This window comes from Dromiciops gliroides, chromosome 2 (assembly GCF_019393635.1).
Source record: "Dromiciops gliroides isolate mDroGli1 chromosome 2, mDroGli1.pri, whole genome shotgun sequence".
NCBI lineage: Eukaryota > Metazoa > Chordata > Mammalia > Microbiotheria > Microbiotheriidae > Dromiciops > Dromiciops gliroides.
The window spans coordinates 45,324,304-45,450,209 of NC_057862.1; the positions used below are offsets into that span (position 1 = coordinate 45,324,304).

A 125,906-nucleotide genomic window follows, 5' to 3' on the forward strand; every position below is an offset into this window, starting at 1 on the left:
TTTTGAGAGCATTGAGGGATCAATTTGTAAAGTATCTGAAGAAAGGGAAGATACCAAAAGCAAAGAAAAAGGCTCTGATCTCATTATTAGCCAAGAAAGGTAGCCAAGAGAACATCAATTATTACTCAACCATATGCCGACTTCCATTTATATAAAAAATGTATGAGAATAATCTACATATGCCTCAAGGGCATCCTCAATGAGAGTATTCAGAGAACAGGAAGGCTTTCACAAACAATATTCCACAGTAGACCATATCTTTATCATCATACAACTGACAGAAAACAAAATTTTAAATATATAATATTCTACTGTGCTTATTGTTAATTAACTATTTTTTAAAAATCATTTGATTTGGTAGAGTAAAATGCCATGCTAAAAGCATTTTCCCAACAACATGTCTCCCAGAAGTATATCAGAATGATACAAGATTCCATGAAAGGTAATTTTGTTCAATACCTCTGATCATTAATATCAAATAAGACATAAGACTGAATGGTTTTTCCTCACTAAAGGTGATCACCACAGTCATAGAGGAGTACAAGTCACAGAACAATTTCCTGTGTGTGGTGCGGTCCTCCAGATACCACTGTTTGTGGGTGCTACTGAGCTAACTGCAGCAAATCCAAGAACACTGCAGCGATCCATAAACAAGTATTCTAAGAATTTAGCCTAACTATCCACCAAGGAAAATCCAAGTCCATGCCTACTGTACAATGACAGAACATCACCACCAACAACAACAATAACATTTATATAAGTACTTTAAGGTTTTCAAAGTACTTTATAAAAATGATCGGATTTTTAGCCTCACAACCTGAGAGGTAGATGTTATTATAATCAATCCCCATTCTACAGATGAGGAAACTGACTCAGAGGTTAAGTAACTTGCACACAGTCACGCAGTATCTGAGGCAAAATTTGAACTCAGGTCTTCCTGACTAAAGGTCCAACCCTCTAATTTACAATACCACCTAGCTACCTATTGAATTCACCCACCAGAACAAGCCTCTTGGACAGTCACCTACAAATCTGAAATGAGCCAGGACCAGAAATGAGCCAGAAAGATGACAGCAGACTGGAATGACTTTGGGAAATTTCACGGTTCTTTTACTTACCCCACATTTCTCCCTGAAACAAAGGCCCATCTTTCTGTGTCATCAAGACTCTCCCGGTGTTTCTGTACATCTGCAACTGAAAATTAAACACTCAACAATTTCTAAAGGATTTAAGTTGAGGATGACCAAAGGGCACAGGAGAGGTACATGGCAGGAATGTGGAAACATGCCTATAATGCAATAGACTAACTCCACGGTTCCACTGCAATGTAACCATCAGGATATGGCAGCCCTGGAACAAGAGAAGGAATACAGGTAGTTACAATATATTTGCGGTCACCGGGCAAAGGACAGCTAAGCATCAGAAGACCTCTCTGGAGAGGAAGCACAGTCCTTGAATGATGACCATGCTCCTGGAGCTGAGCCTTTGTTGTACCTGTGATCAATGCTGTTCCTCTATGTCAATAAAATGAATGAGGTCTTAATAGAGTAGCTGTGCTCTTAATAATCTTTTGCTTGCCGTGACATTCATATCCTCTCCAGACCTCTCTTTCTGGGACCCTGAGATCCAGTCAACTCCAGAATCAGCAAACCTGCTGGTAACAATAATCTGACACAAAGTGCCTGCCTTCCATCTGGCTGGTTCCTTGGTGAATCTGTTACAACACAATCTTTGCTTTCTAAGGGCTTGTACTACAAGGCACAAAACCAAAAGCATAGCAAAGACTGTCTATATGAAGACCTTCAGGGCTTTTGCCTTATCGTGGCTTGTGGCCACAGACAGAAGACTCTGTTAAATTTTTATTTTGCATCTTTCAATGTTTTATGAAGCACAAAGTGTGGTGTTTATTTAGGGACAAACTTATACTCTTGTTACTCAAACCTATACTACTGCAACAGCCTCCTACCTGGTCACTCTGCCTCCAGACATTTTCCCATCTTAGTCACCCTATACTCTGCCAGATTAAGCACCCTAATCTACTTTGTGCATCATGCTATTCCCCCACTCAAAGATCTTCAATGACTCTCTATCACCTCCATGATAAAGTCAAATTTTTATAGTATTTGATACCCTATTTGAATGATTTGGTGCCAACTAATCTTCTACCACCTTCACTCCAGGGGTTTACTTGTTCTCCTCTTCCAACATAATTTGTGACTTTCTAATAATAATTAACACCTAACATTTAAATATTTTAAATTCCTTCCTGACTCTTCTCCACCTTTCAAAATTCTATTTATCCTTCAGTGCCCATCTCAAATCATCTTCCCTAACTACCCAAGCTAACACAATCTTTTGAATTCCTGTAGAATTTATCATCTGAACCACTCATATACCACTTGTCATGTGCCACCTTCTATTATGGTCTTCCCAACTAGATCCAATTATATTAACATTCACCAGTTACCTCCATGTTCAAGAAATTTAGTTTGAGTTCCTGGAGGGGAGGACAGTGTCGATACTTCTTTGCATCCTATAACAATAAAGACAGTAATTTGTGCAGAGTAGTGACTCAATTAATGTTTGTCATATAAATAAAGTAATGATAGTTACCAAACATTCATGAAGTACTTATTATGCATCAGGCATTGTGCTAAGCAGTAGGAGATAGAAAGAAGAGCAAAAGTCATCCCCAACCCCAAGGAGCTCACATTCTAAAGGCAGAAATACTATCCAAACAACTGTGAATATACAAGATATAAAGAGGGTAAATTTGATGGATTTTCAGACAGAAGAACTAGCATTGAGGGGATGTGGAAAAGGTCTCTTTGCAGAAGGTGGGATTTAAGTTGAGACTTGAAGCCAAGAGGCAGAGATAAGGAGGAAGAGAACAAGGAAATTGGTCAAACCTCATAAGTAGCAGAAAAAAAGGAAGACTCGTAACCCTCCCACCGAAAAGATTAGGAGATTGTATGGCTAGAGTTCCATTCCTAACCAAAGCAGGTGAGAAGGAATTACAAATACTGGTTTGCTGAGCTGCAAAAAGTTTTCATTTGATGTTAAGTCTTATTACATATTACATAAACAGTGTTGTAACACAGGAGATCTTAATGTTTTTGGTGTCATGGATCCCTTTGGCTGTGTCTGATGAAGTCCATGGGCTCCTTCTCAGGATGATGTTTGAAAAATGCATAAAACAAAATATATATGATGGCAAAAAACCCCAATAATATTGATATACAGTTATCAAAATACTTTTAAAAGAAGGTCTTAGACTTCATATTGAGAATCCCTTGTGGGGACCAATTTTTAATTGGGGAGTGTGAGCTAAGCGGCTTGCTGCAATACTGGAGCAAGGAAGAAGACAGCCTCCCTCAACACAGAACAGGATTTATTTAACAAGAACGAACTAAAAAAAACACAAACAGGATCAGTAGGATCAAGGGAGAGGAAATAAAATGGGGAAAGGGAAATTATACAACCTGAACAACACCACCCAGGAATCAGCTGAGAACATACAGTAGTGCCCTATCACCTTCCAGCTTCAAGCTAGAATGGCAGAAAATCCTCCCTTCTTCCCAGCAGACCCCAGGCTGACCACATACAGCTTCCAGCCAATTGGCTGGCCGCTCTGACAGTCACATGACTGCCCTCACTAGGCTTCCAATCATTAGAATTTTGCCAGGCCCATGTAGGTGTCAGTGAGGGGTGATGATGTGAGGTGACAGCGCAATGACAATGGCTACAACCAGTGGGTGGAGCACTGTGCCATTTGAGGAGTCCCAGAGGCCAGTGCGCATGCCCATGCCAAGGTTTTGTTTTTGTTTTTTAAAATTCTAGCCAAAAGATGGGGTCATAAAAACCTCAAATAACAATTAATTCTTTACACCCTTTAGAATCTCAAGATTTTTTTAACCTAAACTTTACAATTTGTTGCATATGAAATGAATGGAATTTTTTTTTTATGTTTAACCAGACCTGTGATTCTAGTGAGTATATGGAACACCCAGCATGGCAAATGTACACAAGTGTGTTAGCACCTTATATGATTAGAGCATTGCTTAAAACACTGAAAATTACGTGACTTGCTCAGAGCAACACAGCCAATGGGAATTCTGTTTTCCTGATTCTGAGCCTGGCTCACTGTCCCCACTCAACATAAGCTTCATTCATAAGGAACACAAATCAGATGGCTGGTGAAGTCAACCCTCTTTCTGAATGTCCCATTTCTGATTTGGAGTTGTTGTTTTTAATTGCTGTTGCTATTTTTTACTGTCCTGTTTATTAGATCTTTCTAAGAAATAGGTACCCTGTATGGTTTCACCTGGCCCTGCCCAAGGGTGGGGTTTTAGGTATGAAGCAGTATAGAATCTTCTATGGAAGATCTGAAGCAGAGCGGTCTGGCAAAGCATGATGGAATGTCCTTTATAATAATAACTCACATCTTAATAGCACTTCAATGTTTGCAAAAAAGGGATTTACATACATCATCTCATTGGATTTTCACAACTTTGTGAAGGAGGTGCTATTATTTTCCCCAATTTACAGATGAGGGCATTTAAAATGTGAAAGGCTATGTTGACAGTACCCAGGGTCACACTGCTAGGAAATGTTTGAGCAGGATTTGAACCCTGGTCTTCCTTACTCCAAGTCTAATGCTCTATCCACCACATTATGCTGCCTCAAAATCCTAATTCCAAGGAACAAAATAATTCTACTGTATGAGGTATGCCTGTATACTTAACGTGCTTTGTGTAAGAGGGTATATAAAAAGTAGCAAATATCACATTTTTGACATGGTTAGGATGGCATTTTTTTTGTTTGATTATAAATATTTGTTTCTAGGTTTGGTTTTTTCCCACTTTTTTCAGGAAAGGGGAGTTAGGAGGGAGAAAAATGCTTCATAATTGAAAAATCAATAAAATTTAATTTAGAAAAGAAAGTGAATATGAATAGAGAAACATAGGAAGATTGAGATGAACTGATGCAGAATGAAGTAAGCAAAACCAGGAAAATAAAACACATACAATTTAAATGGAAAAATCAAGAACAGAACAACCAAACTTGAATATTGCAAAATTATAATTACCAAGGATGGCCCCAAAGAGGAGATATGAGGAAGCACTTCCTCCCCACCTCTGCAAAGGTATGGACCTACCAGTGTGGTATACTGTATATATTGTCAGATATTTTCAATGTATTAATTTGTTTTGCTGAGTTTTCTCTACTCCACTCCCACTTTTTTTCTTTATTAAAAGGAATTGTTCTCTGGAAGGAAGAAGGATAATTAGGACATGAAGGTGACGTCAAGACAAAAGATATCAATAAACTTTTAAAAAAAAAGTTTCTCATTTTAATAGCAAGACATTTAGTGAGTGTCCGAAGCTGAATTTGAACTTGTCTTCTTGACTTCAGTCCCAGTACTCTATGCACTGTGCTTCCTAGCTGCCTTTTTTCTTAAATGTGAATACACATATACATATATATATTCATATACACATATATATTTATATGTATGCAGCTATGTTCTGATTAATGCAAATAATGAGTCCCCTGAAGTGGTCATATGTATTCAGATTCACACTATCTTTTTTTCTCAGAAACAGATTTGTAATTTTTCTGAGTATCATAGGCTAGATGCTTCTGTTATATGCTGTTGCTTTTTAGTGTTGCTAGTTAAAATTCATCATTTGTGGTTTCCATGAGAGACCTTACAGCATTTCTTCTTCTAACCCTCTTACCAAATAGCAGGTGCTTGGATTTCCTACCATCATCCATTATTCATACTTGACCAGTCAGGAAGATTTATGTTGCAACACATATCACTTATGTCTGAAGCCTGGATATGTTCCAGCTCTAGTTCCAGCTCTAGTCTCTTCTTGTCATTTAATGTTGCCTTGCAAGCTAAGGTAACACTATGGTACTGAAGGTATTTGCCCTGAAAATGATCCTGGATGTCTAAATTGTAGGTGACAACTCTAGGAAGTATGGACAGGAACACACCAAAACTAATAATATTATGGTAACAACACTCAATATGCTTTGAGGAAATGGGATTAAGTAAATGGGCCCTCTGTGTGCTCTTCCTTCCATTCTTCCAACACAGCTTGGTCCAATACTTGCCCTGACCAATTCTTTAATCTGGTAGTTTAGCAACATCTCTTACCTGCCCCCCCCCACTTCCTATTGAGAGTATGCTAGATCCCTAAAGAATCATTGCTAATGATGTTCATGAAACTAATGTAACAGGAAATTGGCCAGTGAGAGCCAAGTCCTGGGAGCATGCACTAGGGAGTGAGCTTGCTCCTGGGACTGCATAATAAAGGAGGAATGGAGGACCCTGATTTGATTCAGAGAACGCTGAGGTATTGTGTCACTTTTCTGTCTGCTTACTACAAGGCCAAGAAAAGCCTCTTTAATTGGTTGCTAAAGTGAAACTGAGTGTAATGACAAAGCTGTTGTTGGGTCATTTTTCAGTCATGTTCAACTCTCTGCAACCCCATTTGAGATTTTCTTGGCAGAGATACTGGAGTGGTTTGGCATTTCCTTCTCCAGCTCATTTTATAGATGAATATGAATATGAGATAAACAGGGTTAAGTGACCTGCCCAAGGTCACACAGCTAGTAATCCTCTGAGACCATATTTGAACTCAGGGAGATGAGTATTCCTAACTCCAGGCGCATTGCTGTGTGCACTATGGTGCCACCTAGCTGTACTGCAATTACAAAAGGCATCATGAAAATAACTCTTCCTTTTCCCTAGTGGTGAATGGGAGAGGGGCCTTCTGAATTAGGATTTTTGTTGTTTGTCCTTCATTTTCAAAGAGAACCATGACATCATGTGATGTTATGACTTGCACTGAACCTCATTCTCTCCTCCAGGGCTATCTGGATCCAGTGGCAAAATATACATTAGGATGACTGGAGATGGCCCCAGAAAGTTTAAGGCATTTGGAGTTAAGTGACTTGCCCAGGGTCACACAGATTGGCAAAATATACATTAGGATGACTGGAGATGGCCCCAGAAAGTTTAAGGCATTTGGGGTTAAGTGACTTGCCCAGGGTCACACAGATTATAAGTATCTAAGGGGAGATTTGAACTCAGGTCCTCTTGACTCCAGGGCCATTACTCTATCCACTGCACCACCTACCTGCCCTAAATTTAGGTTCCTGTGTATAGAGATAAGCAAATATAATGTATATAGTAATAACTAATTTATGTGTCTATGGCAGGCAAAGCACTTTAAATGTATCATCTCTTTTGACCCCCCCAAACACCCTATTTTTCATTTCCAGAAATTGTAGCTCTAGGAGAAATAACTTGCCCAGGATCATACAGCTAAGTTAATATCTGTGGCAGGATGTGAAAGTAGATCTCCCCAGTTCCAAAACCAACAAGCCAAAGATGCTTCTCACTAAAGTTACAGAAACAAAGTGACTTTCAAGAGGAACAGAGAGGATTGATAGTAAGAAATTGTACAGTGAGTGAGAAGAAGAGGGGAATGATAAGGCAGAGAATTTAGGGAAAATTGTTCTAAGCTTGGACCAAAAGAATAGAAAGGAGAAAATACTTCTCCCCTTTGAAGAGATGAGGGTGTCAAATGATGTGAAACATTACAAGTAATATCAGATTTGTTCAATGTATTAATCAATTTTCCCAAATTTCCTCTTATTCTCCTTATCTTTTTTTTTCCTTTAAAAAATGTAGTTATAAGGGCTGGCTTTCTGGGAGGGGAGAACAAGAAGGACACCAGAGGAAACCTAGCTAGTTTTTTTAAAAATATCAATAAAATTCCTTTTTAAAAAAAAAAAGAAAAGAAAAAATAATTCTCAGCAGCTCCTTTCCTCCTATTGTGGCCCTAGCTCCTTCCTTTAGCACCAGTTGAAAAATTCACCAGTGCCAGCCAGGTGTGGGAGAAGAAGCCAAGATGCCAGAGAGGAAGATCAAGGTGAAGGAAAAAGAAGTAAGAAAGCAGCCTTAAAGGCTGTCGGCAAGAATGTCTACTAAACCAGCCCCAGCCAAAGTTGAACTTAGCCCAAAAAGATGTCAGAAAAGGATAAACCTGAGCACAAAAACACTGAAACAAAAGGGAAGCAAGAAATGACTAACCCAGAAGAGATTAAAGATGATTTCCCTGTAGAAAATGGGAAAATGAAAAATAAGGAGGCCCTAGACTTTCATTCAGCAGGAGAGGGGAAAAAACAAAAACAAATCTGAACAATTTATACTAAGTATTTTTAACAGTTGTACCTGTTTCCTCCTTTCTTGTAATTTTTTTTAATCAGCTGCAAGCGTCTTAGTAGCCCTATAAGCATATTTAAGAAAGAAGGAATTTCATAGAGTGCCTTCAAAAACAGACAAGTGGAAATGCCTTTTTTAGAAGGTGAAATCATGTCCTGGTTATTTTTTCTATACAACCAGAAATTAACGTAATTTTGGATAAGGAAGTGTTGGCTGTTTTGCGGATAGGTTTGACATCTCATAGACAGTTTTTATATTACATTAAATGAAACAACATACATTCTAATTTAGATTCATGGTTGTGAGTTTTAAAGATTTTATTATTTTAATTACCTGTTTTATATATACAGCTTATTTTCTGGAGAATTAAACTGCTCATAAACAAAATTGCTCCCTGACATTGGATCTCCCATTCAGAATAGTGTCCTATCTGTGCAATGTTGATAGTAGAGGTACAATTTTTTTCTAGTAACTTTGTGCATGTACTAGAAGAGATCGGAAAGCCTCTAGTGACTACGGCTTTTACTAAAGAATTAGTAGTACTTTTCTTTGTAAGACCCAAGGGCTATCCAAATTCCAGATACTGGTACTGGGTGCCCTGTTTTTAGGGACAGTTGCCTCCAGTTCCAAAGACAGAAAGACACTAAAATAATGTGGGTTCCAAAAAAAGATGACAATTACATGGTTTTTAGATTTTTTGATACTAGCATAAACAAATGTTAAGCATGTCTGCAGAATGATGATCCAACAAGAATGAATAAATCTTAGCTACAGAAGAAAAAAAGTAAGGGGGAATTAGAAAGGCTCTTGTGGGGGCAGCTAGATGGCGCAGTGGTTAAGCACCGGCCCTGGATTCAGGAGTGCCTGAGTTCAAATCCGGCCTCAGACACTTGACACTTACTAGCTGTGTGACCCTGGGCAAGTCACTTAACCCCCGTTGCCTGAAAAAAAAAAAAAAAAAAGAAAGGCTCTTGTGCAAGAGGTGACATCTGAAGAATACTGTGAAAGGAAGCTAGGGGGATATGAAACGGATGGATGATCCACACTTGGTCAAAAGCACAGATGTAGGGGATGGGATGATGTCATGTGTCAGGAATAGCTATAAGGCCAGCTTAGATAAAAGACAGTAATATAAAGTAATGTATATTTTAAATAATAAGAAGAGGAAGTAATATGCTAGAAGTCTGAAAAGGAAGATGGGAGCCATATTACAGTGTTAAATGCCAAGTGTAGGAATATTTGTGGTTTTTTTCTAGAGACTAAAGCAAGTCACTGAAGATATCTGAATAAGGAGACAAAATGCTCAGCTCTGTTTTAGGAATATTGCCTTGACAGCCGAGTGAAGGATGGATTAAAGAGAGGAGAGACTAGACACAGGGAGAGTGGCCAATTTTGGAATAGTCCAGGAAAGAGGTGATGACAGCTAGTCCAGTGTGAGGACAAACTTGAAAGGTGCAGCAGAGGTAAAAATCAACAAGATTTAACAAAGGATAGGAATGGGGATGGTGTGGGCTAGGTCAGCCATTTTTCAAAGGTCCTTTCCCTTTTTCCCTGTATCCCTTGCCCTGTTCACTTTCTGACATTACCACTTTTCTAACCCCCAGCTCTGAGTATCTTCCCCTTGGGCTCCCACTCAATCACAAAACCCTGCCAACTAGGTTAACTTACAGATGCACACTATCTAACCTCGGCTGTGGCCTACTGCTGCACAGCAATCCTTTTATTCATCTCTTGCTGACACGAACACATTCCTCACAGCTGTTGTTCCAAACGTTAAGCTCCAAATTCCAACCTCCTCCCCTCTGAACAGATAATATTATTTCCTATGTTATTAATCAATCAACAAACATTTATGAAGTACCTACTATGTGCTGGGGATAAAAATAGAAACAATAAAAGCCCTTGCTCTCAGAGTACTTTATGTTGGCAAGGAGGGCTGCCTTGTCCTCTGAGACTAAAGCACGAGCTCTTTTTAACCTTGTGTCACAGGCCTCTTTGTCAATCTGGTGAGAGCTAGACTCCATAATAATGTTCTGATTTCCATTTCAGTTAGAGGTTAGAGAAAGTAGATGTTATTTTCCATCCAAGTTCACAGATCCCCTGAAATCTACCACCGACTCCTCGGGAATCTATGGACCCCTCTGCCATAGAGGGAAGAACAGGGTGATGGAAGATATTCAAACATTACAAAGTGAGGAGGGGAAGGGTAGGAGTTCATAATAACTCTGATCTTAATAACTTTTCACTTTGTACCCTTGACCCCATGAGCTCTGGGACCTTGATCCAGTAATCATCCCTTCTCTCTAATGCATGTTCAAGCTCTCCCTTACCTCAGTCCAAACACATCCCCAGATATGAAGGCTAAAAACAATACAAATATGCTCTTTCCTTCACCATCTTCTCCTCTTGCTCTCTAATTAATTCTCTAATTTTCATCTTCTCCCTTGATCTTTAATTAATTTTTTTATTTTAAAATTTTCTCAATTACATGTAAAGATTTTTTTGAGTTTCAAATTTTTCTTGCACCCTCCCTTTCCTGACCCCTCCCGAGGCCAGCAAGCAATTTGATATAGGTTATACATTACTATCATGTGAATCATATTGCCACATTAATTAAAACAAAAGGAAAAATCCGCAAGAAAGAATAAACAGGAACAATAGCAAAAAAAAGCAACAACAAAAGTGAAAATAGTATGCTTCAGTCTGCATTCAGACTCCATAGTTCTTTTTCTAAGTGTGGAGAGCATTTTCCACCATAAGTCTTTTTTTTAATCATAAAAGTGTTTTATTATTTTCCAGTTACATATAAAGACTGTTTTCGACATTTGTTTTCATAAGATTTTTAGTTCCAAATTTTTTCTCCTTTCCTTCCCCCCTCCCCAAGACCGAAAGCAATCTGATATAGGTTATATATGTACAATCACAGTAAACCTGTTTCTGCATTAGTCGTGGTCACCATAAATCTTTTGGCATTGTCTTGGATCACTGCATTGCTGAGAAGATTTAAGTCTCTTACAGTTGATCATCACACAATGTACAATAGTATCTTGGTTCTGCTCATTTCACTCAGCACATTGTACTATTCTCTAATTTCCATCTTCTCCCATTGCTCTCCCTTCTACCCTTTCACCTTCTCTGTCTTGTGCATTGGTTTCTTATCTTCCTCCTGTCCCTTAAATGAGCATTTCCTAAAGTACTAGCCCCACACCTCTCTGTATATTGTTCCATAAAGACCTCCTCAGCCTACATGGTTTTAAATCTTACTTCTATGAAATGACTTCCTCATTTCTCCATATATACCCAAGCTTCCCCTGAGATCCCACTCTGCATTTCTAACTGCCCTTTGGATATTTTCATAAGTATTAACTAAAAACCTACATGCCCTAAACTGAACTTTCCTCCTTCCCACTAACATCTCTGTGTCTAATAACAACAATAACAAGAACAGCAGCCTGGCACTATGCTAACAGCTTTACAATTATTATCTCATTTGACCCTTAAAACAACCCTGTGAAAAAGGTACTATTAAAAGTCCATAATATACAGTTGAGGAAACTGAGGCAAACAAAGTTTAAGTAACTTACAAAGGTCACATAGCTTATAAGTGTCTGAGGTCATATTTGAACTCAGGTCTTCCTAACTCTCAACCCAGTTTGAGAATTTAACAAAAAAAATTGTCACAGGCTCACTAAGCACAAGGATCTTTACTGGTCAGTGAGGATATAAAGTCAAAAATGAAAAACTCTTGTCCTCAAGTTTACATTCTTGGGGGGGGTACCTGTATACAGGTAAGTAAATACAAGGAATTTGAGGGGAGAATATTTATTAAAGGGAAGAACCAAGAGCAGTTTCAATTGAAATATAACACCTGAGCAGATTCTTGGAGGAAAATAAGGATTCTGGTAGATAATAATGACAAAAGAGTGAATTCTACACGTGAGGAATGGCCTATATGAATTGATGGGAGAGGGCTATACATATATATATATGTGTGTGTGTGTATGTGTGTGTATTTTGGGGTGAGGCAACTGGGGTTAAGTGACTTGCCCAGGGTCACACAGCTAGTAAGTGTTAAGTGTCTGGTGCCAGATTTGAACTCAGGTCCTCCTGACTCCAGGGCCAGTGCTCTATCCACTGCACCACCTAGCTGCCCCTGAGTGAGGGAGATATAATGCAGAGTTTAGGATATAGCTAGAGTTCAGGAGAGTTCAGAAGAGAGGTAATGAAGTGTTAAATTAGTGGTGGCTGTGTATGTGAAGAGAAGAGATGCAAGAGATATTTGCAGAGAGAGAATTAACAAGACAGCAATTGATTGGATATGGAAGTGAGGGGGAAGGAAGAATTAAAGATGAGTTTGAGATACCTATGAGACATCCAGGTGGATGTAACAGCTCATTGGGGCAGCTAGGTGGCACAGTGGATAGAGAAAGTGCCAGGTCTAGAATGAGGAAGATTCATCTTCCTGAGTTCAAATCTAAAATGAGATATTTACTAGCTGTGTGACCCTGGGCAAGTGACTTCACCCTGATTGCCTCAGTTTCCTCATCTATAAAATGAGCTGGAGAAGGAAATGGCAAACCACTCCAGTATCTCTGCCAAGAAAACCCCAAATGGGGTCACAAAGAGTCAAAAACAACTGGACAACAATAGTCTAATTTGACAGGAATGTAGAAGTTGTGAAAGAGAATAACAGGAAATAAGGCCAGAGAAGTAGGTTGGTTAGATTATGGAGGCTTTAAATGCTAGGCTGATGAGGCTTGTTTTTGTTTTTGATCCTAGACACAATGAGGAACCCCTGAAAATTTTCAAGAAAGGCAATGATGTGGTCAGACTGCAGTAATCATAGAAAGAATATTTTGGCAGCTGTGTGGAAGGTGTGATTAGAGAAGGCAGAGATTGGAACCAATTAGGAGGTTATTGCAAGAGTTCAGGAGAGAGGTGATGATGCAGTGTTGATTTAGTGGTGGCTGTGTATGTGAAGAGAAGAGATGCAATGCAAAAGATGTTGTGGAGGGAGAATTAACAAGACAGCAACTGATTGGATATGGAAGTGAGGGGGAGGTTTGAGATACCTGAGACATCCAGGTGGAGATACACAGCTGGCAGCTTGAGCCTAGACTTGAGGAGAGATTAGGGTTGGATATATGGACTTGGAGACAAATGCATAGGGATTATAATTAAATCTATAGGAAAAGATGAAAACACAAAGAGTATACATAGAGAGAAATTAAGTAGGCTCAGACTAGAGTTGGCGACATCCCCACTAAGCAAAGAGATGGAAGATCCAGCAAAGGAGACTATAAGGGACTGGTTAGTTAGGAAGAAAACCAGTCAGTAAAGCAAATGTGTCTAGGAAGGGATGGTTACTAATGTTAAAAGCTGCAAAAAGGTTGAGGATGAGGATGAAGAAAAAGCCATCTCATTTAGAAATTATATTGGAAATTTTGAATGCAGCAATGTCAATAATGTAGTGACAGATTGTAAGGAGCTGTTGAATGAGGAAGCTGGGTATGGAACAACTTTTTGCTGGTTTGGTGGTTAAAAGGAAGATAATATAGGATGAGGGCTTTAAAAGAAAGATGGCAGGGGCAGCTAGGTGGCACAGTGGATAAAGCATCAGCCCTGGAGTCAGGAGGACCTGAGTTCAAATCCAGCCTCAGACACTTGACACTTACTAGCTGCGTGACCTTGGGCAAGTCACTTAACCCTCACTGCCCTGCAAAAAACAAAAACAAAAAAGAAAGAAAGATGGCAAACTCAACTGGAGTTTGAAGAACCAGGAAAAAATCTGGTAATGATTATAGGCAGCAGTAAAGGAGCCAGTACATAGGGGGAATCAATGATGAGGAAGAGAGAAAAGGTGATCAGAAAGACAAACTCCCATTTCAGAAAAGACAGGAGATGGAATCCAGGCTCTGAGTAGAGTAGTTTAGCAGGAACAAGAGCATGAGACTAGAAAAAATAAGAGGACAGGTGAAGACATAAGGAGTTTTGATGTATGAAGTGTCTCATAACAAATGGCATTGATTTTTTTTTCTTTAATGAAGCAGTAATCAAGTAGAGAGAGCCAGGAGTGTGGAAATATTTGACAGCTTAAAGAAAGAGGTTTGGCATAGCACTTTGGAGAAGCATGATAATCAGAGGACTATTGTATGGCAGAGGGGGAACAGGATGGCATTAGATGACAAGAATTTGTAAGGACACCATTGATTAAATTGCTTGACTTTCTCCAACACCATTCAGGAGCATGGGTATAGCAAAGGTTCTCTTCCTTCCTTCTTCACTTCAGTAAACTTTCTTGAGGTTCATGCTATTCATGTCTAACACCCAATCAAAATCCTGGTAGCTGTTGTCTACAGACTCCAAGGTCACTCCCCTTGGGCCTTGATGGGTTTGATATCTGGCTTACAATTTTTCTCCCCCACCCATTTCCAGCCTTCATATCAAAAGACTTCAATATACTTATTAATTCTCCTTTAAATACCTTAACCTGTCAGTTCCTTAACCTTCTCTCCTCCCGTGAGCTTATACCTCCATGCCACCTCAGCCACATGCAAAGATGGTCATACCCTTGAGCTTGCCACCCACGAATGTACCACTTCCATGTTCAAGAATTCGGAAATAACCCTACTCTTCATCCTCACTGTAACCTCCAATCTCGTGACCCCTCGATCCTCTCAAAGGCCATCTCCCCTGCACTAGTCACTCTCCTCTTCTTCCCATCTTAACTCCTTGGCGAGCAATTCAACTTGACCCTGTCTCACTCTCTTGAATCCCTAGCCCCATCATCATATCACAAATTACACCCGGCCAAGCCTCAATCTTGAATTATTCCCACCATGGGTCACCTTCTTGCCCACATGGATGGTTAAATGAAGGTGAAGAAAATCATAGAGCTGTTCTGACCTGGTACCTCCACTTTTTCTCCTCTCACTCTCTTCTTTACCCCTTACAAGCTGGCTTCTGACCATATCATTCCACCGAAACTGCTCTTTCCAAATCTAATTGCCAAATCGAATGGCTTTTTCTCAATTTACATTCTCCTTGATCTCTCTGAAGCCTTTGTCAATATTGATCACTCTCTCCTTGATACATTCTTCTCTTTAAGTTTCCAGGATACCATTCTCCCCTGGTTTTCCCTCTACCTCTCCGTCCATTCCTCTGTCTTCCTTGCTGGATACTCTTCCACATCACACCCTTTACCGTTAGGTGTCCCTCAGGATTCTGTCCTGGGCTCTTCTCCCTCTATAATACTGCTCTTGGCGATCTCATCCAGGCCATCTCCAGTCATCCTGATCTATATCTTTCCACTGGACGCAGATGGCTTTGGAGGAGAAAGTGAGGCTGGTGACTTTACACAACCTTTCCTTACTTAAATTCAATTCATTCCAAGTCATGACATCAAAGTCATGGTCCTGAGGGCAGCGAGGTGGTGCAGTGGATAGAGCAACGGCCCTGGATTCAGGAGGACCTGAGTTCAAATCTGGCCTCAGGCACAACACTTACTAGCTGTGTGACCCTGGGCAAGTCACTTAACCCTCATTGCCCTGCAAAAAAAAAACAAAACCCAAACCAAAAAAACCCAAAAACCAAAATAACAAATCAAAAACAAACAAAAAAAGCCATGGTCCTTTTCGAGAATGAAGGACAAACAGCAAATGATCTAATACCCTATGCTGAAGATTCTCAAATTTACCTTTCCTGCCCCAGTCTCTCATCTCATCTCCAAGTTCACATCTCCAACTACCTTTCAGACACCTCAAAACAGATGTCCAGTAGACATCTTAAATGTATTATGTCCAAAATAGAACTCATTATTTTTCCCTCAAACCTCCCTCCCCCCAACCTTCCTATTACTGTACAGGGGGACATCATCCTCACAGTCCCATTGGTTTGTAGCATAGGAATCATCCTGGATTCCTCTTTCTCACTTTCTCTCACGCACCCCAATATCCAAGCTGTTACCAAGGCCTATTAATTTCACCTCTCCAACATCTCTCAAATGTCCCCTTTGCTCCTCTGACATTACCACTATTCTAGTGTAAGTCCTTACCATGTCACACCTCAATTACTGTGATAGGTTGCTTGGCGGGTCTGCCTGCCTCAAGTCTCTCTACACTCCAATCTCCCCAACATTCAGCCACTAAAGTAATTTTCCTAAAGTTCAAATCAAATCATGTCACCTCCACACTCCATAAACTTCACTGGCTTCTAATTGCCTCCAGGAGCAAATGCCAAATACTGTGTTTGGCACTGAAAGCCCTCCTACCTTTTCAGTCTTCTTACACCTTAGTTCCAGTGACAGTGGCCTCTTGGCTGTTCCATGAACAAGATACTCCATTTCTTGACTCCAGGCCCTCTCCCCGGCTGTACCTCATGCCTGGAACGCTCTCCCCACCTCAACTTTCAACTACTGACTTGCCTGCCTTCCTTTAAGTCCAGACTAAAACCCCACCTTCTACAGGAATCCTTCCCTAACCCCTCTTCATTCCACTGTTTTCCCTCTTTTAATTATTTCCTATGTATCATCTATGTAGCTACTTTGTATATATTTGTTTCCATGTTGTCTCCCCTATCATACTGTAAGTTCCTTGAGGGCAGGGGCTGTCTTGCCTCTTTTTATCTCCCCAGGGCTTGACAGAGTACCTGGCACATAGTAGGTGCTTAATAAATGCTTACTGAAAGCTGAGGGTGTAGGGCAGCTAGGTGGCAGTAGATAAAGCACCAGCCCTGGATTCAGAAGGACCTGAGTTCAAATCCAGCCTCAGAAACTTGATACTTACTAGCTGTGTAACCCTGGGCAAGTCACTGAATCCTCACTGCCCCGCAAAAAAAAGAAAAAGAAAAAGAAAGGATGGAAGGAAGAACAAAAACGCTGAGTGACCCAGAGCTGAGGATTTGCAGAGCACAAGTGGAAGTAAAATAGAAGGCCTGAGGTGTCACTAGTGGAGGAAGGCCATGGTGTAACTGGTTAATTTTAAGTTCATTCCTATGAAAGTGCTAAACAGAACCAAAGCAAGGCCAACGGACTGAACAAAGGGATGGAGAGAACAGAGACCAAAGTAAGGAGAAATAAGGGAGGTGGAATAATAGACACATTATGATCAGAGAAGGGAATTTCAAAATCATGGCTGTCATGTGTTTGGGGTGATGGTAAGGACTAAATTGCAACCACGCCTGTCCATAGCAAAGATAAGAGTTAATGTAAACCATAATAATTAATAACAAAATTGGAGGATAGAGAGTTTGGGGGAATCAACATATATACTGAATTATCTAATTATGAGGGTAGGGAGGAAGTTGGGCATTCAATTCCTTTAGAAGAGAGGGAGGCTGATGTAGAGGTCAGAAGAGTCTAACAATGAGGTTCTAGTTTGTGTGGTTCGGATGGCTGGAGCATGGAGTTATGGCAGCCTAAATGACGGCCTGGATTTACAAGTAGGCAGGGATTCAGTGGTATGACTAGACCAACCCACATTTGAAAGCATGGCCAGGGATGAGGTAAGAGGGTTTGGATTTTGTTTTCTTTTGTTGTTGCTGTTGTTGTTGTTGTTTTTGAACTAAAGAAGATGGAAAAGGTACAAGTACCCTTCTGGGATGACACAGTAACTCCTGATTATTTCCTGTGAAGCACCATGACTGGGAAATAGTGTGTCAAAGATTGGCCACTGAGAGTCAAGAGGATGGAGTCTAGTTAGACTATAAAGCTACAGAAACAGTATGCCAGACTTTCTCTTGAGCACTTCTGTTTGGAAATTTTCCACCAGCACCTTCTCTCCCCTGGATTTCCAGCCAGGAAGGGAAGGGAAGAAAAGAGATTTGTCTTTTCTTCCTCCCCACAGAAGCAACAATGGCTATAAAAACATAGAAGTGGGAACATGTGCTTGTCTGGGCAAGCCTGAGTCCTTAGTCATCATCTGCCTTTCTGTTCCTTGCCCAGTCATGGGCTAGTGAACAGAACTTTAGAGAAATGGGCAATTCGAGAATCAGCAGCCACTTCATGGGTTGAGTTGGTGAGCTTGAGATTCAGGCTGAAGCCTGAATCTGGTAGGAGGTGAGCCTCTTAGGAAACATAGGGACTGCCAGGATGATCCTGTAGTGAAAGATCAAAGGAATGCCAAGCCATGTTCTGGCCAACTTTAGTTGTTTGGCCAACACGAGCCTGAAATGAAAGTTCAGTATCTATTCAACCATCTTCCCTAAGCCAGAACTTTGCCCTTTCTCCGAATAGGAATTTATTTTTGGTTTTGTTAGGTTAAAACTGCACTTAGAGTTTTGGAACACCCTGTAGAAGCAAAAAGCACCAAGCCTTTTCAGGGTGTGGTAAAAAACTCACCCTGATAATATCAAGGTATCAAACTCAAATTGGGGGGAGGGGGAGGTACCACTAAATTATACATAAAGATTGGAAGAAGGCATACTGTCTTAATTTTTAAATGTATTGAATTTGTATTTTGTTAAATATTTTCCAATTATGTTCATCTGGTTCAGGCCACTCTCAGGAGTGTGGGGATGAATTGCCCCATTTGACACTTCTAGTCTACAGCATAGGGAATTGTGTGTATTAGCATTGCTAGAGAACTTCAGGATGGGTTGAACGCAGATCACAGGGGCTACTGAATTTCAGATTAAGGACCTTGGATTTTATAGGGTGGGTAATGGGGAACCACATAAAGTTGTAGTCATTCAAGGCATTACTTTATCTCTGTTAAAATTCATCTATTAGATTCAGCCCACACTTCCAACCTGTTAAAATTTGTTATTGCAATTCTGTCACATGGTGTATTTACTTTATATACTCAAATAATCTATCCTTCCTTACTAATCCCCTTTGACAACTCACTAGTTTTAAGTTCTCATTCATTTTCACCTATACTATGCGGTGGCTTAAAATTAGTGACACCAGGCAGCCTTTAGATAGAGAGAACCACAATCGTGTCTTTTAGTAAGGCAAAGGCAACTTTGTCCCAGGAACACAAAAACTGAGGATGGCACAAAGCAAGGATATCTCTACAGCTTGTAGAAATAACAATGTTGCACACGAAGCAAACATGGAGTCCATTTTCAGGTCTTATTTCCAAAGCCTCATTTTTCCCCTTACGGCCCCTCTCCACTTTTCCAAAGAGCAGACTGAAATTGCTACACCTGTGGTTTAAATTCTGTAGCAAAAGTTAGGTCAGGTGCTAGGAAGGCCTCTCTAAATACGAAAGTTATCATAGCTAACCTTTAGATAGTGCCACCATGTGCCAGGTACTGTGCTAATCCCTTTACAAATCTTAGCTCATTTAATACTCCCTTTACTCAGGAGGTAAGGGCTGTTATTGTCCACATTTTACAGTTGGGGAAACTGAGACAAACAGAAGTCCAGTTATTTCCCCAGAGGTCACACAGTTAAGCATCTGAGGCTAGATTTGAATGCAGGTTCAAGACATAAATGATTATTATTGAGATCACAACATTTTCTTCTCTGGTGAGAAAACAGTCATAAACCTAAAATGGCTTAAAAATATCTTGCTTTGAAATAATAAGACTCATAAAATTTACTTTTTTTTTTCAGGGCAATAGGGTTAAGTGACTTGCCTGGGGTCACACAGCTAAATAAGTGTCATGTCTAAGGCCAAATTTGAACTCACATCCTCCTGACTTCAGGGATAGTGTTCTATCCACTGAGCCACCTAGCTGCCCCAATGGAATCTTACTTCTAAAAAAAATGTAATTAACCAGTGAGGTATAATGGAAAGTGAAGTGGACTTTGAGTGGCCTGGGTTGAAACAATGGATTCTCACTGCAGCTCTACCACTTGCTGTGACCTTGGTTGCTTACCAATTAACCTCTTCTGAACCTTGTGTGCTGGATAGAGAACTCCTATAACCTACTTTTAGAAGCCGATGCTTCTTACAACTCTTATACTAGGGACTTGTCTCCAGAGGACATGGCTTGTGGGTGCCCTTCTGATGCCTCATCCAGTGTTCATCACTTCACCTCTCTGCATCCATCTTCTCACCTGTAAACTCCATGTGACAAGGGTCAAACAATCTGACTGGGCCTCACACTGCAAGCTTTATACTCTTGTCTTTTTGAGTTATTTCTTATCCTACTTTTCCTTTAAATCACAACCCATGCTAAACTATCACACCCAAAAATGACCACAACTTATGTGCAAGACATTAACAAGGGCAGTGGTAGCATCACTCCATTGCCACTATTTGTGTAACATTGATAAGTATTTAGCCTCTGCATACCTGTTTCTCCATGCCTTATTTACCAATAGAAGAGGTGTGATGAGAGTTACCTCTCAGAAGTGCTGTAAGAGTTAACTAATGGGGGCAGCTAGATGGCGCAGTGGATAAAGCACCGGCCCTGGATTCAGGAGTACCTGGGTTCAAATCCGGCCTCAGACACTTGACACTTAACTAGCTGTGTGACCCTGGGCAAGTCACTTAACCCCCATTGCCCCACAAAAAAAAAAAAAAAAGAGTTAACTAATGTTCAGATCCTTATTTGAGGCACAGAAGCAAATGGTATTCCAGAAATTCAAGTGTCCTTATTAAGTAGTTTAACATAAGGGTTGCTATTTGCTCTTGCTATAAACAACATTAGAAACAATATTACTGGACACATGCTCACAGAGAAGTTTAACTTCAATTTCTTTTTAATTCTGCAAAAGCAAGGAAAAAAAATACTACATAAGCATCTCATTCCTAAAGTTGGATAGTTTTCTTTGCCAAGGAAAATATTCTTTGAAGTGGAAAGAACTGAACAAAAGCCGAGGCATTTAAACCTATGGATAAGTAAGGATTTAGCCATCAATCAATCATTGATTAAGAACTTCCTATGCTGGGCACTAGGGATATCGACAAGTCAGTCAACGAGCATTTAAGTGGCCTTCTATGTGTTAGGCATTGAGGATACAAAGAAAGGCAGTCCTTGTTCCCAAGAAGCACAGAGGCTAATAGGGAAACAATATGCAAACAACTAAGTGCCAACAAAATATATACAGGATAAATGGGTAATAACTAAGGTACTATACAAGGTGGGCCAAAAGTCAAGGGTTTCAATATTTAATAATTCCTTTATTTCATGTTTTTAATTTAAATACCATAGCATCATATATGGTATATACAGGAAATAAATGTGTGTGTAAGCAAATAAAAGAAAAATAATTTTCAAAAAGTCATTCAAACATCTGACCCCTTTGTGACTTTTGATCCACCTTATATTAAGGAGAATTAGACAAGGCTTCTTGTAGAAGTTGAGACTTTGGCTGGGACTTGAAGGAAGTCAGAGGGGGAAGAAAACAAAAGAGCTAGAGAATTCCAGGCAAGGGTGAGTCTATCAAAGTGCCTGTAGTGAGAGAGATGGAGTGTCTTCTACAAGGAATGGCAAGCATAGCCAAGCTGCATTGTAGAGGTCTTAGGTGGGGAGTGGGGTTTAAAGTGTAGGAAGACTAGAAAGGCAGGAGAAGGCAAGGTTTTAAACGGCTTTGGACCACAAACACAGAATTTTATATGTGATCCTAAAGGAAGCAACTCCAGTTTACTGGGTGGAGTAGGCAAGGGGCTTGACATGATCCAACCTGCACTTTAGGAAGAACAATTTGACAGCTGAATGGAGAATGAATTGGAGTAAGGAAAGGTTTAGACTGTCAAGATAATGGAATGTGATAGATGAGATCTGGCAGATATTCAGGAGCCCACCTGAGTGGATTACTGGTTGATTTGACTGGATTAGTAGTTGACTAGATTCTAAGAACATCTGGCTGGTACTTGAGAGTACTTAAGAAAGCATCGTTCTCAGAATCTAAAAAAACTTTGAACTTCTGGCCCAGTCATCTAACCAGCTTGAAGAACCTCCCATTTCTGGGAGGAGACAGGAAGGAAGTAGGAGAGCCTGCACAGAGAGCGCTCTCTCTCTTTTTTTTTTTTTTGTTCCTGACTTCACCTTGGTGGCGGTGTGGCAGTGGCAGAGGACAAGACAGAGGAGTTGAGGAAAATGCCAATTTGTAGGAATTCTGTTCTCAATCTTTCTCTTCTTTTACTATCTTTCAATAAACCCTTAAAAACATAAACTCACTTTATCAGTGATCTTAGTCAGTTTCCCCCCAAACTGGGGGAACAGATTAGGACCCACATTTAGAATTTTAAATTACACAAGACCAAGAGACCTATCAACAGGCTAGGCTATTGCAATAGTCCAGGCAATGGGTGATGGAGTCTGGACCAGGGTAGTGCCAGTGTCAGAGCACAGGAGACAGGTGAAAGATGTTATAAAGGCAGAATTGATAGGGCTTGGCAACATATTGGTTATGGGGGTAAGAATGATGAGTCAGGGAGGTTGTAAGCCTAGGTGATTGGAAGCATGGTATTACCTTCAACAATAATAGAAAATAGGAAGACAAGAGGGCTTGGGGTAGGGGGAGATGGTTCAGTTTTGGACATGTTGAGTTTAAGATGTCTACAGGACTTTCAGTTTGAGATAAAGCAGCTGGAGATGTGAGACTGGAGGTCAGGAAAGAAATTAGAGCTGTGGAAAAATCCTTTTCATTAAGTTTACAACCTAGCCAAGAAAAGATAATACATACACATATACATATATAAAATAGATATAATTGGGAAGGTACAGCTTGTAGGGATGGGGAGTGCCTTGGGGAAAACTTCATTTGGTGCTTGAGCCCACCCTTGTAAGAAGTAGATTCTTAGATGCAGTGGTGAGGAAAGACTAGATTCTAAGCATAAGGGCAGTCAGTGCAAAGATACCAAGATTGACACTGGAATAAGTACATGAGGAAGAATAAGATCACTAGTTTGGCTGGACCATAAATATGGATGTAGGTTAAATAATAATGATAAATAATATCACTTCTATATAGTAGCCTTTTAAAGTTTGCAAAGTGCTTTTCACAGGATCTCATTTGATCCTCATGACAACCTTGGTAGATAGGTGCTCTCATCATTCCCATTTTATAGATAAGGACATTGAAACAGAAGTGAAGTGACCTGCCCAGGGTCCCATAGCTAGTGCCTGAGGCTGCATTTGAACTCAGATCTTTCCAATTCCAGGTCTAGTCTCTGTCCATCACACACAACCTAGCTGCCTCATAAGTGAGCCTCTAGGCAACAAAGGATAGCCTAACTATCCTTAATGAATTCAAGTTGTCAGGCATAAATAGCCCATGGGTAGTGAAAGCTCTAAGAGCTATGATTGGTGGGACATTTAGTGAAAATGACTGAAAGATCATTCTGTAGAAGCAGAGAGGTGCTAAAAGTCTAGCTAACAAACTATATAGTCCAATGAACTTAAATTCCTGGAAAAATTCAAGAATGTATTATTAAAGTGATGGTAAGTGAACACCTAAAAAAGGGAAGCAACAAACACTGAGAACCAGCATAGGCTTTTTGAGAATTGGTCATTATGAATTCATTTACTTTTTTTTTTTTTGACAGGGTTAGCAGACCATAGATCAGGGAGATGTTATAGATATAATGTACCTAGACAGCAGTAAAACATTTGACAAAGAGACTCATGCAATTAATTTTGGACAAAATGGAGAGATATGAATGAAATGATTGTGTACAGGTAGACTCAAAACTAATTGTACAACCAAAACCAAAGAGCAATCAATCACTAATGGCTAGACTATAGAGAGACCTAGCATACCCCATCCCTGGTCCTACTATTCAGAGTTTTTATCTGAGTTGGCTGGATGAAGGCCTAGATGGCACGTTTATCAAATTTACAAATAACTCACAGCTGAGAGGGAAAGCTTCCACACCATGTTAGAGCAAACATAACACAAAGTTGGATCTAATATGGTGAAACTTAATAGGGATGTCATTGTATTACACTGAATTTTAAACATTTACAAGTATGAGTCAAGCCCCAAATAGACATTGTTACTCTAAACAAAACCAATAATCCTAATCTAAAGACCTCTCCTGAGTCCTCATCCTTCTTAACCTCTCTGCAGCCTTTAACATTGTTGACCACCATCTCCTCTATGATACTATTCTCTCTTGGTTCATCTGTGTTGACAGGGTCTTCTCAAGACTCCATTGCTGGATTCTCATCCATATCATTTCCATTCGATGCTAATGTCCTACAGGGTTCTGTCCTGGATCTTTTCTTCTCTGTCTATATCATCTCACTTGGTGGTCTCATCAGCTCTCAAGGGTTCTATTATCAGCACTATGAAAATGATTCTCACATCTTTCTCATGAGCTATGGTCACTTATCACCAATTGTCTTTTGAACAACTTGAACTGGGTGTTTTATAGGCATCTCAAACTCAAGATGTTGAAAACAGAATTCATTATCTCCCTTACCCCCACACCCTTTTTTCTTCCCAACTTTCTCATTATTGTCAAGGGCACCATCATCTTTCTAGTCATCCTTGACTCTTCACTTGAACATACTACAAATATCCAGTCTATTGTCTATTCTTGCTTCTCCCTTTACAATCTCTCACATACAACCCCTTTCACTCATATAAGGAGCATCCTCTTTCAGGTTTCATCTTTTATACTATTCAAAGTTTTCTAATACTCACTGTACTCTGCCCATCATAGCACAATGGAGTATTTTGTTCATTCATGGTGTCATATTTTAGAAAGGCAATGATAAAAGCACCCAGAGTTGGGTTATCAGGATTATGAAGGGTCTCAAGATCACTCCATTTAAGGACAGACTGGAGAAGACTTAAGAGGGTAGACCATAGCTGTCCTCAAGTATGTGAAAAGTCACTATATACAAAAGGGATTCAATTTTTCTGCTTCACCCCAGAGTGAGGAACTAGGACCAATGAATGGAAATTGCAGGGGCAGATCTGTTAGCTGTATGGAAAAACTTAACAATTAGGATTATCCAAAAGAAAGTCTTCAAGCAAAGGCTGGATGATCATTTATCCAGGATATTATAAACAAAAGACTAAACTAGATGATTTCTAAGGTCCTTTACAACTATGAGGTTCTGTAATCCTGGTTGATCATCAATATTACAATGAGAGTAGCATTTATAACTTCCACAGCCAAGCTTTAGGCTACTAGACCTTAAATTGGTTATTTCACAGTCTGGAAACTATGTAATTTTTATATTGGTAACATAATTTCCATCTCCCAACAAGAACCCTTCCCAACTAGATTCTAGAATGTTTTGCCTGGTGGTCAGGACAAAGGGATTTCATTGACACTGGATTGGGAAAAACCACAGGGTACAAAATGAGAACCACCAGCATGTGGGCAAATATACAGGTTATCCTAATCATACTGAGTAGTTTTGTGATTGGCCCAGATAACAAAGGTTCCTGGATCTGACTAGCTTCAGATTCTGCCACATTTACAAAAAGATTTTGATACCTTATGGCAGAGCCTGGTAATAATGTATTCACTTTATTATTACAAAATATTGGTTAAAATAATCTTTGCAGGTTTTGCCTATAAAACTGCATTCAATATAACCTATATCAGATTACCTGCTGTCTAGGGGAGGGGGGAGGGAGGGGAGGGAGGAAGAAAAATCTGAAATTGTAAAGCTTGTATAAACAAAAGTTGAGAACTATCTTTATATGTAACGGAAAAAATAAAATACCTTATACATTAAAAAAAAACAACTGCATTCGACACATATGATATTTAAATAAAAATGTACTAATCCATTTCTCTCAAATCTGTTCTGGAGACTGGGTTTTTTGTTGTTATTGTTGTTATTTTATTTTATTTTATTGCAGTTGTCTGGGTTTGCTGGAGGATATTATTTCTATTATCTACTAGCACTTGCATAGTAATTTCCAGGCAGGTATGGGCTGTTTATATTTGTGGCCTAGGAAAAACCAGAAATCCTTAGGTGTTGCTTTTTTTTTTTTAACTGGACCAGTGATTTCATTGGCATAGCAATGTCTTTTGGTAAGGACACTCCCTCTCCTTTTTTTTTTTGGTGGGGCAATGGGGGTTAAGTGATTTGCCCAGGGCCACACAGCTAGTAAGTGTCAAGTGTCTGAGGCTGGATTTGAACTCAGGTCCTCCTGAATCCAGGGCCTGTGCTTTTTCCACTGCACCATTTAGCTGCCCCCTGACAGTCCCTCTCCTAAAACAGATGAGCACTTGCTCTACAACTTAAGAGTCTTAGAGTTGCCCAGGGTCATACATCAACTCAACATGTGTCAGAAGGACTGGAACCCAAGTTTTCCTGACTCTGAGGCTCATCTGTCTATTCACTATGCCAAGGCTTGCTTCTTTGGAGTTCTTACTCTGGAAAATATCAGATTAAATATTTTTAAAAGCCAAGTCAGTTTTAAATCATGATTGGTTTAAGAAGGGGGATGGAAAATTCTTGTGAAGGGATCAAAAGATGCATTGACACAAAAAACTTTTCCAAGACTACACAGGCCAGTATCAGAGCTCAGGGTGCACAGTATAACTACTCCCCTAATCACTTTTCACATGACACTTAAGACAAAGAAGTATCAGTTGTTTATGCATTATGATTGATATTTTCAACAATTAATGCAGCTAGAGATAATAGGCACCACCTTGATATACCAGTCACTTTAAAAAAACAATAGTATATATGGGTCATCTCTCTGCCTGTTTGTGGCCAGAGTAGTTGTTAAGCTGGTTTACCTGGAATAGCAATAACTCAATCTGAATCCAGGATGGAGTTCAAAAAATCCAAAATGAACGAGGGCCTGGATGTTTATCCTTGAATGAGGCCCAAAGTCACTGTTCATAAGTCCATATGCTATGTAATAGTGGGAAATGTGTATTGTTCTCGTAAAACATCGTAAGATGGAATAATTTCCTACCCTAGAAAATAGAGATAATAGTTCAGTGATTTGGGGTAAATTTGTATGAATGAAGCCAAAACGTCCAAACCTCCAAATTAAGTGAGTCTGATCTGCTGTAACCTTTCCTTTAGGTCATCATGCCAACCAGAATATCAAGATAACAACTTGTTGAATCAGACTTGCCAGATTTTTTCAGTCTGGCATCAGTCTGTAATATTAATAATATATAGACACACAGAATTAGTTCAACTGTGAAGCTTTAGTTCAGACTTCCCTGGAAGCAGAGAGATGGTCACATAGTGATTCTGGGATGTCTTCTTCAACACTAGAATGCAGTGAATGCATTCTTCAACTATTGTGGAAGTGGTTTTTAAAAAAAAATAAATATTTCCTCTTACGTCAAGCTTCCTACATCAAGGATGTTTAACAGCAAACAATGATATCAAAACCATAGGGGGCTTCTAGCAAAGACAATCAATTTTAGAGTGGAGTTTAAACAGGAAGATAATTCAGGACTGACACAATATAACAAATCCTTTGCTGATTTCAGCAGTATCAACATCCATGAATAAGTAAAGCAGGAGTCCTAACAAGTTTCACACTTTTAAGCTGGCAAAATTTTATTTTTCTTTCCTGGGCTGTTAAAAGTTGTAGAAATAATTATGTAAATACCTGAGAGAAAAACATGGGATTGAACTTCCCTGTGGTGCTACTAAAATGGTTCCAGTAGAGATGTGCCTCAGAATCACATTAATATGGAATTGGAAGGGGACTATAAAATAAACTGAGCTTCATTTAATAGTTGAGAAAACTAAAAACCAGGGAAGGGAAGGGATGACTCGCTTGGATAACAAAAAAAACAGGATTCCAACACAAGTCTTCTGATCCCAGGATGGGTGTACTACTCAATATACTGCATATCCCAAGTCCTGGAGTAGTTTTAAGCACCTAAACATTTTTGGACATTCTCTATTATACCGCCCCTACTCCCATTCTAAAAGCTGACAACGTAGACAGATTATGGGGATGTTGAATTTAGAACTGTAAAGGATCTTACAAATCCCCAAGTTTTAAGCCTCTCATGAAATTAAGACTAAAATATTTCATCTCCCACACTAATGCCTTAAAAGCTCTGCCCTATACCTGCACAGACAGAATCACTACCTTCCTTCGAGGTCAAATAGACGTAGCATCCTCATCTCCTGCCCCCCAATACTCGTCTTCTCCCCCCTTTCCCCTCCCAGAGATTCAAAGGTATATATTAGGCATTTGCTATGAGTTGGCGTCAGTTATATTCCTCCGGGACGGTACGGTTTTCTGTGGTCTCTGAAGGCCGGAAGCCAATCCTTGAATGTGGCATCGGACCCGTCCCACGAGGTCCCACGTGCCGTGATGGCCGGCAGAACCACTCTCCCAACCCAGACTCCTGGGCTAGCCGACCTGGAGCTTTCGTTCCTCCGTCTCTTCCCGGCCTGAGGCTACCCCAAAGGCCCTCGGACTGGGGTCAGCGGTCACAGACTAGGCCCAATCACCCCGCCTCAGCCGACCAGCCATCCGTCATCCATTCATCCAACCATCCGTCCGGGGCCACGCTGACCTGCCCGACGAGGAGGGCAGGCCTGGTGCCTGACGGGCCACCCCCGCTCCAAGCAGCCCGAGTGGGACACGGCCGTCAGGGACCCGGCGCAGGTCAGTCATGCCGCAGATCGCGGTCACTCCTCTCCACTCGTGGGAGCCCAGGAGGAGAGAGCAACGAGCGGGGGCGGGCCCACATGACAACCGGCCTCGCCCGCCCCTCGCTCCTCCGCCAGCGCCGTGGATCCGCCCGCCGCGCCAACATGGCGGCGCTTCGGGGGCACTTCCCGCACGCCCGCGCGTGCGCTCTCCATAGTCTGGGCGCGGAGAAACCAGACCGGAAGGAAGGTGAGGGGCCGCGGGGGCATCGGGGTTTACCCGGGAGCCGCGCAGGGGCCACGGGAAAGGCGGCGAGCCGTCGCAGCACGTCTCCGGCCCGGGAAGAAGGCGGGGCCGCGGGCGACGGGAAGAGGCGGGGCGCGCCTCCGGGGCGGGGCGAGGCGAGGCGGCGTGACGGGACGCGGTGACGTAGCGCGGCGCGGTGACGCACGCCCCTTTGTTGGCTCAGTAGCGGTAGCAGCGGCCGTGGCGGTGGCGCTGGGGGTTGTTTTCTCTCGGAGGCCGGAGCGGAGCCGCGTCTGACCGAGGCGAGCGGGGCCCCCCTCCCTCCCCTCCCCCTCTCCTCCCCGCCGCCGCTGCCGCCGCCGCCACCACCACCAACACCGCCACCACCACCGCCCATCCCCGGCCACCACCTCCCGCCGCTGCCGATCGGGGCCCCCAGCGTCCGGCCGGGGAGGAGCCGCCGCCCGCGCCCGCCGGGGCCGGAGCCGGGGCCGGAGCCGGCCAGGCCCGGGCTCTCCCCCCACTCCCCGCCCCGCCGCCTCCCGCCCGCCCGTCCGCTCCCCGCGCGCCATGGACTCGGACGAGGGCTACAACTACGAGTTCGACGAGGACGAGGAGTGTAGCGAGGAGGACAGCGGCGCCGAGGAGGAGGAGGACGACGACGACGAGGAACCGGACGACGACAACCTGGATCTGGGCGAGGTGGAGCTGGTGGAGCCCGGCCTGGGCGTCGGGGGCGAGCGGGACGGGCTGCTGTGCGGGGAGACGGGCGGCGGGGGCGGCGGCAGCGCCCTGGGGCCCGGCGGGGGCGGCGGCGGGGGCGGCGGCGGGGGCGGCCCCGGGCACGAGCAGGAGGAGGACTACCGCTACGAGGTGCTCACGGCCGAGCAGATCCTGCAGCACATGGTGGAATGTATCCGGGAGGTCAACGAGGTCATCCAGGTGAGGCGGGCGGCGGCGGTGGCGCGGCCCGGGCCGGGCCCGAGGGGGGCCGGGCCGAGCGGGGGGCGCGGGGCCGGGCGGGGCGACCGGCCGGGCCCGGCCACTTGTTGATCTGCGCCGGCCCTGCGGTTCTGGGGGACCCGGGAGAGAGGGCGGTACTTCCGCACCCCGCCATGGCGGAGGCCTCGGGCCAGCCCGGCCGCCCGCTGGCCGGCCCGGGGCAGCAGCGGCAGGGGAAGGAGGAGGGCGCGGGGCAGGCCCGGGGGAGCAGCGAGCAGGAAGGGCCGGCCCCTGCCCTCCTTCCGAGTTGGCCCGGGCGGCCCCCGGCGCCCCGGGCTGGGCGGCCCGAGGCACAGGAAGAAAGGCAACAACTTGAGAGCCCGGAGCCAACTTGGAGGTGGGGGCAGGGGAGCCGGGGCTTCCCAGAAGTGGCGTGGCGGGGCCGGGCCCGGCCTCTCCGCGGGCAGCGGGGCCGGAGCTGGAATGCATCTGTTTACATCTTCGCAGGCCGGCCGTGGGGGAGGGGGCGGGCACCCGGCCTCGGGAGGCTCACCTGCGCGGCCCGGCCAGCCCTGCTGGGAGCTCCGGGGGCTCTTCTTCCGGCCGAGGGGCTTCTTCCGTGCTCTTGGGGGAGGGGGGCATTCGGCCACAATTTAATCCTCCTCTGCTGTATAGCCTTTTTTTTTTTTAAAGAAATCCCGCGTTATTGTTTAGATTCAGACAATACTCCGATTGTAAGCTGGAAACCAAAGGGCTGCTCTCTGCATCTGGACTTCTTTGGCTGGTAACTTCTCTCGTGCAGTGAGCTTTGTTCAGGCTGGTCACCACCTCCCTTTGAAGCTTCCTTTCCTGTGGGTCAGATTGTATTTTGAGCTTCAGGAAATGAAGGGAAGTTTCCATTTGCTTGGAAACATTCTTAACACTTGATAAGCGGTTGAGGAAGAGGAATGAAACTGGAGCTTTAATTTAATTTTCTTTTTAAAAAATCGCTCAGTGTATAGAAACTAAAGGAAATTTCTGAGCATCACTTAACTAAGCCTCCTGCTTGGCCAAGTCGCTTGGTAAATTTTTTGCTTTGCTGACGGTGCAGCGTGGTGGAAAACCCACAATATCTTTCTGACTATTTCTGTTTCCTATCATATTGAAACATCTAATAACGACTGAAGACTTTGAAAATAGATTAAAACATTCAGTGATAGCGTCTCTACGATCCTAAAAGAAATGAAGAGTCTTAACTGATCACATTTTTAAGCCTTATTTTCACAGACACATGATATAACATTTGGAAAGCGAACGATGAGACCGAGACCATACTTTTTAATAAAGTACCAAAAATCTCAGACTTTGCAGAGGCAACTAATTGGCTACAATTGAAGCAGCACTGAATTTGGAGTCAGGACCTTGGCTTTCAGAGCTTAGCTCTTCTATTTTACTACTTGTGTGACCCTCAAGTCACTTAATCTTCCTGTGTCTCAGTCTTTGCATATATAAGAGGGGGGTGTGTGTGGGGGGGGGTGAGCCAGGTGACCTTTTAGCTCTAAATCCTATGATCCATAACTGAGTTCTAAAGGGAAACTAACATGGAAGTTATTTCCTGAACTTACAGTAATGCTGTAATTGGCTTTTCTGAATTTGAAAAATACAACTCTTTGGCCCCTGTAATTTGGACAGATTCTAGAATTGTGTTTGTTAAAGTAGTTCTAGTTCATTTGCATAGGGCTCAGAGCCCTTTGGGGAAACATTTCATTCAGCAGGATTGTGTTGCTGAAGATGCTTCGATGTGAAAATGGTGCTTGTCTCTGCCCTCAAGAAGCTTTTAAGTCAGACAAATTTGATAATTAAATTTAGAGTTGACATTTTTGACTACTATTGAGTACCTGCTCTGTATCAGGTATTTTAAGAGGCCAAAGGGGAAGATGCAAATAGAGACTAGTTCTTTGCTCTCTAGGAACTTAGATTCTCAGTGTGATGGTCACTAATTACACCAAAATGTGGCTGTTGCTCTTTAAATCTACTTTTAGATAGTTTTGAGGAGATAAAATGAATTCAGATTCTCAGAATGAACAGGGCCCACTGAATCAGTAGATGTTCAACCATTGAATGGCATGATGAAAATTTTCATGTCTGTGCTGCCATATTGGTTCAGATTTGAGGCAGCACCCCCCAAAATGAGATACTTAGGAATAAAATGTTATAGTAATAATACCTAGCATTTACTTGGTGAAATTATAGGCTAGTCAGGTTTTTGTACAAACCAGATTGAGGGGTGTGACATAGAAATGCAGCTTGTGTTTTTACCAAAATGGTAAAGTAAGCTTAAGGTTTCTTGTGGACATTTCACTAATTTAAACATAAAATTTCATGTGGATATTTAATTATTTCTATTGTCTGATAGTGAACTTATTTGCCCTAAACCTTGTCTTGAATAACTAACAATAATGGTTAGCATTTATATGGCACTTTAAGGTTTTCAAAGCACCTAACTCTCATTTCATCCTTACAATACCATGGGGGGGGGTAAGATGTTATTATTATCCCCATTTTACAGAAGAAGAAACTGAGGCAGAGGTTAAGTAACTTTCTCAGGGACACAGCTAGTAAACGTCTCAGAACTAGGACCCTTGTTATATATGATTTTAAATGTTTAGTGTTCTAGGGTTTTGTATATAGGAAACTGAGAATAACATGCCATCAGAGAATTAATGTTCAAGGTAAACATTTATCCTAAATCAGATTATATGCCTTCTATATCAGTAAGGTGTTTGTAAATCAACCACCAAATGACTTCCCCTTCTCTTCTTCCTTCCCCCCTAACAACTTTTCAAGTAAAATTTTAAGATATCTCTGACTTTTAAATCTATTTGAAGGCAAAAATAAGATCCAAAACCTAGTACAAGTTAAATTGGTATTTGGTCTCGAATTTCAAGTGCAACTTTTTTTTTGTGGGAAGGGGAAAGTATTAAATGGCCATTTTTTCATGACCAGCCACAAAAAGCCACTTTAGACATTTAGGTTCAGGAAACTGGTGTAGTGAAGCCGTGCAGTAGGCCTGACCCTAGGCTGGGCTGCAAGTCTTTAATTTGTATTCTTATTCATTGATGAGTTTTCTTTATGCCCTTCTTGTCTGGTTGCATCAGAGTTATCTCTTTTTTAGCCTTGCAGCCTCTTAAGAGGTCAGGGACTATCTGACTTGCTTTTTACACATATAAAGGTCTTTGAACTTTTAAAAAACAGTATCACTAAAGTCTACATTCCTGTGATTTAAGGTTAGTCTGTACTGTAACTTGTAAGAGTCTCTATTTTTAATTAAACTGACAACACAGCTGCTGCTTGTCATTCTGTACTCCATAATCTGAGTATGAAAGTTAGGGTTGTGGAATTCTGAGTCAGCTAAACCTTGACAGGCCCAATGATCCCCAAATTTTGAATAAAAATATAAACTACATAATTTGTGCTGTTTTTAGAGGATTGAAATATTGTTTTAATTAAAAAGTGTGTTTGCAAATAGGAATTTAGCAGTAGCAATTTCCTAATTGAAATTAATTTTTTAAACAGCATTGGCCATTTCACTATCTGTACTAGGCTATTTGCTGTTGGACAAATTGCTAAACACCATATATAGTTGCTGAAAAACTATTTACTTGATCCTCAGAGGCCATGTGTGTTTTGATAATCAGATGCAAACCCTTATTACTGTCTAACTTGTATTATTTTTAAACATTTTTTTGGAGTTGAAAGGGACATAAAACAGTTATTTTCAAGTATTAAATTTAAATGAAACAAAATAGCAGTTGTAGAAATTAAAATTATGGTTGGTGAAACTTTTAGAAGATGGTTAACTTTTCCCCTTGAAAATAACTAAAATTGAAGTTACATTTGTAGAAAGTTTGTCATCTCCATTGTTAACATCAGAAAATGCCAGTTTGTTGAGCATATTAAATTGAATTGAGCTCTGTACCAAGTTATAAGTTAATTAAGCTTTAACTTAAAAAATACATTTTCAAAATTCCATTTGGAATTTGTTGGTCACTGCTTTCAAGTACTTATCTCAGAGTCTTTCCTTAATCATAATTTTGATTGGAATGTTAAGAAAATGGTTTTTTTCCAAAATTATTGTATAAAGTAGAAATAATTTTTAAAAGTTAAATGTAAGGCAGAAACAATCTTCAGACAGTTTTAACTTTTAGAAATACGTAGCAAGGAGAGATTTGCTTGGCAGAGGTGACCCAACAATATTTAAATTGGGATTGGATAGTATTTTCAAGCAACAAAAGATTGTGCTATGAAATGAAAGGTTCTTGGTTTGGGGAGTCATGACCTCTTTTTCCAAGTAGAATTATGTTCATGTGTCTGTAAATCTCCTACACCATAGGTTCTAGTAACCATTGCCAGGGATTAAATGCATTAGCCACTACATTATTATATGATCCAGTACTTTATTGGGGGATTAAGTGAACTAGAGCAAAAGTACATGGCCTAACACAAACATCCAACTCAAGGGTATAAAAATAAAAGGTCAAGGACTGACTTTCAAATAATGCTGGTTAAAGAACATGAGAGTACTACATAGGTTTATGTAGGAGAAAGACTTGTCTTTGCTAACATGTATAGTAGTATTCGGCAACAGCATGACTGAAATGGCAAACAGCAGCATAAACTTCATTTGTCATTTATGTTTTGATGTACTTGTTCATCATGTGGTGTGGCTGGACCAAAAGCAGAAAGGTGAGGAGAAAGTAGAGATCATTGGTGAAGGGAATTGCTGGGAACTCTGGAAGGCTGATAAATCTAAGTGCCTTTGGCTTTTTAGAAAATTGTTAAAATACACAAAACGTAGTATGTGCATAGCCTGGTGCTTTTTGGTCATGTGCATTTCTTTCCCATTGTATTTCACATAGTGGTCACCTCTGCTTGTCCAGAAGTGTTTTGCTTTGAAGAAAGGTTATTAGCAGCATTAAAAGAGCAGTGTTTCTAACCTAATCAGGCCTTAGTGGGAACCAATGCACCAGTGCAGGTGGAAAAGCACCACTAATAAATTGTTAGGTGGGGGGGAAAGAAAGTTGGCTCACATTATGGTGCTTTGGAAATGCAATCACCTTGAGTTAGTGAAGGAAATCAGTCAACCAGTATTCTGGGTGGGTGTTGTGGGAGCTGGGAAAGGAGTATGCTGGGGGGGAGGGAGAAGATCTATTTACTTTGTTACATTTTTTTAAGACATCAGTTAATGGTAATCTGTGACCAAGTTCTAAGTGGTGTGGAATTAAATGAAGTAGGAACTAAGAAAAAGGAGACACACTGGGGTGTGCCATAATAATTGGAAAAGGTTTCATAAAGGAGTTAGACTGATAGGATTAGTGTTTTTAAAAGTACCCTGACAACAGTAAGGGGTTTTTTTTTTTTTGCTTTGCTTTGATTTGAGGAAGTATTGAGAGAATGAAGAATTCACTGACCCATCTCAGACGGCTGTGCTGGCCGCTTCAGTTATCTGTTCTGGTGGAGAAAACTTGGTTTGGATCATTTATTTTTGCCTTTGGAAAACATGTTGCGATCTACAAGCAAATTTCCATCCTTGGACTTTGCTGACTAAGACTAAATATAATTTGCAACTATAAACTCTGGGTTTCTCTAGTGACTTGCCCAACTTTATTCTCTGCTTGAATGCTTCCCGTTTGGTAACGTGGGAAGCTTGTTCATTCATAATGGGTTTCTATCCCACTGTTAGAAAATCCCTTTATATTAAGTAAGGCCTAGCTTATCTTACTTTAGCAGTGGTTCTTAACCTTTGGTAGTCTGTGAAACCTAAGGACACCCATGTCAGAATAATGCTTTTAAATGCATAGAATATGTAAGACAAGAAAGAAAGCCAATTATACTGAAATACATTTATCAAAACTTTATTTTAAACCAGTTTGTGAAGTCCTGAGTTAAGAACCCTTGACTTTGAGCCTCTATTCATGGATGGGTTCTGGTTCTGTCCTCTTTGGTGCCTAGGTCTAAATTTTGATGGTGTGACTTATATGAGGTTGAGCAGGTCTCAGATTCTTATTCTGTGCTATGAAAAGAAGACCTTAAATCTTCTCCCCAGGCCCAAGTCTTTCCCAATCCAGTCACTACGCCACCTTACCTCTCACCCCTCCTGTTTGTGTGTTAGTAACTGAAGGGCCCAGGACCCTGGCTCAGAAGAATACAGTTGGACTCACTGAGGACAAGCTAAAGACCTTTATTCCTCCAAGCCAATGGAAAAGACACTCACAGTATAAACCCTGTGGCTCTGTAAAGTGATCAGGTGACAGTTTCTTTGCGCTAGAGACATTTTGTACACACCAATCAGTTCAGAAGCCGTCTGGTCTGCCTGGTGAATGTAGTACTAAACTTGGGAGACAGACTGACTAGCTTTTCATCACACCTTCAATTCTTGATTCCCTTAACCTCTCAGCACTTCCTGATCTGTGAAACCACATCTATCCCTTAGTACCTACATCTGAGGGTTATTGTGACATTCAAAAGGCCACTTTTTTTTTTTTGAAAAGCACTTCTATCCATGTCAGGTATTATTTCATAGTTGAGCCAAAAGGAATGATTCCTTTAAAGATGACCGGGTGATATTTTTGGCATGATGAATTAAGGTGGAGAGGACACCTCATTTTCCAGATGAACTGGGAAAGATGCAACTCATTATATTATTGATCAGTTTTCCAGCAATTGTGTAAGTTTTCTTACTTGAAGTCTAGAGAGGGGCTTTCCAAGGACTTTGCTTTCTTTGGTTGCTTTGGTGCATTATCCATTGGGCCTTTGACTATCAAACAAAACAATACACTAGACACTGTTGGGGTCTATACGTTATTTCGCAAAAGTCTTAACTCAGTTTTAAGCTGTACAAGCCTTATTACCAAGATAAAAACTAGAACCACTGCCCTACAGGGATGTATATTCTTTCGTATCAGCTCTCACCCAGCAGGTGTTGAAGTCTCCATTAAAATGTCATACCAAATTTATGTTCTGTTTGGAGCTGAAATTTTCTTCTTTGACCCAGAGAGACCAACAGAGGATGGACTTCTTGTAGTTTGTCTTCCCAGATATTGGTTTAAAGTTGTTTGCCTTTACAATGTAGGTGGGATTGTATGTTATTCTCCTGGTTCTGCTCACTTCACTCAGAATCGGTTTATACATGTCTTCTTTGACACCATTATTTACAGCACAATAGTATTTCATCCCATTCATTTAATATAATTTGTTCAGCCACTCCCTAGTTGGTAGACACCCCTTCAGATTCCAATTTGCCACTGCAAAAAGTACTCGACAAACATTTAGTAAATACTTAATGTGTGGGCAGGCCACTGTTGAGCACTAAACAGACTAGCAGTGGATCTTTTAAAACAAAAATAAACATTTTAATTTAAAGTTTTGAGTTCCAAATTCTATCTCTTCCCTCCCTCTCCTTCCTGAGGTGGTAAGCAATCAGATATAGGTAATACATATAAAACAGTACCATATTAATCATTTTGTATAAGAAAACTTGAGGGGCAGCTAGGTGGCACAGTGGATAAAGCATTGCCCCTGGATTCAGGAGGACCTGAGTTCAAATCCGACCTCAGACACTTGACACTTACTAGCTGTGTGGCCCCAGGCAAGTCACTTAACCCTCATTGGGCCACCCCCAACCCCCCCAAAAAAAGAACTTGAATAAAAGGGGGAAAATGAAAGAAATTTAAAATAGCATGCTTTAGTCTGTGTTGAATGAGTATTAGTTCTTTCTTTGGAGGTGGATAGTATGCTTCATCAATAGTCCTTTGGGATTGTCTTGGATCGTTGTATTGCTGAGATTAGTTATATTATTCACAGTTCTTCAAACAATATTGCTGTCACTGTACAACGTTCTCCTGGTTCTGCTCACTTCACTAATATATCAGTTCATATAAGTCTTTCCAGGCCTTTCTGAAATCATCCTGTTTGTCATTTCTTATAGCACAATAATATTCCATCACAATACTATACCACAGCTTGTTTAACCATTCCTTAATTGATGGGCATTCTTTTGATTTCTAATTCTTAGCCTCCATAAAAAGAGTTGTTGTAAATATTTTTGTAAAAATAGGTCTTTTTCTCTTTTTGGGGAATGTCTTTGGGATATAAACCTGGCAGTGGTATTTGCTGGATCAAAGGGTATGCACAGTTCTATAGCCCTTTGGGCATAGTTCCAAATTGCTGTCCAGAAGGGTTGGATTTTTTCACAACTCCACCAACTATGGATTAGCTTCCCAGTTTTCCCACAAACCCCTCCAACATCTAACACTCTGATAGATGTGATACCTCAGAGTTGTTTTAATTTGCATTTCTCTAATCAGTAGTGATCTAGAACACTTTTCATATGACTATAGATAGCTTTGATTTCTTTTTCTGAAAACTGCCTGTTCATATCTTTTGACTATTTATTAATTGGGGAATGACTTGTATTTTTATAAATTTGACTCAGTTGTCTATATATTTGAGGAAAGAGGCCTTCATCAGAGATAACTTGTTTCAAAAATTATTTCCCAATTTTCTGCTTTCCTTATAATCTTGGTTATATTAGTTTTGTTTGTGTAGAAGTTTCTTAATTTTATATAATCAAAATTATCTATTTTACATTTTGTATTGCTCTCTTATCTTCTTTGGTCCTAAATTCTTCCTCTGTCCATAAATCTGACAGAAACCATTCCATGCTCTCCTAATTCGCTTATGGCATCACCTTTTATGTGTAAATCATGTGTCCATTTTGACCTTATTTTTAGTATATTGTGTGAGATGTTGGTCTATACCTAGTTTCTGACAGTGGATTTTTGACACAAAAAAAAGTTAATGGTCAGGAATTAAGCTTTGTTTCATAAAAATGCTGTTTTTATGCTGTTGAAGCTAACTGAAGGTCCTGGGTTCTAATTCTCTTGAGTAAACTTTGCCCACCAATGACTGCCATAAAAGATTTTTTACTTTTTTTGAGTCATCTCTAATCTGTTGTTTGGGGCATTTAGGCACCTTAAACTACCTCCATCTCCTCTTTGCTGGATAGCTTCTCTTCCCTTGCCCTAAGAGATGCCACACATTCCTTGCCTTCCTACTTCTGACCTCTCCTTTCCCATCTTTCATTGATTCCTTATCTTTTTCTCAGCCTAATGTTGGAGATCCCCCAAGAATGTGTCCTTGGTACTACTCTGTATACTTTTTCTGTTGATATCTTATTTCATTCTTATACTTCCCATAGAACTGTGCATCTTTCTAACCTAAATCTTTATCTCTTCCTGACTTCCACACTTAACTGGTCAAATATCACAGAGAATGTGCCAGCTCTATCTCCTTAACAGATCTGGCCTCCAATGCCAGAATAATCTTTCTTAAATAGAAATATGGTTATTCCTCTATTAATTTTGTGTTGCTTCTGGCATTCTTTCATCATTCTCCACCATCTGGCACAGCCTCAGGCTACCTTTCTAGCCATATCTCATTGCTTCTCAGGTCTGCCCCCCATATAGTAGGTTCTCATGCTGCACCTTGAGACGCATCTTTTTATCCAGAATGCTCATTTGCCCTTTTATTGTCAAATCCCTAACAGTCCTTTAAAATCCAATTCAAATGTGAACTCCTTTATGAAGCTTCTGCCTTTGGTTTCTTTCTCTTCCCTTACTTCATCCCTTCTCAAGCCTGATAAAGGTTTGAAACACTTTATTTTGTAATGCTCACTTAAGTTATTGAATAATGTGCTTAAATTGTCAACACCTATGTGTAATCTAAACATGATCTCTGCACTCAGTACCTAGCGTAGTGCTCTGTGTTTCATAGTAGGTATTTTAACAACAAAAAAAGCTTGTGACGATGGTTATTGTAGATGTAGAGCATGTATCCCTAAACGAACTCAACTATACTGCATAGGTGTGTTGTTAGGCACAAGAGGGAGACAGTGCCAGTTTTGGTGATGAGTGTTAATCCATTACTACTGGAAATGTATAACTGTTCTTCATCCTAATGTACAAAGGATAACATGTGATAGCTCTGGATTTTTCATACTTTAAAAAAAAAAACATGGAATATCTCCCTCCCCATGTTTTTGCTTACATCCAAAGAGTAACTTCAACATCTTATGTGTTAGAAAGGATCTGGAGATCATAGTCACTCCTATTCCTGAATACAACATTACTGGTGTCATTTTAGAAGAGTGACTGACATAGAACTTGCCATTCCATTTTGGGACAGCTGTAATTATACTTTGTAACATTAAGACAGAGTCTGCTTCCCTTTAAAAGGCTATTCAATTTGTTCTTCTGTTTTCTGGCCTGGAGGTATCCAGGTCACAGTCCACAAAATTCCAAGTGTGGCCTGAACCAGATTTAGATGCACTTGGGAAATGTTTAACAAATAAAAATGCCACATAATATACATAATATTAATTTGTATTTTTCTAAATCAATATGTAGCCTACAGGGATCTATTTCTATTTGATTTTGATGCCACTGTTCTGGCCTATACAGAACAAATCTCTTTCTTTATATATGACAGTTACTTGAATAGCTGTAGAGACCAGACCCTCCATACTGCTCACCCACATCCATTCTAACCCATGAACAAAAAAGTCCCCTAACCCTGCTACTTTTCTAAGAAGTAGTTATATCAATCACTATCATTTATTAAGTGTGGAATACTTGCCAGGCACGGGTTTTGTTTTGTTTTGTTTGGGGGTTTTTTGTTTGTTTTTTGAGGCAACTGGGGTTAAGTGACTTGCCCAGAGTCAGGAAGCTAGTAAGTGTTAAGTGTCTGGGGTCCTATTTGAACTCAGGTCCTCCTGACTCCAGGGCCTGTGCTCTATCCACTGCGCCACCTAGCTGCCCCCAGGCACTGTTTTTAGCATTAGAAGAAGACAAAACTGCCCCTACCCTCAGGGAGCTTGCATTCTGCTGCAGGGCGCAGTCTGTTTTTCAATTGACTTTTCTTTTCATGGCCTTAATTTATTTTGTAGAGTTCTTTGTAGAACTATACAAAAGCTGAACTGTTGTTTCAGCTTTTTGGAGATTGTTGGTCCAGGACTCACATTAGTTTTTTAAAATTGACATCTGTTTCAGAGAGAAGATTGGGATCCTTGAGAGAACTATGCAATTTCTCAAAGGCAATCTTCTCCTGTTTAACTCTGGGCATTTGTAGTTTTCTAAGACACAAATGAAAGAGTCTCTCTTATATGTCATAGTCTGGACAGTAGGCTTCCATCATCCACTTCAGCTTTCTTGTATAGGAAAGCCAAATTCTTTGGAGTGATTATAAGGCTCATTTTAGGACGCTCTGCAGTGTTTAGGGCTTGAATTTATCAGCACAATGTCATCCACAAACAATCATCTGGAAGACTTTAGGGAATCCTTGCTTTTCAACTGGGACTCCTCATTGGATCTCTAACAGGCTAATATTCTGGCAAGCATGTGTCTGTTTTTTTATGCCTGCCTGGGCATTAATGGTAAGAGGAGTCATAGAACAATGTTATCTTTTTCGAGGACTTTTGTTTGGGATATATACCATGGAAATACCATGTTGGAGAAGAACCTGTTATAGAGATGGAGATATTTTGTTCTAACAAATCAAATGCCTTGGGGGGGGGTAATGGGAGTTAAGTGACTTGCCCAGGGTCACACTGCTAGTAAGTGTCAAGTGTCTGAGGCTGGATTTGAACTCAGGTCCTCCTGAATCCAGGGCCAGTGCTTTATCCACTGCACCACCTAGCTGCCTCCCTCAAATGCTTTTTATAGTTAGCATATAGTAGGTTTTTTGTTCTGTATCTTTTGGTCAATTGTGATTGCTTTCTCACATTTTTTTTTTAATAGCTTGAAAGTAGACAAGGATTGGATAATTATACTTGTTCTTAATCATCTTTTAAAACTGTGTGGTATAGTAGTACTAGTCGTCGTCTGAGAAATTTTTAGTATCTTCACCCAGGTACGTTGAGAATAATTGATAAAATACCCTTAAAATTATCCCTACAGGGTTATGGGAAGGTAGAATTAAGATAATGCATTGATGATGGAGCTCTGAATCAGTCCAACCATTTTGGAAAGTAATTTTCAAGTAAGCAAAATACCCGTTGATCCAGAGATTTCACAACTAGCCTTATACTCCAAGGAGATCACTGAAAGAAAATCCAGTAATACACTAACATATTTATAGAAGTGCTTTTTTGTGTGACATCAAAGAATTGGAAACCATTCAGTGAGAATTGGAAACCATTAAGTGATGGATGCCTACCAACTAGAGACTAGTGGTATATGAATGTGATGGAATATTATTGTGCTGTAAGGAATGACTAATTTCTATCAGTACAGAGAAACATGAAAGATTTATATGATCTGATACAAAGTTAAGTAAGTAGCCAAGTAAAACAACATATGCAACAACGACTGTAACAACAAAAATAGAATATTTTTTAAAATTTTTAGTGCGTTGATTGGTTTTACTGATTTTTCTTTTCTTTTAAAAAAAGTGTTATTATGGGATGGTTCTCTGGGAGGGGATAGGAAGAGGAAGACAGGCCAAAATTCTGGTGGCTTTTAAAAAGCAAGAGATAACAATAAAAATTTTATTTTAAAAACAATTGTCCATTCCAGCATTCCAGTTGTGTGGTTCCAGTCAGCAGTTTTTTCCTTTTGCTTTCTTCACTACTATTTCTACAGAGATTCCTGGGGTTAGTGGATAGGTTTCAGGGAAACTGTTAACTGTTTTATAAAAAATTGAGTATAATTGGTTTCCTCTTGCAAGGATATGTGTTTTGTGCATTTAAAGGATGTTCTAAGAAGGGATCCATGTTTTGCCAGATGGCTCAAGGGGGTGTACTGTCACACAAAAATTGAGTCCCTGCTGTAGAAGCACATCTCCAGGGCATTGTTAAAATCCAGATGTGACTACACCCAAAAAGGCTAGTCAGCTGTGCATGGTGAAATACCAGAACTAGGACTTTGCCCCCAAAGAAATCAAAGAGGAAGGGGGTCCATATGTACAAAACTAGTTATGGTAGTTCTTTTTGTGGTAACAAAGAATTGGGAACAGAGGGAGGTACCCTTCAACAGAGAAATAGCTGAACAAGACTTGGTATATGAATATTGTTATACCTGAAGAAATGATGATGGAGATGGTTTCAGAGAAAGCTGCGAAGATTTGTATGAACTGATTCAAAGTAAAGTGAGCTGAGCTGGAAGATCATTTTATATAGTAATAACAATACAACTTCGAAAGACTTGATAACTGATCAGCACAAGGACTTCTGATGAAACATGCTATCAGATGCAGAGCCAATGGACTCAGAACAGATAGAAGTGGGAGAGGAAGAGAATTTGGAACTAAAAATAAAATTGAATTAAAAAAAAAACTTTAAAAATTGGATGCAGTGGCTTCATTTAACTTTGACAATGAGAAAGTTCATTATAAAAATTCCTGAAGGTCTTTTCTAATTTTCTGTCTGTGTTATTTTTTCTAGTTTCATTTTTAAATGCCTGCTAGATAATTTTGCTTATTTCTTTATGAGGCAGTGGTGATCATATTCCTACCATCCTTGTGTGAATAGTTTTCCAAACTGGTCTTGCCCTTGACTGTCTTATCTTTCCTCTTAAGAAATAGAACAAACATTTCCAGATTATGGTCATTTTTAGGCTCATTTTCATTAGTTGGCAAGGGATTTACATCATTCAAGTCTTTTCCCTCTGTTTGCTATTCTTCAGCATCAATAACTTATTTAAGTGAGTTTGGACTGGTTAAAATTGTATGCCATCATTTTTCTCATTTTTTCATTCTTGTTTAAAAATTAGAATTTTTCTCATTTTTATTTTTGTCTCTACACAACTGATTGAAAAATCTATTGAATTTTTTACTGTTAAAATATCTTTTTTTGTGATCCTTGGTTTTCTCCATGTTTGAGGCCTTCAGATAATCATAAAACTTTGTGTGATCCTCGAATTTTTAAAAACTTTTCTCATTTTGGGGCTAGGTGATAGAACACTTAGTAGCTGTGTGACCCTGGGCAAGTCACTTAACCCCAATTGCCTCACCCAAAAAAAAAAAACAACCCTTTTCTCATTTCTTGCTACTCTGAGTGTGTTTAATTGCTTTCCTCCCATTTTTCCCACTACTGCTCTTTGTGAGAAGGTCCCAACAGATAATATCTAGTTAAGTGCTAATGGAATTTAAAAGTTCTTGCCCTTAAGCTTATTATACTATTCTAGTAAAAGATAAAACACATAATTTTTATAAAATGGATGAAAGGGTATAAAATTGTTGAAGTTCATGAAAGCACCAAAAATTAGTTTAAGGGGTGGAACAGCTTATCATTCTGACTAGGGAAATCAAAGAATGTTTCATATAGAAATTAACATTTGAACTGGTCCTTGAACAAGATATGTAGGTTGCCAGTAGATAGAGATTGGGAGGGAAAAATTATCCTAGATTTGGGGGAAATGCAGGACAGATTCTGGCAATTTTGAGTAGTAGACTAGTTTAATCTGGATTGTGAACTATGAGAAAAGGTGGGAGTATGGTGCCAAATTATGGAAGGATTTCAGTGCCAAGTTAATAACTGACATGTATTCAGTTCTGACATATGCAAAGATTATCTCATTTGATCCTCAAAATAACCTGGTTATGGCATTATATGTTACATCCTTGTTTTTAGTTGAGGACACAAAAGGTTAATTGTAATGACTGGTATTTGCCTAGTACTAAAGGGTTTTACACAGTCCTTTTGATTTATAGTTGCTATTATGTTCTGCACTTTAATACACTGTTAATGCTTGTTCATTGTTAACATAACTAGAAAGTGTCAGGGGTGGTAAGTGAACTAGATCTCTTCTGACTCCTGTGTCCAAAGCATTTTTTACCACATCGTGATGTCCCTCAAGGAATTTATTAGGCAAGTAGTAGGGAGCTGGCAAAGGGCATTTAAAAAGTGAATGAAGCACCTACTATGTGCCAGGTACTGTGCTAGATACTGGGGTTACAAATACAAAGTATGAAACAGTTTATTTTGAAGATGAATTGAAAAAAAGGAAATTTAGTAGGAAAGAAAGATGGTTTTTAGGATAACAGCATATTCTCATACCATTTTGGCACATTTTATGACCTGTTATATAAAAAGTCCTTTGCTGGGAGGAATGATTTTTGAATTTCTTTGACTTTGGCATGCAACTGTCATCTATATTTCATCTGAATGTCTTGATTGACACAGGCTTTAATAACTTTTTGTCCAGGTCACAAGAAGCAGGCAAGATGTTGAATTGTGTTGCTCAATTGATAGTTGCTGAATTTTCATCTGACTGACTGGTCATGGTGGCATTGTTGCATAACAATATCTACTGTACTGATTGATACCTCATTGTTATTTACAGTTTGGGTTCTTTGTCCCACTAGGAGGTCAGAGGTGCCTTTTAGTTTCATTCATATATTTGCTTTTATGGTATGTGGTTTTGGTAGTGAAAAGTAAACTAGAAATAGCACCACTGTTCATTGTTAAAGTACTATGAATCCTCTAATTTCCCACTACTTAATGATATCAGCAAAATGCCACTATTTGGATCTTGAGTTTTTCTGTGTTTGACTCCATTATATGAGTAAGCTTGTTTGAGTAATGTAATAACAAGTAATAATGGAGGAGCTTGTTGAGCAGGGATAAATTTTTGTCTTTCATTCTCATGCTCCATTATATATTTTGGTATTACCACTTTGCAACTCGCCATGTTGTTTTTTGTCAAATATTGACAACCACCACAGGAATTTGTCCAGATTCTTGTAAAATCTTTTCTACCTTATTCTTTCTTGTGATGAGTATAAAGGATTATTTGTCATTTAAATGACTTTTGGTTTTGTTTTTGTTTTTTAGTGAGGCAATTGGGGTTAAGTGACTTGCCCAGGGTCACACAGCTAGTAAGTGTTAAGTGTCTGAGGCTGGATTTGAACTCAGGTACCCCTGACTCCAGGGCCGGTGCTCTATCCACTGCGCCACCTAGCTGCCCCTAAATGACTTTTTAAAAAAATTTACACTACTTAGGTGAAAGAAGAAAAGACAATGGAGTAAAGGGAAGTCTCCTGTCCTGTGCTTTTATCTGCTACAAAAGAAATCTGTTTTATCAAACTGCTCTCTAGCAGTAGTATTCTTGAGTAGTTGTCTTTACCTAATCAAGACACAACTTTAAGAATGAATTTTGTATTACTTATTTTACATAAAACCAGAAAAACTTTTCATTTTCTGTGTGTGTGTGTGTGTGTGTGTGAGAGAGAGAGAGAGAGAGAGAGAGAGAGAGAGAGAGAGAGAGAGAGAGAGAGAGAGAGAGATTGACTGTAGTAGGGACTTAAGGGAAAAAAATAAAATGGAGTACTGAATCTGGGAAATAAAAATGCACAGTACCAGGAGTAGTATACTAGCCTCTTGGCAAGTTAAGTGAAACAATAACATAACCTGTTTTCCAGATAACCTGTCTAGTCCCCTTTCATAGTGGAGCCATGACCCGATAAACCACTTTCTAGTGGCAACATTTAAGAGTCATTTAGTGCTCATTTAGAAAGATGCACATCTATTAGTGGACAATTGCCTGGCCTTCACAGTTGATAGAAACTATAGCAATCAAAGGAATAATTAGGTAGTTTTTCCCTATCACTTGAAGCATAACTAGATGCCTGGAAACACATTTTTGGCCATGCTTGCAAGTTCCCTATGAAACAAAGGCATTTCCTTCATCTGAAAAGAATCAATTCTGCTTCAAATTCATTTCAGTCTAGTAAACTTTTTTATTAAGGCCACTGGATTATCTGATTCATCGTTCTTTTAGAATAACTACTGAGCACTTGGGTAGGAATTGATTTACCTACCCGAAGAATAAAGGACAGAAGTCTTTTCTATGTGTTAAGAAGAATTTTAATATAGTAAACTCTCAAGTCATATTAAAGTGTGATGATCATTTGGATAAGATTTAGTCCTTATTTTACTTTGCTTTATAAATCTTTGCTTCATATGTAATACAAAGTAGCAATATTAAAAGAAATTCCAGGAGGAATGCTTATGATACTGTTTTCAAACACCTTCAATACCATAGAAGAATCCATTTATAGTAAACTATTATCCAACATGCTATTATATTAACTGGAACTTTCTATTAACCAGCACAATGATTGATGTTAATAATGACCCTGAGGCACTGCAAGATCCTGAAGTGCCTTCTGAATCATCAAGGGAAATGGAGTTACCTTCAGTATAGCTTTAGTGTAAGTATTTTATTGCATATTTTTTGAACACTGACAGTCCGTATGTGGTGTAGAGGCTAATTGTTAAAATATTTGACTTGAACAAATACTTTACTAACCATGCTGGATAAGAGTTTACTGTATATAGAAACAACTGGTGTGCAAATTATATAAGTCATTATAATGTAGGGCATTGTTTACAAAGACACATAAAGAAGAAAGCTTAAGATATGATCAATTAGGGGAGAATTGTAGAGCCATAGACTACAGAAAGAGAGATCTAGGTTTTCTAGGTATAGAATATTGGAGAATGAAGTAGCACATTCTTGGGGGTCAGAAATTTGTGGAGTAATTTTGGACCTTGAAAGCCAGCCAGAAAGGATTCTTCATCAGTGGATACTGATGTGATACTGGTGGATCATTGGGTCTGAGAATTCTGTGGCATGAGACGTGAACTACTAAGCAAGAAGTTTTGTTAAGCCATGCCAAGCTGTACTCTGGACTAAGCATAGATTACCTACCTTCCTACATCTGTGTATAGTTCATCATACTAAAGTAGACTGAATTAACCCTACACATATTCCCTAGAGGTGTGCTATGATATCCTGGGAAATGTTCTTATATTCTGAACTAAAGAATTTCCTGTGGAAAACAAGTTCTTCAGCTCCTCATAGACAGTACATGAACTTGGATTACATACCCCAAAGCTTCCTTTGTCACTGCTGCAAGTATTGGGATGAAAAGTAGATTACCCCCAAATGCCATGCATTCTGGTAGGAAGTTACTGTTTCATCACTGTTAATCCTCTATGATACTGAGCTGAATTAAACATTGGAATTACCATTATGTTTTCAATGAAACCAGAATTGTGGAAAAACTCATCTTTTAATAACATTTCTTCCTGTGTTAGTCATGGTTGTAAATTATGAGACATTGCTATCTCAGCATTGATATTAACCTAAAGGGGCAAAAGATAGGTGGATTGTGTACATGAATAGACTGAAATATGTTATCAGCAATTTTCATTCAGGAAATGCATAAAAAACATTATCAGCACCGGCCCTGGAGTCAGGAGTACCTGAGTTCAAATACAGCTTCAGAGACTTAATACTTACTGTGTGACCCTGGACAAGTCACTTAACCCCAATTGCCTCACTTAAAAAAAAAAAACAAACATTATCAGGTCTATGTATTACTGAAAAGTGAGCCAAATAGTGAAAACTGTCAGACAATAAATGCACAACCCAATTCAGTACATATATTAATGTTTCACTGGGCCTCTTCTCCAGCATATTGAGTAGATACTCTGTTGGATGTAGGGAGAAGTTGGCAAAAATTACAAAATGGGGTGTATGGAACATTCCATGGAAAACAGTGAATGAAGTAGTTTAAAGCACTTAAACTTAGGTAAGATTTGAATTAAGCAGATATACTTCATCTGAATCTAGCCTCAGCTAACACCCCCAACCCCCACCTTCTCCTTGTGGCTGGTATACCTGCTACTTCCCTCCTTCTCTGGGTAACCTGGGTCCTACCTTAGTTCAGAATCTGAGATGTCATAAGTTATGACTGATCCTGAGAGTTTTCCTTAGAGATTGCTCTTAGTCATCATAAAAAGTTGTGAAAGTCCCATCCAGATCCCATGAGGCTTTGCATTAAGGGGAGCAAATTGTGGAGGCAGAACAGCATTCCATTACTACTAGAACCTGGATTTTCCTATCAAATTCTCCTTACAGTCCCCCTGATTCATTTGCCAAGCCTTTGGTCTTTTCCTTCTTCTCCATTCCCAATCCCTCAGTCTAATTAAAATGTCCAGATGGCTTGAGTTGCTTTCTAATCTATATCCTAGTCCTCTTCTTCCCTCAGGTCCACTACTTAATGTCAGATTAAACTTCTTTTGCACAGCTCTTAGCTTCTACTGAAATTCATTAGTGACTCCCTAATTCTGAATTCACCCTCGCATTCAAGCCCCCAGTACGCTGGCACAACCAGCCTTTCAGCTTGATCTGCATTCACAAGTACCTCTAGACTGCTTACTTTTTGGCTCAGCCAGAGTTTAAGAAATATACTTAGACTTGGCCTGAGGATCTAAAGATTAACGATCACTAGACTGTTTACATTTTTTGACATTTAAGTTCAGAATTTTAAAAATGAACATTTCTGAATATACAGCAGAACACAGAGGATTGTCTAATGTAAAGAATTAATTGTTATTTGAGGTTTTTATGCCTCAGCGAGCACTGGCCTGGGGCTCTGCAAACCGCATGGTGCTCCACCCACTGGTTGTAGCCGTTGCCAGGGCTCTGGCACCTCATGTCATCACCACTCGCCAACGCCTACATGGGCCTGGCAAAATGATAATGATTGGAAGCCTAGTGAGGGCAGTCATGTGACCGTCAGTGGCCATCCCATTGGCTGGGGCTGTGTGGGGGTTTCTAGGTTTGGGGGAGGAGAATTGGGCATTCGAGGTGGGAGCTGGAAAGCGACAGGCGTTCTGCTGCGTATTTTCAGCTGATTCCTGGGCGGCGGTATTTTTCAGGTATTATAATTTCCCTTTCCCTTGATCCTACTGATCCTGTTTGTGTGTGTGTGTTTTTTTTTAAGTTTGTTCTTGTTAAAATAAATCTTGTTCTGTTTTGAGGGAGGCTGCTGGTCTCCTTCCTTGCCCCAATATTGCAGGGAGCGGCTTAGCTAGCACTCCCCAATTAAAAATTGGTCTCCACACTAAGCTGTGAATATCCATTTCAAACCATTAATGATAAATTCTACCTTTTACATTGAAAACTTTGTATTGTGCTTCTTTTTGAACTTATGTGAATTTTTTAAAGTTTCCACAACACTGAGATTCATCGCTATCACTAAGCCCCCTCCCCGCCTTTCTTTTGTCGTCGTCGTCGTCGTTGGGCATTGAGGGTTAAGTGACTTTCCCAGGGTCATATACAGCTAGTAAGTGTTAAGTGTTTGAGGCCGGATTTGAATTTAGGTCCTCCTGAATCCCAGGGTCAGTGCTTTATCTACTGCTCCACCTAGCTGCCCCCTCTTCCCCTCCCCTTTTTTTTAAAGAGGGGGTAAACCCTTGTAACAAGTATAGTTGAACAAAACAAATTCACACTGTAGCCATGTCCAAAAAAGATACATAATATCTTTCTCAGGAGGTGGCTAACATGTTTCATAATGGATGATATGGCCATATCGTTGACCATTGCTTTGATTATAGTTCTTAAGTATTTCTGAGTTGTTGTTGCTTTACAATGTCCTTATATAAATTGTTCTCCCAGATCTGCTTGCTTACATCTGCATCACTTCTTTCTTACCAGGATTTTCTGAAATTCTTTCATCATTTCTCATGGTGCAGTGCATTCAAATACTGCAATTTGTTCAGCCATTCTCAACTGATGGGCATACTAATTCTTTATTTTCCCTTCCCTCCATCTCCCACTTTTCATTTTAATTCCATTTCAGAATCAGAAAACTTACCTTCTTTTGATTATTTTCTTCCCTGTATTATCCTCCCTATAAACTCTTGCCCCATTCTTTCATTCTTAATTGTTTCCCTTTTGAGTTTGATGAATGTTTTTACCAGACTCTGTGTCTGTGTGGCTTCGTAAGTAATTAAGTAAACACCTCCTTTGTCTAGTTCAACCAAATAATTACTGGAAGCTTTCCCCCAGCCCCTCTTAATTCTAGTACCTTCTCTCTGTTAATTGTTTTCTTTTTATCTTGTAGATAGCTTACTTTGTATATATTTGCTTGAATGTTGTCTAAAGCCATTAGACTGTTAAGGTCCTTGAGAGCAGGGACCATCATTTGTCTCTTTTAATATCCTCAGAACTAGAGTGCCTGGCACATAGTAGGTGCTTAATAATGTTTGTTGATTGATTGATTTGAACAGGAGTAAGCTTCATCTGATGATTCCTTGTATCCTTTTCTCCATTTGGTATGTTCTTTTTCTCACTCTTCAATTAGAGAATGAAAAAAGTCCACTCTTCATGTCTTCTACAGTAGTATATTTCTCTTTTTATCCTCCCTTCTTGAAACCCTCAGAACATCCATTCCACCTTTTCACAGGTACCCTTTGAAGACATTAAGGCTCTAAAAGGTTATTTGTTGTTCTGTTAGAATTTTAGCACTGCATTATCATACAGACCCCTCCAATTAAGTAAATTGGCCTTTCTAGGTTTCTTTGGAACTCTTGTGTTTTGTATTTCAAAGTTCCTAATTGGCTCAGGTCTTTTTATCAGAAATACTTAAAAATCCCTTTTCTATTAAAGATATATTTGTTTCCCCCTATATAATATTTTTTGCTGGGTAAATCATTACATGCTTATAAAAATCCCTATCTTTTTTCCTTTTGGAATACTGTATTCCAAGGTGTCTACTCATTTATTGTAGAATCTGCATCTCCTGTGATCCTGACTACAGTTCCTTGACACTTTTAACTGCTTCTTCATGGATACTTTTAGTATTTTTTCTTTTGACATTGGAGCTTCAAATTTTAGCCATGGCATTCCTATTTTTTCTTTGGATTTCTTCCAGGAGGTGGCTGGTAGATTCTATTTTCACCATGTCTTCAGGTTCTAATAGATCTGGGCAGTTTTCATTTGTGATTTTCTGAAATTGTCTAGGTGAAGTTGACCTTCCTTCTTTCCTTGACCTATTTTCTAAGTCAGTTCCTTTTTTATATCAGATATCTTACATTTTCTTCTCTCTTTTTGCAGTATTTTAATTTTATTCTGAAATTTCTTGCTTTTTTCATGGAGTTGTTGATTTCTCTTTGGTCTGTTCTAATATTCAGGGTATCTATTACTTGAATAAGGTTTGCCAGTTAATGTTCTAAGTTTGATATTTTTCCAATTCCTCCAGTGCTTTTATTTCATTTTTCTCCTTCATATTTTATAGGTTAGGTATTCATGTAGTCCTGTGGAAAGTGCATTTTCTTCCTTTGAAGCCCTGCTTTGTAGTATTATAGCATAATTCTTGTAGGTTGTTGGATCTCCAATAACTATTTGTAGTGGTCATTTTCTTCTCTTGTTTCTCTAGTCTTATTCCTGAACTGGGGCTTTGTGCCAGGGCCATGCCCAGTCCTCTGCTACTCTTTTGGATTAAGTAATCTGTCCTGTTTGGGCTTGTGCTGGGTCACCTGGATTCTTTCATTGAAGTGTACCAGGGAGGCCCTTCCTCTCCCCATCTCCTGAGTGTATTGTGTCTTAACTGGTTTCCACCCTCTCCCAGTAAGTAGCCTCTAAAGTCAATGCTCTGGCTTGCTGACCATCCTGGGGCTACCATGGGGTTTTGTTTGTCTGTATTGATGGCCTTTTCTATTTTTCTTGGGCTCCTGGATTACTCTGCTGTTCTGAAGTGGGAGTCACTGTAGTGTTTTTCATTGAATTTCTTGATCAGTTAGATTTGTGGGGTTTTGCTCAAGTAGACATATGGGGTGGAATTGGGTGGACTTTCTCTATTCAGGCTGCTAACCATCTTGGCCAGAAGTCTTGGTTATTACTTTGATAACTTCAGTTCCAGGAGAGCACATCAGGATATTTAAACTGACTCAATATACCAACGTGTCAGGGGGCAGCTAGGTGGCACAGTGGCTAGAGCACCGGCCCTGGATTCAGAAGGACCTGAGTTCAAATGTGGCTTCAGACACTTAACAATTACTAGCTGTGTGACCCTGGGCAAGTCACTTAACCCCAATTGCCTCAAAAAAAAAAAATAAACCAACGTGTCTCTGATCTACGTACTTGTACCTACTTTGCTGACTGTAAATAAGTTCTATCACCTACTGCTTGTCTCAACCAACTTTTGGCTTGACATGATCTTGCCTAACTTTCATACCTGTCATCTGGCTCAACTCTTCACTTCCCTTGACTTTGCCACCTATTTCTGAGACTTGTTCTGTAAGTTAGAAGTCAGGTTTCCTGGCCCATTGTTTAAAGATATACTTATCTATTCGTCTTTATCTGTAGATATCTATTTGTACACACAAGCTCCACTCATTTTTAAGTATTTGTAATGTGTCATGCTGATTTCCCTATGAATCAGTTTACTTCTATTTATTGTCCTTGACTTTCGTTCCTGTGATAGACTCTACCTACCCTACAGGATGAGTCCATGTAATAGTTATAGTCATATATGTCTAATATTTTACTTGTTTCTTATCTATATATTATTCCTAGTTATACCTATTTGCAAGAATATGGATATCATTTCAATTTAAACTTCCTGAGAGTTGAGCAAACTCCTCTCTCATTCCCAAGCAAGCCAGGTATACTGGGATGTGGCAGAAATGAAGAGCTCATTTAGCTTAATTCATTGGTAGAAATGCAGTTGGAAAAATAATAGTAATATTTATATACTTCCTCTGTGTGCCACTGTATTAAGTGCTATACAAATATATCATTTGATAGCCTGAACATAGGGATTATTCCCATTTGCATCTGAGGAAACTGAGGCAAACGGATTAAGTAACTTGCTCAAACTCTTACAACTAGTAAATGTCTGAGATTAGATTTTAACTCAAGTCTTCCTTAAGCCAAGCCTAGAATTCTACTGTGCCACCTAACTGCCTCTAGACTTTCTGGAAATTTGGGGTCCCAATAGTTTTGGTAACTCCAGGAGAGGAACGGATAAGCAAGGTATGAGAGGGAAAATACTAGAATACTCTGAAGCATGTTTTTCCCCCCTTTCCCTGGTCCTTTCCACTTAGAAAATTCACATACTGCTTTTGGTACTCTGCGGCTTCCATTACTCTATTACTTAGTGCCTTTGCCCCTTGAATCTTGCTTTGCCATTTGAAGGTGATGTCAGTAGAGTGACTTAGTTACAAAATGCTGTCCTAAGTTGAAAATTATGTGCAACAAGAAACTTGTAAAGTCTGTATCTGGGAATTCAGACTACTAGAAAAATTAATCAAAACAATTTACAACTTGCCTGCTAATGTGAGATGAATGTAAATATATAAATTGAGGACTATGTTTACCATCCTATGTATATATTAGGTGGTGGTGTTTTTTTTATAACTTTTTTCTTAGTAGAGGCTCAACTTAACCTTATTGATTGACAATGTTAATGATTACTCTGTTGCTTTTATGATCTGAAATGTGTTCTATAAAAGATTGAATTTCCTCTTGTTTCTATGTGTCCTTGTGTTCTGATGCTTTGATAGTCGGTCATTTCTAGTTCAGCAATAGTCTTCTGATAGATTCCCCATTTTCTAACCATTTTGAATAACTATGAGTTTATTGGTGGAAAAACAAAACAAAACAGAAGTTTACCTTCCTTACAGAATAATCTAGATTAGAATGACTATCTAACTTGGTGAAATAATACAAATGTGTAGAAAGCCAGAACTTAACAAATTGAGCACTGAATCCCCTTAGCAAGACCTCCTCCTCCTCCAGCTCAGGAATTATTACCTTCTCCTTTCTGATCTTTAAGTGCCCTTCTGTACATTGTAGGTAATACTTGTACTACAACTATAAGTATTGTAAATGCTGCTCATTGTTACTATTGGGTTGCCAAACCTCTTACAATAGACCTAGAACTAGTTGCTTTGCTTCCAGGTTGTACTTTATGTTGAAGATCGAGGTAATCTTCCTAAAGCTAAAACACAACTTGAATCCTATTCTTCCCTTGCTCAAAAACTGTCAGTTGTTGTTTTCCTATTAGCCTATAAGATAAATTCCAAGCTACTTCCTGATAGATATTTCGTTGCAGTCTAGCTAGTCTAATCACAACCCACCACACATATTTTACATATAGTTACTCTATTATTAATTATTTGAATCCTTCAAGGCTCATTCTTATTACCTCTTTGAGCCTCACCCTGGACCTAAGCATTTTGTCCATACACTTCAGCCTCACTGCTTAATGTTTGCTTGTATGTGATGTTCAGTGAGTTTCTTTTTGTTTAAGGAAAGCTATACAAAATAGTATACAGAAGACCAGAGATGGAGTCCTGACAAATATTGATGCCCGGGCCTCAGTTTATAAAGCATTTTAAAGTGTGTGGTTTTTGTGTTTATTATTTTAAGATATGTATTTTATCAAACACATTTATAAAATACTTCCCTGGGGGCAGCTAGGTGGCGCAGTGGATAAAGCACTGGCCCTGGATTCAGGAGGACCTGAGTTCAAATCCAACCTCAGACACTTGACACTAGCTGTGTGACCCTGGGCAAGTCACTTAAACCCTCTTTGCCCCGCAAAAAATAAATAAATAAAATAAAATAAAATAAAACACTTCTTTAGTGCTGTCATTGTGGTGATCATGAAATAATGAATGTTAAAAGACAAAATGGCATATAGTGATAATTAACCTCATTAGTCCTGTTTGGCTCTCACCTACCTTTCTAGCATTATTATAGATTCACCTTCCCCCTTCTCTCTCGGCTGAGAACCATACCTTCCTTGTACTAAGAAAATAGAGGCTATTTGTCACGTGCTTCCTTTTTGCCTCTTTTCATCACAAAACCACTTGACACTTCTCCTTGGTCAGCACTTTTCCACTCCTACAGCAGATTGCTTCCTCAGTTTACTCTATGGGTACCACCACCACCACCACTACCACCATCATCACTAGTTTTTATCTATTGGTTTCTTCCAAGGCTGCCTTCAGACATGCCCTCAAGTTTCCCCAAGCTTTTTTTTTAACCCATCACTAGATCCTAACATCCCGTCAAACTATCATCCTATATCTCTTCTCCCTTTCTAAGCTAAAGTTCTAGAAAAGGCTTTCTATAGTTACTGCCTCCATTTCCTCTCTTCTTTCTCACTTTATAATCTGGTTTCCAGCTTCACTACTCAGCTGAAAGTATTTTCTCTAAAGTTTAACAGTGATCCCTTAAATGTCAAATCTGGTTTTTCCCCCCTTATGTCTCTGTAGCATTTGACATAGTTGACCTTTCTTGGATACCACTCCCCATTGGGTTTATGTGACTTCACTCTCTTTTGCTGGCCAACCCTCTGTACCAGTGGCTTCTTCTCACTACATAGAAAACTGCTCCATTAGTTCTGGCTCTCATTTGCTTTTCACCTGGATTATTGCAGTGGCCCATTTGGTGTTTCCTCACTGCACAGCTACCATACCAGTTCAGGTTCTCATTTTCTTTCACCTGGACTATTGGCAGTGGCCTCCAGTTTGACCTCCCTGCTTTGTCTGTCCCTAGTCCAATACATCCTTCATATGGCAGCCAAAGTGATTTTCCTGAAGTATAATTCTGACCACATCACTCCTCTACTCAAACTCTGTTGATTTTCTGTTGCCTCTGGTATTAAGTAAAAATTTCTGTTTGACTTTTTGAAACCCTTTACAACCTGGTTTCAACCTTATTTTGTATTATATGCCATCCTGCACTCTATAATCCACACTTCTAGTTGTCACATAGTTTCTCTTTCATAGTTTTGCCATAACCATTTCCTGTGCCTAGAAGGCCCTCCCTCTTCACTTGCCCATGTTGAATTCATCACTTTCTTCAAAACTTAACTCTAGTACCACATTCTATGGAAAGGTTCCTGATTGCTCTCACACCTGCTGTCAACCCTTCTGTAAACTCCGTGGTGTACATTGTGCATATATTGTGTGCTTTCTCCCATTATAAAATGGAAGCACCTTGGGAGCAAGAACTGGGTCGTTTTTTATTTTATCTCTCCATGGCCTGGTACATAGTAGATGTTTGTTTGATAAATGCTTGCTGATGACCTCATTTATATTGTCAACTGGTCAAATGATCCTCCTGGTTTTTCCTCACACAGGATGCTCTATCTCCGGTTTCTTTGCCTTTTTATGGGCTTCTCTTAGACTCACCAGTTTGCTTCCAAGCCAGGCTTTTGCATTACCTTCCATGTGAGACGATTTTTTTTTCCTAAGGGTTGTTAATGCCTCTCCAAATTATCTTGTATTGATGTAGTTTTTAATCTTTATATTTTGCTTTATTTATTTGAAAAAAATTCAAATAATATTTTCCCAATTATATGTAAAAATAATTTTTAACATTGTAAAAATAGTTTTAAATTCCAGATTCTATCCCACTCCTACTCCACCCCCTACAGTAAGCAATCTGATATGTTATACATATGTAATCATGTAAAACATTTCAATATTAGTCATTTTGTACAAGATTTGAATGAAAGTTTTACAAAAGTGCGCTTTGATCAGCACTCCATCTCCGTCAGTTCTTTCTCTGGAAATGGATGGTATTTTTCATCAAGAGTCCCTTGGAATTGTCTTGGATCATTGTATCGCTGGGAGTAGCGAAGTCATTCACAGTTGGTCTTGGTGCAGTATCGCTGTCACTCTCCACGATGGTTCTGCTCGCTTCACCTTGCATCAGCTCATAGAAGTTGTCCTTCATGTCTTTGGTGTATAGCTAAAGATGTACAGGTTGTCTTCACTGACAGAATGTATTCTTGAGTTTAAGGACTGGGGTTTTTTGCGTTTATTTTGTCTTTTAGTTTCCAGAGTCTGGCATAGAGAAAACATTTAATAAATCTTTGCTGATTATGATAGAAAGTATAGAGTATAAATCCATGCTTGCCCTTTTTGGGGGCGGGGGCCAGGCAGTGAGGGTTCAGTGACTTGCTCAGGGTCACACAGCTAGTAAGTGTCAGAGACTGGATTTGAACTCAGATCCTCCTGAATCCTGGGCCGGTGCTTTATCCACTGTGCCACCTAGCTGCCCCCCCCCCCCATGCCTTTTTAAAATTAGCCTAAATCATGTACATTATCTTCTCTGACCATTTAGCCCCCTATCTCCCACACTATGCTAATTTCCATTTAATAACTTTGTTTATGCCTTTTACCTCTTCTTATCTAATCAGTTCCTCTTTCAAAATCTAGCAGTTCTTCTATGAATCCTGACTAGACTACACTGATTTCTTCAGGCTCTGATTATGTGGTATGGTTTGGTTAAAGCACAATATTTTGAATTCTGCACCTGGATTAAAAATTAATAAACCATCACTTAACATGCATAGCCTAGGAAGAAATCACTCAACTCTTTGGGCCTCCATTTCTTCATGAAATGGTCTAGGGATATTGCAGGGCACTAGATGACCTCTAAGGTCCTTTCAGCTTTTGAGTCCATGATCCTCTGATGGTCTCAGAGTTTAAAGTCTTAGCCTTATTAGTCTTTAATCCTTATTGTAGCTATTTTTTAGCATGAAAAAAAAAATGTTCATGCTTTAGGTGTGCCTACTTACTAAGTTGTAATCATTCATCCTTTTTTTTTTTTTTTTTAAATATGTGGGTGAGTAGAAAGGGAGATGAGCTCAAACACTTCCCAATTCAGGGAGACTTATTTTGAAATCCTTCTATACCTGAGAAATGACTGGCTGTATTCTTTGTCTTCTTGACATATATTTTAATTCTCCTAACTCCCTTCTCCGCACTTGAACTAGATACCACCAAGCTCTTCCTGTGTTTTTGCTGAGTGTTGATGACTGGCTACCATTATCCCAATACTCCTTCCTTTTCCCTTTCTCAGAAGTACCATGCACATGGCTTCTATTGCCCCATAGAAAACCATAGAGGAAGGTGCTGGTGGGACAGTGAATAGAGTGCTAGATCTGAGCTAAAATCCTCTCTCAAACACTTAGTACCTGTGTGAAGTTGGGCAAGTAACAACTTTTTTTTTGCCTTAGTTTCCTCAACTGTAATATGAGGATAATAATAGCACCCACCTCTCAGGGATGATTTGAGGATCAAATAAGATATCTGTTAAAAAAAAACTCAAAACATTTAGCACAGTGCCTGGCACATGAGACACTATATAAATATTTAATCCCTTCTCCCTCACCCACTGTCTTTTCTCTTTTTATTGTTTTGGGGAATCTCATTTGTATAATCATCCTTAACCTTTTTTTTTCCTTCTAACTCTTGATTGTTTCGTTGCCATAGGAAAATCGACACGTTCTTGTTTTAAATTCAAAAAATGATGCAACTCATGGTTGATGCAGGTACAAAAGGTGTTAGAGATTCACATATTCTGGTGAAAAGGGAAAAAAAACAGCTTGAATGTTACCTTTAGTCTCCTGCACAACTTCCTCATTTTCCACACATTGAACTCTTTTTCATAAATACTAGCCCTCAGTAAAAAATAAAAACTATTTCATATTTAATAAGAGGGAGTGTAGTGGAGAATTTATTGGTTATATGATCAGAATACTTGGGTTCAAGTCTTAATCCGGCCACTTCACTGCCTGCACCCTGTATTCGTAGTGACATCACTTAACTACTCAGCCTGTTTCATCCTCTACACAGAATATTGAGGGTCTCTGTCTCTATCCGGTTGTTATGGGGGGGGGGGGGAGTACTTGTAAGCTTTTATTTTGGCCTGTTGATTTCCCTCCCTCTCCAACTACTAAGGTTCCAGAAGTATTTTTTACCCTTGTAACACTGATTTCAGTTATATTGTGGGTCAGATGTACTACCTTGGGAACTTAATCACACTTAAGCCACAATTAATGACACTTTTTTCCTAGGGGAAACTGCTCTGAATTCCTAACAACTAACTTAATATGCCACTTTTGGAACATAACCTATTTATGAGGGAAATTATTACAATAAACTTAATTTCCTTGGTAGGCTTCATTGACTATTGCTTTTAATGCATATTTAGTGGCAGGGTTCTTGATACTTTTTTTTATCATGAACTTGAAAATAAAAACCAAATGTTTCTGTATACAAAGAAGGCTAGGAGGGGCAGCTAGGTGGCACAGTGGATAGAGCACTGGCCCTGGATTCAGGAGGACCTGAGTCCAAATCTGGCCTCAGACACTTAACACTTACTAGCTGTGTGACCCTGGGCAAGTCAACCCCAATTGCCTCACCAAAAAAAAAAAACCCAACCCCCCCAAAAAAACAAAACAAAGAAGGCTAGGAAAAGAGGATTTTATATGAAACTTCAGCTTATTACTGTGGCATTTAAAATCTAATGTGTGGTCACGTTATTTCTACCCCCAGTGTGGGGGGAGAACTAGCTATGATTTACTTAGAAGCTAGAAACGGCAGCACCAGATTTGGGCATTAAGCATTTATTAAAGACTAAAGGGAACACATGGAGTACAGAAAGTAAAGCAAGAAAAGCCTATCTCCTTTCCTCTCTCTGCCACCAACCCAAAGTCCCAGAACGAAAAGAGGTCAGAGCTAGGGAGCCAGCCTCCCTTCCTACTTCCTGTCTCCCATACCCGTAGGGGGCTGTCCTTCAAGCTGATTGATTGAGGGTGGTCTCCTGTTGATGTATTAGTCCACAGCCTCTGAGAACAACACCCCACTCAGGGCCAGCCAGGTGTAGTCTCGATCTAATCAACCTTAAGTAGGTTCTCAGTCAATCTCTGTCAGTCTCACCCAATTCAGTCAATTCCAAATCAGTCTTCAGGTGGGGGCCCCTGGGTGTCTGCCAATTACCATTATTTTCTCATATTACATATATTAAATTTTTCATAGTAGTGCCAATATTGCCCTACTTATGTTATCTTCTCAACTTCCTCTGCTTCTGTGTATTTTTAAATGTTTTGGGGTTTTTTTGCAGGGCAATGGGGGTTAAGTGACTTTCCCAGGGCACATAGCTAGTAAGTGTCAAATGTCTGAGGCTGGATTTGAACTCAGGTCCTCCTGAATCCAGGGCTGGTGCTTTTATCCACTGCGCCACCTAGCTGCCCCCTTCTGTGTATTTTTAAAAAATATTTTGTTGCCACTCCTTTTTTCTCCCTTTCCCCCTGCCCTTTTTTCCCTTTTCCCCTTTCAATTCTCATACTTCTTCTCTTATCCTCTTTCAACTCTTTTCCCTTTTTAACTCTCATCCAACTTCTCTTATCACTGTCTTTTTGTGGTATGGGTATACTCTCAAAGGATATGCAGAGTTTAGTGGCTTTTTGCTTACAGTTATAGATGGTTTTCCATAGGGACCAGTTACCAGTGCTTTAGTGTACCTGTTCTCCTTTAACCCCTCCAATAATTGTCATTTTCTTTTTTTGTCATCATTGCCTATTGTTGGTAACTTTTACATATGAAGTCTTGCTTTAGGTGATTCATCTTAAGTAATGTATTTTCCTACATAAGAACTGGAGGTGGATTAGTACCAAAAAGTAAACATTCTGATTGCAGCTATCACAATTTTAAAATTAAGAAAACCAAGAATAAATTAAGCTGTGCAATATGAGGCTTCATTTAATGAGAGAAACAAATGTTCAGCATTAAAAGGCATATTCCTACTTTAAGGAAATAATGCAGAGTGTAACTTATTGTGCCCTTTCATAAAACATTATATCTGAGAACAAAGAATGCTGACTCAGTACATTTCTTATAAATATTTATGGATCCTAAATGATATAACCTAGATCAAGTAATAGAATGGGTTTTGTTAGGTTACTTTGCCAGTAATTAGATGATTAGTTATTGTATTATTCATCATGTTTTGTATCATGTTACATATTCAAAATGTAGTTTATCCGGGCAAATGAAATACCTTGGAATGCCTGCAGATACTTTTCATAAGATTGCTCATTGCTTTTATTTAAATGAAACAGATTTGTAAACCACACAGTTATATGTAAATGTCTGTTATTTCAGACAGTGAAAAGGCAGTTAAACTTCTAGGATCTGAATGGGAGCTGGGGCTGACTTGGATCAGAAGATTACTCAAGTTTGTTTTTAGCTTATTTTTAGGAGCTGACTCAGCAGAGTTTCTAATTATATCAATAAAATTACAGGTCTAGTCCCTGTCCCTTTAGGAAGTCACATTATAGCACTACCAAATTTATTATTAGTCTTGGTGTAATTTTTAATTTATATGCTGTTTTTATTTAGATCCTGAATTTTTATATTTCAGGGAAAGGATGTGTAAAAGGTTGTTTCTCACACTTCACATATCCCAGGTTTAAACCCAAAATTTCAAACACGATTAAGGCCTACTCTACCTGATGGTTTCCAGTAAAACGTAATGCTAGATGAAATGTGGTTTTCCAGAGCAATTCAATAGGAATGCTATTAATGCTGTAAATATGCTATGAAGCAAATGGTGTTCCAGTGGTGCTTCCTAGCTTTACAGTAGGTTTTGGATAGATTCCAGATCTTGCATTTTCTACCTGCACAACACTTCTGTCTTAGAAGTTGGCTTCTCTCATTCATCTTCATCATCTCATTCATGTTGGGGTAGGGATCCTGCTCAGTTGGATCAGACATTTGAGGCCTTTTTTGAATTAGATTGCATTAAAATTGAAGAAAATATTTGCCATGGTTTAGGAGGTAACTGACAAACAAATATAGGCAGCACCTCTAGAATTCAACCTGATTTTTAATGCCGTTTGTTTCTGCTTTTAAAATTTTTCTAATATTTATTTCCTCTTCACTTTTTTCTTGTTATTTATATTCTGTAAAACAGACTTCTGCAACTTAGTGCCTAGTTACCAGTAGATAACTCAAAGTAGTCCCTAAGTTGATTTCCTGCTATTATGGTGAAGTGTAGTTATTACCAGCTGATGCCAGTAGAATGTTTCCATCTGCGGGGGATCATATCACCAACCCTGTCAGCTATTAATTGGCTCCCTTCAGAAAAAAGACTGGAGACCTTTCCCCTTTGCTGTTTAGTGTGCTTGGTTGTTGCCATTGTTGTTAATGAAACTAAACATCTTCTTGAACTGTGATCAGGTGGTTTACATTGTATATGTATATTTTTCTACTGGCAGTGTTAAACTAGTGCTGTAGAACTCAGAAAAATGCTTAACCTTTAGATGTGAACGTTGAATAGTTGAGTACTGCTCAATGGTAGTTTTATTCATGCATTTGGTTGTTCTGATCCAGAACTATTGGGTCAGACATCTCCTAAGTGACAGATGAACTGAATTCAATCAAGTACCAAGGGCTAAACTGGTTAGTAGTGGGAGAAAAGGTGGATAGGCATTCTGGGTGGGAAGTAGCTTTTATTAAACTGGTTTTCTAAACTGGTTAGTAGTGGGAGAAAAGGTGGATAGGCATTCTGGGTGGGAAGTAGCTATTATTAAACTTCCTGCCTTTGAGATGTCTCTTTTCCCCCAAGAGATCCTTAATAGACTGTAATATTGCATTTTTCCAAATAGGTATGTTCTATATTGAACACAGGAGTATATAATTTTGTTCATCCTTTTGTAAAAGGCATGAGGTGTACTAGGTTTTCTCCATTACTTGAGGTTTTTAAGTTAAAGCTAAGTGCTAAATTTGAGACTAGGTGGTGCAGTGGATAGAGTGCTAGACTTGGAGTCAGGGAGACTCCTCTTCCTGAGTTCAGATCTGGCTTCAGACACTTATTAGCTATGTGACCCTAGGCAAATCACATTACCCAGTTTGTCTTCGTTTCCCCATCTGTCAAATGAGCTGGAGAAGAAAATGGCAAACCACCTCGGTGTCTTTGTCAAGAAAAACCCAAATGAGGTCATGAAGAACATGACGTGACTGAGACAGCTGAACAACAAAAAGATGATCAACTCCCTTTGTTAGGAATTATTCATAGGAAGGAGTTCTTATTTGATCAGGGCCCCAGGAATAGAGGAGTGTTTTTAGGAACAACATTTGAGGCGCCGCCTTTTTTGTCAAGCATGCTCTATTGGAGTCAAACATGTCATTTCCCCTCCTTTTCATGACACTTAAGTGCATGAGTGGGATAAAGGAAGGTTTCCTGGCAGGATGCCTAAGGAGGTGTACTTCTAATAGTTGAACTTGAGGCCCATCTGTTTTGTTTTGTTTTAGTGAGGCAATTGGGGTTAAGTGACTTGCCCAGGGTCATGCTGCTAGTAAGTGTTAAGTGTCTGAGGTCGTATTTGAACTCAGGTACTCCTGACTCCAGGTCCAGTGCTCCATCCACTGCGCCACCTAGCTGGCACCCACCCCCCCCCAATTTTTAAAGCCAGTATGCTTGGTGTTTGTTATTCTTCTTTATCGTGTCTCTAGTCAGTGCCTTCAGCTCCACTTGGATTGTTTTTGCTTGATGGCAATGTAAGTTTTTTGGGTTTTTTGAAGGATTCACATCTATAAAAAGATAAACTATTAGACAAAAATGAAGCAGAAGATATTTTTGAATGTTAACTAGTTCTTTCCCTCAACTCCCATTTGGATATATACATTGTATAGGAAGAGATGGTTTAGGCCGAGTATAACTTGAGGGAAGTGGTTTTTTCTAATTCCTTTTCTAAAACTATGACCGTAATCTTGTTTGCTTACCAGAGGCAAATAATGATTGTACTTAAAGGGTAGAAACTATGAAACTTTATTTTAAACAATATTCTGAGACCATTTTGAAAAAATGGGTTACAGTCATTCTGAGAAACTGAGGAGCCCTGACATCCTGAGTTAGGTGTTTAAGACAAAGCTATTAGTTGACACAAATGCTAATATCATGAGGCTCTTATTTTCCCTATTTTTTGTTTTAAGGGGGGAAAGTTACTTTGTAGATGCAATACTTCCAGCTTACTGTGTTTGTTGATTGAAACAACTTCTTGTCAAAGAAATGAAATGACTGCTAAATGGGAGAATGCTTTTAAAGAAAAGCTTCTGTCCTGACTGATCACAGTGGTTCACAGTGATAGAGCACTTGAATGAAGGTTTGCAAATGCTTTTGGTACATAATTCCTAAGTATTTTGATTAGATGAATTTTGCTGCTTGTTAACAAAGAAAAAAAATCTATGCACATAACAATTTTCTTTTTTAACATTAAAAATGTTTCAGTAAGGAATATAAAAGTTCTTTCATCCTGTTAACCTGTGTCCAAAGACTTAATAGTCTGCATGTATTTCTGGTCAAGTAATAGAAGCAGCTTTTGGGCTACACAATACAGATAGACCCCATCTGGAACCTCCCCCCCAATATCCCCAAATTTTATTTTTATCAAGTCTGTCAATCTGACCTCTGCCGCTGTGGCCCATTGATCTGTCCATCTGTCTGTTACAGTGCTTAATGGGTACTTCCAGAAGTGTGAATTCAGTGATGCAAAGGACAGGCGGGCTGCAGCAGCAAAGGTAGGACAGAACATTCCAAAGACAAGTCATTTTTAAGGACCATCTTTTATTCATTGGCTGACAGGACTCAGTTATTTAGGCATAAAATGTTTGTCATGTAAATTTGGGGGGGAAAACCTTCCCTTTTAAGTGAAAAATTATTTAGCATTTAATGAAAACATGGATTTAAAAGGTGATGTTAGCTAAAGAAACCTTTATGGTATTTTCCTGATAGCCATGGGAACCAAGCTAAATCTCAAATTGAAATTTCATGAAAAGAGCACCATCATTAAGTTGAGGAGCGAAAAGGAGATGAAAAAATGCCTGGCGGTTTACATGGAAAACATTTTCCTAATGTAGAAATAGTTAAGTGAACTAAAAGAAAATGTAGTAACTACACTAATATGAGATGGTTCAAATGTCTGGACTTGGTGAATAAGTTTTAGGTTTAGAGTATGTGCTGTACTAAAGATAATCATTTTGAAGCCTGGAAGCCCTCTGCTCTAAACTAGTTTTCAGGGCTCCTAAGGATTGATCCTAACAGGGGCATCAAGTCTGGCTCCCGTATTTGAGTCCCCCAGGTTGGGGCAGAGAAGGTGGACCCAGGCATAGTCAGACCAAGGCCTCTGGTTCAGGGTCTCTCCCACATTTCCAGAGGAGCATATATTTGAAAAGGGCAAAACAAGGATCAGGTTGTGTATTCATGTTATCCTTAGTTTCTGCAATGTTTCCTGGCTCTAGAAAATTCAAATTTTTTTTGTTACCTTGAATCTCCTTAAACACATCTATACTTTTCCATTGCACTGTAGATGAAGGATGAGACTAGACATTTGTACTGTAAAGTTGTTTTCCACTTATTCCAAGACTTTTTACCTCTCCCACTTCTGCTTATCCCAACCTTTCCATTCCACCTCCAGACCTTTTCTCTTCCCTATAATGAACGTTTAGAAACTACAACATATTTTTGTGTTGTTAACCTGTTGAACTAAAACATATTTTGACCATTTAAAAGGTTTGGGTTTTTGTAGATTTTATACTATTGATTTATCCTTAATGTTTTGCATGTTATCTGCTCTAGTGTCTTAAATTCTATGCTTACAGAAGAGAAGAGACTAGATTTTTCCAACTTAGTATATATAATGCCTAACACCAATCCTTTCCCACCATGATGCAAGCCTAAAGAGAAGAGCATTACAGTGTAATCAGCTAAAACCCAGCATAAAGGAGGCCATGGGCCCTTTTATAGCTTGTTTATTATTTGTTACTCAGCATCTTACTCCTGGTTTCATTGGAATACCCAGTGTATTTCAAGAAGACACCAGAAAGACCTAACTTTGAAACACTGAAATATTTAAAATGAATGTTAATATCCTTGAAAGCAAACTCCACAGCTTTCTTAGTGCAACCCTTCAGTTTTAGCACTAAATACTATCACCTTGAGGAAAACAGATTGGATGAAGGAGGCCTGCATACTAGTCTTGTGTTGGCTACAGTCTTAACAGTGCAAGTCTTGGAAAAGTCACAACCCAAGTTATCAGGCAAAATGACCTTTTGTGTTTTCTGAGATCTAAGTATTATTCATTATCACAGGCAGCGCACAGGTTTTTGGTCCACTTTCTCATTTGATCCTATTAATCCTTGTTTAGAAAATAATAATAGACTTCCACTTTGTTGGGGGAGATGGGGAGATTGAGTCACCAAGAGCCAGAGTTGTCAGATCTCAGAAGATTTAAAAAAATAATTGCGCTGGGGGCAGGTAGGGTGGCACAGTGGATAGAGCACCAGACCTGGATTCAGGAGGACTTGAGTTCAAATCTGGCCTCAGACACTTAACACTTACTAGCTATGTGACCCTAGGCAAGTCACTTAACCCCAATTGCCTCTACCCCCCCCACCCCCCAAATAATTGTGCAGGAAAAATTTTCTTTTAATTATTTTTGATTCAATAGCTCATTCCCAATCTAATTGTGTATTTCATACTGGAAGCCACATGCTATGCATTTTGAAGCACTGGTTTATTTTGAAATTGATCTTGATAGCAAGGTACATTCAGAAAAAAGTGACGACTATTTTCTTATTGATGGATGGAAAATATAACATTGTTTATAGATAGGCATAGATTTGGGAATTTTTGTTTGCATTAAGAATATGACTATAATTGGCAAAGAATTGGAATGGCTGAACAAGTTGTGGTATATGAATATAATGGAATACTACTGTGCTATAAGAAATGAGGAGCAGGCAGATTTCAGAGAAACCTGGAAAGACTTAGGTGGACTGGTGCTGAGTCAAGTGAGCAGAAATAGGAGAACATTGTATATAGTAGCAACAACATTACTTTTAAGATTAAAAAATAATAATAAATATATCAGGTTTTGTTTTTTTTTTTAAGAATATGACCATACCACAGTGGGGCGGCTAGGTGGCGCAGTGGATAAAGCACCGGCCCTGGATTCAGGAGTACCTGAGTTCAAATCCGGCCTCAGACACTTGACACTTAACTAGCTGTGTGACCCTGGGCAAGTCACTTAACCCCCATTGCCCCGCAAAAAAAAAAACAAGAATATGACCATACCACCAAATTTATATATTTTTCCATACATTTTTCCTAAGTGAAAAATAAATATTGGCATTTGTAATTATATTAACAAATTGAGTTGAATTTAGTTATAACACTCTGAAATTGCAAAATGGTTTCTTCCCAATATCCTTTTTTGATTCTCTTTCCCCCAACAGAGCTAAGGCTTTTCTTATTTTTTTTATTTAAATTTAAATTTTTTTTTTTTTTTGCAGGGCAATGGTCACACAGCTAGTTAAGTGTCAAGTGTCTGAGGCAGGATTAGAACTCAGGTCCTCCTAAATCCCAAACCAGTGCTTTATCCACTGTGCCACCTAGCTGGCCCCGCTAAGAATTTTCTTACCCAGCCTCTTCTTCGGACACTATTCCTAAAGGACTGGCCTGGTTTGTTTATTCGTCCTGTTACATGTGGAATTTTAAATATAAATTGATTGGTGAGATCTGTGCATTGGTCTCTTTAGACCAAAGCTTCTTAAACTGTGGGTTGCAGCCCCATATGGGGTCATGTAACAGAATATGGGGGTCATGAAAAACTTAACAGTCCATGTTTGATTTGTATACCTATTTTATATACCTATATACCAGGGTCTCAAAAATTTCTTGGGTGAAAAGAGGTCGGGAGTGAGAAAAGTTTAAGAAACCCTGCTTTAGACAAATCCTTTTTTATCAGAATTGTTTCTCTTTGTCATAATTTCCTTATTAACAGCTTCCTGTTCTTGCCGGGCTGACTTCCTTACAGACCTTCTCTCTAGGCAGGTGTGTGTCTGTGTGTAAAGTCTGTCACTTTTCCCCAGGGATAACAAATTTGATTTAGACTTAGAAGAGACCTAAAACATAATCCTCATTTTACGGAAGTTTTGAGACCAAGAACTCTTTACACTCAACATGAGACAGCTCTTTATCCTTTCTTTGAATCAATAATAATTCAAGATAAATAGTTAACATGGAAGACAATATATTATGAGTTACTATTTAAGAGGTAACTTCTTTCTCAAGGTTGATATACTTTCTAATATAAGGCTCCTTGGTTTTCAAAACAGTGGCTCTGTTTTGGCTACTATAATGTCTTAGGGCAGTGCTTCCCAACTTTTTCTATTATTAGAAACTTTTTTAAGGACAATTTGGGGGGGGGGCACCTGATAATAGTTATACTAAGAATAATAATATAAATTCATTTGAACTTTACTGAATTCATAATAGCTTGTCATGTACTTTCTCAATCAACACCATTATCTGAAAATTAATACCATGTGTAAGTGACTTTTCAGTTTGGTTATTTATGGATCCATAGCCTTTTTATTATGCTAACTGTGGGTGTCAGTGTCTGTAACCTACAGGTTGGGAATTAATTTTATCAAACTCTTAAGTTGATGGTTTTTTAAAAAAACAACTCCAAATTATCATTTTGTACTTCTGATCATTTCATTTTGCTGGTTCCTATTCCTTTTCATCCTTGGGTCCCTATAACTCTGGACATTTCCTTAAAATTTGGTACTTGGCATTTTCCCCAAAGTTGCAAATCAACTTCCCTAGCATTCTAATCTATTTCTATGACACTCATTTTCATCTGGGCCATTGACTCTTAAATCAGTTTCTGTAGCTATAGACCTGACTTTTAAAACTGTATCTCTGCCTGCTTGCTTCTCTAGTACATCAAGATCAACATGGTAGAAACTGACCTCATTAGTTTCACCCTTTAACATTTGCTGAGACATGTCCCCAGGCACCTAGGCTTGAAACTTTAATGTCATAGTTTGGTTTTTCTTCCTTTTCACCCCTCCATACAAATAACTTAAAAGGTCCTACTTGTTTTATCTCAGCAATATTTCTTGCATCTCTTATTTCTCTCTACCATCCTATAGTTTAGGCACTTCACTCATCTTCTTGCTCCTAGTCTCTTGCCAAATGATCCTCCTTACCAATGTCAGGCACTGTGTGTGTTTGTGTGTGTGAACATGGAGGCGTTGTATGTATAACATGTATTTGCTTATTTATTTTGGATGCACAGGTATGATAATAGTATCGCCTGGTTCTCCATTGTCTAACCAATACAAGGCCCTCCTCCACTATGTGGCTTAATGACTGAAATCCTTCAAGTCAAGAAGCATTTATCAACGTCAGGCACTATGCTAAATTATAAGAATACAAATGCAAGCAGACAGTTCCTGCCTGCAAGAAACAATACATAGTCTAATAATAGTATCCTAACAAAAGACAATTGCTCAACGTACATATCCAACGGTATAGTTAAGTCCTTTGTTACCACCTTTTACCAATAGCTCCATCCTCATTGTACTTCAAGTTAACTATATTTCAAGTCCTAATTTGAGAGGACTAAATTATTCCTGACTTTTTAGGTACCAAATTACGCTTCCAAATTCATTTCAGATCAATTTTATCTATTTACTTTGTCAAGCGATAGCATCTATTGCTAGATTTTTTTTTTCAAAGTATTTGTCCAGAGTAAATTTGTTTGTTGGTAATTGTTTAGTAAATGAAACACTGTTGTTATTCTTAATCAGCATCTAACCCACTTTATCTGTAGTACCTGGCTGCTGGGGGAGGTGGGGGAGAGATGTGTTAGTGTTGGTTTGTTTATGTTCCCAAAAGCAAGAGGCAGCCTTTGGTCTGTTAGTAGCAGTGTGAAAGGTCTGCTCAGGGTCCTGTTTTTCCAAATTGATGTGACAATTGTTCATTAAAATAACAGCTACGGAAGACAAAGACAAAGGCATTCAAGAAACATGATTAAGAAGATGATATGTGTGTTTGCTGTCTTTGCAGCACATAACACTACATTAATATCTTCTAGGTATTCATGAAAGGTGATTACCCCCCCCCCCCAAAAAAAAAAAGACAGCATCTTTTCCTTTCCTTGAATTAGCATAGAAACTGTTGGATAACTTAGCTGTGGCACAACTGTGAGCCCCCCTGCATGATTTTTATTGTTGATATGGGGAGGTTTAGAAAAGGTAAAGGAAATGATGTGAACAGAGGTGCTGAAAGTACTGGAATAAGACAGTTGCATGTGGGAGACTTAAATTCCTTGTTGAAGGCCCTAGGAATACTCTGAAAGAGGATAATCTGCTAACCTCAGGTTATTATCCCCTTCTTGACACATTAACTTAAAAGAAATAGAACCGTTAAATCTGTTGCCTAAGAAAATATTCCATAAGATTCTTCTTGTGAATATAAATATGTAGAGAGGGTAAGGAGAGTGGATATATGGGCATTCCATATTTATTATGGGGGCATAAAAGCTGGTTAAGAGTTAGGCAACATTTCAAACTAAACTCTTTACAATGGACATTAAATTTGCTTGGGATTTTGTTTTTTTTTTTTAAACGGAATTCTGTGCTAAGAAACTTAGGAACAGACTTAGCAAATCTGCAAGAACAAGTAAATAATTAGCTCACTTTAGGGGGGAAATGAAGCTATAAACCTTTATTCCCCCCTTCTCAGTTTTGTTTGGTGGTATGAGAACTTGGCTGTCTGGGGTGCTGAGAGAAATGGGAGGAATTAGCCAAAAATAATAATAAACGTTTATAATCGATAGGACACTTTTCTCACATCACTGGGGAAATATAATAGTATCAATAAATGGAAACAGTACCTATTTTCAGGTAAGAAAACTGAGGCACAAAGGGTTCCTAGAATTCTTTCCACTAAACCTGCCGACTCTCATCTTTGTATCTTTGTAATGCCTTTGCTTTAATAGATATGAAAAATAATAAGTAATAGATATGAAAAGTGATATGGATAGATTGCAAAGGAAAGCAAAAAAAAAATTCTGTAGGAAACTTCATATCCAGTATATAAAAACACTTGTACTATGAATCATTTTCAAGAACATGAAAAGAAAGGTCTACAGAGCTCTTATTACTTTGTGAAATTATTTTTAGCATGTGGGTAGGGATACAAATTAGCTATCTGGCCATGACCACCAGCCTAATTGTCAAATCCAAATGTCTTTTTATTCTCTTTAACCTTTCCTAACTTTTGACTTGGGGGGGCAATGAGGGTTAAGTGACTTGCCCACTTACCCTGAATCCAGGGCCAGTGCTTTATCCACTGCACTACCTAGCTGCCTCGCCTTTCCTAACTTTTGACAGTGCTTACCTCTTCAGAGTCTTCCCCTTGCTTTTGGAGACATCATAGACATCTCCCTTAGTACTCTCTTTTTATATCCTTTCTGGCTCTTCATTCTCTTCCTGACCCCAAGGACACATCTTTGGCCTTTTTCCTCTTCCTTTGGTTTTACCATTTGGGTAATGGTCAAATTTTTGCCTTGTCCTTATTTGTCTTCTGAAGCCCTGTTGGACAGTTCCAACATTTGCACATCTTCATGTGGCCATGCCCTTCCCACCAGCACTTTAAACTCAAACTTTTTTCTCTCCCTAAAATAAAATAATTTTTCCTTTCATGAGACTTATAAGACTACAGATTTTTTTTTTTAATTGAGTATGGATTGAGGAAACAGACTCTCTTCTCTCTCCTCCCCCCCCCCCCCCCGCCATGTTCATAACCTCCTGCTTCTTCTGACTTTCTGTTGCTTCTATTTCTATTTTTATTTTTGTGGGGCAATGAGGGTTAAGTGACTTGCCTAGGGTCACACAGCCTAGTAAGTGTCAAGTGCCTGAGGCCGAATTTGAACTCCAGTCCTCCTAAATCCAGGGCCATTGCTTCATCCACTGTACCACCTACCTGACCCCCCTTTCTGTTGCTTCTAAAGTAAAATAACTCCTCTTGAGTTTTTAAAGCCTTCTCAGCCTGATTCCAGCCTACCTCTCCAGGTTCATTGGACTTTATACTCTCCCTTTCAAACTTTTGTTATGTGGCCAAACTGGGATTCTCTCTTGGATACTCCTTTTGCTCTCACCTGACCTTGTACTGGAAACAGCACATGCCTGGAATGCATTTTCTGCTTGCTTCCACCTCAGTCCCTCTTAAGATGCAGCTCAAGTACCTTCTTTTTTTTTTTTTTAAAGGCAATGAGGGTTAAGTGACTTTCCCAGGGTCACATAGCTAAGTAAGTGTCAAGTGTCTGAGGTCGGATTTGAACTCAGGTCTTTCTGAATCCAGGACCAGTGCTTTATCCACTCCACCACCTAGCTGCCCCCAAGCACCATCATCTTGACAAAGCTTTTCGAGTTCCTGCTCTCCCCCCTCCTCCCCAAATACTTGTGTCCTCCCCCATCTGCTATTGTTGTATTTAGTTTGTGTGTATAGGGTGTCTTAGCTACTCGGACTTGAAACTGCATATAGTAAGACTTTGGGGGCATCTCACATTTGTATTCCTTCACTTTACATTCATGTTTATATTTATGTTTTACATTTATTTTCATATATATTTGTGATGTCTCTTTAAAATGTAGGCTTCAGGGGCAGCTAGGTGGCACAGTGGATAGAGCACTGGCCCTGGTCAGGAGGACCTGAGTTCAAATCCAGCCTCAGACGTTTGACACTAGCTGTGTGACCCTGGGCAAGTCTTTTAACCCCAATTGCCTCACCAAAAAAAAAAAAATCAAAACACAAACAAACAAAAAAATTAAATGTAGGCTTCCTTGAGTAGTGATTAGTTCATTCATTGTACTTGTATCTCCAGTGCCTACCATAGTGCCTGACATATAGTAGGCACCTAATAAATGCTTTTTTTGGTCTCACACAAATATTTTCCACTGTCATAACCCTTGAACAGCTCTTTATTTTCACTCATTTAAGCATTTTTCTTTCCTTCCTTTCTGATTGTTCTTTCAGTCCACATGCATCTGATTCCTCTTCCATTGCCTATCCAGTCTAGTCGGACCCTTTGCCTGCCCTCACCATCAGTCTGCACTCTACCTTTCCTGTTTCGTGTAACAATATTCTGTTCCAGGTTACCTGTTGCTCTGTCCAAACTAAGGTTAAGTGACTTGCCTAGGGTCACACAGCTAGTGTCAAGTGTCAAAGGTCACATTTGAACTCAGGTCCTCCTGAATCCAGGGCCGGTGCTTTATCCACTATACCACCTAGCTGCCTCCCAAACTAAGTTTTTAACCACACACTCTTCTGGTTTTCCACTACCACATGCATACTTTTAGAATACTTTTTTGCTTTGTTCACTGTCTATGCCTGGATTGAATGCCCTTTTCTCCTTTTTGCTTGTTGAAGTCCTACTGTCCTTCAAAACCAAGTTCAGTTGTTGCCTTCCCTGAGAATGTGTCTTTATATAGCTAATATTCTTTGGTTTTGTGAATAACAACCTCATCAAAAATTTGCAAGATAAGCAAATTTATGGTGCTTTCATCAGGGTAACAGATGGGTTGCTAGAACTCTGAGGTTAGTCTGTGGTTGAAAACAGTCTCTCCTTTGTCCCTGTCACTCTTTGCCTTATATCATACTTTGCTGCCTATATGTTTTATCTGCCCCCTAGTAGAAGGTGGTAGGGTCCTTGAGTACTGGGGACAGTCATTTTTGTCTTTTGTAAATACTACCGATACTTAATAAGTGTTTATTGCTGTTGTCTTTATGCTTTGCTTGTAGCAGTGATAGATCAGCATGATTTTATGTGTAAAATGATTCTCTTGAACATTCTTTTTGGTTACATATGTTTCTGAAATACCTTCAGCTAGTTTTAACTTGACTTTGATTCACCATGAAAAATACAGTGCATTCAGATACAGATTTTATTAGAAGTGAAATTGATGGTATACAGACATGGAAAGTATTAAATACTCTGATACAAACAATAAAAACTTCAATTTACAAGCATTTATTAAGTGCCTATTCTTTTTGAATTTTTTAAAATTCTACTTGAATTTTAATAAGAAATTTCCAACTTGGCAGTATCTTCTGGAATCTGCTTCAATCTTTCCTGTACAACAATACAGTTCTTTTTTTTCCCCCTGCTTGATCTTATGGTTAAGAGTTTAAGTCTTTGGAGTAGGGAGTATCTTACCTAAATTTTGTATCTCAAAAGGAGGCAAGGACACATTTAAGGAAAAGAAATGGGAAGGTGTTAGGGTTTTTCCTTTGGTAATTGCTTCATTCAGCAAGCATTTATCACGTAGCTCCAATGTGCCAAGTACTGTGCTAGTCACAAGGGGTACAAAGACATTCAGCAGAAGAGTTCACTGAATGTCATTGAAATGGTATTACTCTAATGTGACTTCTTTCCCTCCTTTAGAATCCAGCAACTATCACAAGAATACTCCTTAGCCATTTCAATTGGGATAAAGAGAAGCTGATGGAAAGGTAAGATACCACATTGACAGCTTTGTGACTACAAATAAGGGGAAGATAATATAGGGAAGAACGACTGTTGTGGGTCCAAACAGGGTGCTTAAACTGTTGCATGGTGACCCCTATCGCTTTAAAAAGTTGGAACAATCTGTAAGGCTCAGAGTCAGAGTCAGAGGGGACCTTAAAGTTCTTCTAGTTCAACCCTTATACTGATAATCTCTACAACATCCTCAATAAGTGGTCATCCATCCTCTTTTTGAAGACAGCCCCTCCTCTCCCCCGTGATTAAGAACAATTTTCACCCTTTCTCCCCATCCCACCCCCCCCTCAATTTAAAGAAGTTATTTTTGCTAGACTTGTTCATTCCAAATTAGAATGGGGGGGCTCCCCTAAGGTTCATCTGCTTACCATCATTACATACCCCATTCTCTCCAGCGAAAAGTCAAGGCTGTTCTGCTTGGGTCTAGCCCACAAAATGTTCTAATGGCTACATGTAAAAGATCCCAAGAGTTATTGGCTGGGGAATGAACCAAAATCCTTTCCACTCCATAGTGTTTGAAATAAGAGGCACTCTTACTTAACTCCCTAAGGGAAATGAGAATTGATCTTCTTGCTGCTCTGTTTAGGAAGAGCTGGTTCGGCTATTTGGCTATGCAAAATTGGGTTAGGTGCTTTTAAAAAATACATATTTTTTTAAACTCAAAAGATGTCTTGCCTGTCTTGAAAAACAGGCCCCTGTAGTGAAAAGGCTTTTTTGTTGTTAGTTGTAACACACTAGAATTTGCTTGTCTTGTGCAGGTGATCTATTCATAACTGAGAATCATAGTTGGTATAAAAAAGAAAAATCTCTTGGCCTACAGGGCCATAATTTTAAAACCAACAGATGGTTTGGGGGGGATTTTCCAGGACTTTGCTGTGGATTACAGTAGTTTCCAGGTGGTGGTGAGATATTGTTCTTTGGTCACAGTGTCAGAAAGGATTCTTGGTCAATTCTTTTTCAGTTAAGTGTTTCATTTGAGTTTGTTACGTTGTAAAGCACCAGCCCAATGTTATTGTGGCTACTCTTAACAAAGTTCCCATAGCAGACACTTATCTGACTACAACCATTGCTACTCATGTTTAAGGGAGTACTAGTAAAGTATGGTCTGGATTTTATTCAGTGAATCTTTTCAAAATTCTTCATTTAAAAACTTGATGATCCCATTTATCTGCATTTGCTAATAAAAAAACCATTAACAACATACTAATTTTTATATTGTGCATGACTTTGTAGACTTATAAATGTTGCTACAGATAACACTTGTTCAGACCACTTGTTCACCATTAATGAGTTGATAAGCTCTTTCTAAATGTACTATAGGTCAATCTTAATTTTTCAGAGGGAAATAGAGACATAGTAGTTTGTGGTGGTTTGTTTTAAAAAAAAAAAAGCACTGGGAAATCTTGACTGAAAGTCATAAAATAAAATGAATTTCTCAGATTTTTTTTTCAACTAAATATTTTGCTATAATTTACATAGACAAGTTCAGTTACGTTGTCATATTTAAGCAGCAACTTAGGTGATTTAGGAACATTCTGATTCCATGAGAATAAATACATTGTGTCCTGTTCAGTCTATTTCAGAATATATCCTTTAATTTTGGAGACTGATAGAAGAAAATGCAGACAACTAAGACAGCTTTGAAAGTTACATGTTGAGCTTACTTTGTGTTCTCCAGAGGAAAACAAGCTGTACATGTGTTTTGTGGATTTATGTAACAGTAATTTTTTTTCTATTCTACTTTGTAAATAGAAATGTTCTTTTTATTTGGTGTTCAAAATTTTTTTTTCTAATTGTAGGACTGTGGCATAGCATTGGCTATGGGATCTTCAGCAAAAGTGTTGACATTGTTGAGGGAGATTTTTGAACACTGCTATAGATTCTTTGCAGGGCAATGGAATTAAGTACTTGGGAAAGTGTTAAGGACCATAGATACAAATTCCCAGAAAAGCTGGTTTTCCAACATAACTGAAAGAGCACATCTATGTGTTGTTCTGTTGGAAGAATTATTGTTGACTCATTCAGCTTTCAGTCCACCAAAATTCCCAGAATCTTTTCAACTAAAGTGCTGTTTGTTACCTAGCTATTCAGTTTCACCCATCCTACCATTTTGCATTTGGGACATTTTTTTTTCTCCAACCAACATATTATACTTACCATTTTTCTGCATTGTCTTATTTTATTTTATTTTTTTGGTGAGGCAATTGGGGTTAAGTGACTTGCCCAGGGTCAAACAGCTAGTGAGTGTCTGGGGCCGGATTTGAACTCATGTTCTCCTGACTTACAGGGCTGGTGCTCCATCCACTGTGCCACCTAGTTTGCCCCTGTTTTATCTTACTTAATTCAGAATGTTCTAGCCTAGTCAGGTCTTTTAGAATCTACACACTTAATCCAGCATGCTAGCTCTCCTCTACATCCTATCATTTCTAAATTGCATGAGCATTTAACCTATGCCATTATCCGTGTCATTAATTAAAATGTTTGGTACAGGGCTATGCACTGGTCATTTCCAAGTTTATACCAAAACATTAAATTACCATTCTTTGGTTCTAGCCATGGCAACTAGTTCTTCAATCCATTATTCTAGCCTACATCTTTTTCTCTTTTCCACATTAACTCTAGAGGTTTTGTCCTATGCTCTGCTAAAATCTCAGTAAGCTATAAACACATTCCCTCTGATCTACTAGTTTACTAATCCCATTTTATCTGTTTTGTTTTGGGTTTTTTTTTTTAGTGAGGCAATTGGGGTTAAGTGACTTGCCCAGGGTCACACAGCTAGTAAGTGTTAAGTGTCTGAGGCCAGATTTGAACTCAGGTACTCCTGACTCCAGGGTTGATGCTCTATCCACTGCTCCATCTAGCTGCCCCCAATCCCATTTTATCTGGCATAACCTGTTGATAAAGCTGTACTGCCTCTGGGTTGTTTGTACTTAAGAGATATTTACTAATTATCTCTTCAGTAATATTATATAATTTTTCCCGTAATTGAAGAGTAGTCAGTTTAGAAATTCAAATCTCATTTTGGATAAAGAACCAGTCACCTTTCATATCAATAGTTTTATGCTTCTAATCCATGTTTGTTTTTGTGGGGGTATTTTTAAGCCCCCTATTTGTAAAAGATAAATATTGAAAACCACAGGGTTCCCAGAGCTGCTGGAGAATTGTTGAGCTCTACTTGAGGTTAAAATTGAAGTATCTTTGTAGTGAGTCTAAATAGCATTTATAAGAAATTTTAGGTTTAATAACAATTATCCTTCAGTAATCTTAATGCTATAATATATGTTCACTCCTCATTATCCTATAAGGTTGGTTTCCATCCTAATAATGCTATAGAGGGAGTAAGTACTCCTGACATTCAAATCCCTCTACAAAATACTTTCCGTGAAAAGTTTAACATTTTGTTAAGAAAAAGGAGGGATGTGCCCATAACACTTTAATAGTATGATACTGGGGCAGCTAGATGGTGCAGTGGATAAAGCACCGGCCTTGGATTCAGGAGGACCTGAGTTCAAAGCCAGCCTCAGACACTTGACACTTAACTAGCTGTGTGACCCTGGGCAAGTCACATAACCCTCATTGCCCTGCAAAAAAACAAAAAACTAAACTAAACTAAAAAAATAGTATGATGCTAACACTGACCAGTTCTTTTTTTTCTTTCTTTCTTTCTTTTTTTTGGGGTTAAGTGACTTGCCCAGGGTCACACAGCTAGTAAGTGTTAAGTGTCTGAGGCTGGATTTGAACTCAGGTACTCCTGACTCCAGGGCCAGTGCTCTATCCACTGCGCCACCTAGCTGCCCCTGTCCAGTTCTTTTTGGCCAGAGTTTTGTTGCTTCTCATTGTTGACTTTATGTCATTGTAATTAATGTTTATATTCTGCTTTCCTTTTCTGTATCATTTCATACAAGTTTTACTATTTTCTCTGAATTCTACATCTTCATTATGTTTCAGATATCCTCCAATTGTTGAGGACATAGTTTTTCCCCAGTATTTGTATTATCAAAAATGTTGCTGTGCCTATTTCCTGTGTGAATATAAAATAGGGGGAATGGGATATTTTGACATGAGTAATTTCTCTCCAGGTCAAACAGTTCAATTTAGTAATTTTATTTCCGATTCCACATTGTTTTCCAGAACAGTGGAACAGGTTCATAGCTCTGCAAGTAATGAATTTGTGTGTCTGGTTTTCTTGTAGCATACCTCCTCCCATGAGTTTTCACATTTTTTATATCTTTTCTAACTTGATGGGTATTAGGTAAAGTTGTGGTATTTGTATTCCTCTGAGCCTTGGTGATTCTGAACAGTGTTTAATAGAATTGCTGATAGTTCACGTCTCTAAATCACTTGTCTATTAAAGAGTGGCTATTAACCCAAGAGACTTAATGGCAAGTTTTTAGAGTCATTTCAGAGGTATACATCTCATTTTTCATGGCATAGCTTGGTTGGTTATCACTGTCCTGTCCACACCAAGCAGAGTAGTTCTTTGTTCTTAGAATTTTTGCTTCATTGTTCCTGATCTTCTCGCAAGATGGATAGCACTCTTTCCTGTCCTTGCTTCCTTTTACTGTGGATGTCTGTAGCTAATAGGCTATTTGGAAAGAATATTAGAAATATCATGTAGTCGACCTTTTCGGTTTACAGATAAGGAAATTGATTTTGAGGGGAAGTAATTTGCCCAAGGGGTAATAGCTAGTGAGTAGCAGAGCTTACTGGGCCTCTGGGTCTACTCTGCAACAAGATGAAATTTTATTTTAGGTGTTCAGCAATTTGAACTTTTTTTGGTGTGACCAGTAGAAGTTAATGTAGTTATTCATACCTTAAACTCTGCAGCCTTTTCTCTGCCTACAATGGATATTGGTTTAAATATCTAGAAGAGACTTCTGGTATGGTTCCAGGAGCTCCATGGGCCCAGATTAGCTGGAACAATCAAGCTTTTGCCTCCTTTTGTAAATGTTGTTGGTACCTTTTGTTTTTACACTATCGTTATTTCCCATTATGCCCCCACATCCATTTGAACCCTAAAGCAAAACCGGCCAAGACTGTTGCAACATTCTGTGTTGGTGTACAGAAAGACTTGACCTAAGTAAAAAATGAAATTTGTCCTTAAAACTTCTTACCTCGCTTTGGCGTTTAATAGTCAGTAGTATGTCCTTCTGCTGCAATCATTTGTCTTGTACATTTAGACCTGGAGTTAAAAGATTTTGACACATTTTTCATCATGAAAGCATTCTTAGGGCATTGCCTATTAAGTGGACTTTTGAACATTGTACTTTTTACAAGTCCAGCCTTGATTATAGCCTAGGGATTTTCAATGCTGTTTAGATACATTGAATTCCCAGACCATTGGAGCATGTTTATCTCCATCTCTTGGATGAATTTCTTTCTGTTTTTGTTTTTGAGACTGTCTTTGACTACATTTCCATCCTGGGTGACATAGAGTTATGGACCCAATCCCATCCTGGCACAGAAGTTTTGACCTCCATTTTCCCAACTGGAACTAACCCTATGCTAGCCCCCTGGACCTGAGGGCTTTTCTCATTAATGCTGCACTGAATGCAGACACCCAGTCAGCTGAGCCCATTGCTGCTCTGAACTCCCAAGCTCAAAAGAACCTTCAGCCTCCATCTCTCTTGTAGCTTGAATTCCAGCATCAGTTCTGAAGCTCAGTCTCTGTCCGTGACATCATGTGCTTCATTGTTGGGGGGAACAAATCCACCGGCTGGTGAGAATATAATGCTGTTATCTTTCCCTGGATGTCCCATTTGTTATCGTTTACGGCCCCATTTATAACATGGCTTCTTGTAATTCAGTGCCCTGTCCAGTTACACTGGGTCATGATCACGTGATCTACCTGTCCGTCAGATCATTAATAAACGTGCTACTACATGCTGCAGTTATGAACCACCATACCATGACTCCTGAATGAATGTCAGCAAGGGGTTTTGGTAAAGCCTTACATGAAAACATAACTTGTCATTAAAATTGCTTCCCCCTTCCCCAAATCTCTTTAGTATTCCAGTCTTCATATAGTCTTTCCTATAACAAGCATTTTTTTTTCCTCAACAGCAATAGCTATTTAGCTGTGTTTTTGTTTTTGTTTTTGTTTTTTTAATCAGTCTTCTCATTCTTCCAACATCAAAATGCCTGTGGCACCTTTTAGAGGAAATGGAAACCATGTGCCCCTCCCAGCTCCACTCCTGACTTTCTGGACTTTGCCTCTGTGCCTCCATTGCCTTTGTACCCTAGGAATTCCCACTATGCCTGGGGTCTCTCCTCCCCTTCTTGAGTCCCTTTCAGGTCTTCCAATCTCCATTCCCCTCTGTGTCTGACTTTCTGGACCCTGACGACTGCCCTCAAGCATGACTTGTGTCCCGCTGCTGAGGAGCAAAGGTGGGCTGCCTTTTCCTTGTGTTTGTCCCCAGCACTTTGGAGTGTCAAGTGCATCACAGGCACTCAATAGGTGCTTCTTCCCACATCAGAATTAGTGCTTACTACAAAGAATTCTCACACTGTTATATGCACTGGATATAAGGGGTATTCTGTTCTGTTGTATGCCAAAAGGAGAGGAATGTGTTTCCAGAGAGATCCTGTGGAACCAAAATTTCTTAAAATGAATTCATATGGGGGGCAGTTAGGTGGCTCAGTGGATAAAGCACCAGCCCTGGATTCAGGAGGACCTGAGTTCAAATCTGGCCTCAGACACTTGACACTTACTAGCTGTGTGACCCTGAGCAAGTCACTTAACCCTCATTGCCCTACCAAAAAAACCAAGAACAACAACAATACTATGTTTTGTTTTTAATTGAGGGGCAGCTAGGTGGTGCAGTGGATAAAGCACTGGCCTGGGATTCAGGAGGACCTGAGTTCAAATCCGTCCTCACACATTTGACAGTCACTAGCTGTGTGACCCTGGGCAAGTCACTTAACCCTCATTGCCCTGCAGAAAAACAAAAAGAATTCATATGGGGGCAGCTAGGTGGCGCAGTGGATAGAGCGCTGGCCCTGGAATCAGGAAGACTTGAGTCCCAAATCCAGCCTCAGACACTTGACAGCTACTAGCCATGTGACCCTGGGCAAGTCACTTAACCCCAATTCTCTCTCTCTCTCTCTCTCTCTCTCTCTCTCTCTCTCTCTCTCTCTCTCTCTCTCTCTCTCTCTCTCACACACACACACACACACACACACACACACACACACACAATTCATATGCCAAGGTGATGGATGTCCCTTACGTCATTATTATAGTCCTTCCTCAGGAATGCCTTCTGACCTCATCACTCCACTGTATTTTATTTTTATTTTGTTATTGACCAACTACATTTTAATGTAGTTCAGTCCTCATTTGGAACTGTTGGGGGCATGTATTTGACATCTGTGCTGTATAATAACCTTTGTAGAAAACCCTTTGGATTTTCATGACATTGCTGTGTTCTGGCTCTAACCTTCTCCTGGCTGCCTCGGTCTCCTTTTCTGGCTTATTACCCTTACTGTGCTGTCACACTGTGGGTCTTTCCCGATGGTCTACCCTAGCCTCTTTTTCTCTCTTTATACCAATGATTCTTTACCTGAGGTCCACAAAGTTGGAGAAGTAAAGGAAAATGCACTTTTATTTTTATTCATTTTTAACTGAAATTTAGCATTTGCTTCAACTGCAAATGAATATTAATACGAGAAGGGGATCCATAGGCTGCCATCAGAATGCCAAAGGCCCAAATGAAAGAGATTCTGGACAGAAGGCTCCCTCGTCACTTCCCATGGTTTAACTCTCATCCCTGTGACCCTCAGAGCTCTAGAGCCAATGCTAGCCTTGTGTGCTGGACGTCCTGGTGACGGCTCCCATTCACCGTGCCCAGTGGGGAAACTGCATCATCTCGGTTCCAGTCGGGTCCTTTCTTGCCCACTCACTCCTTTCTTCTACCAGCCTTCCCTTCCTCTTCTCTCCCTATGTGTCTTGTGACCACAGCTCACTTTCTCTGCCCATCCAAGCCGAAGCCAGCCTGGATTATTGCAGCAGCCTCCACAGTGATTTCCCTGCCTCTGTTTTTGCTGTGTTCCAGTCCATCTTGCAACACTGACTGCCGCTGCCAAAGCAGGTTTCCTTCTCTGCTGTCTGGCTGGGTGATTCCTCTGCTCTCTTGCCTGGAGGATCAGAGTGTAAATGTGTGTTTCCACTTTTTTAAGGCTCTTCACTGCTGACCCCAGCCTATCTTTGCTCTGCTCTGCGATCCAGCCAAGCTGCCCCTGTGTCTCTGCTTCTTCATTTCTACCACCTGGAGTCCCCTCTTTAAGACCTTTCCTGTTGTTTACTTGTCTTTTTCCTCCTCCCCCTCCTCTCCCTGCACCCATTGCCAGAGCCCTGTCTCCCAACACATTGCACAACTACTTTGTATTTGTTTGCATTTATTCTCTTTTTGTTTATGCTGTATACACTTATTAGTGCCCGACCTCCACCCTGCCCCCCCTTAGAATGTAACTATCTTACATTAAGCAGGATTATTCCCAGTGTCAGTGCTTCTCTTCCCTGCCACAGTGCCTAGCACTTAGTAGGCACTTAATAAATGCTTGCTAATTGATATGCTGGTGCCTGCTATCTTTGCTCTCCCATCATTTCATACAGATGTTTCCATGTTTCTCTGAATTACTCATTCTCATCTTTTTTTCTTTCTTTTTTTTTCTTTTCTTTTTTTTGCGGGGCAATGGGGGTTAAGTGACTTGCCTAGGGTCACACAGCTAGTGTCAAGTGTCTGAGGCCGGATTTGAACTCAGGTCCTCCTGAATCCAGGGCCAGTGCTTTATCCACTGCGCCACCTAGCCGCCCCTCATCTTTTTTTCTTACAGTACAGTACTCTTCCATTATATTCAGGTGCCACAATTTCTTAAACCATTTCTTCAAATAGTGAGCATCCACATTTTTTGGCTACCACAAATAATCTTACTGCTCTTGCAACCTTTTGTCGTTCTTTCTAATTTTCTTGGTTGTAAGGTAAAACCACAGAACTGTCTTAAAAATTATTTGGATTATTTTTTAATATGTGAATTGATGGTTTGCCTTGCTTTCTTTTCATAACTTCATCTCCTTTGTTCAGTCAGGTCCACTCTTCGTGAGCCAGTTTGGGGGGTTTTCTTGGCAAAGATACTGGAGTGGTTTGCCATTTCCTTCTCCAGGTCATTTGACAGGTGAGGACACTGAGGCAAACAGGTTAAGTGATCTGCCCGGGATCACATGGCTAGCAAGTATCTGAGGCCAGTTCTGAAATCAGGAAGGTGAGTAGTCCTGACTCCAGGCCTGGCTCTCTAGTCATTATGGCGCCACCTAGCTGCCCTCATCCTCTTATTCTTGTTTTTATTTTCTCTTTTATCATCACTTTACCATCCAGTCAATCCTCCATCTATATACCATTCTCCTAATTTTCTTACAATAGGATCTTTTACACTTTGTAACTATGCTCCCAGAGCAACCAAAGTGTGTATATTTTGACCCAGCAAGGCTGCAACTGATCTGCACAAAAACAAGGGTAGAATCAGAGGCAACATCAGCTGTGGGGAGAGACTGAACAAATGAAGCCTTGTAATGAATACCAAAGCATAGTAAAATAAGCAGCACTAGGAAAACTGTTATATGCTAACACCAACATTGTAAAGACTCACAACTCTGATCAGTACAGTAACATCACAAATCAGTGATGAAGCATGTTACTGTCTAAGACAAGGGGTCGTCTCAAGGTGTCAGATTTTAGATATTGCAAAATTTGTTTTTGTTTCTCTTGACTGTGCTTATTTGTCACAAAATGGTATTTTTATTTTTATTTTTTGCTGGACAGGTCAGGGTAGTCTGGGAGGAGAGGAAGGCTCATGATAGTTTTGCCCAGAAAGAGTTTTGTTGCAGTGAGTTTTTGCTTGTTTGTTTGTTTTTGTTTTTGTTTTTGAATGTACAGAAGAGAAAAGAAAGTTCAGAAGGGAAAAATACAGGCAAGTCAGAGACAGCTTGGAAAGTAATATGTTAAATTTATTATGTACTTCTTTACAAATATCTTCTATATAACAGATTTATAGTTTCACTATAATGTCTTTTCTCATCTACTTTGCAGCACTTTTTTTATTTTGGTCGGGGCAATGAGGGTTAAGTGACTTGCCTAGAGTCACATGGCTAGTAAGTGTCAAGTGTCTGAGGCCGGATTTTAACTCAGGTCCTCCTGAATCCAGGGCCAGTGCTTTACTGTGCCACCTAGCTGCCCCTCTCATCTACTTTGGATATGGAATATTTGGGGTTTTTTCCCCTGCTTAATTTATCATGTGATGATGGAAACCTTTTTTTTCCTCCCCAAATCTACTCTTCAATTTTCCCATGAATTCTTATCTTTCCCCTAGTAGTTTGTACTTGAAATGTCAGTATTCTGAATCTTTCAGATTAGGAATTTGGGTTCCAGTGTTTTGGTTTTTGTTTTGTGTTGTTGTTGGTATTTTTTTTAATAAAGTATTTTTTCCCCAGTTACATGTAAAGATAGTTCTCAACTTTTGTTTATACAAGCTTTCCAATTTCAGATTTTTCTCCCTGGTTCCAATGTTTTTTGTTTTTGTTTTTGTTTTTTGCAGGGCAATGGGGGTTAAGTGACTTGCCCAGGGTCACACAGCTAGTAAGTAGTTTTCATTCAGCCCCTTGCATCTGGCTTCAGTCCCCATGACCAGACTGCTTTGTTTTTTTTGTTTTTTTGTTTTGTTTTGTTTTGTTTTGTTGACAGGGCAATGAGGGTTAAGTGACTTGCCCAGGGTCACACAGCTAGTAAGTGTCAAGTGTCTGAGGCCGGATTTGAACTCAGGTACTCCTGAATCCAGGGCCGGTGCTTTATCCACTGCGCCACCTAGCCGCCCCTGGTTCCAATGTTTTTTAAGCCACCTATTTTGTTAAAGGATCCTCTGTTAATTTTCGTGTCAATTTACTCCCTCAAAATTAATATATTTTTTAAAAACCACTCTAGAATGCAGCTGATGACTCTTATGATCTCAGATGTTGATGTGGGAGAAGAGGGGGAATTTAATCACCAGTAACCAAACTGAATTTTTTTAAAAAGGAAACCACAAAGTAAAATCAGTTTTAAGATTGCTCATTTGGAGATTATTTTGAAATCCATTGAAGCTACTAATTTTAACTTGGCATAGATTTTTTATTGCTACCTTCTGCTTTTCATGGTACTAACCTTTACTGGTTTGCTGTCCACCACGTTTTCCATAGAATTCTCCCTTAGTTGATGGTTTTTTGGTTTTTGGGGTGGGGCTGTGCAGCAGCTTTTTCATCTATAGATTGCTGATCTTCAGTACCTTGTATCATTCATAACTTCTTACACTTCGGCTTCCCAATGTTATGTTCTTTAGCTCCTATGTGGACAAATGGGAAGTTTTAGTGATTATTTCAATTACAAATGATCTATTAAGTGGGATTTATTTTCAGTTCTGTGAATACTTAGTTCATCTAGTCCTTTTGGTACAATTTGATTTCCTTCATTGCAGTCACTTCTTATTGGAAGTGGGAGAAGATATTTTTTCTGATGAATCCCATACTAGTCTTTCCATGCAGGGTACACTGAAGAGATTAACTAAATGGCTTAGTTTGGTTCCCGTTCCAGCCCTTTAGTTCAAGAACTTTTGATATTTCTTTGATTCTAAGTAATATGTGTTCCATTTTTGTGCCCTTAGTCTAATTCTTCATTGTTGTTGAGAGGAGTTACTGTTAGAACCTTTTTCTGAGACCTGCTGGACATTGTTAAATCTTTTATAAAAAGCATTCTCTTTCCAGCCTGAAACACTGAAGAGTGAAACAACCAAAAAGACACGCATCAGCATTTGGGCTCTTCCTTAGGAGAGTTTTTTAGGCCTTCGTACTTCTTAGGTTGGATGTAAAGGGATCTTTATTGTCATCACGCACTTTCTGTTGCAGTAATAGCTCCATTAACTGCTGGTGATCAAAATCCTCCAATAGCTTTCAAGTTTGTAGTCACCAGGGCCCTCAAAAAATCAGCCCTTCCAGGCGCTTTTTTTTTTTTAAATAAAAGTATTTTATTATTTTCCAGTTACATGTAGAAATAGTTTTCAAGATTTTTTCATATAAGATTTCAAATTTTTCTCCCTCCCTCCCCTAGACAGCAGGCAATCTGATATAGGTTAAATATACACAATAACGTTAAACATTTCTGCATTAGTCATGTTATATGAGAAGGATCAGAGCACAAAGGAAAAACCTGAAATCAGAAAAACAAAAGAAATAGTATGGTTCAATCAGCACCCATATTCCACAGTCCTTTTTTTTCCTGGATTTGGAGAGCCTTTTCCATCATGAGTCCTTTGGAACATTCTTGTTCCATTGGATTGGTGAGAAGAATCTAATCTATCACAGTTCATCAACACATAGTGTTGATGATACTGTGTATAATGTTCTTCTGGTTCTGCTCCTCTCACTCATCATCTGTTCATGCAAGTCCTTCCAGGTTTCTCTGAACTCCACCTGCTCATTGTTTCTTATAGCACAATAGAAGCTATAAATATTTTTGTACGTGTGGGTCCTTTTCCCTTTTTTATGATCTCTTTGGGAAAAAGACCCAAGAGTAGTATTGCTGGGTAAAAGGGTATGCACAGCTTTGTGGCTCTTTGGGCATAATTCCAAATTGTTTTCCAGAATGGTTGGATCAGTTCACAGCTCCACTAACAATGTATTAGTGTTCCAATTTTTCCACAGCTTCTCCTCCAGGTGCTTTTTAAAACACCTGGGTGGGAGGCATTCAAAAGCCCCTTGTCTGAAACAACTGGATTTAGTTACAGAACACAACTGACTTTTGGGGAAGAAAGGCTGTAACTCGTTATCTGAAGACTCCATAGCCACTGCCTTGGTTTGAGTTTGGTATTTTATTTTTAAGGTAGCTAGGTTGTACAGTGGATATAACAGTGCTGGGCCTGGAATCAGGAAAACTCATCTTCCTGAATTCAAAACTGGCCTCAGGGGGGCAGCTAGATGGCGCAGTGGATAGAGCACCAGCCCTGGAGTCAGGAGTACCTGAGTTCAAATCCGGCCTCAGACACTTAACACTTACTAGCTGTGTGACCCTGGGCAAGTCACTTAACCCCAACTGCCTCACTAAAAAAAAAAAAAAAAAAAAAAACTGGCCTCAGACACTTACAAGTGACCCAGGGCAAGTCACTTAACCATGTTTGCTTCAGTTTCCTCATCAATCAAATGATCTGGAGGAGGAAATGGCAAACCATTTCAGTAACTTTGCCAAGCAAACCCCAAATTGAGGTCATGAAGAGTCGCATATGGCTGAAATGACTGAACAACATTTTATTTTTCCATTGCTGTTCAGAAATACCTTTAACATTGTACTGATCAGATTATGTTATAAGCTATTTCTATTTACCATTCAGTTTTTAGGAAAGTATTTTAGTTCTGTATTTGTTTTTAAGGTAACTTATTATGCCTTTCCAAATTTTCTTTCCCACCTTGGAGCTTTTCACTGTAACAACAAAAAGGTGTTGAGCAAAATCAACCAGAAGGCAGTAGTCTTGTTGTAACAGCATTCTGGACTAATAGTCTGCCCTCCCCTCTTCACTGAAAGGTGGGAGATGCATTTTCCTCTTCTCTTCTTCCTGATCCACAATTGGTCATTAAGATTAAGGCACTTGGCTTCTTCACTGCATTTCTGATTGTCTTCCACAGTATTGACATGGGTTTTAGGTGGGTGTGTCCGGTTTTTCCCATGTGGTCCCATTTATTCCCCATCTCTGAAACATTCTGGGCCAAAGTATCCCTCCCTCCCTGTGTATTGTCTCCCCTCCTAAAACTTAGTAAGCTCCTTAAGTACAAGGGACTGTCTTTTTATTCACAGTGTTCGGTAAGGTAAAGCTTACAGTATTCAAGATGGTCCTGTATAGATGGTATTACTATATAATGAAGCGTTAAAAGATTAAAGTGATCTCCACAGCCATGTCAGAAATGTTTTGTTTGCAGTGCTACCCAGTGGTATAGTTAGGTAAAAAAATTAGAAAATAAACTTTAGTTTATGGTTGAAAATGATTTCCTAACAGTAGTCCTGTTGGTTTATGACTTCAAGAATAGCATCTGCTTTGGGACCTTTCGTATTTTTAGGGCAAAGTAGGGGAAGATAAGAAATTAGACTTTTGGCCCCAAGGAAGACCACTTGAAGAAATAAACAGGCAAGTGTCTGTGAGGGTTGTGGGGTTTTGACATCAGACTTTGCTGTAACTTGCCTTTCTTCCTGCTGACACATCCAGCATGATTCTTGTCTATGCCTTTCTGTTGATTCTCCTTAAGAAATCCACCTTGGAGGCCTTCATCTTTGTCTTTAACATTTCGGAATCACAGTGCAGCATGTGGAATGAGCTCTCCATCTATTTTTACTCACTCTCAGTATTGAACCCACCTACTTGATGTGTCATTCACTTTATCTATGCAAGTTGTCAACCTTTATATACAGTATCCTACCTACTTAGACAGTAGATGTCATTTTTTCATTGACCTTTGGATCATCTTCTCTTAGGTCTAGAATCATGGGCACACATCAAAGGGATAATATTCAAAAAGCACTTAGCATAGTGCCTAGCGCATAGTAGGCCCTTTATAAAGGTGTTTATTCTCTTCTGGGGTGTTATAAGCTTTGTGATCAACAGTTTCCAGGATTTTTGCTGCAGGTAGAATTTTTTTATTGAAGGTGTTTTTTTTTTTCTAATATCATTTATACTGTGAATGAATTAATGAATAATTTCAAATGTGCTTTTAAGAAATTATATATTTAAACATCAGAGGTTGATTTTTCACTGTATAAAATCTGAAACATTATTCGTTGGTATCCTTGAAATAAATGTGTACTACTTTCTACACAAGTCTATTTAAAATTGCCGGATTCCACTTTTTCATAGTCGCATCTGTAGTATATGGTTTTTAATTTAATGGTTTGGGTCAGCCTATTAGGAGAATATCATAATTGAAGTGAATTTAACAAATTTGCTCTTTGTCAATAAAGTTGTCTAAAGGCAACTATGTGATAGGTATCCTTTGTTGTTCTTAGAGATTTATTTTAATAAAATTAGAGTGACCTATCACTTCTGTAGACCTGTGTTCCAGAAAGGTTGTATGTTGTGTTCCAGGTTGCAGTGTCAACCCTTACTCTGGGTATTCATTACCAGTGTGATGTTTTGCTTCTCTTTTAATTTTTGCAAGCTTGTCCCTGAGTATGATCTCAGGTTTGGGGAAGTTCTTCCTAGGTTATATTACCAGGCTCTCATCCCTTCTGTTTGAATAATACAGGTACTTTGATGGAAATCTGGAGAAACTCTTTGCTGAGTGTCATGTAATTAATCCAAGTAAAAAGTCTCGAACGCGCCAGATGAACACACGGTCATCAGCCCAGGACATGCCTTGTCAGATCTGCTACTTGAACTACCCTAACTCAGTGAGTATTTGCTTAGTCTCATGGGAGCGCACTGGCCAAGGGATCTTGTGTAGCACTATGCAGCTGGGATGGTGTGACCATCGCCAAGCAAACCTCCTACAAGCTGCTGCTCCTAATGTCTAGGAGGAGAAACGCCCTGATAGGCAGAGCGGGTGATTTCCTTTCCCATGAACTGTTTAATACTTCTTAAATAGATACAAAATCCCTCTAATGGCAGGCCATTGAGGAGATTGCTGGATTCATCATCTGAAAAGGTTCTTCTAATTATAGAAATAATTCTAGTAAAAAACCACATGTTAAGAACTAAAACAGTCCTTAAAGATAAAAGAATACTAACCCTAATATGTATGGAGAAAAGGGGTTTAGGAACCCTGGTTTTATTTAAATACGATAATGATCTTTCTTGTAAATGGAGGGCCCGAGGTCTTCAAACTTCCTGCCTTGGAAGCGCTTTTGATGTAAACATAGGTGTGGTGCAAAGAGCCCTGTATTTGGAGCCTGAGGCTCTGGGTTCATATGGAGCCTCTGCTCTTGATCATGTAACCTCTCTGGGTGGTTTCTTGCCTGTGAAATGAGAAGATTTGTCCTAGCTGCCCTCCAATTATTTTTCTAGCTCTAAAACTGGTCTTACTTGGTTGGTAATGAGTTACTGGTCTAAAATCAAGTTAGCATAAGATAGATAAACAGATGAATTTATCATGCAGTCCTTTATCCCTAGAACTATTTTGTTGTCTCTTATTCTCCCCCCACCAAAAGAAAACCACACAGTCCTGTTAAGATTTCTTAGTCACGTTATAAATTCTTGCTAAATAATTTTCATTGTTTTCTAATTTTATTCATGTTCCCTATAGTAGCAGTGAAATAGTCACAATAAAATATTAGTCTATTCTTGGAATAATAGATTTAGAGGTGGAAAGGACCTCTGAGGTCATTTGGTCCAACTCTCTCAACAGGGAAAAGTACCTAACAGTAAACTTATTGGTAATAATGTTGGGAAAGGGGATTATGCATTCTTTTGACTATAGTATATTTTTCTCAAATGTTTTATGAGTTTACCCCAGTATATCTCATTGGCAATTATAAAATGGTGCAAAGAGGACTCTGATTCCGGTCACAAAATACAAATAAAATAATTTATTATTGAGTTAATATGATACTGTTGTCCTGAAGTAGATCTTTGGAGTCTCTAAAGTTATGCCTGCGGAAATAAGCTCAAACTAGATATTTTGAGCTAAAACAGCTTCAAGTTAGGGACCAGGGACAGCCTAAGCAGAATCTTATCCAAAAGACATGGAATCTTTTTCACCTACAATAATTCATTAAAATAATCACTTAGTAAGTTTTAGTGGATTTGAGAGTCTGTATCAGTAACTAGTATTTCCATGAATGAAAGTATGAATCCTTAAAATACTGAAACACACAGAAAACCTCTGCGTATACTCTTCTCATAAATGTAAAATTCCTTTTATTGTGCATATTAATTTATAAAGTTTGATTATTGAGTTAGTCACATTTAAAGAAGTCTTCATGATTCCATGTCCTGATTGTTTTGTCCAGCACAGTTTGGTCATATTTACTATTTCCGTGCTTCCTAAAAGTTCTACAATTCTTAACCCATGTAAAAATTGGCGCTATCAAGGTAAGAAGTGAGTAAACCTAGATATTTTAAGACTTGAAAGCCATTCAGAGCTATGCCCTTTAAAAATCACATCAGCTTTAGAACCCACCATGGTATATGCCCAAGACAGAATTCTCTATAATGTGGACTCAAGGGAGTTTACTATAGTCAGAAGAGGTATAAACTTCACTCCCCCCTCAGTTTGCCTTGGGGAAATACCTCAGTATGTGGCCTTCATACATATTGTGAAAGCCTTAAAGTGTTACACTGGTGTGGGCTATTTTAAATATCTTTTCCAGTATGATAATGGAAATAAGAACAGCACCCTTTCTCATTTACAGTGTAACTTGGAGTAGGGTTTGAGTCAATCCCATGAGTTCACTGAAATATTAATTCTAAAAGAATGTATCTTGAATAGTACTTTCTCTCAATAGAGCCATTCTTTCTTTGGGGGGGGGTGTCAATGAGGGTTAAGTGACTTGCCCAGGGTCACACCGCTCGAAAGTGTCTGAGGCAGGATTTGAACTCAGGTCCTCCTGAATCCAGGACTGGTGCTTTATCCACTGCGCCACTTAGCTGCCCCCATTCTTTCTTGAAAGACCACTTTTGGTTTTGAATTCATACCATAGTATCCTTTAAAAATTATTAAAAGATCTATGAAGCTTATTAGGTTAGAACCTAGTCAAGCAATTGATAGCCTTCTACTATGCACTTAATTTTTTTTTTTAACTGGCTACTATCTAGCTGTGTGACCCTGGGCAAGTCACTTAACCCCAATTGCCTCACTAAAAAAAAATTAAATTAAAAAAAAACCTGGCTACTATTATCCTATTTTCGAAAGCTTCCATCCTTCCCAAGTACCAGGTGACCTTTTAAGTGGAAAAGAATGTATATACATATTTCACCTAACTTAAATTGCAACATACTAGAGGCATTTTTTTTTTTTTTTTGGTGGGGCAATAGGGGTTAAGTGACTTGCCCAGGGTCACACAGCTAGTAAGTGTCAAGTGTCTGAGGCCAGATCTGAACTCAGGTACTCCTGAATCCAGGGCCGGTGCTTTAACCACTGCGCCATCTAGCTGCCCCAGCATTTTTTTTTTTTAATGAGGCAATTGGGGTTAAGTGACTTGCCCAGGGTCACACAGCTAGTAAGTGTTAAGTGTCTGAGGCCGAATTTGAACTCAGGTACTCCTGACTCCAGGGTTGATGCTCTATCCACTGCGCCATCTAGCTGCCCCTAGAGGCATTTTTTAAAAGTATCTTAACTAGGCAAAGATATCCGTATTATAAAGACCCCATAAAACAGCTGTTTCTACAGCCATAGGGGGGGAAATTGCCTTACTTGGCAGACGTGGCTTCAGGTTTTAGAAACAAAATCATTTTGTACTAAAACCATCTTATGGGCCTCGCTCACCGCAACCCCGATGTAGAAACTGATTTTATTTCATTATTGTTGTTTCCCTTTAGGAGTCTTAGGTGAGGGGTTGTATATAGAACCTTTTTAAGATTTTGAGATTTTTGTCTTAACAGCCCCTTCCTACTTATCTTCTTTTGTGAGAACTTACCTGCCCTCCCTATTTGGGATTTGCCTATCCTTGCTATCTTGACCCATCTATACTAGAGATACAGCTTAGTGACGGAAATGATAAAGAGGAACTGATCTAGTGACATGATAAGAGGTTATGGAAGCCCTCAAGCTAAGGGGAAATCAAACTATACAAGCCCCAGGTGTAGAAGTGATAGGGGCAAAAAAGAAGAAAGGGAAAGGAAAGAACTGAATATAAGGACAACCCATTCCTTTTCCAATACGGAGATGTTACAGGTATGATTTGTAAGCCATCAGTCCATACCCATCTACTAAGCACTTCCCACGTGCCAGACGCTGCATTTGTCAATCCATAGTGAACTTCTTGTTCGTCCCTTTGTTTCAAAGAAGGCCAGCGACATCAGCGTCTCAGAGTGAATGATATTGAAGTGAGGCAGAGCTGCGCCGAGTCATCAGCCTCACTTTCTCCTCCAGAGCCTCCGAGTCCTGCTTGTTCTGTTTGTCATAAGCACCAGTGTAGGGATGCCGCACAGTGTAATAGATAGAGCCAGGAAGACCTGGGTTCAAGTGTCACCTCTGTCAGTTACTGTCACCCTGGACAAATCACTTGATCTCACAGTATCACCAGGCAACTCTCAAAAATTAGAAATTGTAAAGAAGGTGCAATCAGCCTTAGAGAATCTTTAATGGGAACTCTGTACCAGTGAAATCCCATACACTATGCTCCTTCCACAAAAAGAAAGGAAAAAAAAAGTTTTCATTGTTGGTAATCAATGGATTTTTTTTTCTAAATGATATTTTTTCTTTCATGAGAGTGTTAAGTCCATAGAGGAACCTTGTGTATGCTCACAACTTTATGGATTATTACCCACAGTAACATCTCAAGTAGAGTGCATACCTTTTGAGTTTCATTTTGCTTGAATAAAATAGAGTTGGATAATACCATGCCTCACAGTGAGGTTGATTTGTGGATCAAGTAAAATAATGTGAAAAGCTTTGAATATTTTAGAATGATTATATGAGGATAATACAGGATTATTGTTAGTACTTTGAAACAGCAAAAGAAAAAATGTTTTAGAGGTTTTTGATGAGGTGAGAAGTGTTTTCCTGTCCCCATAGCAGTTCTTAATGTAACCCCCCCAAATCGTATCAGGAGCAATTTTCTGTAGGTAGCTTGGAGCTAAGAAAGCTCTTCTGCATCACTGGAAGTAGTGAGGACCAAATGCTTTGATGTACACTGATAAGCAGCTATATGTATATACAAATCTAAAGGCTGCTTTTTTGGATTTTTTTTAGCCTTCCTCACTCTCCACATTATTGTGTGATACAGACTGATTTTTCCAGATACCCATATGCAGTAAGGGGGGGGGTGTTTTTGATGGGGTTTTTTTGGTGGTTGTTGTTTTGCTGTTATCTTCATTTATATTATTTGTTCTAAGAAGTTTGTCCAACATCAATACCAGCATTCAACAGTGAATCCTTTTTTTGTTTCTGAATGTTGTGAGAGCAAAAGAGACAAAATCTTTCCCAATATCATCCATACCATGGTCTTTAACTCACAAGATGGTTGTGAGGAACAAAAACTCTTTAAAAACCTTGAGGCACTTAGCTAAATGTTAACAGGATTATAGAGATAGAATACAGTCATGGAAGAAAAATAAGCCAAGATGTTCTGGTATTGTCCCTAAATAAACATAAGAAAGATCAGCATGTTACCTGCATGGGATAATACTTAACAGACAGGAGATTTATAATGATCCAGATTTCCATTTCGACATTCACCTGAAATTGAAACTTTAACTGCAACATATTTTTGAGGTACTTTGAAATTACTGCTATTTCTTGTGGTGTTCTACATATACCACACTGCTTGCTTGATAATTAAACAAGGCCAGATATTTAATAGGCACCAAGTGGGGGTGACTAGTCTTTTTTTTTTTTTCCATTTAGCATATATCTGACTTAAAGGTTTTTAAGTTTTGCTTCTGGGTTTTACTTTTTACAATACTTTTGAGGCTGAAAGAATGCTACTTTGCCTTTTGTTCCATTCCCATGTACACACATCTATACACACACATGTGTGCATGTACATGCACATTTACTTATTTGGAACTCAGGTGAATTGATGTGACAGATGAAATGTGTTTGCCTATATAGAGTCTCCCCTCCTCACTGGAAGTTTGTGGGCTTGGCCCTGTAATTCTTCATTGGACAGTACTAGCCCTATAAGGAACATATGTAATGTAATTTAATAACCCTGCCTTGTCTCAAGGTACATTCTGTGGTGTCAAATAAGTCATTGCTAAAACTCATTCTTTGTTTTTGCTTCAGTATTTCACTGGCCTTGAATGTGGACATAAGTTCTGTATGCAGTGCTGGAGTGAATATTTAACTACCAAAATAATGGAGGAAGGCATGGGACAGGTAAAGAAAAGCTGGCTCGAAGAAGTAGCTTTAAATATATTAATAACCTGAGGGGGCTTTTTTTCTTTGACCAGGTTTTGTATACTGCCTTCTGTTTTCCATATGTTCCTCAGACTTTGAGTTTGTTTTGCAAATTGACCTTTTACCTACCTCTTCCTCCCTGTCTTCTACCCCTATAAAGCACGAGTTAGAAATTAAATTTTTGTACCTGATTAATACTCTAATTAGGGTTTGGGTGTGCCAGATAATATAGACAAAAATGTTGGGTTGGTTTTTTGTTTGTTTTTTTGCTTAATATTCTGTGTTGTCAATTAGAAGAATCCAGAACTTATAGATAGGAGGATGAATTTTGAATGTATGTGATTGACTCTTTCAGACTATCTCATGTCCGGCTCACGGTTGTGATATCTTAGTGGACGACAGCACAGTTATGTAAGTACTTAGGGTGGATGCCTATATGTGTTCTTCTTTGTTCAGACACCAAACTAAATTGACTTTCATGGAGCATTGTGTAGTTGCTGAATTTTAAATGTGAAAATATTAACACTTTCTTAATTCCTTTCTAGTGGTGTGGGCCAAAGACATTGCATTTGCTACTTGAAGCACTTCTTGTAGTAAAATACCCAGTCAGTATTCAGGCAAACTATGGAATGTGATAAGCACCTTTTTATTACCCATGCTAATGGAGAGAGGGGAAAGATTGGGTATGTGGATTTCACAAATATCATTTTAGCTGTTAGTGTCAACTCTTTTCTTCCCCAAGCCTATTGAACAGTAGATGAGTAACAGAAGTTTCTCTTGCGATTTCCCACTTTTCTTGTTCCCTGTTCTTTATCAACACGCAGGACATGTGCAAACCATATGTAAGGAGAAATCACATCAGTAAATATTCCTTGTGAATAGCCATCTGTTTTCTGAATAGATATTCCTAGTCATTTATGCAGGCAAAACTTAGTACATTTTTGGACAGCTGTAACGAGCAAATTCTCTTCTGAAACTTCTCCCTATTAGTCCTATTTCATAAAATAATAGATGCAGAGCTGGCAGGGACCATCTAATCCAGTCCTCTCCACCCAATCACCAAACTAACCCGTGTCATCTGGGGATTAGTGAGAAAAGCTGGGATTTGAACCCAGGTCTTTTGGGTCTTTCTGCTCTACCAGGAGGGAGGACCATTCAGCACCAGCCTTAATTTCTTTTCCACTAGAGAGCCCTTTAAATACTTCAATTCAGTTCAGCATACATTAAGCATCTACTGAGTACAAATTAATTGCCAAGCACTGGGGATAAAATAAAATTAAAACTAACTGTCCCTACCTGTCCTAAGAGAGTGTACTAGTTCTTATCAAGTTTATTTCTTTGCTTTTACAAATAGGTAAAACATAGTTTGCCACACTGCCTCCTAAAAGAGTTTTGTCCTCATTTCCCACACCCCACACACCCTCCCACTCCCTCCCTCAAGGAAACATCTTCTCTACGCCTTATGGGGCCCAGTACCATTTTGTACACTGCAAGTATTCTACACCAACCTTGTCTTAACTTACATTTCTTCTAAGACCAGAGGTGCATTTCAGTTGCATCAGTCCTCCCAGAAAGCTGAAAAGCTGCATATACCCAAATGGTATAGGTAGCATTCTATTCTAGTTCAAGAAAACATGGACTTTGTTGCTAGTATCAGAAACCTGAAATATCTTGTTTAAAAAATAGCTGCCTTGTTCATCCATTACAATTCCTCCTCCATCCTTGGAGAAAATAGGATGTTCATCCAAGGGATTTATTGACTATGAAACGTCTTCATTTGGATCATAAGTGTTCATCTAACCCAACCCTCCTCATTTCACGTTTAAGGAAACAAGCAGAATGATGGTGTGACTTACTTTAGGGTAACATAACTAGTTGATTGGAGAGCCTGACTAGAACCTAGGTCAGGTGTCACATTACCTAAATGGGTGTGGATAATGAGTCTTGGTTTATTAACTTGGACATACAGATATATTTTAATTGATACAGTTTTGGGGAAATTACATACATTTTTAATATAAAATTATTTTGAATGTTCTAGGAGAAATTTTATATTTAAAGGAATTAAGTCTTTAAATAAATATCAATTTATGTTATTGTAAAATTTCTAAATTATCTACAATTTGACATTTTTCTCCCAGCCTTTTTATTTATTTGTTTATTTTGCGGGGCAGTGAGGGTTAAGTGACTTGCCCAGGGTCACACAGTTAGTGTCAAGTGTCTGAGGCCGGATAACACCTTTCTTCTCAACCTTTTACCATCTCTGGTCATAGGCACATTTGGGAGAAAATGAGATGTGGAAAAGGTTTTTTTTTGTTGTTGTTATTACTGTTGTTTACCATAAATGCCTTGATTTTTTTTTTTTTTAAGTTCATAAAGAAAGGAACTTTAGTAATTGTCTAAAGATAACCAAATTGATCTTTAGTGGATCAGCTTTGCCTTATACTTCCTTTTTTTCTCTTGATGCTGGCCTGGCTTGTAGCATATACTTAGTAGCTGTCCACAAATTAATGAATGGGAAGGGAAGTAAAATGAGGCAACTATTTTAATTTTTGCATTGACAAAATGTCGGGGTGGGGGTTGGATTTTGAGGTGGTAGACTGCAATTAGATTTGGAGATAAGGGTTTTGTTTATCCAGAATAAAAATAGCTATAAATATCTCCCATGCTTATATAATAGGACAGGACACCAATAGATTCAGAGTCATAGCTGATAAGGACCACAATATTCCTTAGTTCTGAAGAACAGACCCTCTCTATAGTCACCTTCCACTGCAGGTGAATCAAGTTACACAGTGGGGCAAAAGTTAGTTTACAAAAGAATTACAAAGTGTATTTGTAAAATCTTTAAAGGCTTTCCAGTGAGATTGAGGTAATGTTTCTGTTTTCCCTGGGACTTTCACCTACACAGAGTTGGTGTTGTGAATAAATGAGCTCGGCGTGCTGAGTCCTTCTATTAGCACAGCTGTCATGAAACCCCTGCAGTCATCTCTCTGATACCATGGCCCCCCACAACATCTGATTACCTAATTGTCCTTGCTACCCTTGTGTCCAGACGATGGAGATATCCAAAAAGTTGCATCCTGACATGCCGGAAGAGTTAGGATCTGTGTGGGTTTGGTCCGAGCAAAGAGGGATAAGGGAGGATGAAAGAAAGCCATCTCTGCCTGTACCTCATTATATGAGGGTCATTGTCCTCGCCAGGCACTAATTACTGACCATATCTCTTTGATCTTTAACAGTTACAGAATCTACTACTGGACAGTATTTCCTTGTCAAGTTGCTTCTAAGTCACCTCTTGTAACTAAATCCATTTATTCGGTATGCCCAAAATGAACTCAAATCTACTTGCTTAGAGATTTAATGTGGTCACTTCCACACAATTGATCTTGATCAAACTTCCAGAAAGAGCGTATAGAAGATGTTTTGGTCGTTTTGTCGTACAATGAAGTAAAAAAATTGTCCCAAATGAAATTCTGTACAAAAACATAGTTTCAGCTTAGAAATGAATCAGCACAAAAGTGAGGCTCCCAAGAAAGGCTCTCCTGGGCCTGAGAGATTTTCGGGAGACACGCCAAGAGACAATTTAAGTATATGTCCTAGACTGGCCCTAAATTGAGTTGCAAAACTACATTAAGATGTCTTCTTAAAGAGCTGTAGCTCATAGGCTTACATAAGGAAAGCTTGCTGATATTTGTCAATTTACACTTTTTTTTTTTTTAAGTGAGGCAGTTGGGGTTAAGTGACTTGCCCAGGGTCACACAGCTAGTAAGTGTTAAGTGTCTGAGGCCGGATTTGAACTCAGGTCCTCCTGACTCCAGGGCCGGTGCTCTATCCACTGCACCACCTAGCTGCCCCTACATATACTTTCAAAGCAGGTTCAAAGAGTATTGCCGTTTCGCTCTTTTCCATATACCCCACTTACTTTTAAGCAAAATATGGCTGGCATGATCATGTGACAAGCAGTTCTCTACATCTCAGGCAATTGTTATGGTCTGGATTGATAATGAACTCTAAGGTCTTTTATACCGAGTGTGTCTGAAGTACTAGGGAAATAGAGATTATTGGAGATCCATGTTCTCTTATGGTGCAAGCTATAGTCACAAGGAGCAGGACCCACAGACTTACTATACAGGAAAGTAACTAAGTGCTGTTTAAAGAGAAAGGATTATTATTAACTGGGTACTTCAGGAAAGACTTTGTGAAGGATGTGGCATTTAAATTTGAGGGATTCCTTTGGATTTCATGACGTTGAGATTTGGGGTACACTAAGTAGTAGCATAAACTTCTACAAAGGATACCAAGTACTTTGTTCTAGACAAGAAGGCTCTGTGGTGGAGCTTTCTGTGAGGAGTGCCTGGGACGGGACAAGGGACTCCCTCTGCCAACTGGTCAGTGATTTAGTAGATTTCCAGGGAGTTAGCAAAGGGACAAAGACTTAAGTTATTTGCCCAGAGTCCTACACTTAATATCAGAGGGTAGATTTAAAATCTCAGCTCTCTATCCGTTAAACCGCACTGCCTCTGCAGGTTGAACTATATTCAGTAGTTAATAGACTGAGAGATTGGAATCAGAATTGTGAATGACATGATTGTCCAGTGTATGGTGATAAGAATATTAATTGGGACAATGTAATAAGATGTTGGAAAGAAGAGCCAGGAAAGCAATTTACCTGAATAGAGACATAAAACTAGATGCAAAGGAAAGAGGTTCCCCTGCTTCAGTGGAGTAAAGAAAGATAGTAATTGTGGGGAAAGATCATTGTTTATAGCTATTTCACCTGACTGATACAAGAGATTAAGCCAGATTGTGAAGACTTTAGGGCATTGATGATAGACTTCCTGGAGTAGTTCAGACCAGACTATTTATAGGGTAATGGAAAGGGAGAGATTAAAGGAATATAATTCAACATGATCGAATCAATCTTTTGGATGAGGCAGGAAAATTAGCTTTAGCAGAGTCAAGGCTATCTCCTCTCCTGAAAAGGAGGTGAATAAAGATGCATAAAGAAAGTGATGAATTCTGAGGGGTTTGGCCAGTAGACACTGAGGAATATCACTTGTGTCCTGTCATCTGCTGTGAATGGTCTGAAGGCCAGGGAGTATTTGGAGATTAAAGGGAAGAAAACAAGAATGGCAGTAAATGAAAACTGAATAGGAGAGAATGAGTCAAGGTAATTGATATTTTTAAATGTTTAGAAGAATTGGATTAGTTCTGTCTTACGCCCAGTCTTGACATGAAGTTCGGTCAAAGCTTAGTGTTGATGTATTTGTTGCTGAGGTACCCTTCTATTTTGGGTAAAACCTGCTTGGATATAGTTTCTTTCTTAACAAAATGAAGTTCTGTCTGCTGCTTTATGAACAGAAAAGCTACCTCGCATGGTTCCCTTTTGGCCTTAGATTGCCAGATGATTTAGAATCAAATTTGCAATTCAGTTGTGTGTCATTAGCTTACCCCAGGTACTTCTTAGCCTCTATTTCCTGTTTCTTTTAGATCCCTCTTTTAGTTCTGTTTTTATCTTTAAATATCCCATTTTGTATTACTCATAATTCGTGTCATCATTTTGTGGATAACATATATCCTAAATAAATTCCCAAATAATTACCCTGTTGTAAAATTTATATAATAATAAGAAAGGATAAAGCCATGAAATGAGCAGAACAAACTGATTATACATTTTGGATTCCAGATGACTTAGCCTGCTTGCAGCTCTGGGTATGGGCATTAATTTAAAATTTCTAGGAGACCTTGCCAAAGTTATATTTAAAATCTTGATTTTGAAGATGTGATGTTGATAAACTGCTTTGATTGGTGCAATTAAGTTGGGTTGTAGCAGGCATACTAATGTCATTTATAGCCCATCTCCCCATTTGTTAGTTTGTAGCCATAAGCAGAGATTAGCAATTATGAAATAATGTTTTTTAATTGTTAATGTAATATATTCTAGGCAAACCTCAGTAAACTGTTTTTCCTTCTTTTCTTTCCTGATAGGCGTCTGATCACAGATTCAAAAGTTAAATTAAAGTACCAGCATTTAATAACTAATAGTTTTGTAGAGGTGAGTGGCTTTCTCTTGAAAATTCGTCGTTGTTCTTGTTGTTTTAACTTTGGGTTTTCTTAATATTCTTAATATTTTCTTAATATTACTAATGCTAATTACTTAATATTACTACCATTAGCAAGAAATCTCTATTAGTGTAATTGGATTGTATATTTGTTTTGGAGAATCATATTTTAAAAGCTCTTTCCAAAAACCTGGAAACCAGTCTTTTATCAAATAGGTGTGTCTCCTAAGAATTTGGTCTTTGGCCAGCAATTTTTAAAGTTCTTTTTTTTTTTTTTTTAAGTGAGGCAATTGGGGTTAAGTGACTTGCCCAGGGTCACACAGCTAGTTAAGTGTCTGAGGCCAGATTTGAACTCAGGTACTCCTGACTCCTGGGCCAGTACTCTATTCACTGCACCACCTAGCTGCCCCAATTTTAAAGTTCTTAAACCATTTTGACAAAAGGTAGAGATAACTCAGTATTTTATTAATAAATCAAATAAGCATTATGACTTTTTTTAGTCTATATGAAATCATAAGTCAGTGGAGATGTATAATTAGAAAAGAACATATCAGCATTCGGAATGATCTTTTTACTTTAAAAAAAAAATCTAGGGAGGCAGCTAGATGGCGCAGTGAATAGAGCACCAGCCCTGGAGTCAGGAGTACCTGAGTTCAAATCTGGCCTCAGACACTTAATACTTACTAGCTGTGTGACCCTGGACAAGTCACTTAACCCCAATTGCCTCACTTAAAAAAAAATTAAATTAAAAAAAATTCTATTCTCCAAACTATTTTTTCTATTGTCCCCTCTCCCAGTTGAATATCTTTTTAAAAATGAAAAATCACTTTCCTAAAAAAATGCATAATCCAAGAAAACAACTTCCATTGGCCATGACAGATATATGTCTCATTCTTCATTTTAAGTCCCTTAACCCTCTGGCAGGAGGGTGGGTGTCATGTTTCAGCTTGAGTCCTCTGGGTTTGTTATTGCATTTATTATTGATGTTCTAAAGTCTTTCAGATTTTTTCCATTATTATGTTGTTGTCATTGAATAAATTGTTCTAGTTCTTCTCACTTCACATTGCATAAAGTCATAGAAATTTTCTGTTTCTTCTGAAATGTCATACCATTTTTATATGCCATACTATCCCATTACATTCATATTATCACAGTTTATTAAGCCATTTGTCAATAGATGGGCGCATCCTTTTTAATTTCTAGTTCTTGGTTACTACAAAAAGTGCTATTCTAAATGTTTTTGTACATATGCAGACTTTTTCTTTTATCTCTCTGAGGGACAAACCTTTACTGCTGTGTAGCTGGGTAATATTCCAAATTGCTTTTCAGTATCGTTGGCCCAGTTCATACCAACAGTACCCACATGTGCCCATGTTTTTTCTAAGGAAAGTTTTTCCCCTCTGACATTTGCCATTTTCCTCTGCTGTCACCTTTTCCAGTTGAATGGGTATGAGGTATTACTCATTATTAGTTATGTGGGGAATCTTTTTCATAAGGCTGAGGAGAACTTGGGTTTCTTTCCTTGAGAACTATTTATGATATCCTTTGACTATTTAGAGAATCTCTCCCTATAAGTTTGTGCTTTGTTTGAGTAAGGCAGAGTTCCTAAAGATATCTTAGAGCTAAGTGCTTCTGAGCAGATCTCTTTTAGACGCTGTGTAGTAACTAGTAATCTTGCCTGAACAGAGAGAGAACATTAGTTTCATTTTCCATTAAAGAAATCACATTGGAAAATAGTTGTAAAAGGGTTTATGCTCAGTACTAAGTTCCTATAGGTAGGCAGAAAATATAGTCATCTAACAATTTACAAAGTAGGTCAAGAGCCAGTTGAGGCCATACACTAGTGATCATTTCATAAAGAACATTCATGCCTAAATTGAGTAATTTTCTGTCAAGCACTCCCTTTGTAAGGGTTGTTGACTGTTCAGAATGTCTCTACCATCTATAAATAGTACTTTGAACTAAATGTGGCCCGCCCAAGAACAGGCCAAGAAAACCACTAAGGCACCAAGAATTTTCAGCATGGTTTTATGAAAATGAAACTCAGTGTACCCCTACCCTGAAACCCACCCAGATCAGCCAACATGTTCTCGGGAGTATTCATACATAAGAGTTTGCTTTTGGAGGTGCATTTGTTTTCCTACTTATTTTAATTCTTTTTTTTTTTTTTCTTCCAGTGCAATCGACTGTTAAAGTGGTGTCCTGCCCCAGACTGTCACCATGTTGTTAAAGTCCAGTATCCTGATGCTAAACCTGTTCGCTGCAAATGTGGGCGCCAGTTTTGGTAAGGACATTTCTCAATTAGAGTTGAGAGTTGTTACTTTTCTTAAATTGTTTAGCTCAGAGAGGTAGCTTTGTGATCTTGTTTGTAGGTTCACATGCTTTTTGTCAATATGTATTCACCCAGCAAAAATTGTTGAAAAAGCTTCATGTTGAATTTGAAATCTTTTTCCTTTTTATATATTTTGGGAATACATTCTCTGGCATAAACTAAATGTTAGCAGTGTTTTTGTTGCGTATGACATGCTAGAGAACTGAACTTGGGAAGGGTACAGATAAGCAGATAACAAGGCAAAGGTCCAAATGGGTCCCATAGAAAAACACACTACCTTCTGGACCCTGCACCAGCCTTCTGATGCTTCTAGTTTGCATAACTCATCCTAATTTTAAGTACTCTCATATGTAATAATTGAGATTTCTATAGTGCTAACATATGTTATAAAAGTATTGTCTCCATTTTATAGTATGTAAATGGGCTGTAAGGCTCATGACTTGCTTACACATGTTCACAGACAGCTTTCCTGGCTCTATGACCAGCATTCTGTCTACTATACTACTCTTTCTAATCAAGTCAGGTATGATTTCCCATCTTAACATTGAGAAAAGTAAAACCTGGATTGCTTAGGAAGTTACCTAAGGTCATATGTGTGGCTATTAACTGGCAAAGCCTCGCTCAAAACCCAGGTATTCTGATGATTCTTCTAGGATTCTTTATGGTATATCATTCTGTTCTTTTTTTTTAACTATTAGGATAGGGGTGGCTAGGTGGCGCAGTGGATAAAGCACCAGCCCTGGATTCAGGAGGACCTGAGTTCAAATCTGACCTCAGACCCTTGACACTATGTGACCCTGGGCAGGTCACTTAACCCCCATTGCCCTGCAAAAAAAAAAAAAAAAACATTAGGATATCATTTTCATATTTCTTTCTTAACTCCTTGATCTATTATCTCTTAATAACGATTTAAAAAGAAAGAAAAAGTTAATTAAAATGTATATCATCAACCATTTCACGTGGTACATCTCATACCTGTAGTCTTCCCATCTCTCTGCAAGGAAGGCAGTGGAAGTACACTTTTCTCCTCCTTTTAAGTCAAGCCTAGTCATCAACATTTCACAACATTAAGTTTTGGTTTTTGTTTCTTCCATTTCTGTTATATCTGTGGTGGTGTTCGTCATTTCTTAACAGAGTAGTAACATTTAATTCCATTCACATCCCACAGTTTATTTAGCTCTTCTCCCATCAGTGGGTACCTACTTGGTTTCTAGTGCTTTGCATCCATAATAAAATGCTGTGGTGACTATGTTGCCCAATATATTGGGCCTTTCCTATTAGTTCTTATGATTTCAGTTATCTCTTTTGTGAGAATTGGAATGACACCCCCTGCTGGGAGGGACATTGTGAGCTTTGGCCTGAAAAGAAACCACATGACTTGAGAGTCCATCCGGAAGTGACCTTTTCTAGGGTTTTGAAGGTCAGGGTCGGTGTCAGGAAGTGGTGTTTGCTGACCGTGGGTCCTGTCAATCAGTGCTACCAACCAATTAGCTGGGAGCTGTGTGTGTGGATGGCCCTGTTTCCCCTTTCACAGGAGGCTCCTGGGAAGAGCAAGGCTTTTCATTTCAGTACTGCGGCTTGGGGGGAGGGCAGATGCTGGGCTCGCTTAGATAGATGAAGTTTGCTTTTTACCTCTCTTCACTAACTTCTGATGCACTTTAATAAACACTTAAAAGGCTAAACTCTTGCTAAAGCTTCTAATTTAAGGCAACCACTCATTAGATTTTAGACATCATAGCTAGAATTTTAGGCCCTTACACTTTGCAGTTGATTCCTAGATCTATCTGTCCAACCCTAATCTCTCTTCTGACCTCCAGTCCCCCATCATCAAATGTCTGTTGGACATTTCAACTGGAAGTTTCATAGACATCTCAAACTCAGGATGTCTAAAATAATAGACTCATCTTTCCCTCAAAACCCTTCCTTCTGAATTGTAACCATCTTTCCAGTCACCTAGGTTCACAATCTTGCTGTTACCCTCAGTGGCCTCTCTGACCCCACATAATCAGTTAGTGCCTAAATCTTGCCATCTTTGTTTATCACTCTCTCATATGTACTCTTCTTTCTACTCACTTAAACCACATCCTTTGTGGAGGCCCTCATCTCTGCTTATCTCCCAGGAGATAATAGTTGACTGGTTGGTTTCCATGGTCCAATTATAGATTGGATCATTTCTGCCTCAGAAAATTCTCGTGGATCCCTATTATCTCCAAGGTCACATATGATAATAGAAGGCCCTTCTGTTTGTTCTCCCATTCGAATATAAGTTCCTTTAGGGCAGGAACAGTTTTTGCTTTTTATTTGTGTCCCTGTCACTTGTCAAAGTGCTTGGTTTACAAAGTGGCATTTAGTAAATGCTTGTTGATTGAATGCTTGATGCCTTTGACTGGAGTATATGCATGTGAACTCTGGGTTGGATTATGTATATTTAAGTCACTTTTTTAGTGTACTTTAGCCTACTTTGCCTGTCTTCCTGCATTGCCACCAGTAGTGACAATTCCCCTTTTGTCCTCTTTGCTGGCTGTGAGGGGTAGCTTCAGTATTGGATTTATATTCTTGTACTGGTTTGGAGAAATCTCTCCTAATTAATAGAAAGTAGTTTCCCAAATCTTCTTTTGAGAACTGTTCATATCATTTGATCAGTTGTATAGTAGACTTGGAGTCTTTCAGGAAGGCTTGAGTTCTAATCCTACCCCAGACGCTTGCTGGTTGTGTGACCCTGGGCAAACAACTTGCCTTGCTGGGAGTAAAGTGTTCTCTAGATGACAACTGCTATGATTGTAATCCTTAATACCTCACTGTTGGCTCTTGGTGTTGATTTGTCTAGGTGTTAATCTAGATGTTTCCCATTTCCATTCTGCATTGATTTTATTCATTCAAAAATTTTTTTTCAGTGTCATGTAATCAAAATTCTCTTTCTGCTTCATTTGGTTAAGATTTCTCCACCTAGCCGTAGTTGTAAAAGGTACCTGATCTCATTCTCTTGGAATGTACTTATTATGTGAACTTATATGTTCAGGTCATAGATCCTTTATGAACTTATTGTTCTTTTGTGCACTCTTTTCTTCCCCTTCTCCCTGTGTTGTTTTTACCTCCCTGCTTGTCCAGATCTGTTCCCCTTCCCAACCCAACACAAAAAGAGGCGGTTTTTAGATGTCCCATGCAGGCCCTCTCTTTCATCTCTCTCCTCAGTGATATACCAGCTGATCCTCTGACCAGATATAACCAATAATCATTGTTTGCAGGAAGTGAATTGCCCTAGAGAAGATAAAACTGAGCCAAGGCAAGGCCTAGAGGTCAGGTTTTTTATGAGTTCAAACAAAGTGCCTTTGGGTCTGCAGATGTACTTTATTCAGATATGAACAAAGAGAGCCCTGTGCTCCAGGGGCAGTTACCTGAGGTTTTTTAGGACAAAAGCTTTAAGTGAATTAATTTTTATTGATAATTCCATGATGAAAAGGACATGAATAGATAATTAGAAGTTAATTTTAGAATAGTAAAAATGTACCCTTCTTAAGTTTGTATTAACACTGAGATACTAAAGTGTACCAGTAATTGTTGATGCTTAAACAGGGTTTCTTAACCTAATTAGAACCGCATACAGAGCAGTAACTAATATCATATGAATTTTCCTTTACTTCCTATATCCAAAAGAAGTAAATTCCACAATTAGCTGAAAAGTGATGGTTGAACTGATCCGGGCTTAGCCCCACACACTGGTAGTAGTACACTGATTCCAGATGGACTGTAGCTGTCAATGAGATCAGATTTTATTCACTTTGAAGAATGAGCATTGATATCTCTCTGTCTCCTGTCCCTTACAGCTTTAACTGTGGAGAAAATTGGCACGATCCTGTTAAATGCAAGGTGAGTTTGCCTGCTGGCTTTGCCAAGATGTTTATCATTCTCCCAGGAGGCTTTGCTCCTGCCATTGTCCATTCACATGTAGGAGGTCTCTTTTACTGTGTTAAGAGGGCAGTATTTGAGGCATACATCAAGGAGGAATCCTGCTGGTTTAGAAGATTAAAATAAAGTAACAGCCTTACTTTTCAAACTGTTGGGTTGGGGGCTTTGGAACAAATCAGAATTATTACATAAAATAATGCTTCTGCATACCGAGTTAGAAATTGTCAGAAATCTTTTTATGTTCCCCATCCACTAGTCATTAAGGAATTGGTTTCTTCACTCATGAATTGTCCTACACATATTCATTATCAGTTCTAGACCTCTTGGGCTGAAATCAGAGGTAATAGTATTTTAATTTGGGAGTAATACTAGATTGGGAACATATAGCCTTCTTTATGACATCACAACTGTTAAAATCTTAATCATCAAGAAAATGTACATTTAGGAAGACATAGTCAGATGTAAGAGATTTTTCTTGCTAGATTAACTATAAATTAAGCTTCAATAAATGTCTGCTGGAATAGCCTTTAGTGTAGGTAGATTTCCAGTCAGAGACTTAAGATTCACTGATGATATGCAAATGTATTTGTCTTTTTAACAGAGGATCAAGAGGAAAGGGGATATTCCCATATATAGTCAGTACTATCCAAAACCATTTCCCACCTTACCTCACCCCCCAAGAAAACTTGGGTATTATTCAAAATAAAACCAAAATTCTCCCTGAAAGATTTTGATTTGTTGCTTTTTTAATATATATTAAAGGATTTCATCCCTAATATATTGAGTTCTGTTCTGAAATTTACAAAAAGTGGCACATTTTAGCTGTTTATGGAAATCTTGATATATTCTTAAGTATGCTGATCTCTAGAAAATGCTCAGTATCTAGTACTTGCTAAACACAAACCCAGAATTCTCCGGTTCCCTGGATTTGCATGGTGATGAGATTGGGAGTTTAAGGTTTTTCCCTGTCTGTATTCACCTTTCCAAACTCTACCTTGCCCCATCCACACCATCTCTCCCTCCATCTCCCTCACCCCCAAATGTTGTACCTATTGGCAAGTTAGTGTAAGATGAAAGGTTCATGAAAAGAAAGATCTTTAAAAGTATTCAGTATCTTCCTCCCCCACCCCCAAACCTGTTAATTATCCACTAATAATTATTTTTTCCAAACAGTGGTTAAAGAAGTGGATTAAAAAGTGTGACGATGACAGTGAAACCTCCAATTGGATTGCAGCCAACACAAAGGTTTGTATTTTATTTGACTTAGCTCTTGATAATGGGTGCCTTTAGTTCTTTAAAATTTATTTTCTATTTGTTTATGTCTGAGCAAAAGTTCGGACTTACATTGAAAAGGTGTGATTTCACAGTGCTAGTTATTCTGCTTTGGTTGATAACTCCATAGAAAATGTAGTTACTGTTTCATGTGTAGTTTGTACTGAAGTTTTTATTGTCAGATTCCTCATTGTTTCCTCACTGAGGGGCTTGACATCTATTCTATTGTATAAATGTATGAAATAGCAATACTTTCCCTGATGCAGCTTGATTTTATTGGTTTGTGTGTCTGCCTTCAAGAGTTGGTTGCCCTGAGTTTGCCTGGTTGGGATTTCTTTTGTGGCTGGTGGAAAAAATTAAAGGTCAGAATAGAGCAAAGCAGCTGTTAAGGGAGATGTTGTGTAGAGATGAATTGAGGAAAGCAACCCTTGTCCATGTGGCTGGATTGTTTATTTTGTGTTCGTTGTGATTTAAGAATTTGGGCACGAGTGTGGTACTCTTACTCCTCAGCATTTAGAGGTTTGTGTTTGCTGATACAGTTAATGTGGTTTTGATATTCCATAATTTAGTTGTGCATCTGGAAAAATCCCAAGAGGCTTACATGTTTTTGTGGAGGTTTGTACTTTACTGTTTACCTAAGAAGGACATTTATTTAGCCAGCACGATTTAGGCCCTCAGCTGCTTTTAGATGAAATAAGCATTTTAAATGGACAGCATGAAAAGCTCTTACCCCTTTCTTGGTAGAGTTCTCCAGACAAGTGATCCAGGGTCACCATCTAACCATAGGAGCACCAGACAACTTAACTGGAATACTGAATAAGACTTGCTTTTGGGAGGGGAGGGGGCAAGACAATGGGGGTTAAGTGACTTGCCCAGGGTCACACAGCTAGTAAGTGTCTGAGGCTGGGTTTGAACTCAGGTCGTCCTGAATCCAAGGCTGGTGCCTTATCCACTGCACCACCTAGCTGCCCCCTGGAATACCGAATAAGAAAGTTTTCTATGCGAATGATTTGTGAATATGCAGCAGGCAACTCTGATATGACCACAGCAGTTGGAGAGGGATGCTCCAGTCTGCATGTGGTAAAGAATGTTTTCTCAACATGAGTGCCCCAGACCAATTAAGGCACAGGCTCAGACTCCTGTCCCAAACCAGAAAAGGAAAAAGTGTGCCAGAGTGAAACTTGACCCTGTCACATGATAATGCAGATCTGTCATGCAGTCTTTGTGGAACTGAGACTTGTAAATGAGGAGTGTCCCCCCAAGTTTGCCCAAGCCTTTTAGTGTGGCTTTGCTACTTTATATCATGCATCATATGCTTTACTCTATATTCTGTAGGAGACTTAGGACCAACAGCTTCCTGTGTTTGCTTTTATAATTGCCAGTTTCAAAAATCCTTTTCACGCATGTCAAATTCAGGTATGGTTTTTCTGTCTTAGCGAGAGTGAAAATGCTGAAATAAACTTGATGGTTTCCCTTCACAGGAATGCCCTAAATGCCATGTAACCATTGAAAAGGATGGAGGTTGCAATCACATGGTCTGTCGTAACCAGAACTGTAAAGCAGAGTTTTGCTGGGTGTGTCTTGGTCCCTGGGAACCACATGGATCTGCCTGGTAAGTAGGGACAAAAGGAATTGGAAATACTGCATTTCAAAAGAGAGAAGTGCATTAAAGTAACAAGAACCAACCACTGGAGGCTTGAGCTCTAGTTCCAGTGCTGCCACTGAACTGCTTTGGGAATTTCATCTTGGTTTTTCCATTTTTAAAACCCCAGTTACAGACTAGATCAGGGCTTCTGAAACTTTCCATTTGCTACCCTTTTTTGGCTGAGGGTTTTTTTGTTTTTTGTTGTTGTTTTTTAACAAGACTGCCCTGAGTATACAGGTATACAGAACCTTTCACTGTTGCCAAATTTTTCTTGACCCCCCCACATTCATTTACCCAATCCCATGTGGGGTTGTGACCCACACAGTTTAAGAACATTTCATTCTTATTTATTCCTGGTTGATGAGTGGCTTTATTAAACCTTTATTCTGTTTTTAGGTACAATTGCAACCGCTATAATGAGGATGATGCCAAGGCAGCAAGAGATGCACAGGAGGTAAGTATGTATCCCTATAGTTAAAGAAGATTTGAATGGGAGAATCCATTATATACTCATTAGGCAAACACTTGTGGCCCTTCTCTCCCCCCAGCATAAAAATTATAAACTGTTTTACAACAAACAAACAGGAAAATCCAGCCTTTGAGGGACAGCAAAATTATTCCATTTGTTTGTTTGTTTATTTATTTATTTATTGGTGAGGCATTTGGGGTTAAGTGACTTGCCCAAGGTCACAGGGCTAGTAAATGTTAAGTGTCTGAGGCCGGATTTGAACTCAGGTCCTCCTCACTCCAGAGCTGGTGCTCTATCACCTGCACCACCTAGCTGCCCCAACAGTAAGATTATTAAAGCAACATTTTTGAAGATCAGTGCATTTTATTCTGTAATCTGTTTCTTTGTTAGTATTTTTTTCTATTCTGTGCTAAGAGCATAAAAATTGAATAATAAAGGTTAATGGTTACTACCAAAAAAAAAAGAATTATAAACTGTTGGAAAATTATCCTAATAACTGATAGCTCTCTCTGTTGTATAAAGTAAGGCAGTTTAATATTTTAAGGAAGAATCTAGTGAGTATCAGTGTTTTCATTTCAACTATTGACTTGAAACTCATCTGACTCTCTTCTACCTGTCTGGCTCTCTTGTGTATTGACATTAATAGATCAAAGCTTGATGGTGGTCACAGGGTACTTTAGTTACATGGTGAAATTTTACTTGTTTTACAGATTTCCATATTGATTCATCATTGTTAGATCATGTCTAAATTATTAGTGGTTTGGATTCACATTTAATGAGAAATGTGAAACAGTTCTCTAATTAAACATGAAGTTTTTTCTGACTAGACTCTATAAGAGTTCAGGAATTATTTGTATTTTTTTTTCAGCTTAGAAATGCTTTTGCCTGGCCTGTTTGTAAAACTTGAAGCTTTGGGCAAACTTCCATGCATCTAGCTGAGATCTAAGGGTTCTAGGACTGCCCTGGGAGGTGTTTCAAAGCACCCTCAAATCAATAGAAAGAAGTGTCCTAAGTAGACATCTGCTTTTTTGTTCAAATATATTTCTTCATTTTAACCTTTTGGGGATTTTTCTCATTTTTTGTTAGTCTACATTTATTTGGGGGGGGATGGGGAGGTGGAGTCAATCCTTAATCTCCTGATATTATTTAATCCTTTAATGTTCCCATAGCAGAAAAATTGAACTTGAATAGGCACTCCTTTTTATGTTGTTCAGTGTGAGTTGTTATTTAAAACGAATACTGAAAAAAGACATGATCTTGGATCATTTGAGTGTTGCCTGATATCTAAACAGCCATAATTAATGTAAGAATTGCTAGCTGTTTTTAAATACTTTTCACATAGAGAAGTCTGTGTGTGCCTTAGGAAAGCCATCGAGGCAATGACATAGCTAGCTTGAACTTCAGCTTTGTTGGTGATGGACCTGTGAGCATCATCCCTCTTTCACAGGCAGGGAACTAAGGCCAGGGCAAATCTGTGAAGCTGTTTGCTGCCCTAGGGGATTGGGAGGGACTCTGATTCCTGGTTTCTAACCCTTAAGTACAAGTGTTCTTCCCCTGGGCATGCTGCAGCTGAACTTGATGGTAAGTGGGGCACAGCTTGCTTTATAGTGACCTTTAGAATTTAGGACAGTCAGCCTCCTCACTCCCACCTCTAGTTTTCTGTTCTTTCCATGTGTAAAAATGAGAGCTAGGAAGACTATTTTCCCCCATTCTCTAATTATGGATGGATAATGCATCTTAGTAGGTAAAAGCATAGAAAGCAGAATAAAGCTCATCTGACTCAAGGCTGTGGTTGGCTTTGGGGTTTGCTTCGTGGGACAAAGTCCTGTGGTGACTTGTTGCTTCATCTCAACAAGTCTGTATTGAGGGCCTGCTCCCTCCTAGGTACTGTGTCTCTAAGCATCAGGAATACACAGGAAACAAGACTCAACTCCCGATCAATCTGCCCTCTATCAAAGAGATAGCAGGATTTATTCATTTCAAGGCAGCAGTGCTTGCTGCAGGTTTGGGCTAAAGCATCTGTAGGTGCCCCAGATAGAGGGAAAGAGAGTCAAGGAACAAGGGGTTTTTATAATTAATGCCCAGCTGTGAAGTGCTTTCAGTAGTTAGTTGTTCCTTAGTGCAGTGACCAGTCACTACACATGCCTCCTGTTTCACACTTAACTGCATTTTTTTACAAGAGAGGAGCCTCTTGGGAGGTTTAAGTTTTGCTCATTAAAGCTTTTTTCAAAATTTGCTCTTCGTTGTCTCCCCCCTCCCCCCCCCCAAAAAAGTGTTTCCATATAGGAATTAGGAAAAAGGATGATAGGTAAAACCCCAATCGCTGCTCTGTATACGTACCTGCTCTGTTTTTTTAACATCTTTCACAGCTGTCCTGCTGGTGTTTCCTTCCAAATTTGGTAGTATTGATTTTTAAAGATCATAAGTAGGGGCAGCTAGGCAGCACCATGGATAGAGCACCAGCCCTGGATTCAGGAGGACCTGAGTCAAATCCAGCCTCAGACACTTGACACTTACTAGCTGTGTGACCCTGGGCAAGTCACTTAACCCTCATTGCCCTGACACCCCACCCCACCCCCCAAAAAAATCATAAGTAAATTGATCTCCAGTCTAAAAGTTTTATTTGTCCACTTTCATTGGGTTTCACAAACAATGAAATAGTCCTTGGTTTTCTTCATCCATGAGCAGGATTTCTAGCCACCCACTTCTCTGTCTGTCTGTCTCAGTATGTTAGCTCCCTCTGGCCCTGCCGCTGAGGCCAGAAAGCACCTGCTATGGGCTGTTGTGCTTAGCCTCTCTCTCTGTCCGTTCACAGCGGTCCCGGGCGGCCCTGCAGAGGTACCTGTTCTACTGCAATCGCTATATGAACCACATGCAGAGTCTTCGCTTCGAGCACAAACTCTATGCTCAGGTGAAGCAGAAGATGGAGGAGATGCAGCAACACAACATGTCCTGGATTGAGGTGCAGTTTCTGAAGAAAGCAGTGGACGTGTTGTGCCAGTGTCGTGCCACCCTGATGTACACTTACGTCTTCGCCTTCTACCTCAAAAAGAATAACCAGTCCATCATCTTTGAGGTAGGAGGTGCTCCTGAGTTGGGGAGGAGAGGGTATCGACCACCCTAGGACAAAAATGGGAAGTCCACTTGTGGCATGTATTTCTGTCCTCCCTCGGGGGAAGCCTCTGGACCTTACCTCAGTCATGTTTTTGAATGCTGAAAATGAAATCCATAGGTAACAAAGGAAACTAATTAGAGTGAAATAATTCTCTGATCGTATGCTCAAAAGTCCAGTTCTAGTAGCAGATGAAAACAAGGACAGGGAACTTTTTCTCTGTTGAAAAGTCTCCTTGAGACCAAATAGCAGTGACAGATGATATTCCCAATGGTCACGGGACCCAAAAGAATATATGGTGTCCTGTTAGGCCCTCTCCAGGTGTAAGGAGACAGGGAAGGATTAACATTTCCTTACATTAGACACCAGTATTCCAAGGTGGATAAAAGAAAAGGCCTCTGAGTTCTTAGACTTCATGGAGATTTTCTTCAGTAGGGCAGCAAAAGCTACTTGGAGTTTCTTGTAAAGTCTAAGTTAAACCTGTTTTGATGAATTTTGTTCCTGGAGACCTTTGATCATATCTGTCCTCTGGGGCCAGCCATACTTGAACAAACTTTATACACAGCCTCTATCTTGAGGCCTTCAAATTATTTTTACTTAATGCTGATGGTACCTGTTCCTGCTATACCATACTTGTCAGTAATCAGAACCTTGACTCACCTTTTTACCCTGGGTTTTGTCTTAAGTTTCCCACCAAGAAATGAGCTGATGTGATCGATTAGATTGTAAGCCCCTTGAGGGTAGTGGCTGTTATTCCTCATCTCTTTGTCCCTTATACTTGACCAAGTACATTGGTGCATTTGGGGCAGGTGATAGTCTTGGTCTGTCATTGTATTGTTGCAGTCAGTGTCACTGTCACGTAGCCTCTTAGTTTCCTGGGGTGGTGACTTGCTACGTCACATGCTACTATGTGTCAGAGGCAGGATTTGAACCTGAGCTTTCTGACTCCAATCTAAAACCACTGACCCATGGTGCTTCATGTCTTGCACAAAATAACTGAAACTATTTAAATATTCTTCCATTGAATTATCATGAGGTACTAGTTCTAAAGCTGGAAGGAACCTCAGAAACCATCCAGTGCAGCCCCCTCATATGATGTAAATGGAAACTCTGACCCTTGGAGTTGAAGAGACTTGCTGTCTTACAAGTAGTAAATGTGAAGAGTGGGATTTGAACCCAGATTCTGACTGCAGAGCTGGGCCTTGCCTCCTCCCCCTTTTTGATCCAGAAAGAGAATGTTGGATGGCACTCCAAAATTTGTTTTTTTGTTTTTTGCGGGGCAATGGAGGTTAAGTGACTTGCCCAGGGTCACACAGCTAGTAAGTGTCAAGTGTCTGAGGCCGGATTTGAACTCAGGTCCTCCTGAATCCAGGGCCGGTGCTTTATCCACTGTGCCACCTAGCCGCCCAGTTGCTGTTGTTTTTGAAGAAGAAAGCGTTGCTGTAGGTCTATGACTGTGCGTGTATTATACTTGTCCATAAAGACCTTGTTTTATGTCTTTTATTTAACATCAGTAGTTTGCTTTTAGTACCAAATAGAAGTTAACACTTTCTGTCTTTAGGATGTGTAGTTCTGAGACACTAATTTGGAGAAAGCGTGCCCTGAGAAGTTCGCTATTTTGAGATTTCATGGAAAGTGTTGTAAGAAGTGAAACAGCTTGGTTTGTAGTAGAGAGGCCTGAGAGCTTGTCATTGTAAGTGAACATGCTGAGAAATATTTGGTGACCGTCTTAGAAGCTTCGCACTGTGTCAGGCTCAAAGAAGTGTGAACACAACATGGTTCTTGCCTTTGAGGAGTTTATAGTCTAGTGGTAAAGATGAGATACGTAAAGCATCTTCATTTCCCTCTCTGACACTGACTTCTGTCTTCTCCCCTACCAGCTTGACTCAAGATCCTTTCTTCATAACAAAGGAAAATGCAGCCTCAGAAGGCCTCCCCCTCACAATTTACACAGTGCATAGAACACTAGTACATTCTGTTGTAACCTCGAGTGTGTCTGAATCACATTAATGTCAACCCCTTCTAATGAGAAGAAAACATGCACAGACTTTAGGAAACTCTGGGACTTAAGGGCAGAAAGCATGTTTGATTTCCAAGAGCAGTCATGGCAAGCATGGCTCTGTCCCTGTGGCTACATCTTGACTTAGATTTTAAAGTAATGTGTTCTGTCCTTGGGAGTGGCACAGGCCCATGGTCGACACCCCTATCCTAGAGCATGGGGAGCATGTGCAGAAGAGCACTGTGGGCCCTGAAGAAGCTAGAGCAGCCGCCAAGAGAAATCTGGAGAGGGGACCAGGGACATCCACTGTTCTTTGAAATAGAAAAAAACAAGGCCTCTTGTTGTTCTTGCAGAATAACCAGGCAGATCTGGAGAACGCCACCGAGGTGCTGTCAGGGTACCTGGAGCGAGATATATCCCAAGATTCACTGCAGGACATAAAGCAGAAAGTGCAAGACAAGTACAGGTGAGGTGTCGCTAGCTGGGCTTGAGGCATGGTCAGCTCCCACAGCTGTTCTAGTAACCCTTAGGGGCAGGGTAGCCCAGGGGCCTTGCGTACTGTTATTCAGAGGCCCAGTTTCTTCACATTGGCCAACAACTTAAAGATAGAAAGAAGGTGGTGATGCTGCCTCTGAGGCAGAGGTGGGGAATGCAGTCATTCACTAGTTGTTTCAATAACCAAATCATTCAGGTTCTGTTATATTTTGGGGTGCGGGGGGAAATGTAGACAGATTTGCAGCACTGCTTACTGTGGGAAAATACAGAATTATCAGTATGAGAGATACAACATACTCTGTAAGGAAGAGGGGAAAATAGAAAGGCTCCTGCTTTGAACACTCACTAGAGTTTCAGGTGGGATGACTCAGCATGATGTGGCATTTGGTGTGGTGGAGATAAGGTATGTTTGGAACAGGGTGAGCTCTGGATCCAGTTAGAAATGTGGGTCTGGAACTAGAGATCAGGGGAACACAAAGCTTTGGGAGTCTCCTAGATTTGGGAGGGAGATAATTTCGGTAAATGAAGTGGGGGGGGGGCGGGAGGGGGAAGACAGACCATTCTGGAGCCGTCTGTCTTGTTTGGAAGAAGAGATGAGGAACCAGCCGGAGGCAACAGACTGTCTAGTTTCCCTGGCATCGAAGGGCATCAGTACACATGAGGACTAAGACACACTTAGCTTTGGCGATGTGGGGGAAGCATAGTCTGTATCAAGGTGGCCTTGAAAGAAAGCCAGAGCACAAAGGTTGTCATGGGGACAAGGTGGAAAAGTTTTGTTACAAAGAAACTTGTGAGACCTGACAGGTGGCACCGTGATATAGGGAGGACCATCTGGAGAAGTGGAATTGTGGTCAGGCTGGGTTTGTTATTGGAGCAGAACTTGACATGTGGGAAACCAAGTTGGTCAAGAATTTGGCGTTCATCTTTTTCCCCAAAGTGTATTAAAGATCCAGAAGTTCTCATTGGCCTCTTGTCTCTTCCCTCCTTCCCCCACAGATACTGTGAGAGTCGACGAAGGGTTTTATTACAGCATGTGCATGAAGGCTATGAGAAAGACCTGTGGGAGTACATCGAGGACTGAGAAGGGCCCTGCATACAATGAACTCTGAAAACTTTACCATCTAGAGTGCTCATGCAATTAAAACAAAAAACACAAAAAAGGAGGCACTTAAGCCTGTTCTGACACCGCTGGTCTGTAGTACCGGAATTCTGTTTTGTTAACGGAAAGTTTAAGTAAATTATATTGTAATAAAAAAAGGTAGATAAACCATTGTACAACAGTATTCTAGGCCGCCAACAAGTGTGACAGATGCACTAAAAGCCCTCCACCTTTGACTTGTAACGTAGCTTCATCCTCCCAGCTGGCTCCTCTCTCTCCTTTCTTTTCTTCCCCTGTGTGTAGTACAGTTCACCCTCAAACACAGTTCTTGACACAGCTTTTCATGTCCAGACCAGCCACTTGGTTGTACTTTGGTGAGGGATCTCTTCTCCTCTCCCCCCACCCCCCTCCCCACCATTTCCTTCCCCTCCCTTTCCCTGCTCATCCTACTCATCTCCCTCCTCTCCCCTGAGTGCCCAAATGTCCAATGCTGACCCAGCTCTGTGGGGGGAGGGGAGGGGAGAGGAAGGGAGGGGGGAGCAAGCAGCAGGGAAGGAACTTTGTACATGACTTTTAAACCCAGAGGACAACACAGTATTTTTCAAAATTGTATATAGCGCATATGCATGGACAAAGCAAGCGTGGCACGTGTTTGCATAATGTTTAATTACAAAAAATATTTATTCTTTAAAATTCTTCAAGATTATGTCTATTTGCTGTGCATTTTCTTTCAGTTTGCTTCCTTTTCCAGGGGGCGGGGGTGGGGGGGGGTTGGTATGTTGGTCTCTCCACTCCTTCCTGACTAGACTTAAAATTGTTTGGTTCCCCTCGGCCACCCGCTGCTGCGGTTTCTCGTGTCCTCAGCCTGGCCCATCTCGGGTGTGCCATTGCTGGCAGTGGGCGCCACGCCTGGAATCCCGGCTCCCTGCACAGAACAGTGAGGTCAGTGGGCAGCACAGTGTGGGGGGGTGCCTCTGGCTCCAACGGCTCTTCCTGCTTGTCCAGCCTTGTGCACTCTGTGCCCAGAGCTGAAAGCTTTGATTGGCCAAGGTTCAGCCCCACAGGAAGTGCTTCAGTATCTCCTCAAATTCAGTTTTTTAATGCTGCTTCATAGCCTTTTAAAATGTTAGCTGTGGTTCTCTTCCCCCTTCTCTAGAGACTCTCCTCCCCACCCTCTCTGTAATATTGAACATAATGTTCTTTGCCTTGAAGACTTTTTAAAACCCCAAGCCAAAAAAACCAAAACAAAACAAAACCCACCACCTTTCAGTTCATGAGAAACAGGATTTGAAAGGAAAGGTGGTGACACTATCCACGCTTGTGGCCGTGGATTCCCTTGGAAGGTAGCAGCCCTGGAGAGCAGAGCCCCAGCCAGTGTCAGCTTTGCCCAGAGCCAGCAGGGACAGGATGAATGGAGGAGGTCTGCAGCACCCACACTGGGGAATTCTGCCCAGTGATACGTACCGGTGAGGCAATTGGAATGGAAAATGAACAGTAGTCTTAGTGGGGAAGATCAGTTTGAGCTGCAAGGACCTCTCTTTCTCTGTAAATGTCGTGTATCCAGGGCGCGATTCATTCCCTGTAACCTCCATGAGGCCGCTTTGCCCTGACCATCGATTGCCACAATATGTTTTAGGAATAAAGTTCTCTTCCCTGTTAGCCTTCATGGGTTTTTACAGTGTCTACCCTACAGCTTTTAGGAAAAATGTGTGTAAGTGCTCTTTATTGCCTGGCTGAAGTCAGATAGCATTGTCCTCCCACTATACTGTAGCATTAATGCTGCTTCCTGAAATAAGCCATCCTAGAAGAGTGCATTCCTACATCCTTCAGCCATCCCTCTCTTGCCACCCTGGTTTCAGATCTGAGCTCTCCCACAGTTCTTTCTTTGGCTTAGAGTCTGATGAATCCTAAGGTGCACTTAGGATTGGGGTTGAGGAATTTTTTATTTAAATCTTGAATAAAGGTTCTTTTCCGGAGGTCTTCCCGAGTGCAGCCTGTGTTGCCACATCGATGTATGTAGATCCTTTTTTAAATACTGGACGTTTTGTTTTCTTTTTTCCCCCTTTCCAGTTAATTCTGCAGTTTTTAGGTTGGAGCTTTTAAAATTTTCCCCTTATCTCCCTTTTTTTTGCAACAAGTAACCAAAAACCATATGTGCTCTGTAATAGCCCCCAACAGCAAGAGAGAATTGCTTTTGAGATAGACATTCTGGTTTCTTGTTGGAGGCCTAAGGATGTTGCATGTGGGTGAATTCAGTAGTTAGTCTGAGTCAGGTGGTTCATTTTATTCTGGTCCCTGATTCATAACAGCTATCGCCATATTTGACACAATTATCTGTATTTAATGACTTTCTTGTTGGCTTTAGTGCCTATAGCTGCTTCCCCGTTTCACCAACCAACAGGCCTTTATTAGTAGTGGGCTCAGTTCACATCCAGCACCAGGGTCAATTTTCTTTTCTTTTTTCTTCTAATGCATGTTTCAATTGAGCAGCGGACTGAGCAGTAGATGAGATTTCAATGAAATCCCAACCAGGAGCTCAGGATATAAAATTGTTCAGTGGCAGACCCCCATTCTTTGTAAATTTTTTCAACCCAGGGTGTATGTATCTGTATACATACATGCATATTGTATATATGTGTATACACAGATCCAAGACTGGCTTTTGATTTTCAAAATGGTTGAATCTGTAGTGTTAAATGTAGTTCAACCTCTGTTAGGAACCAAAATTAATACAAAGAGAAGATGAGGGACTTCAGTCCCACTTGATGTAACTGAGGTCCTTTAAACTAAAAAAAAAAAACATTCTAGAGCACTTGGGGGTGGGGGGATGGTAAGACAATCAGATCGGTGGATTGATTAAATGCTCCTAACCCTGTAATTTTGTGCATAGAGCACCTTGTGCTGTGGAAATTAATGTTCTTAGATTTTCATTGTAACTGGACTGTTCAGGTTGCCCAGAGGGAAAGAACATTCCTAATTCTAATAAAATAAACTTTTATTTTGTTATTCCATTAGTTATTTATGTTTTGCTTTAATAGTAAAATATTGGTAGCCCAGTGGGGCCTCTCATATTGTGTGCCTTAGTCACTCTTCTGTCTTGGTAAGAAGTCAAGAGTAGGTCTCTTCTCCAAATTGAAGTGTGAATGAAAGAGGCCTACCTCCCTCCATCTTTTACAAAAGCATCGCAGTACTGAGGCTTTAAGATCTTCCCCTTTATCACATCTTGGGAATTTAGTCATAGCATCGAACATAAGTTGTTAGAATTTCTAAACGGAGAATTCCAAAAGTTGCCTCATATTGTAGCTACAAATAGCCTGTTTGATCACAGACATACACACATCATTTCCCTCCTCTCCTCTCCCCCTCTGTCTCCCAAAACAACTCAAGATAACAAAGATCGGAGATGTCAAATGTGCAGGCCTGGGCAGCAGCACTCTTGAGTAAGGCCATACCAGAGTAAAGTGTAATTGGGAAATATTTAACAAAAGAAAAATGCAATATGCGGCCTGCAAGGATCCTTGTACAGATTAGTGGGCTTTGACTTTCTGAGTTCGACAGCATTGGTCTAGATGATCCATACAACCCTAACTCATCTTCATTACCTTTCTGTTTTGATTGACTAGTTCCCAAGTTACAAGGGAAAGTGGCATATCCTCCATTTGGTAGCTTTGTGCTTTAAAAAACATATATCAGGGAATAATGTCAGTTGGCTTTGATCTTCCCTTAAGTTGTTAATGAGCCTTTGAGCTAATTTAGCAATGGTGACAAAAACACTGGGGTCTCCCCTTCTTTACTTGGTGTTTTTTTTTTCTTTTTTTTCCCCCTTCATGTTGGCTTTTTGGAAGCCAGTTTTGAAGAGCAAGCCTTGCCAATGTGGAAAACATTGCTATAAGTGGTATGATGTGAAGTGTAAAGGCCCAGTACCATTATGGCAAAAGATTTTTAATCTGCAAGTGATGGACTTATAAGAGATGTTTATGACTTGAAATAAATGACCAGTGCAGGAGAATTTCTAACACCTTTCTACAGGCAGATATTTGGTGATTTCAGTGTCGGGTTTTCACTGGATGATCTTTCAGGAATGCAGTGTGGCATTTAACCCCCCACTTCTTTTGTCTTGGCCAAGTTATTGAAACTCAATTGCCCCATGTGTAAAATGAGCATCTAATCGGATCCTGATAGTTCCTTCTAACTTCCCAGGCCTCAATCATTATAGGAAGAAGCTAAGGGGTGGCGTTCTGGGCAACCATGATAGTGAGTGATGAGACTTTTTGAGAAGAGGAATGAGGGAAACACCTAGGGTTTTCCTTCACTTCCTTTGGGAGAGGATCTAGTCTGTGACCTTTGCTGCTAGACCTGTGCGACTTTCATCTTCTGGGTTCTTCCCTGTTTAGGTGCAGATAAGTCACTGGTCAGGGTATAAAAAGGTCAGGACACTTGCCCAGAATCACACCACTCTCCTTCAGCTGTCCCATCAATTCCCCACTTAGTGGGGGAGGTGCAATACCTTGGTAGTGAAAGAAGCATTTTGAGCCCTCTGACTCCCTCCTGTGAATGAGCCGAACAAATGAGATTTGGGTTGTTGACTTTTTTGTTGCTTTAAACTTCACTTTTGGTTTCAGATCTCCATTTTCACTAAGCAGTAATGTTGGGGAGAGAATCAGTTCTGTGGCGGTCTTTGGAGATTAACACAGCAATGAGCTTATCCTAGGGGGTAATGTACATAGACAGCTAAGTATTTATGAAATAATTTGAGAAGCTGACAATACAGTCCCTGGAGAAGGCTCCCCTCTACATGGCAGATTCTGAGTCGAGCCTTGAAAAGAAGCTCAGAAGTCTAAGGGGAAGGTGCGCAGGGGGCATTTCTTCCAGCCCTGCAAGTTCAGTGATCTCCCTGTTGTGGGGGCCTCCTCCAACAGTGCCTGTCCCAGCCCATCCCTAGCTTATCCTGTGTCTGTTCTCCAGTAAAGCCTTCACAGGAGATGCACCCAATACGGGGGTCTGCTTCTAGACATTATGATGTTGCATGGGTGGTACCAAAGGATTGTTCCCTGATAACTTTGAAGCCCCTCTTCCCAAATATCCACTGGTAGTGAGTTGTCTCGTGTCCACTTGGAGTCAGGTTGGGGGAAAGATCTCTTCAGTGATTTTTCAGTGACCTGCAACTTTAGATTTTTCTGATGGCGGTATTAATGGTGGGATAGCCAATTGCACACGAAAACTGGGCCCTTGTGGTAGGTTATCTATCAGTGAGATGAAATTAAAAACACTTCTTTTGAACCAGTCTGTGACCCCAGCTAAGTCACAAACCTATCACAAAGTTAGCACTCATGCTGTGAGATGAGCTTTTTGTAAGACAACTATGCATTTGGCACTTTAGTAGGATTATAATTATAATTCAGGCTAACATTTTTTCCATTTGATTATTGTGGATAAATCCAACAACTTAGAGCAAGAGTCAAGACTAAAAGTGGACCAGTTGACCTGTCCTTTTGTTTCAGTGGAGCTCTCTAGCCACTAGGAACTACAGAAATTTGGAAGGAGGAAAGGAAAGGTACTTAGGCCCTAGAGGAGACAAATCTTTAATGGAAGGATGAATGTTCAACAATAGCAGAAGGTGGTAGATGTGAGCTCAGTGGTCTTCATTTTAAAACTTAAAGCCACTTGCCTTGCACTCTTTAAATAAGAAGGGTCAGGCACCACTTCCCAGGGTGACTTGATAGTGCCTGCAAAGGCAAAGAACTGACATGCCTCTGGACATTAGGGAATAACCGGACAACCAAAAAGCTGCTGGGCAGAAAGCTTGCTTCCTCTAAATCTTGTGTTTCCATTACAGCATCTTTGACTTCAGCAAGTGTGATAACACAGTGGCTTATTCCCTGGGATGTTTGCTAGGATTACAAACTACATTCAATCTGGCTTTTCCCAAGTAATTTTTTTTTTTTAAGTAGGCAATGGGGAGTAGCTGTGAGGTTTAAATTGGATTATATAGGTATCCTAATATGGAGTAAAGTTCCTCACCTCCTTTTAAAAAAGCAAGTGCACACATTTGTAAGCACCAGTGTTTGATTTCAATAGTGGAATTCTTGAGTGGTGAAACTTAAAAAAGATCTCTTGGGGGCTAGGTGTCGCAGTGGATAAATCTCTGGCCCTGAATTCAGGAGGACCTGAGTTCAAATCTGGCCTCAGACACTTGACACTAGCTGTGTGACCCTGGGCAAGTCACTTAACCCTCATTACCCTGTCCCCCCCCCCCAAAAAAAAAAAGATCTCTTGGTTTCTTTGGTGTGGATACTTCTGCCAACACAGGTTCCAACCATGCCATGCTTCAATGCTTTGGGTTGTTAAGTGAGGTCCAACAGTTATATCCTGTTGACCAAACTTCAGGTGATGAGGCTCTCATTTGTCATCCTTGGCAACACTCACTGTCCATATCTTGCCAAACTCCCAAAGAGACCTGTGAATTCTATCCCTTGGTGTCTACAGAAGTAATGTTCTAAGTCTGATGTAGTGGGGACATTGAGCAATGTGCTTCATATTATTCCCTTTCATTTTGGCGTTTGACTTTCTCCATTCGTTTGGATGACTTATTAGATTCTCTCTCCTTTCTCCCTACAGAAGGATATTTTCTTCACACTAGTCTGGTCATTTCATTAGGATCCCAAAGAACAACAAACCACATTCCAGAGGGAAAGGAGAAACTCTGAAAATCAAGCACCAACTTCTTTTGTTAGCTGTCTAAAGTCAGCTTCTCTCTGCCAGGGCTGCTGGACGGATGCTTCAGCTCTTGTTTTAGGGAGCTCTTTGGTTCATTTGGGTTTCTAAGACAGTGGTTTCTCTACCTTTTTGACTATGAGAACTCCTTTTTTTAATGTCAATCTTGTGCACCCTTACCCAGGTTGCAGTTGCACTATTAGTATCAGTGTTTGAGAATATTTATGATGACAAGCTATTAGGAATTCCTTGAGGATAGGGAATAGACTTGTGAATTTGGCAATATAGGGAATTCCCAGAAGAGGAAGCTACATTGACCAACAAGACAAGTCAGCACCTCCTAGTTACCTAGAGCACTGAAGAGTTAAATGATTTATCCAGCATCACATAAGTCATGATGTGTCAGAGGTGAGACAAACCTAGGTCAAACTCTTGAGTCCTGCTTTCTATCTGCCATGTTATATTGCCTCTTGTGAATTTCGTAACCCTTTTCAATAAAATTGTGTTTTATTAAATGTGGGCCATTTTTGTTTATTAGGAGGTCTACAGAGGGAAGTTTGCTTTTTTTTTTGTACTTCGTCACTTCATGAATTTCTGGACCATCTGCAACATTTCCATGGGCCACAGGTCGGGAACTGCTGCTCAAAGAGTGAGGAAGATGGGGCAAAAAGACAGCCAGTGAAAATCCCAAGAACTGCTTCATCCAAGTGTCTGCAGACCTCTGAATGACTTAAGATAATCCAGCTACATTAAAATATTGGTATATTGACTAGCACCAAACAAGCATTTGTCAGCTTGAAATTTGGGGGAAATACCATTACACTT

General features: G+C 39.7%; 1 protein-coding gene across 1 annotated transcript; it reads left to right on the top strand.

Annotated features, from left to right (window-relative positions):
- The first annotated feature begins 29,387 nt into the window (after positions 1-29,387).
- Positions 29,388-121,378, top strand: ARIH1 (ariadne RBR E3 ubiquitin protein ligase 1). The gene is made up of 14 exons (XM_043982093.1): positions 29,388-29,882; positions 74,817-74,884; positions 90,220-90,364; positions 95,860-95,952; positions 96,329-96,384; positions 101,965-102,031; positions 104,216-104,322; positions 108,195-108,237; positions 109,450-109,521; positions 111,030-111,160; positions 111,590-111,647; positions 114,478-114,738; positions 117,127-117,239; positions 118,265-121,378. Exons 1-14 carry the CDS (start codon positions 29,511-29,513, stop codon positions 118,347-118,349), a joined length of 1,671 nt encoding a protein of 556 aa, XP_043838028.1. The 5' UTR covers positions 29,388-29,510; the 3' UTR covers positions 118,350-121,378.
- The last annotated feature ends 4,528 nt before the right edge of the window (positions 121,379-125,906 follow it).

Bases quoted from the DNA above. Each gene is read 5' to 3' on its own strand.
- ARIH1 (XM_043982093.1), top strand. From the start codon at position 29,511: ATGGACTCGGACGAGGGCTACAACTACGAGTTCGACGAGGACGAGGAG. The intron at 102,032-104,215 runs GTGAGTGGCTTT...TTTTTCTTCCAG, and splicing joins TAACTAATAGTTTTGTAGAG to TGCAATCGACTGTTAAAGTG. The intron at 104,323-108,194 runs GTAAGGACATTT...TGTCCCTTACAG, and splicing joins AAATGTGGGCGCCAGTTTTG to CTTTAACTGTGGAGAAAATT.